Raw genomic sequence first — 108417 nt, 5'->3', positions numbered from 1 at the left:
AATTTGCATGAATGTATTCTTACCTAATGCAAGCAAACCTGGGAAATATCCCTCTGATGGGCCTACGAAAAGGCAAAAATGGAAGTTGAAAAACAGCCATTGGTCAACCAAACATTGGTTTTAATTACTTTTGTGACATACTTTTTTATCCTTTCAAGATGGTGCCGGTGTATGGCTTGCCATCTGGTAACTGTTTTTATGTTATTTTATTTTATTTTATTCTGTTTGTCTCATTTCTGCTCCTGGACACAACTGCTGTCTTGGTTTATGATCGTCTTACGCTGATTAACATAAAAAATTCTGTGGATAGACGGTTTGAGCAAGAATATGGAAGACTATCACTTCTTCCTCTAGTCCTGTCTGAAGTGCCGCCGGCCTTGTGTTGGCTTCCCTGGCCTTTTTTCCCAAAAAAGTATCGAAGAAGACGTGAAAAATGAGGTGTACTTTCTGTCAAGCTTAAGGCTAAACTGCTGAGTGAGGAGGATTGAACTCTTTTTGTAAGAATGTATGCATTTTTATTGAATGAACATCCAACACACAAACATTTGAAAACATGAACTTGTGGCACTTGGGAGCAGGGCCACACTCTCCTCCTCTCTTCAGACCATCAGGATTGATCCTTGAGGTAAGCCAGGTTTAACCAAAGGTGCCTCTGAAGGACGACCACAAACCCCATGGCCTTACCCACAGCCTGGGCCGCTCGCTTTGTCACCATCAGCGCAAAGTCCTCGACGGGGGTAGAGCACACATACCCGTGGGCCCCCGCCCCATCCATATGGGAAAACATGGCCTGTGTGGCAGAGTGGACGTGCGCTGATTGGGTGCAGACCATGTTTTAATAACCACGTCAGGAAAGAAGGGGGCTGACACCCTCGAGTCAGCTTTCCGGGTGGACCTGAAATACCAGGAGTCAAGCTTACTCCTAAAAGCCTCCATGGGAGGACTCCAAGTAAGCTCCAACTCCTGGAAAGACCTTGACAGAACCCTCATGGGCTCCTCCTGGAGGTCTAGGGGTCCCATGCTGTCCCAATCCTCCCTATCAGAGGACAAGATGGACATCATGTCATCCCTCTCCTCCTGGCTAAAGGACACACACTCTGCGATGTTGGAAGGAGGGCGAAAGCAGTCCTCGGGTTGGGAGACCGGGGAATGGGGCGACCGCTGGGGATGGCTGAGCAGCAAGAGGATCCGTCAATGGGAGGAGGAGGACCCACATGCGGCACGCTGGTAGGCCTTGAGCCACATTGCGGTGGATCCAGACAATGCCCACAGTTGGACTGCACCGCCTCGGGCAGGCCCAGGCAGGTGACACCGTAATCCTGTTGATATGGCGGCTCTATTGGTCCCGCGCAGATTTTACACAATGTTGCCACAGTGAATTCAGCTGGTGAAGTAGAAGATTCAGATGTAATTGTTGCGTGCACTGCATTTTATACTGCCTCTCAAGCTTGTCTGTATTTGCATGCGATTGCATACTTTGTGCCAATTGGCCAGACTGCCATGAGCCAGTAGGACTTCAGGAAAGGTTGGCAGAAAGGAGCTCCCTTTACAGAGAAATAATTCAGTTATCTCTCGTGAAATCTCAAGAGGGAACCTGAATTCTTGGTATTAACATGCATTCTTTAGGTAATTCATTACATTTACATAAATTATATATAACTTAATAAAAAATATTATTATGATGAATATATAAATTATAAATGCTGTAAATAATAATTTAAAAATATTTCAGTTGATCATATAACTGGATGACCACAAGAATTAGAAGGATTCTGTGACATTCAGTGGAGCATCATTATCAGACTCTGGCTGAATGTGCTCCTCTAGCAAGCTAAAACAATAAATGAAACCATTAATTACTAAAAACATAATAATAATGTCTAACAGGTTCATCTCACTGGTCACAGTTTTCTTTTATTAATCCACAAACTCAGCAGGCAGAATTGTTTTTTCGGTGCTAGTGGTGATGAGTTCACAAAATTAACAGGATTCATCCTCTAATGAGCATGTGCCCTCTACATTTCACAAATAATGTACCAAATTTATTTGCGTTAAAGTTTTGGATGAGGGATTGGCAGTCTAAATTCCACTGTGGGGGAAATACAGACCAAAAATCAATATTGATTCAATATCTGTCTTTTCAACACTGAAAAGCATTGGTCCAGTGTTATTTAGCATTGAATTTTCAACCTCACCCAAAATAATGCTTCTGATGGAATTTGAACATTGAATCAATCTCACCTTGCTATCTGGAAGTTACTTTAATTATTTATTGTTATTTATTACTTAAAATCATATTTAGTCAAAACTGTCAGTTGTTTGTGAACTAAATCTGCTGTGAAGAGTGATCTATTTGAACACACTGAAATGCTTGAATCACATCAATCGGTGTCTCTGTGTTTTAGGTAAATAAATGAAACATTAAAATAACACAGATTAAATAAAATAACTCATGCACATTCAAATTCCCCTCTGCCGTAAGGTTAACAGTTTTATTAAAATGCTATGCATTTAGCCCTATGTGACGTCTGTTTTTATATTGTTTACAAACAGTATACATTTTTATATTGTTTGGATTAACTAGCCGAGTAGACAGATATGTATGTTTATTTAAACAATACTGAAAATAAGTAAATATTGTTAGCTGATGCTAACTGTCTAGCTAACAAGCTTGCTGGTGCTAAGTTGAGGTCATTATTAGATATAACGTTCAAATATATTTATGCAACCATCTAGATAGATTACATCTGAGGGAAAAAGAAAGAATATGATGTTCAGAACATAGTAACTACTGTAATTATCAAAGTGGGAAGTGATGCCCTCTGGGGGCATTTGATCACGAGTGTTTACACCACAGACAAGGTTTGAGAAGAAAAAAATCATTATCAAAATATAATTACTGTATGTTTCACTTAAAATGTTCTTTCTCGTTTCAGGCCTTATTCTCATGTCATGTCATTGAATTGACAGAGGAACTGACTGTTTGTGTTTATATACAATAACGACTGTATATACAGTACAGCACACACCTATAATTGCTGAAATCTGTTTTAGGACTGAATCATTCCTTCAAAAACTCTACAACAAGTCTCCATTCATTTATTTAAAACAGTCTGATAATACATTAATTTTAATTAATATTTGTAGACAGACTTGTTAAAGGGTTACTCCACCTCAAAATTAAAATGTTGTCATTAATAACTTACTCCTGTGACGTTCCAAACCCTTAAAAGCTTTGTTCATCTTCGGAACACAATTTAAGATATTTTGGAAGAAAACAGGGAGGCTTGAGACTGTCCCATAGACTGCCAAGTAAATACCAGTGTCGAGGTCCAGGAAAGTATGAAAAGCATCATCAGAATAGTCTATCTGCCATTAGTGTTTCAACCGTAACGTCATGACGCATCGCGAATACTTTTTGTACACAAAGAAAACAAAATTAATGACTTTATTCAACAATGCCTATCCTCCAGCGTCTTGTTTGAAAGCAAACAGTGCATCAGTCCAACATGGCTGACACAGAAGAGCGTACGCTGCCTGCGGTGTGAATAATGACAACATTTTCATTTTTGGATGGAGTATCCCTTTAATAACTAAAACATTTGGTCAGAATTTCAAGTAAATTAGTCTATTAGTCTAATTTTGTTTTTTGCAATGTTTGCTGTTTCAGCTGTTGTGGTGTTCATTCGCATTGTTTCTAGATTATTGTGTAATTGCTAAAAGCTTGATTGGTCAAAAGAAAGAACCTTTTTACAAAAAATAAATACATTTCACTGTTAATCATAGCTGCAACACATGTAAAAGTGTGAATAAGTACTAGTCAGGTTAATCACCATCATACTAATTCGATTTTAAGAGCAGACTGATTGCTATAAAAGGAGGGAAGAAGTGTTTCTGGTCAATGTGTTCTTGTTAGCAATGATTAACTCCAAAGAAACACGTCCAGCCATCATTGCTTTGCATCAAAATGGTCTCACATGCAAGAAATTTCTACCAAGAAAATTGCACATAAAAGAGACAGGATTGACTGCAGTGATGAAATCTTCAGGACATCACAGATGCTCCAGCAAGTGCCAGGAGAGTCTCCTCCTGATGGGGTCAGCTACGGAACAGGACCGTCTCCTCCCTAGGGGTCAGCTACAGAACAGGACAGTCTCCTCCAGAGGGGTCTGCTACAGAACAGGACAGTCTCCTCCAGAGGGGTCAGCTACGGAACAGGACCGTCTCCTCCCGAGGGGTCTGCTACGGAACAGGACAGTCTCCTCCCGAGGGGTCTGCTACAGAACAGGACAGTCTCCTCCCGAGGGGTCTGCTACAGAACAGGACAGTCTCCTCCAGAGGGGTCAGCTACAGAACAGGACAGTCTCCTCCCGATGGGGTTAGCTACGGAACAGGACAGTCTCCTCCCGAGGGGTCTGCTACGGAACAGGAAAGTCTACTCCCAATGGCATCAGATACGGAACAGGACAGTCTTCTCCCGAGGGGTCCGCTACAGAACAGGACAGTCTCCGTCCGAGGGGTCTGCTATGGAACAGGACAGTCTCCTCCAGAGGGGTCAGCTACAGAACAGGACAGTCTCCTCCCGATGGGGTTAGCTACAGAACAGGACAGTCTGCTCCCAAGGGGTCTGCTACGGAACAGGACAGTCTCCTCCTGAGGGGTCTGCTACGGAACAGGAAAGTCTACTCCCAATGGCATCAGATACGGAACAGGACAGTCTTCTCCCGAGGGGTCCGCTACAGAACAGGACAGTCTCCGTCCGAGGGGTCTGCTATGGAACAGGACCGTCTCCTCTCGATGGGGTCAGCTACGGAACAGGACAGTCTCCTCCCAATGGGGTCAGCTACGGAACAGGACAATGTCCTCCCGATAGGGTCAGCTACGGAACAGGACAGTGTCCTCCCGAGGGGTCAGCTACGGAACAGGACAGTTTCCTTACGATGGGGTCAGCTATGGAACAGGACAGTCTCCTCCCGAGGGGTCAGCTACAGAACAGGAAAGTCTCCTCCCGAGGGGTCAGCTACAGAACAGGACCGTCTCCTCCCGAGGGGTCAGCTACGGAACAGGACCGTCTCCTCCCGAGGGGTCAGCTACGGAACAGGACATTCTCCTTCCGATGGGGTCTGCTACGGAACAGGACAGTCTCCTCCCGAGGGGTCAGCTACGGAACAGGACCGTCTCCTCCCGAGGGGTCAGCTACAGAACAGGACAGTCTCCTTCTGATGGGGTCAGCTACGGAACAGGACCGTCTCTTCCCGAGGGGTCAGCTACGGAACAGGACAGTCTCCTTCCGATGGGGTCTGCTACGGAACAGGACAGTCTCCTCCCGAGGGGTCAGCTACGGAACAGGACCATCTCCTCCCGAGGGGTCAGCTACGGAACAGGACCGTCTCTTCCCGAGGGGTCAGCTACAGAACAGGACAGTCTCCTCCCGATGGGGTCTGCTACGGAACAGGACAGTCTCCTCCCGAGGGGTCAGCTACGGAACAGGACCGTCTCCTCCCGAGGGGTCAGCTACGGAACAGGACCGTCTCCTCCCGAGGGGTCAGCTACAGAACAGGACAGTCTCCTCCCGATGGGGTCAGCTACGGAACAGGACAGTCTCCTCCCGAGGGGTCAGCTACAGAACAGGACAGTCTCCTTCTGATGGGGTCTGCTATGGAACAGGACAGTCTCCTCCCGAGGGGTCAGCTATGGAACAGGACCGTCTCCTCCCGAGGGGTCAGCTACGGAACAGGACAGTCTCCTTCCGATGGGGTCTGATACGAAACAGGACAGTCTCCTCCCCAGTGGTCAGCTATGGAACAGGACCGTCTCCTCCCGAGGGGTCAGCTACGGAACAGGACCATTTCCTCCCGAGGGGTCCGCTATGGAACAGGACAGTCTCCTCCCGATGGGGTCAGCTACAGAACAGGACTGTCTCCTCCCGAGGGGTCTGCTACGGAACAGGACAGTCTCCTCCAGATGGGGTCAGCTACAGAACAGGACAGTCTCCTCCCGATGGGGTCAGCTACAGAACAGGACTGTCTCCTCCTGAGGAGTCCGCTACGGAACTGGACGGTTTCCTCCAGAGGGGTCAGCTATGGAACAGGACAGTCTCCTCCCGAGGGGTCCACTACAGAGTCATGTCTCCAGCAGTACAGAGTTTGCTCAGGAATGGCAGCCAGTTGATGTGAGCACATCTGCACACACAGTAAGGCCAAGAATTTTGGATAATGGCCTGGTGTCAAGAAGGGCAGAAAAGAAGCCACTTCTCTCCAAGAAAAACTTCAAGAACAGACTTAAATTCTGCAGGAAGTACAATATTGGACCGAAGAAGACTGGTGCAAAGTTATTTTCTCTGAAGCTCCCTTTCGACTGTTTGGGACATATGGAAAATCGAGTGTTCAGAGAAGGAAAGGTGAACACTACCATGAGTCCTGTGTTGTGCCAACAGTGAAGCAGCCTGACACCATCCATGTGTGGTCTTGCTTTTCAACAGAGGAAGTGGGCTCTCTCATAATTCTGCCACAAAACACTGCCATGAATTAAGAATGCTATAAAAACGTCCTGCAAGAGCAACTTCTTCCAACGATCCATGAGCAATTTGGTGATGATCTGTGCATCTGTGCAAAAACCAAGAGTGATAAAGAAGTGGCTCGAAGATCATTACATTGAAATTTTGAATCCATGGCCAGGCAACTCCCCGGATCTCAATCCTATAGAGAACAGGTGGTCCGTCCTCAAAAGGTGAGTGGACAAGCAGAAGCCCACAAATTGTGATCAACTTAGTTAGAACTAATAAGGCAAGAATGGATGGCCATCAGTCAGGATTTGACCCAGAAGTTAATATCCAGCATGCCAGAGCGAACTACACAGGTTAAGAACAACAAGGGTCAACACTGTAAATACCGTCTCATTATATATATTTTTGCTAATAAAAGCCTATAAAACATATATGCTTATCATTGTTTTTCAGTATACCATAAAAACAAATGGAGAAAGTAATACCTTAAGGTTAACAATATTAAAATGCTACACATTTAGCCCTATGTGACGTCTCTGTTTTTATATTGTTCATCAACAGTATACATTTTTATATTATTTGGTTTAACTATCAGAGTAGACACATAAACACATAAATGTTTATGCATAACCATGCTGAAAATAAGTAAATATTGTTAGCTGATGCTTACTGTCTAGCTAACAAGCTTGCTGGTGCTAAGTTGAGGTGAGATATAAAGTCCAAATATTTTTATTCAACCATCTAGATAGATTACATCTGAGGGGAAAAGAAAGGATGTGATGTTCAGAACATAGTAACTACAGTAATTATCAAAGTGGGAAGTGATGTCCTCTGGGGCATTTGGTCACGAGTGTTTACACCACAGACAAGGTTTGAGAAGAAAAAAATCATTATCAAAATGTAATTATATTTCACTTAAAATGTTCTTCCTCAGTTCAGGCCTTATTCTCGTGTCATATATAACTGTGATGTTCTGTAAAACAACAAACTTTAAAATACTCTTTTTCTTGCTGGTGAAGATCTGATGGTCAGGTCTGTTTTCTCTCAGGTACATCACAGTGTAAGCTTCACAGTGAACATTACTCTCATCAGCGTAATCCATATCAACAACAGAAATATATCTCGACTCCATGTAGTGGTTATTTTGGGACAATCCCAGGTATTTTGATCATTAGGACTATAAAAAAATATGTGCTAATATAAAATTTTACTTCGTCCACCACTGGAGATTACAGACACCAGCAATAGCTGAGATGTGAGCCTCAAGAAGAGCATCAGAACACTGAACAGGTCACATACATACCTCATAGATATATTAAACACACATACATTTACATTCGACATGATCGATTGATTAGATTATAATTAAGTTGGCAAAGATACAAATAATCTTGATTGATACAACCAGTATAAGAGTGAAGGAGCTTAAAAGTTAAAAGCTTTGTGCTTAAAAGGGTCATTTCTTCTCTTGGAAATTAAAAACACAGACAGGATCTAGAGGAGCCCTAAAAGACTCAATACACTTGGCACCATCTTCTGCACTCTATAGCACTAACAAAATGAAAGAAAAAGAAAAACTCTGTCTAAAAGTGTTAAAAGTGCGTTAAGATCAGTCATGGGTCAGAAGCACTTCCTGCAGATGATCTGTGGGCAGAACTCCTGGGACTTGGCGGAGACATCCTGATGGCCCGGTCTGCTGACACAACAGTGTGTTCCCCCCTGCAGGACACACACACACACACGTCACACAGCGGAGAGAGCAGTGCAGAGCAGCCTCTCAAACTCACCAGCAGGACGTTCCCCACAAAACTGAGCCACTGGTCGATATCTAACTGCAGGAAGCATCTGAACATGCTCTCATGCATCCCATAATTATCTCGTCCAATCAGTTCTGGCCTGAAGAGGATTTCAGGTGCCCTATGTGTGACATTAAAAGTCTTGTGCCACACAGACACACAGGCCTTGATAAACTCAGTCAAGTTCATCTGCATTCTGCAGTTATGGGTAAAAATAAGTTCCAAATACACAAGCAGTGAACACCCTGACTCTATGGAGAGCTGCCTTTGGATAAATGAGTAAGAACTGCTGCATGCTTTTCCTCTCAGTAACTAAATAAGTGCAAAAAATGACCGGTTGGAAAGATTAAACCACTCAGTAGAAAATGAAACCCTCTGAACGGGGAATTTAAGCTCTTGAAATCTGGCAACCACAAATGCTTGCACGTTACCAAAGCAAAAGACTTAAACTACTTCAGTCTGTGTGCACTGAATTTTTTATTTAATAATTTTTTTTTTTTTCACAATTTGAGTTGAATTACTGAAATAAATGAACTTTTCCAAGACATTCTAATTTATTGAATTGAGAGAAACTCCTTGCTCACTGATAAGCACTAGAGTTATTCAGAGCAGCCCTGGTGAACATCAGCGTGAACATGGACTTCATGATAAAGCACATTTTAATTGACATTACAGTTACTGCTTCTCTCGATTTCATCATAGTTGTATGATACACGAGATATTTACCTGCTAGTTATATCTGTTAATCTGTGATTTGCATTTTGCATGTGTTTGTTCGTTTGTTTGACTTGAAGCATTGTGGCGCACTTTGTTTTTTTTTTGGATTTGTGCGCAGCGATGCTTCAAGTCAATCGAACAAACAAACACGTGCACATATTTGCATTGCTTTGATCGTTCCCTCTAGAGCTCAACTTCTCACACGCAGCCCGACGATTGGTCGATTATGTACAATACCTGCATGTTATTGGTCAAACTGCTCTGGATGTTTTAGGCATTATTAAAATCCTGGCTGAGACATGTACCATATGAACAGCGCATATGCTCACCCTTATGGTTGATCCTCTGATGTCAAGTCAAGTCACCTTTATTTATATAGCGCTTTAAACAAAATACATTGTGTCAAAGCAACTGAACAACATTCATTAGGAAAACATTGTGTCAATAATGCAAAATGATAGTGTGATGGCTCGTAAAAGAGGAGGAAGCAAATGCAGGCAATCAGAAGAAGTTTATTGATAACTGAGTCCAGAATGTAGGCAATGGTGAAAGAAGGTCTACGGTGGCATGAGAAGTGCTGGATGGTGAAGTGGGTGGTGAATGTGAAGACGGTCAAAGAAAGATGAAACCAGGAACAGACCGGAACACTCACACGAAGACGACAACACGAACACAATCCAGAACACGAACACGGGAGACGGTAATCCAACTTGGGAAGCTGTGACATGAATGAGGATCTGACAACAGACAGAGAGATGGGTGAGTATTTGTAGCTGAGTGGAGATGAGGATCAGCTGGAGTGAGACAATCAACACACAGGTGACAACAATCAACCAAACGAGCACATGGAGACTACGAGAGTACAAATACAAACGCAAAACATGACACGGAGAAAACAATGGATTTCCTACCGTGAGAGTACCCCCTCCCCTAGGACGTCACCTGACGTTCCCAGCCTGCTTTACCTGTAGATTGTAATCATCAATAAGGTGGTGATCCAGTATGTCTCGAGCAGGAACCCACCTTCTCTCCTCCGGACCGTAACCTTCCCAATCCACCAAGTACTGAAATCCGCGTCCCCTCCATCTAGAGTCCAGAATACCATTAACCAAATATGTGGTTTCCCCATTAACGATACGAGGCGGGGGGGGGAACCGGGGCAGGCGGGTTAAGACGGGAAAAAATCACCGGTTTAATTTTGGACACATGGAACACGGGATGAACCCTCCTGTACGCCGGAGGAAGGCTAAGACGCACTGTTACCGGATTAATGATTTTGGTAACAGAAAACGGGCCAATAAATTTGGGAGCAAACTTATTCGAAACGGAACGCATTGGAATATTCTGTGTTGAAAGCCACACTCTTTGACCGACGACGTAACGGGGAGGCTTCGACCGGTGGTGATCGGCCTTAGCCTTGGTGCGCGACCTAGCCTGGAGCAGAGCTCTGCGAGCTCTGGTCCAGGTGCGGTGGCACCTCTGGACTAGTGCGTGTGCGGAGGGGACCGAAACCTCGGATTCCGTACTGACAAAATTAGGTGGTTGGTACCCTAAACTACACTTAAATGGAGACATGCCCGTAGATGACACTGGCAAAGAATTGTGTGCGTACTCCACAATAGAGAGTTGCTGACACCAGGACGAAGGATTATTGGAAGCCAAACATCGCAAAACCCTTTCGACATCCTGATTGGCTCGCTCGGTTTGACCATTGCTCTGGGGATGGAACCCGGAAGAAAGACTAACAGTCGCTCCTAACAATTTACAGAATTCTCGCCAAAATTTGGACACAAATTGGGGACCCCTGTCAGAAACCACGTCTGTCAGAAGGCCATGTATACGGAAGACGTGGTCAATGACAGCTACCGCTGTTTCCTTGGTTGATGGTAATTTGGGCAAGGGAATAAAATGAGTCGCCTTCGAGAGCCGGTCCACTACGGTTAAAATCACTGTATTGCCCTTAGAGGGCGGTAATGAAATCTAGCGAAATGTGGGACCAGGGTCTCGAAGGGACAGACAGCGGTAAGAGTAACCCATCCGGAGGTCGATTGGAAGTCTTACCAATAGCGCAAATTGAACAAGCCAAGACGAAGTCGTGGACGTCACAAGCCATACCAGGCCACCAAAATCGTTGCTTGACTAGAAACCTAGTTCTACTAACCCCTGGGTGACAAGCAACACTGGAACAATGACCCCACTGGAGAACGTCTGACCGTAACCCCTCCGGCACAAACAATCGGTTCGGTGGGCAACGAGCCGGGGGCGTTACCCCTTCTAAGGCAGTCAACACCTTCGATTCGACCTCCCATCTGTGCGCGGAGATAATGATGGTCCCCAGTAAAATGGGCTCGGGAGTAGCAGTACGATCGGAACGCTCAAAAAGACGGCATCGGGATAAAGCATCGGGTTTGATGTTTTTGGAACCCGGCCGGTAAGAAAGTGTAAAATCGAAACGACCGAAAAAAAATGCCCACCGAGCCTGCCTGGAGTTAAGTCTTTTGGCGGTTCTAATGTATTCGAGATTCTTATGGTCCGTCTATACAATGAAAGGTACACCCGACCCTTCAAGCCAGTGACACCATTCTTCCAGTGCAAGTTTGACTGCCAACATCTCTCGATTGCCAATGTCATAATTAACTTCTGCAGGAGATAAACGGTGAGAATAATACGCGCAAGGATGCACCTTTCCGTCTGAGGATGCGCGCTGGGACAACACTGCTCCTACCCCCACCTCTGACGCGTCGACCTCCACTATGAATTGATGTGAGCGATCAGGGGTGACGAGAATGGGAGCTGAAACAAAGCAGCTTTTCAGTTTGGTAAACGCAGCCTCGGCTGCGTTTGACCACCTGAACGTCAAACTAGGGGAGGTCAAGGCGGTCAGAGGAGCGGCTAGTTGGCTGAAGTTGCGAATGAAACGCCGGTAAAAATTGGCGAACCCCAGAAATCTCTGCAGGGCCTTGCGAGACTCTGGGGATGGCCAATTTACCACAGCCTTAACCTTCTCAGGATCCATGCGAACACCCTCAGTCGAAATGATGTGTCCTAGAAAAGAAACAGACTGTGCATGAAAAACGCATTTCTCCGCCTTGACAAACAATCCATTCTCTAGCAACCGCAGAAGCACTCGTCGTATGTGTTGCACGTGTTCCTGGAGAGACGAAGAAAAAAATCAATATGTCATCCAGGTAAACATATACGAACAGATCGACCATGTCTCGCAACACGTCATTAACGAGTGCTTGGAAGACTGCCGGCGAGTTCATTAGCCCGAAAGGCATCACGCAGTACTCAAAATGGCCTCTAGGGGTGTTAAAGGCAGTCTTCCACTCATCCCCCTCCCTGATGCGGACCAAATGATAAGCATTACGTAAGTCCAATTTAGTGAAAACGAACGCTCCCTGCAACCTCTCAAAAGCTGAAGACATAAGCGGCAAAGGATAGGTATTCTTTACCGTTATGTTGTTCAGCCCTCGGTAGTCAATGCAAGGTTGCAAGGATCCGTCCTTCTTTCCCACAAAAAAGAACCCCGCCCCCGCTGGAGAAGAAGAAGGGCGGATGAACCCTGTTGCTAGAGAACTGGATATATATTTCTCCATGGCCGCCGTCTCTGGAATAGACAAAGAATATAACTTGCCCTTAGGCGGAGAAGTACCTGGCAATAACTCTATCACACAGTCATAGGGACGATGATGAGGAAGAAAATCAGCACGAGACTTACTGAACACCTCCTTCAGGTCGTGGTACTCCGCGGGCACGTTAGCCAAATCCACTGCTTCCCCCTGAAACACAGACTCAGAAACATTAACACCAGCAGACAAAAGACAAGACAAATGACACTCCTCGCTCCAGCTAACCACAGATCCGAGGCGCCAGTCGATCCTGGGGTTGTGTTTATGGAGCCAGGTGTGACCGAGAACAATGGGAGATTGAGGTGAGTCCGTGATGAAAAATGAAATCTCCTCCGTATGGTTGCCAGATGTGATGAGAGAAACAGGTAAAGTGGTCTGTGTGATGACTGGCAGTCTGTGTCCGTTGAGTGCAAAAGGTGCAATGGGGTGTTTGAGGGAGGTGATAGGAATGTTGAGCTTCCTAGCAAACTTAAAGTCCATGAAACTACCCTCGGCCCCAGAATCCAACAAAGCGTGATGATCGAGTGGGTGGGTGGACCACCGTAGACTCACCGGAAGGAGTGTCGATGTAGATGAGGTCTTCCTGGCAGAGATGGCGGTGTGGGTGGCGTGGGAGGCGCAGCGGGTGGCGGTTGTTGTTGTTGTCGAGCCTGGAGAGCGAGCTCGGACACCTTCGTCACCATTGCTTGGAAAGCTCGACCCATCTCATCTATCGCCTTGTCTTGGCGATCCATACGACCAACGGCTCTCTGCAGAAACTCCTCCAGATGAGATGGGGAGCGATCGCCTGCTGCTTCCATGATGGTCAGATCCTACTGTGATGGCTCGTAAAAGAGGAGGAAGGCGGCTACGGTGACCTCGGAATAAGAGAGAAACAGACTAATATTAGCGCAGATGCCATTCTTCTAATGATGTAGTAAGTACATAGGGTGTTATGTGAAGTGTTCCCGGTTCCGGTTTACCTTATTAATGTAGCCTAAAAATCCTTTAACGGATTTGAATATTAAAAGCACATTAGTATGTTATGTGTAAGCCAGGTTAAAGAGATGGGTCTTTAATCTAGATTTAAACTGCAAGAGTGTGTCTGCCTCCCGAACAATGTTAGGTAGGTTATTCCAGAGTCTAGGCGCCAAATAGGAAAAGGATCTGCCGCCCGCAGTTGATTTTGATATTCTAGGTATTATCAAATTGCCTGAGTTTTGAGAACGTAGCGGACGTAGAGGAGTATAATGTAAAAGGAGCTCATTCAAATACTGAGGTGCTAAACCGTTCAGGGCTTTATAAGTAATAAGCAATATTTTAAAATCTATACGATGTTTTATAGGGAGCCAGTGCAGTGTGGACAGGACCGGGCTAATATGGTCATACTTCCTGGTTCTAGTAAGAACTCTTGCTGCTGCATTTTGGACTAGCTGTAGTTTGTTTACTAAGCGTGCAGAACAACCACCCAATAAAGCATTACAATAATCTAACCTTGAGGTCATAAATGCATGGATTAACATGTTTCACCTGGCCACGAAGAAATATAGAGCTGCGTATCATCAGCATAACAGTGAAAGCTAACACCATGTTTCCTGATGATATCTCCCAAGGGTAACATATAAAGCGTGAAGAGTAGCGGCCCTAGTACTGAGCCTTGAGGTACTCCATACTGCACTTGTGATCGATATGATACATCTTCATTCACTGCTACGAACTGATGGCGGTCATATAAGTACGATTTAAACCATGCTAATGCACTTCCACTGATGCCAACAAAGTGTTCAAGTCTATGCAAAAGAATGCTGTGGTCAACTGTGTCAAACGCAGCACTAAGATCCAATAAAACTAATAGAGAGATACACCCACGATCAGATGATAAGAGCAGATCATTTGTAACTCTAAGGAGAGCAGTCTCAGTACCAAGTTGTGGTTTTTTGACGAGAGGCTTAATAACAGCCAGTTTGAAAGTTTTAGAGACATATCCTAATGACAATGAGGAATTAATAATAGCCAGAAGAGGACCTATGACTTCTGGAAGCACCTCTTTTAGGAGCTTAAATGGAATAGGGTCTAATATACAGTACAGACCAAAAGTTTGGAAACATTACTATTTTTAATGTTTTTGAAAGAAGTTTCTTCTGCTCATCAAGCCTGCATTTATTTGATCAAAAATACAGAAAAAAAAAATTTAATATTGTGAAATATTATTGCAACTTAAAATAATTGTTTTTAAATTTACTATACTTTAAATTATCATTTATTTCTGTGATGCAAAGCTGAATTTTTAGGATCATTATCACATGATCCTTTAGAAATCATTCTAATATGATGATTCATTATCAAAGTTGTAAACAGTTATGCTGCTTAATATTTTTTCAGAACATGTGATACTTTTTTTAGGATACTTTGCTGAATAAAAAGTAAAAAAAAAAAAAAAAAGCTATGTTTTTTTTTTATATAAATATTTTGTAATAAGAATAAACACTACTGGTCAGTAATTTTTTTCTTTCTTTTTTTTAATAAAACCAATACTTTTTTTTCAGCAAGGATGTGTTAAATTGATAAGAGTGATAGTAAAGAAAATATATTATTAGAATATATATTATTAGAATTTTTTATTATTATTTTGAATAAATGCAGTTCTTTTTAGCCTTTTATTGATCAAATATATTAGACAGCAGAACTGTTTCCAACACTCATAATAAATCAGAATATTAGAATGATTTCTAAATGATCATGAGATAGACTGATGTCACATGTGACACTGAAGGCTGGAGGAATGATGCTGGAAATTCAGCTTTGCATCACAGGAATAAATAATTTTATTAAAGTATATTCAAATAGAAAACTATTATTTTAAGTAGTAATAATATTTCACAATATTACTGTTTTTTCTTTATTTTTGATCGAATAAATGCAGGCTTGATGAGCAGAAGAAACTTCTTTCAAAAACATTAAAAATAGTAATGTTTCCAAACTTTTGGTCTGTACTGTACATGTTGTTGGTTTAGATGATTTAACAAGTTTATACAATTCTTCCTCTCCTATAGTAGAGAATGAGTGGAACTGTTCCTCAGGGGGTCTATAGTGCACTGTCTGATGTGATACTGTAGCTGACGGCTGAATGGTTGCAATTTTATCTCTAATAGTATCGATTTTAGAAGTAAAGTACTTCATACAGTCATTACTGCTGTGATGTTGGGAAATGTCAACACTTGTTGAGGCTTTATTTCTCTTTAATTTAGCCACTGTATTGAATAAATACCTGGGGTTATGTTTGTTTTCTTCTAAAAGAGAATAACCTGGTGGAATGACCTCCCAATCTCAATTCGTACAGCTGAGTCTTTACTCATTTTCAAGAAATATCTAAAGACTCATCTTTTTCGCCTGCACTTAACCTACTAACACCAGTACTTTTCCTTTTCTTGTCTTTTTCATTTAATAAAAAAAATAAAATAAAAAAAAAATAATTTATATACACCTGGCTATGCGTTCTATACTAGACTAACTGAGACTTGTCATGGCACTTGTGTACTATTGTTGTTCTCTTGTTGACCTGACTGCTTCTATTGTTCTCATTTGTAAGTTGCTTTGGATAAAAGCGTCTGCTAAATGATTAAATGTAAATGTAAATGTAAGAAAAGTAATCAGATCTAGCAGTTTTTAATGCTTGTGATCTATTTTAATGATGTCCGCACTACCTTTCTGGGCCTTGAACATTTCAGTTCCCTTTCCATCTATGCAGGGTCAGAAAGCTCTCGGATCTCATCCAAAATATCTTTATTTGAGTTCAGAAGATGAACAAAGGTCATACAGGTTTGGAATGACATGAGGGTGAGTAATTAATGACAGAATTAAAATTTTGGGTTGTTTTTTTTTCTGTTCATTTTATCATCAAATCCAAACATTAAATGTTAATGTGGCGTGACGGATCGCTGTATCTGTTTATATAGATCAAAATCTGTTCACTTGTTCTCTGTGCCACCACGTCTTTCAGTTTATTAAATTTTACAGCACCAAATAAACATAAACGAACGTGAGAAGGTACTGTATGTTAAAAGAAAGGTTTTTGTACCGTAGGCTATCCAGCTTTTTTTAAAGTGAATTTATTATTTGTATGTATGTGACATGAGAACAGATGAACCTGTAGTATCTCAGCTGCTGGTCTAAAGTCTCCTCCACCCGGTCACTGAGAGACACGTCCAATCTACCGCACAGAGAAGAGCACAAACCCTTAGAAGAATCATCTGGGGTATCCAGCAGAAGCAGGCCATGGACATCTGACTCAGTGTTACTGTTTAGTGTAGTGTGCAATTAAAAGGAAAAGTTCAGCCAAAAAACAATTAGCTGAAAACCTGCTCACTCTCAGATCGTCTGAGATCAGGATGAGTTTGTTTCTTCATCAGGTTTGGAGACATGTAGCACTGCATCAGTGTCTCATCAGTGGATGCTCTGCAGTGAATGGGTGCCGTCAGAATGAGAGTCTGATAAAAACATCCCAATAATCCACAGCACTCCAGTCCATCAGTGAACATCTGGAGAAGACAAAACCTGAAACACATCCAGCATTAAGATGATTTGAACTCAAACACATAGAGTCTATAATCCAGAATAACACTTCCTCCAGTTAAGAAGAGCATCAGCTGTTGTCTCTCACATGTGTGTTTAGATCTGTTTAAACGCTGCTTGATCTGTGCAGATTTCTCTCCTGATTCAGACCAGAACACTGTTTCACTGGAGGAAGTGTTATTATGATTATAGACTCTATGTGTTTGAGTTAAAATCATCTTAATGCTGGATGTGTTTCAGGTTTTGTCTTCTCCAGATGTTCACTGATGGACTGGAGTGCTGTGGATTATTGGGATGTTTTTATCAGACTCTCATTCTGACGGCACCCATTCACTGCAGAGCATCCATTGATGAGACACTGATGCAAACTATTAGTTTAGCAAAAACCATGACTAATTTGTGGTTACTACAGTGTCTAATCAATCTATTGAACTCCATTTCTTGCATTTTTTTATCAGTTTACTACTTTTACTTCAACAGAGACTGTTGCCTACATAGTTTTTTTATGTGACGGAGTATCAACATTTATTAATGCAAATGAAATGTAACAAAAAAAACATATTCAGCATATTTCCTGTCATTATTATTGTTGTCAGGTGGCATGACTGATATTTATCAGGTGGTGCAATCATGTCAATTCTTCATGTAACAAACAAATAACAGCCCTTTAAAAATACATTTATTTATTATTTTTCTGTCTTTAAAAGTAAAATCAAATCAAATCCTGAAGATACCGAACACCCAGCCAGTAAAAACCAACAATTCAAAACTAATTGGGTGGTAAAGCTGAATCCAAAGATGAATTTAAATGTTTTTTATGTTATTTAACAAATGAAACTTGCTTAAACACATTGTTCTAAACTCCAAAACATGCATTACATTCATTTGAAAAGACTTTCAAATAATACCTTTTAGAGGCTTTATTTGTCATTGACTCTAATACATAAATATGGTTATTGTAGACTCTAACGTGTGTATGTTCACTGGATTACAAATATGGCCCATTTATCAGGTCAATGTTATTAACTTGGCCATAATAAGATATATTGTTGCAGCCTCATCATTCAGACCAGTATGTATCGGTAGTAACTAAGTGTTGGTTGGTAATTACGGGTAATTGTGCCGTATAACGAGGATTATGAGACAAAATACATGACTTGACGTGTGTAAAGCCATGTGACATGAACCAGAGGACACGACCAGATCATGTTTATCAGTGAAAACAGACAGAAATGATTCCTGAGTCACGATCCAGCGAGGTGCAGCTCTGATGCTGATGCTGATGCTGATGTTGATGATGGTGCGGTCAGTCAGTCCCATCTGGAGCTCTTCCTCCTCATGTGTCTCTCTCCCTGGCTGTCCACGGCCTCGTACAGCTGCTGCTGGTTGTCTCTGACCGCGTGCAGATAGCCCAGGTATCCCACACACAGCGTGAGGCTCAGCAGACCCAGCGCCATCACCGGCTTATTCTGAGAGGAGCACAGCAGATACGAATCAAGATACGCATATCACGACGGCATGCCATATCTGAATTATTCTAATACAAGGCTACTTCAATACAATGTGAAACGTCACAGTTTTAGGTCAATGCATACAGTGTTGGGCTGTAATATTACTGTAACTAGTAGTGTAACTAATCACTAAAGATTTCAGTCATATTACAGTTCCCGTCCATAAAACAGCTCGTTACGTTTGATGCCTCGGCTCATACTGATCTGAAATCCAATACTTCCTAGATTTATTGTCATAGTTTCAGATGAAGTCAGCAGTGCAGAGCCTGGAGATGGAAACACTGGCATTGCACTGGTTCTGTCCGGAGTGAAGCTGATCTGAACACACACGTGGAAGTCGTGGCTTTACTCTGGTATTACACACACACCCCTCTGATCCCCGTATACACTACTACTACAATTACACTCTCTTTTGATTAAATACTTCAAAAGACACTATCAATCATCGAGTGTTTGTTAAAACTTCTGATTGCGATCCAATGCTGATTTTGATCAAATGAGGCAGAAATATTATATATATATATATATATATATATATATGGTACACTATCTATGAAGCCTGTATTTATAAAACATTATTTCTTAAGACATTATAGTAAATGCATAAAGCATTATGAAAAAAAAAGTATAATATGTTGTATCATTTATCCAATGAATATTCATAATATCAGTGTTAATATATTATAATATTTTCTTATTTGTGGTTATAGCTTTTAAGAGTATGATGATTTATAACACAATGAACACGTTCCATCCACTTTTACAATGGATTATATTTCTCATAGTTATAATGTATTATAAGTCTCATAACTTCACATTTTTCTGATGCTACTTTACTACTTTATAAGTATTAATAGTAATAATAATAATAATAATCTCTCAAACTGCCCTAAGATCAGATATCAGATCAGATGATCTATTTGAACTATTTTTATTGTAATAGTTTGATTATTTTGATGGTACCCTTCAGACAGCTGTTGATAATTAACTCTTTAACTACATGTCAACTAGCGGTCAGTAGAGTATTAGCATGTCTGCTGCTGTAAATATAAGCTAACACTTTAATATGATGATCAACCAACAGATAAACTGAATATAAGTGTCTTTACAAGTACGTCAGCTTATTCTACCGAACTAGATTCATCCAATCTTGAGCATATTAATACTCTAATGAGAGTTAGTTGGCATGTAGTTATAAAGCTGCTTATAGTCGACTGATTAAGGGAACCATATAAAACACGGTTTGTTTTTTCAGTTGGAGTATTAATCTCACATCAGTTAATTATCATTAGCTCCAGAGAAACACTCTTATATCACTCGACATCTAACCATCACAAGCTGTAGAAGATACTGTACAGATCTTAAACAATGTGAAGATATGATCCAGTCCATTATACTGTACATGAAGGAGAGTTAATATAGTGTTCATTGTGTTAGAAATAATCATACTCTTAAACTTAGAACCACAAATACGTTAGTATTATGATGTATTATAATTGTTGTTATGATTATTCATGAGTTGATATAACATAAAAGGTTTTGATAATGTATTATCCATTCATTATAATGCCTTAAGAAAACTCTTATAATGTATGATAAATACGGGCTTCATAGAAAGTGTTACCATACATATATATATATACACCGGCAGCCTAAAACAGTAAACCTGCTGCTGCTTTATTAATTTATTATTATTTAATTATTATTAACATTTTTATCAACAAAGATAAATGAAAATAACAAAGAGTAATGTTCACCCCTAGTTTCAGGTTTACCTGCTCTTGATGTAATGATTTAGGTTGATAACTGTTTATTACCAAGCTGAGCAAGAGTTTTTTGGTATTTAAACTTTGGCATTATTATTATTTATTTCATTTGTTTTACAATTTAAATTGATTCCACACACTAAAAGCAATATTGTATTATATTTTAAATATCGCATATCAAACATCTTCAGCTTTCAGGACAATATTTATGGCTATTTCTACAATTTTGATTTTGTTTTTATTAAAATGTTTAGATTAAGAACGTTATGTTTTAATGTCCTCTTTTATTATTTGCTACTGTATGTGTTATGTATTACATTTATAATATTTACTAATGCATTCAGGATCAAAAGTTATTGATGCACTCTGATCTAACATGAAAATGAAAAAAGTAAACACGGCCTCTTTAAAAACGCAACGCTCGTGACGCGACGCGATTACACATGCGTACAAAGACCAATATATCGAGATGAACGCTCGCGTGTAGCTGATCAGATCATTTGTGCTTATATGTGTGTAAAGCCATGAATATCAGATTGTGAGGAGAACTTGCAGGTTTGATGAAGAGCTCCGGGTTGACAGCGCGGAAGAGCGAGGTGCTTCTGACTCCCCGGAGCCCGGGACTCCTGTAACCCGAGTCCGGCTTCTGCGCGCCTCCTCTGCCGCTGTCCTGCGCGGAACACATGTATCCTGCTGCTGCTGCTGCTGCTGCGGTCACAGGAACACACACGAGCTGCTGCTCACACACACTATACTGCACTGAGTTCACGATCACAACACGCATGCGTTATACTGACCTCCGGGAGCACGGAAGAACAACAGACAGAAGTCACAGAGCCCTCTAGTGTCGAGAGAGAGGGAGAGAGAGAGGGAGGGAGGGAGAGAGAGAGAGAGAGAGAGAGAGAGAGAGAGAGAGAGAGAGAGAGAGAGAGAGAGAACCATCGCGTCCTCTGCTGTCTCAGAGGAAACAGAGGATGTATATAGACTAATACAGGTGCTGGTCATATAATTAGAATATCATCAAAAAGTTGATTTCACTAATTCTATTCAAAAATGAAACTTGTACATTATATTCATTCGTTACACACAAACTGATATATTTCAAATGTTTATTTATTTTATTTTTGATGATTATAACTGACAACTAAGGACAATTCCAAATTCAGTATCTCAGAAAACTTTAATATTACTTGACCAGTACAAAGAAAGGAATTTTAGAAATCTTTGCCAACTAAAAAGAATAAAAATTAAAAGTATGAGTATGTACAGCACTCAGTTGGCACTTAGTTGGGGCACTGTGTGCAGGTGCCAGGTTCTGTTGGAAAATGAAATCTGCATCTCCATAAAGTTGGTCAGCAGCAGGAAGCATGAAGTGCTCTAAAACTTCCTGGTATACAGCTGCGTTGACCTTTGACCTCAGAAAACACAGTGGACCAACACCAGCAGAAGACATGGCACCCCAAACCATCACTGACTGTGGAAACTTTACACTGGATCTCAAGCAACGTGGATTGTGTGCCTCTCCTCTCTTCCTCCAGGCTCTGGGACCCTGATTGACTTTCATCAGAGAACATAACTGTGGAGCACTCTGCAGCAGTCGAGTCCTTTCTGAAGCGAGACGCTTCTGACGCTGTCTGTTGTTCAAGAGTGTCTTGACACAAGGAATGTGAAGCTGAAACCCATGTCTTGCAGACGTCTGTGTGTAGTGGTTCTTGAAGCACTGACTCCAACTGCAGTCCACTCTTTGTGAATCTCCCCCACATTTATGAATGGGTTTTGTTTCACAATCCTCTCCAGGGTGCAGTTATCCCTATTGCTTGTACACTTTTTTTCTACCACTTCTTTTCCTTCCATTCGCTTCTCTATTAATGTGCTTAGACACAGAGTGTTCTGGTCTGAATCAGGAGAGAAATCTGCACAGATCAAGCAGCGTTTAAACAGATCTAAACTCACATGTGAGAGACAACAGAAGATACACTTTTTCACTGGAGGAAGTGTTATTATGGATTATAGACTCTATGTGTTTGAGTTAAAATCATCTTAATGCTGGATGTGTTTCAGGTTTTGTCTTCTCCAGATGTTCACTGATGGACTGGAGTGCTGTGGATTATTGGGATGTTTTTATCAGACTCTCATTCTGACGGCACCCATTCACTGCAGAGCATCCATTGATGAGACACTGATGCAGTGCTACATTTCTACAAACCTGATGAAGACACAAACTGATCTGAGGGTGAGAAAATTTTCATTTTGGGGTTTACTATACCTTTAACAGCATATAGCAGACTGTAGATGAGGGGATTTTCTCACTTATTACTGTATAATGTATGGTGCACTTAAGATGTCCATCTGTACTTGTAATAAGACACCTTCAGTGGTTAATTTTATATGTAAATGATGATTTTATTGATCCTTCTGTTTTTCACCAGTACTGTGTTCCTCACACATCAAATGATTGAGTTAAGCATCTTGCTCATCTCTAATTTAAAGGAAACAGACAAAATAGCATTGTCTATGTTTAAAGCCCCAGTAAACTGGTTTATTGTCCTGATAATATTAGATATATTTCATCACCTGGTGTGTTTATGCGCGTGCTGTTCAGTGAATCAGGCAAGGTTTATTCCTCATGTTTATACTTTGAGTATTGTTTATCACCAAAATCTGGCCATTTTGTGCTGCAGTTTTCATTAATATATATGGGCTGTTGTTCTTTTTCTTATCAATTGTTTGTCTGCTTGTGGATTGATGAGTTGATCATTGCATTTCTCAAGAGGTTTGTCATAAATCTGAACATAAATGAGCAATGTACATCAGTGTGTCTAAACAGGGACTGATGACATCTCTGAGGAGCGTGAAGAAAGATTATAAAAACAACCATGATTCTCTCTAGAACAATGCACACTGATGAATCAATCACAATAAAAACAGGAACATAAAATTAAGAGTAAACCAATTATTATTATTATTCTTTTTAACACCTGTGGTAATACTAAATGGAGGCGTTTAACAGCAGACTGTGTGGTTTTCTCAGCTGGTAACATTATCAGTGCCACTGATCTCATCAGTAATTCATGCACAAACAGCCTGCGTTTGTCATTAAAACTGCACACATAACCTGTTGTGTTACACACATCTACAGGTTTACTTGCATTTGTCTGCAATAACCCTCACTAATCTGCATCAGTGCTACAGTCAAAGACAAACCCACAGCACATGTACAGAAAGTTATATCAGAATCTGATTCTCCAGACATGAGGTTTTCCATGAAAGCTGAACATGCAGAGTGACAGCATTGTGTGAGGGTTTGTGTTTGCTGTTCATCCGAGCGCGGAGAGATCCATGACCATGGAGACTGATCGCGTCTGAAGGGCACGAGTGGGTGCGTCAGAGCCGTTTCCGCTGAACTCGACCCGCATGACTGTTTATACTGCTAACACTAACAGGTTATGAGGCTCACAACATCTCACGCATTCGTCCTCTCTCAGCCGGTTCAGAGCAGAGCGCTTCCATTGACATAAGAGTCCTCCATAGTAACCAAACAGGTGTGGCACTTACACCAGGTGTGTTTGACTATCAAATAACAGAGAAGCTGCTCTCGGTGCATTTCCAGTCTGTCAGCAGCAGCCGAAGACCAAGAGCAGAAGAGAATCAGACTGCATGAAAGGTACATACTTAACATCTATTTAAGAAGTATCTCACAAGAAAAGATCTTTATATGTCTGTGCACACTTGGCAAATAAAGCAAATATAGACTCGAGAATGCTCTGAAAAAGTGTCTTGATAGATTATTATGGATTAGAAGTCTGAAGAGTGCTCTCTCTTATTAAACATCCAGCGTGTCAATGTTATGCTCTTAAAAAGAAAGGCTCCAAAAGGGGATTTCACAGCGATGCCACAGAAGAACCATATTGGAGAAACTTTCAGTCTTAAAAAGAACCTTGTTTCTTACTGTGAACCACATTTTAATCATCGAAAGCCTGGAGCCTCAAAGCTGCCAATTCTGCATGTAATAACCACTGATCGAAATACACTTTTTCACTATAAAGAGCCTCTATAAAAGGAAAGTTTAATGTAAAAAGTTCTTTATTTTTCCGAGTGTACATGGTAGAAGGCATTTAACTCCTGGATTCCCTCTGACTCCGCAGCAGCCGATGAAACATGAACTGGGCGTTCCTGGAGAATGTGTTGAGCGGGGTGAACAAGTACTCGACTGTGGTGGGACGGGTCTGGCTCTCCATCCTCTTCGTCTTCCGCATCCTGGTGTACGTGGCCGCCGCCGAGCAGGTGTGGAAGGACGAGTTCAAAGACGTCGTCTGCAACACACAGCAGCCGGGCTGCGAGCAGGTGTGCTTCGACCGCTTCTTCCCCATCTCTCAAGTGCGGTTATGGGCCATTCAGCTGATCACGGTGTCCACCCCGTCGCTGCTGGTGGCTCTGCACGTGGCTTACAGGGAGCACAGAGAGAGCAAGTACAAGAGGAAGCTGTACCAGGACAAGGGCAGCCTCGACGGAGGACTGTTCTTCACCTACATCACCAGTCTCATCCTCAAGACGTCCTTCGAGGTGGCCACTCTGCTGGCTTTCTACTTCCTGTACAGCGGCTTCCACGTTCCCCGCTTGCTCCGGTGTGACGAGAGCCCCTGTCCCAACACCGTGGACTGCTACATCGCAAAAGCCACCGAGAAGAAAATCTTCCTTTACATCATGGGCTGTACGTCTATACTGTGCATTGTTCTGAATGTGTTGGAGATGATGTATATCATATGGAAGCAGTGCTGGAAGTGCTTCAGTAAGAGGTACGCTCCTGTGCACGAGAGACGGCCTCCGTCCACGCTCACTCTCGGCTCACCGCCGCCGCTAGACACGTCTAAAGAGGAAGGACTTCATTCTGCACCGGCTGGAAGGGAAAGCCCAAAGCTCGCTGCTGCGTGAACGCTTGGGATATTTCCATGTGTGCTACACCAGTTCTTCTCCACTGATGTCACAGACAGCAAGGCATCACAAGAACAAACTACAGTCACGTAGAGCTATGTTAACAGAGCACACAGCTGTAGGAACTTTCAAAGAGGAAGAGCAAAACACTTCTCATATCTTTTGTTATACTGTACTCAAATTAGATGTCAACGTGCCCTGATCCTCACAAACCATCAACAAAACTGCACTATATAGCAACATACGACCCAGATGACATTAAATACAGGTTCATTTGAAATGAGGGTAAGTTTGTCAAACACAGTATGTTTAAGAAACTGTTGACTTTTACTATTTTTATCAAACCTGTCTGTTTCATTATTATTAAGAGAGTCATGTTGATCATTTTGCATATATTTTTTTTCATGGTAATGTTAATATTTTTATTTAATAAATAATTGTGGTACTGTCCAATTACAAAACCAGATTAGGACCGTTCGGTTAAATCGTATAGACCCACTTCATTTTATTAACTTTCTATGTACTTCTAAATTAATCATTTGATACAATGCACTTATTGTGTACTTGCATTGACCGTTAATCCTAACCGTACCTAATCATGCCCCTAACTTAAACCGTATTACACCTCAATAAAGGGTTTTGCAATTCAACAGGAACATAAGTACACTTTACCAAACAATTCATTATTTTTTATCTAAGTACATAATAGTTGGTCAAAGACACCTAATATAAAGTGGAACCAACTGTATTTATGTGGACTGTTTCTTTTACATGTCTAAAATAAATAACCTTGTCAGATATCCAAGGTGGATCAGTGTGTTATTAAAAAGTAAGTGGCTTGAGAACAGAAAGAAAAACTAAATGACTACATCTTTAAAAGCATTTACCACTATGTCCTGACATATTCAGTCAATGTCAACAAATAATCAACCATTTTTGTTTCCATGTACAGTCATGCCCACAAATATTGGCACCCTTGGCAAATATGATCAAATAAGGCTGTGAAAATTAATCTGCATTGTTAATCCTTTTGATTTTTTATTTAAAAAATCACAAAAATGTATCCTTTCATTGGATAATAAGAATTTAAAATGGGGGGAAATATTATTATGAAATAAATGTTTTTCTCTAATACTCGTTGGCCACAATTAAGGACACCCTTTTATTGAATACTCTTTGAAACCTCCATTTGCCAGTTTCACAGCTCAAAACTGTCTCCTATAATGTCTGATGAGGTTAAAGAACACCTGACAAGAGATCAGAGACCATTTCTTCACCCAGAATCACTCCAGACCCTTCAGATTCCCAGCTTCTCCTCTTCAGTTCACTCCTCTCATGTTCTGTAGGGTTCAGGTCAGGACTGGAAGGCTGTAGCAGAAGCTTGGTTTTGATTTTTTATCTGTTGGTATTTGATATAATCAAAGATGCCTTGTGTCTAAACAAGATGTCCAGGACCTCCAGCAGAAATATAGGCCCACAACATCAGAAATACAGCTGTATATTTCATTGTACACATAGGGTACTATCTTTGTGTTCACCAAACCCCTAACCCTAACCCATCTGGAGTGTTTGCTGCTAACAAGCTCATTTTTAGTTTCATCTGATCATAGAAGCCAGTCCCATTTGAAGTTCCAGTCGTGTCTGATAACTGAATATGCTTTAGTTTGTTTTTGGATGAGCTAGGATAATTTCTCTTGAAACCCTCCCAAACAACATGTGGTGATGTTGGTTCTGTTTGACAATATTTTTAAAGGTTTTCTGAACCAGACACTCAACTATTTTCTGCAGTTCTCCAGCTGTGACCCTTGGAGAGTCTTTATCTACTCAAACTCTCCTCCTCACTGTGCATTAGGACGATATAGACACACGTCCTCTTCCAGGCAGATTCATAACATTTTCTGTTGATTGGAAACTCTTAATTATTGTCCTGATGGTGGAAATGGGAATTGTCACTGCTCTAGCTCTTTTCTTAAAGCCACTTCACTAATTTGTGAAGCTCAATCATCTTTTGCTGGACATCAGAAATATATTCTTTGGTTTTTCTAATTTTGATGGATGATTAAGGGCATTTGGGATTTGTTTTCCCTCCTCTTTATATTTCTGTGAAACAGGAATCAATGGCTGGATGATTTCATGTTTATAATATGCTGGAGTGCTCACAATTGTGAATATGAATGTTAATATACTACAGAGATATTTTACTCATAAGAATTTCTAGGGGTGCCAATAATTGTGTCCAATGAGTGCTTGAGAAAAACATTAATTTCATAATGATATTTCCCCTCCGTTTTAAATTCTTATTATCCAATGAAAGGATACATTCTTGTGAATTTTTTAAATAAAAAATCAAAAGAATTAACGATGCAGATGAATTTTCACAGCCATTTTTTTATCATATTTGCCAAGGGTGCCAATATTTGTGGGCATGACTGTACATATGGTATAGCTGTTTTTATACAGAGCTAATCCCTCATAGCAGTTTTAGAATTTCAATAAAACATTTACAATGCTGAACTTTCAAAATCACATGTCGTGGAGACATGTAAGGATCAGACCAACGCAGAGTATCAAAATGCAAGCTGTATTAAATTGGTTGCTATTGATTAACATACAGACTGCTGGTGGCAGTAGTTGATCAAAGAGCCACACACATTATCGACAAATTTCAGATTTACAAGGTAAACAGGACCAAAACAGTTACGAATTATACACAGCACTACATAACATCAGAATTTCAGCTGGATAGAAAAAAGTCCAATGGAATATTAAAACTTACGAGTCTATCCAACACTCAAAAATAAAATTAGCTCCAAAGGCAACAGAAATGTGCTGAACAGCTTCATAAGGACATACATGCTTTAGAGGTATTTCTCATCTACTGCAACTATAAAGTGAGCTTAACGTACACAGTTAAGTAATAAACATCGCACTAGGGACCTTTAAGATAGTGGGTGTGTAGTGTTTTCCAGACCAAACATCCCACAGCTCCTTGACAAGCCACGATCATTCAGCATTCACATCCAACTAGAGATCAACTACCAGGTACAACTAATGCTTGGGGACTGGTTTGCAGCAAGTTAGCCATCAACCTTATCCTGAGTTCAGACAACATGACACGAGGGTCTGTACATCAATCCTCTTTATGAAGGATCACCGTGGGTCGCATTTCATGAAGCTGCTTGAGAAGAATTTCATAGACACCCGAAAAAACCCTCTGCACCTCAAAGGTGATGTTGCTGAGTGAGGTCAACTTTTGGGGATTTTTAAATTCAACAAGTTGCAGAACTTCTCTCGAATGCAATAGTGCATCGGATCTTTTGCACACGACCGTCGCAGTCTTCAGGTGGAAAGTAGTGGCTTTTTTGCGTGCATTTCCGTTCAAGGGTACCGTAGCTTTTCTCTTCTGGGACGTCTTTGATTCTTGCAGAAACTGAAGAAAGGACACCTCAAATCCCATGGGCTTGAATGAACTCAGTGGTGTATTTTGACCAGAGGCATCTTCCTGTGCCATGGTGGTACTGGAGGACGTGGAGTCAGAGTTTAAGTCCACATAACTGACTGCAGAACTCCTTGCGGTTCTTAGTCTGGTCACCCTTTTAGGTCCTAAGGACTTGTTTGATTCCCTCTCTCCCTTGCGTGGACGTCCTCTCCGTCTCTTAACTACCACAGATATCTCCGAGCAAGTGTCTGTAGAAGGCTTTGAGTCGGACAGATCGGCATCCTCTGTGCTTTCTTTCTCAGAAGTAGGCTTGGAGAACTCGGACTCACTCTGGCCAGGCTCAGCGACTTCCTCGTTCTCAGTCGTCTCGATGGAGCTCTCCTCTGAATTATCTGTGTCGTCGCTTCTGGAAGCGATGCGCTTGTATCTGGATCGGGGTATCCTTTTACAGTATATGAAGTTGCTCCTCTGTTCTTCTAGATACTGTTTTGGGAGTCCATGCTGAAGATAATGTTTCATTATATTCCGCTCTGAACTGGTAACCGTTTCGCAACCCTTTATCATACAAGCATACTGCAGTTGCAAGCGTTTGGTGCACATGGCAGAGGCTTCTTCTTGCGTTTTCAAAATGGGTTTCCCATATTTGGTCCAGTTATTTTTATTGACTTTTTTCTTTTTAACAACTCCCTTCTTAACGGGTTTCTTGTTAGTTTCCCTGTTCTCTTTCTCAACCACATCAATTTCATACTTCCTGGGACGACCGAGTTTAACCCCACTCTTTCCTTCTCGAGGGTTCATGAGCAGCCGTTTGTACACATCTTGATGTTTCTTCATAGTGTGACGCAGTAGATTTGACCGTGTGCTGTATGCACATTCACATCCTTCCAACGGGCATCTGAACATCCCCTCTATGGGGTCAACTTTTGAGAGCTCAATTTGTTTATGCTCTTGATCCACATGGTTGATATATTTCCAGAAAGCAGTGAAGGTCTCTGAGCAGTTCGGCTGATCGCACTGAAACCTGCCCAGGTTGATACTGCACATCATGGCACCTGCTTTCTCAAGGGTTAATTTGTGGAGCTGAAGGTAGTGCTGGAGCAAGTCTGGAACTGACTGAAAAATGCAAGAGCAGTCTTTGACTTGACACCTGAACTCATCCACCTCCTTGATGTCCATGTCTAGCTTTTCATCGCTTTCTTCACTTCTATCCTTGTCCTCGGCCTCATCTTCATTCTGTTCTTCTTGACCGCTAACCTCAAATTTAGGCAAAGCAGATTGGTGCACAGCTTTATAATGTAGGATCAAATTGTGTTGAATTGTAAAAGCTGCCACACAGCCCTGGTGAACACAACGGTAAGGTCTGTACGGGCTAAAAATGTCATCGGACTCAGATTTTCTCTCTTTCGTTTTTTTGGGAGATTCTTTCGGCTTTGCCACTCGAGGCTTGCTGGGAGTTTTGGGCTTTTTGTCGAAGGACTGATTTTGTGTTTGTACTGGTGCTGAAGGCTTCTGGGTAAAAGAGGCAATGGGCAGAATCTCTTTTAATGGGGACACATGGGTCGGACCAGAATCTGGGGACTTTGTGGAAAACCATCCTTTTGCATTCTGATCCATCCTTGGAGTCACTGAAGAACAGCCAGACACAATCACTGATGGCTGTATTGGCATCTGATTTTGCGGAGTTACCGGAGGAGTTTCCATGGCAAGACTTTTGCTTTGAGAAACAAAAGACGATTTCTGGACAAGCGATGGAGTGATGCACCGTGATGTTTTGACATTCTCTTTTTTAATGGAGCCTGAAGCACTTTTAACACGTTTCTGCTGTTGACATGCATCCACAAGTTTAGTGTTTTTAACTGAACTGGGGTTATCTGGCACTGGACAAGGGCTTCCCCTAGCACTCTCTGGGAGCCTGTGATTGGACTGAGACTTCATTTTCATCTTCTTTATATCTTCCTGTGAAAAGTTGTGAACTGTCAAATAATGTGCTTTGAGGTTGGAGTTGCGTGTGAAGGACTTGGAACATTTCTGACAGCTGAAAGGGGCAACATTAAACTGGTCTTTCATTTGAGTAAGCATGTCATCTGTGTAATTGTGCAGCTTGACAAGGTGTTTAAAAAGAGCATCTTTTGTCATGGCACTGTAATTACAACCATTTGCGTCACATGCAAATGGTTTCGCATAACTTGGTAACTTAATTTGTAAATCTTTGGACTCTGGCTTATTAAGCGGTTCATCATTCACCACAGGACTATCCACAGTTCTGGTGACTTCACTGATTTCTCGGTCTAGGTCAAGCTTCTCAAGAGCTTTTTGGATTTCCAACACTTCATCGTCTCTGGTTATGGGTGTATGGTTGGGCTGATCATTGCCAACACTTCCCGAAAACACGGATGAAATCGTGTGAATTAGGCCATCATCTGGGCTAATGTCATCCAATTGTGAAACCGCATCGACAGGGCCTTCGGCTGTGTTTCCGGCAAGTAGCTGCTCACTTTGAGATTCATTCTGATTAAGGTTTGAGATACGCTGTGGATCCCCACTGACGGGACTTGCAACAGACATTTGTGAGCAGGAACTGTCAACACTCGATCCACGAGGCATGCTGCTTTTTTTGTGAAGGTCTCCAGCTAATATCTGTTCACGCAGTCTTTCTTTGACACTCTTTTCAGACCCAAGGTTTTGAGCAAGACTTGCCATGGCTGCCAGGAGTCCATCATTTGATAGGTCACTTGCATTGCTGTTGGGTGTTTTTTCCTTGATTTCTTTCATTTTGTTTGAAGTTTCAGTTTGATGAATTTGACTGACATGATCTGAAAAACCACTGTTCAGGCTGGACGTAGATTGGTCATCAGCCAACAACTGAGAGAGAAGAGGATCACTGACACTCTCATTAAACAGTGGTTCAGACATCTCAGAATAACCTGTAACTTTTAGCTGATGTTTGACACTAGCAGTGTGCTGTATGACACTAGTTTCTGAAATACGACTGCTCTGAGTATATGGATCACATGGGATTGAAACTGTCTGCTGTTCTTGTCCAGAGCTCACACACAGATTTGACGGGCTTTGCTTCAATACCCCTCCCGTTTGTTTGTCATTGCTAGCGTAGGTGCCATTGGCTTGGGGAAAAGTAACATTTGGGAATAATTTTGGATCAAGGGGTCCCTTAGGCTGTGTCAGGTTCACATATGAAGACGATGTTGGGTGAGGTGAGTTAAGAAGATCAAGAAATGAGCTGGGGAGGTCTGCTGTCAGGTCAGTTTCATCAAATGGCTTGCAATGAACCCGCTTAGATAAATGTCCTCCCAGAGATTTGGGACTCTGGAATTCTCTATAACACCTGCGGCAAATGAACTTGCCATCTTTAATGATGGCAGGCCATTTTGTTCTGCTGCTTCGCTTAACTCTTTTTTTGCCCCCATCATTTGACACATTTCCAGTGTTACTCTGAGAACTTGGAGAACTCACGTTTGATGGAGGAATTTCATTGTTAGGAAGCGGTAAACCTACAGCTGTCTCTCCAGATCTTTCCAACTTCACCACTGCAGAGAACAATCCGTTGTTTGTTTGCTGCAGATAGTCTGCTGGAGAATCCCTGGGAACTGAATTGTTCAAATTGTCAGTGTAAGAGGACAACACAGACATTTGAGCAGATCCCAGATTTGTCTCTGCTACAGAATTAATGGGCGCATTAGGGCTCATGACTTGCTGAGGAGGAATGAGATCGCAGAGTGAATGCAGACTGCCACCTGAGGTGCCATTGAGTGTTTGAGCACTGTCTGCTTGAGCAGGTGCTGGGTTAACATTAGGATTATTATTTGGTTGTAGAGTAGTATAGCTCATTACTCTCTGCTGCGCACCATCACTAGAAGCTGCATTCAGGTGAGGAAAATGACTGCTAGGAAGAGCGTTCATGTTTTGGGTCACTGACTGAGAATGACATGTCTGTTGCTGGAGTACTGAATTGTTCCTGGGGTCCCACAAATGGTCTGCTGCCATCTGAGGCTGATTTGTGCCGTTTCCAAGATGAGAGAGAACAATAGGATCTAATATATTGTCCATTTCATTGGTACGGATATGCCCTGGGGAAGCGGTGACATGAGAGGAAACAGAAGGATAGTTGGGGTTCGTACAGTTGCTTGTGTAGGGAGCAGGCTGGACGAGGGGATTCTGTGTCTGGACACCGGGCCCAGGGACTCTTTGGCCCAGCTGGATTTGTGGTTTGACAACTGTATTGCGGCTTCCATTTACAGAAACAGATCTGATTTTGGATTTGACCCCCACATTTTTCTTCCTTGCTAGCTTCCACTGCGTGTAAAAATCGGGATGAACAGCCCTCATGTGCTTAGTAACACTTCTGTAAGAGCTATAGTCTCGCGTACATGATTCATGTGGGCATTTGTGTCTCTCTTTGTCTTGGATAATGTCAGTGTCGACCGGTCTCACTGATTTGTTCTCCAATACTTGCCCATTATTAGGTACGGAAGCTATTAGTGGGGGAAGCGTCTGAGAAACAGGAGGAAGCATCTGACCCAACGAGACAAGTGGTGTTGCATTGTGGGAGGCCGGTGTTGGAGTTGTCATGTCACTGCTATACAGGCTCTGATATGATGCCTGAACTGGAGGCAAAGGGTTGGGATTATACTGCCGAAATAGTTCATTGCTATTGTTGTATAATGGAGCAGCACCTGAATCAACGGTCTGCAGCTGACCGTCAGCTGGTGGGACAGGCAGAAAGTCCTCTAATACACTCTTGTATGAAGATGTAGATGGCATGGGATCTGAATCACTCATCAAGGTCTTCAGAAGAGATTCCTCTGGTCTTGGCTGATTTAGGTGAGGCATGTGAGGGCCCACGGCTGACAGGTGGTCATTGATCTGGGGGATAGGCTGATGGATGTGTTGTTGTTCAGGTTTACTTGTCCCAGGATTGACACACTCTTGATCAGAAACCGTAAAAGCACTACTTAGCATATTTTCAACAGAATGCTTTATCACCATGCCAGATGGACCATCCACCTGAGAGTCTGTGCTATTGTCATTCAAGTGGGTGACAGAGAGCGAGCCAGGGTTAGCACAGCCCTGATCAATTAGATTGGAGTGGTCTGGATGAGGTTCTGCTGGTTGAATACTTTGACTATCAGTCCCCTGGCCTTCCACTTTTGTGACGTGGCCCTCTGCATGGAGGTCTAACTCAGACTGTGAATGAAACACTTTACCACAGTCTGGTGCTTTGCAGGTAAATGTTTTATAATGTTGTGCCTCATGGTCATACAGTTTGTAGGTTTCATGAAAAATCTTGCCACAACCCGGAAACATACACTTAGCCTTGAAGACCGGATGGTCTTTCTTATGTACAATAAGTTCGGTATTGGAGTCAAAGCTGGCTTTACAATTTAGCTGTATGCAAATGTATGGTTTGGTGCCACAGTGCATCTGGAGGTGATCGTTCAGGTGATCAACACTGACAAATTGACGACGGCAATACTGGCACACCACTTTTGTGCTCTGCATTTCAAGGAATCGCTTTGCTTCTTCGTTGTCACCATGATCCTTCACATGGGCAACCAGATTACGGAAATATTTAAAACCCCTCCTGCAGCTATGGACTGGACAAATATTCCCTTCACATGAGACATTGGCATCTCCATTGCTAAGTTTGTTGTACTGCCCACTACAGTTATTTTTTGTCTTGGTCTTACGGACCTGATTTTCACTGCTTTTAGCTTTCAGGGCAGCTATGACAGGAGCCGCTGTTTTAGGGTTGGCTAACTGCTTGCTAGTCTTCATCGCAGCGAGACGCTCTTTGCATGAAAGCTTCACATGAGATGCAACATGTGGTTCAAGAGTCTCTCTGGTTTCGAATGTCTCTGTACATATCGGGCAGGTGTAGCATCCATCTTTGAAGTGAGTCTGCGCATGACGCACTATCCGGTGACCAAGAAACTCCTTATCACATAAAACACAGTACTGCATGTAAGCTTGCCAATTTCTAAACCTAGCTGAGACAAAACCTTTTTCTCTTAACTTTTTCAACTCTTTGTTCTTCTGTCTCTGATCTTCTATTTCATTTAGTTCATTTGTTGCATCCACAAAACGCTGGGAGACTTCCTTGAACTCCTCACTAAATATGCTGGTATCTCCGCCTAATCCCTCCGGTTCACCGTCGTTCAGTTCATCAATGGAGGACACAATGGAGGCCTCCTCGCCCATAAGACCTAAACAGTGGCGTTTTAATGCCTTCCAGTTCCAGAACTCAGGATCAAAAGGCCACTGGGTTTTGAGGACTAAAAGGAGCTCACAGCGCAGAGAGTTCGGTACTGGTAGATCTTCCTCATCTAGCTTCTGGTCTGGCTCATTGTAAAGAGTTTCAACAGCATAGTAGGAGTCCACCGTTGGCTCCAGGAGAAACTCTGTCAGCTGGCAGGCTCTTTTGACCTCCAGGTCTGAGGGTAAGAGGCAGGAAATGGTTTTGCAGACAGTGGCCTTGGTGTTCCCTTCGCACGACTCCAACCGCAGAGCTCGTATACAGAGCTCAACACAAGTCGAAAGTCCAGCTTTGTCCATCTGGTGATATGGATAAGGAATAATTAGTACTTAGTATTTGTTAAAAACTAACTGCATGAAGTGAGAAAAAGAGCAGGCTCACCTCTGACTGAATGACTTTAATGAAAAAGAGCAGGTGGAACACAGTCTTAGACAGAAATGAGATCTGACGGCATCTGTCCAAAAAGCCTTGCTCTGAAGTCTCTAATCGTTTGAGCAGTTTCCCCCAGAACAGAGTCAACTCCCTGCCAGAGAACACATGACATCTGTCAAACTATTTAGAAATGAAAAATAACACGTTAAATTACCACTTGTTCAAAGATATTTATCTTAGCTGCAGCAAACTGTTAATCGTCATTTCTTAACTCTACACCAATTATTCTGGCATTGGTAACATTTGTGACTTGCCAAGCACAGTAGGAGTCCTCTTGAAGAATCTGACTGGTCAAAAAACCAGAACACAACGTAAACGCAGCTTTCTCATCACCGTCAGCCTCAAGGTTGCAGATCATCTCTAAAGCATCACGACAGTCCACTCTTGAGAGCTGAAAGGGTAGGGAAAGAGACCACTGATGTTGTCTGTCTACTGAAATATGAAAATGTAGGCCTATTTCCAAATGGCTTAAGACAACAACCAAGCTTGAATTCACACCATTTAAATATGTTGCAGTTAGAGTTAAGCTTTAGAATACAGTATTTAATATATACTCAATCTGAACAGAAGTGGTGAGATGCAGACATAGAAGCATATATTCTCAGTAAACCGTCCAGTGTCTTACCTCTTCCATTACAACGTCCTGTGGAGCAGCAGTGCACAAACACACCAGGTACATCTGTCTGAAGTGTCCCTTCTCCTCAAACTCCGAGAGCTCAGCACAGGCCTTGGCCAGCGACGCAGCCTGATCTACACAGCTCTCTTTGATCAAGTGCTTCAATCGCATCCGCAGCAGTGCTGGGCCTTCCACAGCCAGGAACTCACGCACTAGAGAGAAAACACTTTTCAATGCTATGCTAATGCATTTTCAATGCTAACTCTACTAAAATCTCAGTTCTGTTGTCAGGTCATATTTCATTTATAGGTTCTGGAGAACATCTGAGGATAACAAGCAGCACCTTTCTCTTGCGGTGGCATGTTGTTGGTGAGAATGCCCTGCAGTGTGGGATTGCTCCAGACGCCTTGCTCTCGTGCGATGCTGGAGAGAATCATCAGATTGTTGATTTCCTTCTCCTGGACCAGAGGATGGACAACCTACAGGGACATGACAGCACACAATATAAAACAACCTGCACTGCAAACGGCATGCCTCTTATTTGTTGTTTACTATCAAGTTATGGACTAGGGACATCTTTAGAACTAATGCTGTCCATTACTGTAGAATAGTGTTGTGAAAAGTGCCGATGTTGGTACCAGCCAGTAAAGTAATTAAAAAAAAAATTGACAATACCAGCATTTCCCGCGCTGTTGTGTGGATTCTCAAACAGCTCTTTTGATTACTTTTTAGGCACCGACTGAATATTTTGTAATAACTTCAGATTGTGATCTAATGAGGGTTTTGGTCATATACTGTTGCTGAAATATGTTATTTGTAGCCTTTAATATTAAGCTAATCACTACACCTGCTTAGCATTCTCATGTAAAAACTATTTTTATAACGTCTTGACAGATTAGTCTCCATTGGTATTACTGGCACTGCTCTGTCTTGGTTTAGTTCATATCTATCTGGACGCAGTCAGCGTATTCAATTAAAAGGTTTTAGTTCAAGAATATCTACAGTCACCACTGGTGTTCCCCAAGGTTCTGTTTTGGGCCCGCTTCTCTTCATTATATATATATATATATATATGCTCCCTCTTGATAATATTTTAAGGAAATATGGTATTAATTTTCACTGTTATGCGGATGACACCCAACTTTACTGTCTGCCAAACCTACCTGTTCTTTTCCTCCGCCATCTTTGTCAAGCTGTTTAGCTGAAATTAAAGACTGGCTTTCAGCGAACTTCTTGAAATTAAATGGCAATAAAACTGAGGCTCTGCTTGTTGGCACTAGTTCTGTTGTGTCTAAATCTAATTGTTTCTCTTTACACATTGATAATACTGCAATCTGTCCTTCCTCTCAGGTTAAAAGTTTGGGTGTCATCATGTATAGCACACTATCTTTTAAAGCTCAGATTAATAATAATCACACGGATTGCATACTTCCATTTGCCCAATATTAATCGTCTACGTCCATTCCTTTCAAATAATAATACTGCAGTTCTCATTCACGCACTAGTCACCTCACGTATAGACTACTGCAATGATCTTCTCACAGGTAACTGCTACATAAGCTTCAATTGGTTCAGAATTCTGCAGCTCGTGTTCTCTCTAGAACACCTTATACTGATCACATTTCTCCGGTTCTCCAGCAATTGCACTGGCTTCCAGTAAAATATAGAGTTGAATTCAAAATCTTGCTACTCACTTATAAGGCACTTCATAATCTTGCACCACAATACCTTACTCAATTTCTCCAGGTTTATACTCCTTCACGTGCACTTAGATCTTCATCTTCAATTTCTCTTGTGGTACCTCGGATTCGACTTACTACTATGGGTGCCAGATCTTTTGCTCATGTTGCCCCCCGCCTATGGAACTCCCCTTCCCCTCGATGTTCGCAATAGTGATTGCTTGTTGACTTTTACAAAGCGTCTTAAGACATATCTTTTTATACAGGCTTTTTTATAACATTTTTTATTGAGACTTAAATCCACTTTATATGTTTGTTTGTTGTTTGTTTTGTCTTATGTAGTGACCTGTATATTGCTTGTAAGGTGACCTTGGGTGTTCTGAAAGGCGCCATGAAATAAAATGCATTATTATTATTATTATTATTATTATTATTATTATTATTAGCCCTAAGACTCTAAGAACTTAAGCCTGGTAAACTTACCTGGACAGATGACCTGAACCTGTCCCACAATGCATCTGGGATATTCCGGGGCAGAGAAAGCAGCAACTCTGCACAACTCCTACAGAAAGAAAAGCACCAAATACTCAAATTAAACTCAAATAAAGTAAAACTGAACAGAAAAAGAGGATCAGCTTTGTGAATTACTAGCACACTTAAGTGCACACTTACAGTGAGAGCCTGTCGAGCAGGACTGGCACCTCTTCACACCGGGTGGAAAGGTACGGGGACGCCTGTGCAAAGCTCATCAGTGCAGTGACGTAGACGTCCAGAACTGATAACGGCTCGTCCTCAATCCTCCACAGACTCACAGACTCCACCAGCGTCTGCAACCAGCACAAACACCCATGACAACATTTACAAAAGTGACAGAGATGATCAATCATGAAAACGTGATCATTTGACATAAAATAAATAAATAAAAGATTTGGTTAAGTGCAAGACTTGCTGTACCAATCTGTAATAAACATGACATTATAATGAGAATACTAGTGTAAGACTGTTGTGAATTATCTTAGTTAGCACGGCCAATAATACATCTCTCATAAGTAATTTAAAGCAGACATTTGATAATTCATGTCTTTCACACAGAAGCGTACGGGAGTTTTTTTGCTGTTGTTTACATGTTTTAAATTAATCACATTTTAAATCTCAAAAACCACACTGATGTGCTGAGCCATCACAACCAAACTGAAAACCCTACTGTGCATGGGGTTTGTTGCAGCTGCAATTGTTGCAGGAACTGTTCTTTAAAATATTAGTTCACTACAGAAAAACTGAGCCATGGTTTCTTTTAGATGAGACTCTTATTGCTCGTGTAGAGCTCTTTGAAGCTACACTGAAACTGAAATTTGGACCTTCAGCTCATCACTGACCATTTCATATTGGAATTATCATCAAAACATATTTGATTTCTGCAACTTGAACAACTCTGGATAAATAAATACAGTCCAGCATAAAGCACAATTTTCAGTAACAGTGTCGCGTGCACACAGAACACAGAGTTTCCTTTTGTGTAATGAAATCAGTGTCAACACACTACATCTTTTCCACTGCAGGAAACACAGAAGCTGCATCTGAAGTGGCATTAGATGTATTTACACAGACTCTCTGATGAAGATGAGGGGACATTAATGCATTTACACATAAAATGCATCTCAATTGCATAAATAATTGTATAAGATTTACATATTTTTTAAACATACAAATAAAAGTTTTTTTTTTTTTTTTTTAATGAGCGAGTCGTTTAGTCGTTCATTCAACTGATTCATTCAAAAAGGAGCCATGTGACCGTGTTAATGAATGGGCCACTGAATCATTAACTCATTCATTCAGTAACGAAACACCACGGTGTTGCTCCGAGACACTGATGTGGCTTTGATTGGAAAGATTCATCAGGGAAATTGAGCCAAACCGTAAATTATATGTAAAATACAAGTCATTTAATTATAACAACTTGTTTATTGAAACACTATTGTATAAAATCAGTGTCACATTGCAATCATGATGATGTTGATAATCAGGGAAACATCTTGGTCTTGTAATGTTGCTTACCTAAACCATGTTATATAAATATCTTTTTTCTGCCACAGAATGCATCTTTAACTTTCTGTGGGTTACATTGCGTGTGCTGTTGTGAAGTCTCAAATCATGCAGCCCTAAACACGTGAAAGATGACGGTGCACACAGACAGATGCTGTTATGTGGATATAGATTTGGTTCTGTAGAACCAGTACGTTTGACACCAATGCCATACTACAAAATGAACATCCCCAAACACAGCAGTCAGACATAAACGCGTCTCATCAGAAGTATGAGGGTCATTATATCAGACCAGACAAGGTCAAAGGTCATCAGTGTGGAGATCTTATTAGGACAAGCATGCACTGCTGCATTTACTCCTTAATCACATCATCATTTAGCAAACACTTTCATCCAAAGTGACTTAGAAATGAGTGCAATAGAAGCAATCAAACCAACAAAAGAGCAATAATATGCTGTTACAAGTTCTTCTAGAGCGTCACATGTAGAGATGTGTGTTTTTTAGCCGTTTCTTGAAGATGGTGAAGGATTGAGTTGAGCAGGTCAGATTCAGATTATTTTATTTAATGCCATGTCAGCACTCAAAGCTATTTTCATGGCAAAAATACAATTACAAAAATACAAATATCATATAAATACAATAAAAAAGAAAAGATAACAAAAAACACAGCAAGTCATATTATATAAGATTTTTTTAATTAACACATGATAAAAAAAATCCAAAACCTTTTCAGGCATAATCTCATTAAATATGTCCTTAAGTGAAGCAACTTCATAAAAGAGGATTCTGCTTGTAATAAGTCCAGGACAACCCAATAAAATGTGTTAAGTTGAGCAGGTCACTCCATCAGCAGGAAACACTTCCTGTAAGAGTCCGTGGAAGTGATTGTGTCTCTTTAGAAGGGCATTATGATCCGCTGTTCACTTCTGGAGGACACAATTCTGAACAGTGCATTTAGGTGAAGGGGTGCAGAGCCAGGGGTGGTTGTGTAGGCAAACATTAATGCCCTGAATCTGATGTGAGTGGTGTTTGGACAGACCAAGAGCTTGAGCAAGGAGTGGTTCTGAAAGAAAGGGCCTGATCTTCCTAATGTTGTATAAAACAAATCTGCAGGACGGGGCAGTTGTAATCTGAGAAATTCAGCTGATCATCAATCACAACTCTGGCGTTTCTGGCTGTCTTTGAAGGAATTATGGTTGATGTGCAGAGCTGGATGATGAAACTGTGATGAAGTGATGGGTTTGTTAAAGCCAAAAGATCATAGTCCTTTCTCCAGGAAGAAATGTCAGTTAGCCAAGCTGAGATGCGAATAGCTACCGTCGGATCATCAGGATGGAATGAGAGGTAGAGTTGAGTGTCATCAGCATAGCAGTGGTATGAAAAGCCATGTTTCTGAATGACAGAACCTAATGATGCCATGTAGACAGAGAAGAGAAGTGGTCCAAGAACTGAGCCCTGAGGCACCCCAGTAGTTAGATGTTGAGACTTGGACACCTCACCTCTCCAAGATACTTTGAAGGACCTCTCTGATAGGTAATGCTCAATAATAATTTAATAATTTAAATATTTGTATTACATTTAGGCTAATGTTTTAAATATTAATGTTTTGAAAGCCTCCAAGGAAATCATCCAGGCCTATTTGACTGTGATTAGAAGTTAAATATGAATGAAAGACAGTCTGATTTTACATCAAGTGAAATGAGTGAATAATGAAGACAGTTATGCCATTAATCATAATTACAGTATGACTAATAATGTATAAAAAAAATGTGATCATTCTGACAGCCTCATTTATAATTTATTAGTGTTTAATTAGGGAGAAACCAATATTATACACTGATATTGGATGGGTACTGGCGATATGCTAAATTTATTTTGTATCACCATTGGATCTGTGGATGAAAAACTGTATTGGTTAGTTCACCCGAAAATGGAAATGTGATGTTTATCTGCTTACCCTCAGGGCATCCCAGATGTAGGTGACTTTGTTTCTTCAGGAGAACACAAATGTAAATGTAAAGACACGAAAGGATCCGCCTGTGCAAGAAACTGAACAGTATGTCTAGACACAAACGTGCTCAGCACAGTTTAGACATTGCGTGAATCGGAGGTAAAAACTATATAAATACTGTTCAGTTTCGTGCACAGACTGATCGTTTCATCTCTTTACACCTCAATGTATCGTCACGAGCTGCAGGGTTTAATTTGTTTTGTTTGTGTATGTTTTCTTTGAGACTCAAAGATGTGATTCCCATCCACTGCCATTATAAGACTGACAGAGAGCAACGGTTTGAGTTAAAAATCTCAGTTTGTGTTCTCCTGAAGAAACAAAGTCACCTACATCTGGGATGCCCTGAGGGTAAGCAGATAAACATCAGATTATTATTTAAGGTGAAGTATCCCTTTAAACTGTAAGATTGACTTGAAAGCATCAGTTAAATGGGACAGAATATGACAAAGCAAATCCTGAATGTTTTTAGTTTGCAAAGGAGTAAAACTGGGTAAACGATAGGGGTGCGCGATAAATATCGTACGACAATTAATGCGCATCTCATCAGTAAAGCCGGTTCTCTAATCACTCATTAATTATCATACGATATTTATCGCGCACCCCTAGTAAATGATAGTTATTGTTACTCAGTCACTATCTGTAGTGAGGACAGACTGTACACTGTCTAAACTCTTTATATTTCCAGACACATAAACCTGCTGAGTGACTGAGAGCGCGTCTGACTGCTCACGGTCTACAAATGTCCCTGCTGTTTCCATCAGCATCTGAACTGTTTGAAATCTCCCCCAAATCAGTAAAACCATGAACATCTGATTATTCTCCAACAACAACCTACCAGTGCTTCACTCTTATCCTGAACTGAGACAACAGATGAAGCATGACTGTCTCACAATACACTGCCATCTACATATCACAACATCACCACAGATGTATAGCATCGCCACAGTTCATGATGATACTGAGATGCAGAAATGTGCATCACTGAGTGTGAGATTAGATGAGGACTGTCACAATAACAACTTTTTGCTGTACGATATATTGCCCAAGAAATAATTGCAATAAGCGATATTATATTCATTTTAAAGACCATTTTATGCCATTGAATATTTAATTTTATTGTAACAGCATAATAATGCAAGATGGCTTACACACTCCCAAACGACAAGAAACTTTTACTTTTTAATAATATTTGGATCATGGAAATTACGTATCAAATTATTAGATACCTTAAAAACATTGAATAACTAGCAAATAAACATTTTCTAACAAAAGGTACACAATAATGAGTTGATAAATGCACAAAGAACTTGCATGGAGATTTTTCCTTCTACAGATTTTTCCCAGACCGTCTTTTCTCTGTAACTTAAGGGAGCACAGTATTGTTGAAAATCACTGCTCAGCAGACAGATGTACGTCACATCCCTAAACAAAGCCATGTCTGCAGATAACGGTTCATGAAGAAGCATGTTTTAAACTGGGACGAGCACCTCATGAATACATGTTATGTTCAAGAAGCTGCAAAACACACAGTGGAATGAAAAATAAATAAATAAATAAAACACGGTGAGATATTAAGGGAGATATATTGCGTCAACAAAAATTATAATGTACATACATTAATTAATTGATTAAGGTCATGTAGACATATTGCGCGATAAGTGAATATATTGATTATAGAACCAGGCCTAGCAGTGTCAGATTATCATGTTAGTGTTGATGATGATGATGATGATGATGAGCAGCACTTAAGGATAAGTTATTGATAATGTGGTGCAGAGAGTGACAGATGATGGCAGTGATCAGTCATCCGTGAGGATATATAGCGCAGTTATTGATAATGCGGTGCAGAGGTGATCAGTCATTAGCGTCTGCAGCTGCTTGTTTACAGTCCTGCTCGACGCACACACGAGCTAACTGAGCCTCACCATCGACTCCGAGTGACTGAATAACCCTCTATAGGTGCACTAGTATAGCAAGGCACTATCTAAAGCAGTCTTTCATCGCATTAGTGTTGGTGTAGCCAGTGTTTGTGCGTGCAGCTGAGCAGTGCTATGCCACAGGCAGCATCACGGGACAATCTGCGCTCACCTGACAGAACTCGTAGCAATACTGTGACGCTCGCTCGTCGGGAGAGACCTGGCTGTTTTTCAGAGCCGCTGCTATGTCCTCCAGTCGCGTCGTGAGCGCGTTTAATGCGCTGGAAGGGTCGCTCCGCTCGCCGCGCTCCTGCTCGGCCTCCTCGTCCGCCATCTTCACTTCCAATTCCGCCGCGTACGCACAGCGCGTCACGTGACTCCCGACACTGTGCGTCATGACGTACTTGCTGAGTCACGTGACACTGCGCTCGGGTCAATCGTTTCTGTTGTGCAGCATTTTGTAATACAATTTAATATTCTAAACGGTGGGTTCAAAACTATTTGTACTTTTAAGTGTTATAAACTAATATCCTGCATGAAATACTGTACATTTCACAAAGGCAATTAACAAAGGTAGACAGACAGACCAATAAGAATGTATATCTTTAGATAAATTGTACAGATTGAGTTCAACTTCCTGATCCAGAAAAAATTATAAAACCAGACTGACGTACCCACAGAGGATTCAGAAGATAACAATTTATGAACAAAATTATAAATGCAACACTTTTATGTAAGACTTTTTCTATGTAAACAAAAGGCCTATTTCTCTCAAATATTGTTCACAAATCTGTTTAGACACTATCCATGGAACTGAACTGACTCACATTTCAAAGCTGGTTATGTATTCTCTATATAATCGTGTATGTGACGTATAAAAATCTTGAAACTTAAACATGGTTTCTAAAAAAATCTGTCTAAATCTGTGTTAATGAGCACTTCTCCTTGGCCGAGATAATCCATCCACCACACAGGTGTGGCATATCAAGTTGCTGATTAGACAGTGTGATTATCACACAGGTTTTCCTTAGGCTAGCCACAATAAAAGGACACTCTTAAAATGTGCCGTTTTACTGAAATGGGGGGGGGGGGGCTTCAGTATCTGGTGTGACCATCATTTGCCTTACACAGTGCAACACATCTGCTTCTCATAGAGTTGAACAGGTTGTTGATTGTGGCCAGTGGGATGTTGGTCCACTCCTCTTCGATGGCTGTGTTGCTGGATATTGGCAGGAACTGGAACACACTGTCATGCAAAGTCTGCAAAAAGTCTTAAAGAGACAGTGCACCCAAACATGATCATGTGGTCATCATTTACTCACCCTCGATTAGTTACAAACCTTTATAAGCTTCTTTCTTCTGTTATACACAAAAGACAATATTTTGAAGAATGTTTGTCTCCAATTATTTGATGGTCCCTGCTGGCTTACTTTTTTCTCTCTCTCTCTCTCTCTCTGAATACCAGTGGTGTATAAAGTACCTGAAAGTCATACTCAAGTAAAAGTACAGATATCTTACCAGAAAAGGACTTTGGTAGAACTTGAAGTCACCATTTAGAATATTACTTGAGTAAAAGTATTTGATATTTATTGTACTTAAGTATGATGAAAGTAAAAGTAAATATAAAAAAGCAAATATATAAATATAGAACTAGGTTTGAACCCACTGTGAGGCACCAATGTGTCCCTGAGCAACACACTTAACCCCTCGTTGCTCCAGAGGCGTGCAACCTCTGACATATATAGCAATTATAAGTCGCTTTGGAAAAAGGTGTAAGGTAAATGTAAAACCGCCAGTATGTGACAGCAAGTGAATGTTAATGAGTGAGTCACTGAGATTCAACCGATTAATTCAAACGACTGATTCATTCAGAAACAAAGCATTTGACCTTGTTAATGAGTGAATCACTGAATCATTTATTCAACCGATTTGTTCAAAAAGCTGATTCATTCAATAAGTAAACACTGTCCATTGCTCAGTGACGCAAAACAGTGCTGTGATCTTTGTTTGGAACTACTTTCTTTGGCAAAATTGAGCAAAAACAAGCAATATTGTATCTAAAATGTAAGTCACTCATTGCTTTACTGAACTTGTATGAAATGATTACTAAATGTGTTCATGCATCTGAAGAAAAACTTTACTCTTTGTGTGATATAGATTATATCTACATATAAAAAGCATACAGAAAAATATATGCCGTTTACAATTTAGAATGCCTGGAATATGATTTGGAGATATAGACTTGATAATGTCAGATTGCACATCATTACAATAACACTTACCATGTCATTGCAGACAATGCTGTGCAACGCACACCCCTGACTCCCCTGATTTGAGTGGAAAAGTTCAATCATCTGTGTGCGGCGCACACTTGTTTTCACATGAGCAAAAGTGTTTTTAGGAGTCTAACTTGCAAACGCCAGACCACTGATTTGTCAAACCTGCTTTCCTGCAGTCTGTGTTCTTCTGAATATTTTGTAGTAAGTAACGAATATACTTACGGGAAATGTAGTGGAGTAAAAGTAAAAGTTCCCTGAAATACAAACCCGATTCCAAAAAAGTTGGGACACTGTACAAATTGTGAGTAAAAAAGGAATGGAATAATTTACAAAACTCATAATACTTATATTTTATTCACAATAGAATATAGATAACATATCAGATGTTGAGAGTAAGACATTTTGAAATGTCATGCCAAATATTGGCTCATTTTAGGATTTCATGAGAGCTACACATTCCAAAAAAGTTGGGACAGGTAGCAATAAGAGACTCGAAAAGTTAAATGAACATATAAGGAACAGCTGGAGGACCAATTTGCAACTTATTAGGTCAACTGGCAACATGATTGGGTATAAAAAGAGTCTCTCAGAGTGACAGTGTCAGAGAAAAACTGCAAAGAGTTTGAAGTCATCATCATCATCATCATCATCATCATCATCATCATCATCATCATCTACAGTGCATAATATCATCCAAAGATTCAGAGAATCTGGAACAATCTCTGTGTGTAAGGGTCAGGGCCTGAAAACCATACTGGATGCCCATGATCTTCAGCTCTTAGACGACACTGCATCACATACAGGAATGATATTGTAATGGAAATCACAACATGGGCTCAGGAATACTTCCAGAAAACATTGTCATGAACACAATCCACCGTGTCATTCGCCGTGGTTGGCTAAAACTCTATAGGTCAAATAAGAAGACATATCTGCATGTGCATGTGTCATGGGCAGCTTACACATCTGGAAAGATGAGCTCCATCAATGCTGAAAGGTATTTCCAAGTTCTAGAACAACATATGCTCAACATTTTACATCTGAGCAACATTTGAGTCCTCGTCCAATGTCCAATGCAAAGTTTCCGGCTTAAATCTTAATTAGAATGTTAGGGGATAATGTTCTAATAATTTTATTAATAAATATTTTTAGAATGTTTTTAGAAAATGTTATCATACCTTTTAGGAAAACATTCTGGGAACTAAATAAAACTTGCCACTGAAAACATTCCCAGAACATATAATATTCTCATAACATTCGTAGAACAATAACATTCCTATCTGGGATATTGAAGTTTTTATAATGTTTCTTAAAATTTTTATCACTGATAATAATCAGAAATGTTTCTTGAGCAGTAAATCATCATATTATTCTGATTTCTGAAGATCATGTGACACTGAAGACTGGAGGAATGATGCTGAAAATACAGCGGAGCATCACAGAAATACATTACAGTTTACTATTACATTAAATAGTAATTTAAAATAGTAATAATTATTAAAAATAATTTAAATGGTAATAATAATTTTCGTTTCTCTCTAAAAGCCAGTGGTGTGAAACATCCCCCAGTCTCTGTTAACTCTTTGTTTTTGTGGTTAAAGGGGTCATCGGATGCAAAATTAACTTTTGTTGTTGTTTGAACATAAATGTGTGCTGGAAGTGTGTGTAAACATCCAACGTAATGATTAAAAAAAAAAAAAACACATACACACACATATATATATATATTAGGGCTGGGCAAGTTAACGCGTTTTTATCGCGTTAACGCATTAATTAATTAACGCCGACAATTAGTTTATCGCGCGTTAACGTACTTTTTATTTTGAAAGTCCGTTGCTCACTGCGTTTCACTACACATAGCTAGACTGTAATAAAACAACCGAATACAGTAGGCTACTGGCTGCTTGGGATGAGCTACAGCGCAAAACAGAAAATCATGTCCAGAGCCGAATTCCATCTGGTTGGAATGACTTGTATAAGCGACTCCTTCTTTTGTCTAAGTTCAATTTGTTTTGTTCTAATTCTGCAGCACTCGCTGCACTGTGCTTAAATGGCCAACAACCTTTCTGCATTTGGCCAGGACGTTGTCAAACGCGCTGTTGTGCAGAGATACTATGACAGAACACTGGAGACTGTGCGCGTTGCAGAGGGCGTGTTCAAAAAGCAGATGTCTCGCAGCAGCTATCATATTTCTTGCGCTATCTGTGCTAAGTGTGCTGACTTTATTTGAAATGTCCCACTGATGTGCAACAGGAATAAAATGTTTAGCGCACGTTTCAGCAAAATGTCTCTCTTTATCATCTCAATACAAATTTACTTAATTTTTATTTTATTTTATTTTTTTATTCTTTTATTATGTGTTTTCTTTCGCTGTCATTCTGTTGTACTGCGGATCTTCTGTCACAAAAACAAATTCATCCTCATATGTGTAAACATACCTGGCAATAAAGCTCATTCTGATTCTGATTCTGATCTGAAAATGTGAATGACCTTGTGTGTCTAAGCAACTGGCTAGGTGCAGATGAGTAAGTAAATGTAAAGTTGGAAGAATGGATAGGCTAAATGAAGTTAATTTTGTCCACTCAACCTGCATCACTGAAAGATTTTTTTGTTGTTGTTGTTTTTTGGACTGAGATTCTCAGTCTCTTAAAGGAGATTGATGTTGTTGCTCGGAAGGGGGCAGTTAAAATGTTATGATTGAGGTTCTGGACATAATTTATATATATATATATATATATATATATATATATATATATATATATATATATATATATATATATATATATATATATATATATATTTTACAAACTAAACAAAACTTTAATGTTTTATTTAATAAAACATTAATGTTTTATTTATACGTTAATGTTATATTTAATTTGATTACATTAATGTTTAAGTTGAGATTTACAAGAAATGTTAACTGCTACTAACTTTTAACTGTTGTAAAAAAGCACTTTATTTGTTTAAAGTTTTGACAAACAAAATTGTATTGCACTTTTGTTCATACAGTAGAACTTTGGAAGAATAAAATTACACAATACACTACTTTTGATTTCATTATTGAATTTTGCGCATGCTGCGATTAATCGTGATTAATCGCAGAAAATCATGCGATTAATCGCGATTAAAATATTTAATCGTTGCCCAGCACTAATATATATATATATATATATATATATATATATATATATATATATATATATATATATATATATATATATGTATATATATTATATATATATATATATATGTATATTTAATCCCTATTTTAAAATCCCATTTCCCAAATCAAGCTGTTCTGAGATTCCTGTCAGAAAGATGTAGTTCTGCACAGGCCCCTCCCACTATTGTTGATTGACAAGAGCGTCTTACCTTAGACCCGCCCTGAGTGAGCTGTCAACAGTCCACCATTGTGTCGACTCTGGTGCAGATGTAGAAAAGAACGTCTCCGATTAAGCGATTGCAATGTTTTGTTGTTGGATGTAGTAATGAACACAGCAGTCTTCATTTACTCTTAAGGTTCTATATGCATCTTTGCAAATTGCCTTTCCTAATATGTGCTAGTTAGCAAGTTTCGTGGTTAAAGTTTACAGTTTGCTCATCACTCCATGGAAGAGAGGGGTGGAGTCAGCAGAGCTCATTAGCATTTAAAGCAACATGGACTTTAACATCATGCTGTAAACAGAGCTGATTTTTACAGTGTAAAAAGGGTGTTTTTATACTACCATTGAGAAATTGTAACCAAAGTATGTTACAGACTTTTCATTAAGACCCTAAAGAATCATATCAATTATATCAAATGGATATCCGATGACCCCTTAAACTCAGGGTCAGACACTGCAGGACTGCACAGGGCCACATGAGGGCGACACTGTCAGTAGATCACGATCACGCTGAGACCTGTGACATGCTTGCTGGTTTATCCCCTTATGAATTTATTGAGTTGAACTGGATGATGACATCACTGAATCATCAATGAAACTGAAAAATTGACTGTTTGTTATCGTCCTCTTGCATTATCGACAAACAGTTTTCCTGTTTGACATTGTGAAACTGCTTTGACACAACCAGTATTGTATAAAACATTATAGAAATAAAGGTGACTTGACTTGATTTTGTCCGTCCCAGCAGTTCGTTTGGTCAGCTGAGTGTCAGCATGCACTTGAAAGTATTAAAGTTTGTTATGCTGTGCCCCTCATCATCGCAGGCTTTAAGGGGGAATTGAAGCAGTCTGACAAGTTTACATTATTTAATAAAGTGACTTCCAATGTTCTGTGACAAAAGTAACACAGAAACATCAGTACACTGCAGGGAAAGGCTCAACGCACCAGTCAGGTAATGAAGAGACAGGTATGGTAACCCAAAAAAGCCTGGACTGAATGAATAAGACATCCAGTATGTCCAAAACAAATCTCTATATGAGCGCCTTTCTCCCAGTGAACGCTTCTCATTCCAAACAGCAGAACTCCTCCCATCCTGATTTACATTCAGTTACAATCCCACTGTGTTAATAATACAGAACTGTTTTATGCACTGATGTAGAAAAAGGGAAACAAATTGACATTTGCAGACAACCCCCCCCCCCCCCAAAAAAAATCATTTTTGTTCATTTTGTTTAATGTCCATCAAAAGCATCATTCATCACCAGAGTTTACAGATTATTCTTATGATAATATGTATAAGAAAAAAACAATAAAAATGGATATGATTGTATATGATACTAGTCAGGATAAGCTCTTTTATGTCAAAGCAATCAACATTATTCGGCTAAATATAAACCTCAGATTTGTTTACAGGTTAGGCAGACGTGCAGCAAACCCCCAGAAGTTCCCAGACACCGGTGAGGAGATATAATATTAGCACGAGACTGAGCTCAGTGGAGAGTCAAGTCATTACAGTAATAATAATAATAATAATAAATATTTATTGATAGTAAACCTTCAAAATGTACATTGAGTCTGTGAAATAGTACAGTTAATCATTTAATTCAATTCAAGTTTATTTGTATAGTGCTTTTTACAATACAATATTTAGTAGTAGTTTATAAGTGGTGACTGTCAGTTTGTGCACGTATGACAGGATTAGTTCATCATCTGTAATCATCATTGTCTGCTTTAAAAGCCTCATACAGGTATGCATGTTCAAATCCACTGCTTCTTCTTCCCCAGATGTCCCCTGCCCAAAGTGTAACTGTCTGTATGCAGTCAACCTAAAGAGACTAATGGAAAAGCAAAAGCAATTACTTTATTAGTAATTCATGTATTTATACGATTTGGATTACAATATATTTTGGAACACAGGTGATGTACATACTAACATATCAAATGCTATAATAAATTCTGAAGTTATATTGGTGTTGCTATTTTTTTGTTTGGGTCTTTTATTAATGCCTTTTCAATACACTTTATTAAAAGTGAATAAATGTTTTTTTTTTCCAGCTAAATCAAACTGTCTACATCACTATGTTGTGATTGTGGTTTCCCAAACATTGTTTTCATAATGTGATGTAAACAAACAACGCTTCATACAATATTGTTTACATGTCAGACCTTTCAGTCATATTTGCATTACTCTGACTCGTTCACCAGTAGTGGTATGTAACACATTTTACATTCACCTTACCTGCTGTTAACAGGACGCTCCAGTGTTTCCGCTCGGGCATCTTTAAGAGAAAGCATCACCACATCTAACACGTCCACCTTAAATGTATGCACCATGGTGAAGCAGGACCGGGCTCCATGGTCCAGACCGGGCTCCAGACAGCAGATGGACTCTGATACGGTGGGCATCGGCGTACCCCATCCACACTTACACAACAAATTTTTTCTGAACCGGTCTTCACCCCAAACTGCTCACTATAACTTCTTCCACCTGTAATGGTATTACTGCTTGGTCCCCTCGCTGAATCAGCTAAAATGCATAAGCCATTGAATTTTAGCTAACTATTCAACCACTGAAAAGGAAGCTCATGCATTGATGTTGGCACTACAATATTTGGAAGTTTACATAGGTTCTATTAATGTCAATCATTATCAGCTGCTGTCATCATCCATCATTTTTGTCACCAATCGGAAAACACCACTTGCCAGTCATGCTGTTTTTTTTTTCTTTGCTGCTATTTTGTCAAAGACATCTTGATGGACTGGCTGTGACTTTCCAACACAGCGGATGGTTTCTGTGAAGCGGCCAATAGAAACAGTCACTAATGAGGAATCTACATAACTATGACTTTAACAGTACCCAAGACCACCCCTTTTTAAGTGGAGTGCACACCCGAGGTCGGAAGACAGCCTTCATATTAGAGGATGTCGCGATATACCGGTATTGGCGATAATCATGATATTCAAATAATGAATGATCATTATCATGTTATTCAGGGGTGTAGCAATATACTGGTCCCTGGGATATTTAAAAAAATTAATAGTAAACATATAATTATGACATAATAATCTAGCACCAGTGCCATTATGAAGTGTTAAATTTTCACGTGTGATTTGTTTCATTCCTACTCGACACCAGAGGGCACCCTCACGCAGAAAGTCCACAAGCGAGACTCATAGGAGTAATGAACATGACTTTCCAGGAAATCCCTTATATGGTATCCACAAAAACAAAGGCATCCAGCTGTCACTGTAGCTGATTAAAGTGCAGAAAGAAATATTTTGTACGATGAAAAATTACACGATTACAACAGTGTATTGTTTTTCTGTGTTCTTCAAGCCATCTCAGGTAATTTCATATGGATAATGAATATTTATTTTGCAGTGCTAATCGATAGCCTTTATCACTGTATAGAATACTATAAAATAAGAATCAATTCACAGACGGAAGTTATTGACAACATTTGATGCTATAATGCAAGCTTGGAGTAAAAATATGTAGTTATTCTCATAAGGTTATCTTACTCTGACACTGTGCTAAACTACAAACAGTTAGCATTTTAGTCTCTGTTTAGTGTAATTGTTCCTTTTGTATGATTAATCTGACTGATAGCATGATTTTTTAAAGAGATTTGTATAGATATCACAATATACCGTTATTGTGAATTTTTGAGGCCGCTATAATCGTGTAGTGAAAAATTCTGATATCATGACAGCCCTAGTCCACACCTTCCAAACATACTGAACTCTGATGTCAATCGAACCCGGGTGTGCACCAAATGTGCTAGTGTGAAAGCCCCAAACATGCATGTACCATTTTGTTGCTCTCGCTTGTTTTATTTGTATGTTCCAGATCATCCTATATCTCTGTTCACCTCGAAGTAATGTGACATATTTCATCAGCATTTACACAATATATATTATGAGGCTTGGAAGAATGAACAGGAAGAATGATACGTGACATAAATGGCAACACGTAGGATCTGCTTCTGTCTAGTACATTCGGTTAAGGATGAGTGCCATTCCCTATACTCTTAGTTAGGAAGTGTCTAGTTAGGGCATCACAGACACTGAAGACTTTTCTTTTTATTATTTGTTAGTTAGGTTGTGAGAGTTTATGTGAAAGTTAGACTTCATTTGGTTTTTTTTTTTTTTTTTTTTTTTTTTTTTTAGCGCCACCCGCATCCCTTCTTCCACTTCCTGTTTTGTGTAATTTGTCTTATGTCATATGCTGTAATTATTGTAAATACATACTTTTGTGTTATATCAATTAATTAATCAATGCTCAATAAATTCACCTGTCTATCACTTGTAGACATCTGGGCCCGGTTTCCCGATAACGCTCACTCTTAGCGCGCTAAGAAGACCTCGAAAGATATATCTTACCAAAGTTGTTTATATTCCCAAGTGTGTTCCCCGAAGTGTCCCTTAGGAAGCTCTTAGCACGCTGCCCCTTACGTCCGACGTCACAAGAGCGATGTCCCGAGTGAAGGTGTTGAATTAGTTGGCATCGATTGCTCAGGAATCGATTTTCCACTTCACGCGAAGGTGCATTACAGCGTTAAGAAAGACAACACGTTCTATGCAAATGAAATATTCCTCAAATTATTATAGTAACATTTATTTTAACATTTTAAGTTATCAGTAGAATATAGACTATAAATTTAATTATCAAATGGTCAGTAATATGTTCACACGATATGTTGTGACGGTTAGACGAACCGGGTATCCCTCGATAATCATCCACCCTCCTTATCCCGTTGTGCCTCTTGTGCCGCTTTTGAAATGGGTTTAACGACTTATAAAATTATATAATACACTTTTATATTAATGGTAAGGTACTTTACAATCAGAATTGATTGGCAAGCAGCTGCAGTTACTTATGTTTAATGCAGTATTGATTGCAATTGGTTTATGTTTTTAATAAAAAGCTACCTATCTACAATGAACAGAGAGAGAGAGAGAGTTAGATAGAGAATATGCTGGGGAAGCAACGTAAAAAAGGGCACCAAGCCTCTCGTCAGAGGAAGTTGAAGTTTTGCTGGACCTTGCCATGAGGTCAGATATCACACCCCTATTGTCCACTATAACCTGCACGTTTATGGCCGCGTATCCCTTTCGCGTTAAGTAGCCTACGCCTGATCAATCACTGATGGTTTTGTGATAGGGATGAGTGTGCGATCGACCAGAATGTAATCCACGGCATGGCGCAGAAGAGGTTGGTGACAGTGTGGACGCACCTCCACACCGAGGTCTTGATTAGGCCGTAGCCCTCTCCCACGACCTCAATGAATCTCTCTGTAGCAAAAAAAAGAAAAAAGAAAAAAGAAAGAAAAAAAAAAGTAGCGCTGGGCTTCAGGGCTTAAACAAAATTCCGCCACGTTTGCCTGGCAAGCGCAGGTCTGAGAAGGTCCAGCAGCTCCATAATGAGCTGTCTTGGGAGGCAATTTTTTTTTAAATATAGCCACGTCAGGCAAAATGTCAAAAGGGCTTAAATTTTACCGAATAAAAAAATTGACATGGACTAAATGGCTCCGCGTCCGGCTCCGTCTTTGATTCAATACAATGTTGGATCGCTGCCATAGTTGGTCGCTTACTGGACACCACCATGCTTACCCATTTATAGATCTTAGCAATTTAGAGCCAAATTGTTTGCCAGATTTTAATTATCAAAAAAATTGATTGTCAATTCGCTTTAATTAGGCTACATTACGAAAAAGCCTAGGCTAATTACCACCATATTAGTTCTGATACCACATAAAGTCAACTTCACAAATAGGCCTGTATCCATTGCGAACATAATTTATTATTTGTCTTAAAAAATAACATAAAATCATTGTTGATCCACAACATTGTCAACATACCATAGTTTGACTTGTACTGCACTGCGCTGATTTCTAAAGACTGCTGTACAGTAGCGTCTTGAGCTCAAACAACGCTAAGAGAGAGCTTACGAATGGTCCAGACCAACCTTACGAAAGTGTGACTTACAGAAGATATACTTAGCGTACGAACGTGTCGGGAATCGTGCCATAAGGTTAAGAGAGAGGTTAAGGAATAGGTTAAGAACTACTTAGCGATAAGAACGTTTTGGGGAACCGGGCCCTGGCTTTTTGATCCTTTGCATACTTGTATATATAAATGTATCTTTTATTGTCCATTCTAAAAGTAAACTCCTGTATCGTTAGTTTTTATCAGGGTTGTAACAACTGATTTTAACCAATCAGACATTCCCTAGTGTGGAAATATCTCCACCACTGAAGCCTATTGGTTACATAAGCTCAAGACAAGCTCTCTGGATGTGTCCCACCTAAATCTCTTGTTTGAACAGGAAGTACACTGGTCCGCTTGTCAAGCCATTTTATGTCATTGCTCAATAATCAGATGATGATGTGCTTTAGAAAAACAGACAGTGTATTTTCATTTGATTTTATAAAATCAAATGAATTTACACTGAATTTAATGAATTTATTAAAAAAAAAAATGTGATCAGCTCTTCCAAGAGTACACTGTGTCTTTTGTTTTCCATACTGCTGTTAGAATTTGAGATGTACAAACCCAACTCAAATGGAGTTCCAGAATGTCCTGATCCCACTGAAGCAGGTTCCCATGTACAGAAGCATCTATGTGTGCTCTTTACGCCTGATCAGTCTCTTAAAAGCCTGCTTAAAGTCCTCATTGAAGCTGGTATACAATAGCGGGTTAATGAGCGAGTTGATGTAGCCCAACCAGGTGAGGGCATCTGACACATGACGTGAGGGCTTCAGCACATTCAGGCCCACCAGCAGCTCTTTCAGGAAGAATGGGAACCAGCAAAAGATAAAGGCTCCCAGGATGAGCCCCAAAATCCGAGCTGCCTTCCTCTCCCGAGATGTACAGATCTGGTTCCTCTCATCCAATTCTGGCGTCTCCATATCAAGTGCCGGGACACGGACGGTGGAGTGGTTGTGGTCAAACTCCACAGTGTTGTCAGAGTTGGACACGTCTGAGATGCAGAAGGCGTGTGTGACCCGGCAGTGGTTCTGCGAGTTGGTGCTGTCTGTGCTGCGGCTGCTGAGGTGGCGTGAAGAGCCGCGTTTCTGGTAGAGCGTCTTGGCGGCACTGTAAATCCGGGAGTAAAGGATTAGTATGAGAGTCATGGGAATGTAGAAAGCACCGAACGTGGAGTAGATGGTGTAGCCCACGTGGTCGTGCTCGATGGTGCACTGCTGTAGGCCTGTCCTGTCCTTGCGCTGCCTCCAAAACAGAGGTGGTATGGAGATGAAGATGGAAATCACCCAGACGGTGGCCACCATGACACAGGCACGCCGGGCCGTCCTCTTGCGGACATACTCGATGGCTTTAGTGATGGCCCAGTAGCGGTCCAGCGCGATCACACAAAGGTGCAGGATGGAGCATGTGCAGCAGGTCATGTCGACACTGAGCCATGCCTCACACACAAACTGCCCCAGTGACCACGTTTTGGTGGTGATGTAGAGAATGCTGATGGGCATGACCAGCATGGCCACCAGGAAGTCGGTGACGGCCAGGGAGCAGATGAGGTAGTTTGCAGGGAGGTGGAGCTTCCTGGTGGTACAGATGGCCGCGATGACAGCCCCATTCACCACAGCTGTGAGCAGAGTCACCAGTGCCAGCAGAATCACCACAGCCAACCGTTCCATCATCAGCTCAATGTGGAAGGCCGCTCCTGGGGTGGTGGTGGTGTTGGTGGCATTGGCTGGAGTGCCAGCGCTTTCTCCCATGTAACGCTCCATCTCTATCCTGTGGCAGTCTCTTCCTCAGTCAGGAGGATCTCTCTGTCCAGGACTAAAGTCCCAAAGACCAATGCACTGGATCAATGATGGCCTGTCAAACACACAATTAACAAGGCATTTATGTCAGATTAGTTACTTAAAATGATTAATAGTGACTTAAAACTTCCAGAACATGTAGACACAGTGGCATCTAATAAGCATTTAGCAGATGCTTTTATCCAAAGCGACTTACATTGCATTCAAGCTAAAAAATGTTTCCTAACGTGTCCCCTGGGATTCGAACCCCCAACTAATGCTAATGCTCTAGCACTTGAGCTACAGGAACACGATATAAAGGAGTAATTCACAGGTGGCAAATTGGGCTTGCCTGTCTATGTAGTAGAAACATGAACATTTTTGAAATCGGTGCAGCGTGACTAGAAAAAACAGAAAAAGGGCTTGACATTCACTTTCCAAAAATACAATTTAATGCACAATTTAATACAATTTAAAAGCTTTTTTTCTGGTTTATAAAAGAAAGACAACTGTTCCAGATTAAGATTTTGGATATCATACCCATCTGAGGGATTAAACACAACAATCTCTGTTTTGGATTCATGTAAATTAGGAAAGTTAAGTGACATCCAAAAAAAAAACTGTAAGGCATTTGAGTCATTCAGTTTCAATGGCAGATAAATTTGAGTGTCATCTGCAGAACAATAAATGAAACACCATGTTTCCAAAAATGTTGGAAGCATATATAGAGAAAATAATACAGGTACCAGGATAGATCCCTGTGGGACACCAAATGAGGGGAGCTACAACAGAAGAAAAGTCTCCAAGACTGACTTAGAAATTTATTGTAACGCCACGCCAGCAGAGGGAGCCCTCACCGGAGTATTGACTGTTCACCAATCCCTCTGATTCTACAGTCATTTCCTGTTTGGGACTATTTAACATGTGCTAACATGTTACTTCACTGCGAAGTATTGCCATTTAACCTGCCTTACCGAGCTGTTTCCATGTGAGTATTCTGACTGCCTGTTTGATCACGATTCTGCCTGTTATCTCATTCACGTCTCTTGGATTGCCCCTTTGGATTTATTGCTTGATTGGACTGATGTTTGTGTTTGACCTGTTCGCCTGTCTCTGCTTACTGGATAACCCCTGTGTGTATGTTGAAGGATCAGACTGCCCTTACGGTACTGACACATTGCCTGGTAACACGACTCTGATTGTACAATCTTCCTTTAATAAACTCCTGCAAATGGATTCACATTCTGCCTCAGCCTCTGCGTTACACTTATGTTTGACAGATAAGAGCTAAGGAAAAACAAGGAGATGAGGATATTATGGTGTTAAATGCTGCACTCAAGTCTAATAAAACAAAAATACTGCGCTCACCCGAGTCCACAGTTATCTTGTGCTTTAAATCACACTTGTCTGAACTTTGTTACATTAAATAATAAGATATAAACCAGAGGTGTAGTTTATCAACATGTTCAACTAACCTCAAACAAAAAAACCACTGCATCTATTGTTTTAGCAAAAATTTAAAAATTTAATTGTGAGGGGCCTAACCTAAGCCCAACCATGTTTGATTCAAGGCATTTCTTTCTGCATATGCTGGTCAATTATTAAGATGTTAATAAATATTCCGTTTTATTAATTCATCTGTGCTGCGTCTGGGTTTTACAAAGCAGCTGTTGTCATATAAAAATCACTGATATGATGTCATCTGAATTTATTTACAGAAAGCTCAATAACCGTATGTTCATAGTAATCATATTGACTAATATTGATACAGTTATTGATATTAAGAATAAAGTAAATATTACTTCACTATAGATGATAATATAGCACTTTACAAGTACAGTAATGCCGGGAAGTTACTAAATTATTTTAATTAACTATAAAAGCAAACTTTCTTTATTTTTACATAGTCATTATTATTTGCATATTTGTAATTGTCCAGGAAGAAGAATTAAGTGTTCAAGCTCTGATCTATGTGATGTATTTGGTGATTGTGACCAGTGATGAAGTGATTTTGTGAGAGGGATATTGATTATGGCATTTTTCCAGGTGTTTCTGGTCCATGTCCTCTAGTGTTCTGTATTGAAGACAAATTAATTCATGCCTCTGCTTGGATTAGCTCTTCTCCATTCACAGTGGCTCTGACCAGCAGGTACAAACATGAATGGAATGAAGTGAATTTAATTCAGGTTTTGTGTCTCAAGGGCAAAGTCAGTAGTGGAGAATGCATTTGTATTAATGCAGTTGTTTAGAGGAAAAGAAATTGCTTCACAGGCTGTAGGGAACAGAACCATTGCAAAGATACACAGAAACATGATTAGATCTGTATAATTTAATTCATATTTAAACCAAAATGTGGAGCCAATTAATCTTATCTCCTTCAGTTATGAGCACAGGACAAGCTAAATATAACCTTCCTAACATGTGAATTTAATGAAGAAGTAAGCCATTACTGATGACGGGTATTAGCACAGCTATTATTCACTGAATGAGCAATGATGACCACAAAAACTTCAGCATAGCAGAAACTATTTTAAATGTCAAACATAAATTAACATTTAACAGTAGCAGGCCTTTCCTTTAACTCAAGATCATGTAAAACAACATTTAATTTCAGCATTTAAAATCTTGATCCAGCCTTTTGCAAAGCAGGGAAATGAAAATCCACCACCCAGGTTTGGTTAATGCAACAGAGTTGATTAACAAAGTTCTTCTTGTAGTTCTTGTGAAGTGAAAAGTTGTGTGTTTCATAAGAATCAATTAAATCCATTAAATCTTAATGTCAAATCTTTACTTCAGCCTACTTATTTGTTCAGAGCTATTCTACAGCTGTTTTGGCTTGTAAATGGTGCTTGATCTGTGCAGATGTCTCTCCTGATTCAGACCAGACCACTTTTTCACTGGAAGAAGCGTTATAAGGAATTATGAACTTGTATTTTAGCCAAAAGCAACAGTCTAAAAGTGTCTTGATTAATCAAAGTAGTAAAAAATTACACCGCTTTAACTCTAAATAAACTGAACAATTATTAAAAAAAAATATGTGATGGATCAAGCGCAGTTTGCCAACCTTCATCAATTAGGTTTATGCATTTTTGAATTATAACCCTGGATAATCTGCATAACTATCATTATTCACAAATACAACTATCATTATTCACAAGCTACTTCTCTCTCTGCATGCTCACTCTCTTTCACACACAAGTGTTTTCAGAAGACTGAATGTCTTTCCAAAGGTTTTGTGTCTTCTCTAGAACACGGTGCAATTACACTAATGATAAAGACATGAATACATGAATGAGCAATCACACAACAGTAGCCTGTAATTGCACAGCTTTGATTGATAGCTTGGCCAGTCCCTAGAGGTCAGAGGAGGCTCTGAAATCATTCAGAAGAGGTTCAGGCTTCACAATAACACAATCCCCTCTGGTGCACTTCACGAGTATCTTTCATCGACCTTTTGCATGAACGCTGTTTGCGTTGGCCGACTCATTATGTGCAGTTGTTGGGATATTTCTAAAGTGGCTGTCGTCACACATGGGCCTGAGCACTCGTCTGTCCACACATCTCTAAGTGAAGGCCAGGGATGTAACTCATGAGGTGAGATGATTACAGATAAAGGAAATGTTGCAGCTGCAAGTTCTTGTAAAAGAATAAGCTTTATTACAGGTTTAATGATTTGAATGTGCACTCAGTAAGTTGCCTTTTGAAATGGTCTCTCCAATAGCATGAAACACTTGGGTAAACCCAGCTTTCCTCTGAATACTGAAGCCTGATTTGATAATTTTTTGCAGCTGCACAAACCAACAGCATTTCATCTTGCCAAAACAGGTGGCGCTGACTGCCTATATAAGCCACCACTGATTATCTCCTCGCTGGACTCCGAAGATGAAGAATGAAGAAGACTGCTACTCACTGTAGAAGAGCCCCAGCAGAGGAAATACACTCTCTCCATCCGGTGATGAACAAGGTCAGATTTCTTCTTCTAATTGGGCAAATTGTAGCAAGATTTGTTGCAAGATGTCATACCACAAGTGTGGCACATGCAGGGCAATGCACGCCTCAGACAAGCACAGTGAGTATGTCGCTTGCTTGGGCTGTGCTCTCGCTGAGGCAGCACTCATGGGGAGGGATTGCTCTCATTGCGAGAGCATGGGTCTCGTCTTGCTACATTTGCAGATCACTTTCTACATTGAAGAGCCTTGGAAGAAGAAACAGTGGAGTCAGAGGGCTGAGCAGACAGGCTTGAGCGAGCTCATGTTGGTGCAAGGCCTGCGTGCCACACAGCAAGATGATTCCCCAGTGCTTTTCTCTCGTGAAGATCATTGCCCCTCGTCTGGAACGAGCGGCATGACCCTTGGAGGACCCTGGATCGCTTTCTTCCCAGGGAATATAGTTGTGTATGGCCCAGTAAGAATAGCAAGCTCATCTGCATTTTCACAAAGGCCATTCAAAAGCTCTGCTTTGAGTGGTCGAACCCAGAAGAGACCACCCGAAGCCACCTGAATTAATGGTTCCTACCAGGGCACCATCAGCGAGCCCCCCATCTGAGACCCTGCACTGTTCTTTCCAGAGATATATGATGAGCTCACCAAGCCAAACCTGGTTATCCATCCAAGCCACTGACCTAGCCCTGGACATTACAAAGATGACTGTCCAGGTGTTCAGTAGGTCAGAGCCAGCCAAGCATCACCACTGGGTAAACCTCATGGAGATTAAGGATGCAAACACAGGTGCCTTCCCCGACTTCCCAGTCTCCTCCACTGGGGTGTTTGGCTCCGCTGTAGACAGATTTGTGGAATGCTTCACTGTAACACAGAAGTTGTCACAAGCCATGTGCCATTTCCTGCCCAAGCACTCCAGCATGGCAGTAGTTTTAAGATACCAGGACATGAGCTGCAACATTGCCCTACGTCTACCAAACACTGCCCTGTTCCCAAGCACCAGGGCCCCTGCCCCAAAGTGACATTAGACTCTGAGCTGCAGAAGCCGTCCTGATCTGTCATCAAAGAAGAGGAAAGGGCTAAGTCCCACCGAGGCCAGGCCTCCCTCAAAAAAGTATTGTGCTTGCCTTCCAGTTCTCCATTCAGCTCTGGCCGTTGGAGGCTTTGTTCACACTGTCACATGGGTGTAAGTAGTAGAAAGAATCAGCTCTTGAAATGGAAGCAAGCAAGCATGGCTTATGGTTCCAGACAGGGGCATCATGCACTCATAGTTTTTAGGGGGCACAAGTATTGGAGGGTGTTTATCATGTGACACACAGCCATAACAGCAATCATGTTTTATTTATTTATTTTATTCAAAACATTCCCAAACACATTTGCTATATCATAGAAATATCTTGATTCTCACCTTTATAGATTATGTTGATCTATTATGGTCAAAGTTCAAGCACTCTCAAAAACTTCCACTAAAATCACTGAAGCGGTTTAAACTATGCAATAAATATCTTACAGATTTGTAGAAAAATGTGCACTTTGTTATTTCTGAAGAGAGAATTCGTCAGAAAGAGGTATTCAGTCACCATTTCAGCGATGACTCATCTGAACACCTCTGATTGGTCTTTTATTCTGTAACAGAGTGATAGATTGGTTATAATGCGCAGTGCTGTATAAACGAGTCTGTCTCTGGCTCAGCACCTGCCAGCGAATGCAGATTTGAATTTAGTAGATTTGTCTTTTGGAAGCTGCATTCAGAATGACGCCTCTGGTTCCAAACACTGTCCTGATCAAGAAAGTTTTATGCTCAGTCTTAAAGCTGCAGTAGGTAACTTTTGTAAAAATATATTTTTTACATATTTATTAAACTTGTCATTATGTCCTGACAGTAGAATATGAGACAGATAATCTGTGTAAAAATCAAGCTCCTCTGGCTCCTCCCAGTGTCCTATTGCCATTTGCAGAAAGTCATCCGCTCCCGGTAAGAAACAACCAATCAGAGCTGCGGTCCGTAACTTTGTTTGTGTTCAAAATGTAGAAAAATGTATATAATAAGCGAGTACAACATGAATCCATTTTCCAAATCGTGTTTTTAGCTTGTCCTGAATCACTAGGGTGCACCTATAATAAGTGTTTATATTCTGACTATTTTAGATTGCTTCGGGGGTACCGCGGCGGAGTAACCCAGTACCTTTGTGATTCTTCATAGACATAAACAGAGAGAAGTAGTTCCGGCTACGATGTTCTTTCGCAAGACGCAAGCAGTTCTGTTTATTAACCGCTAGAGCGTCAAAAGTTACCTACCGCAGCTTTAAGCTTTGTCTCGTTACGTTTCTAATGTGGTTTATTTCACTTATATTGTAGAAGTACTTCACATTCTTTGTGTTTAGAGCAGAGCTACCACTAGTTCGCAGCCTGATTGGAGGTAGCTCGCCAAGACATTGACATATCAGAACATTTATTCTTTTTTTTAATTTTATTTTACTAATGCTTGCAACATAGGGTACTAACTTGCTTTATTGAATTGTCTGTTGTGCCTTAAACATAAACCTTAGTTAGTGGTTCCCTCCCTATAAAACAGATTAATAAGCAATGCTTTTGTGAGATCAAGATAAATGATTATACAGCATCTTTCAAAGTTGGGGCTTTTCTTTCTGTGATCTTGTTCACTTGAGTGCCCTGGTAATGGTCAGGACTATCTTGTCTGAGGACTCTGGCCTCATAGCCCAGACCACAGAATAAGCACCGTTTACAGTGCTTAAAACAGTCAAAAACATCTCTTAATAAATGTGTGTGGATTTTTGATGTGAGAGACAACAGGAGATGGATTTGTTTTCACTGAAGGAAGTGGTATTATGGATTATGAAAGCAACGGTTTTAAGATCTTAATGGATCTTGGCCTAGTTCCCCAAAACGTTCTTATCGCTAAGTAGTTCTTAACCTATTCCTTAACCTCTCTCTTAACCTTATGGCACGATTCCCGACACGTTCGTACGCTAAGTATATCTTCTGTAAGTCACACTTTCGTACGGTTGGTCTGGACCATTCATAAGCTCTCTCTTAGCATTGTTTGAGCTCAAGACGCTACTGTACAGCAGTCTTTAGAAATCAACGCAGCACAGTACAAGTCAAACTATTAATGTTGTGGCTCAACAATGATTTTATGTAATTTTTTAAGACTCATAATAAATTATGTTCGCAATGGACACAGGCCTATTTATGAAGTTGACTTTATGTGGTATCAGAACTAATATGGTGATAATTAGCCTAGGCTTTTTCGTAATGTAATTAAAGCGAATTGGCAATACATTTTATACATCCGATCGCTACCATTTTGTTTACTTAAATGGGGAGTCATCTCATTTATCATCAGTAAAATATGGAGTGCCACAAGGATCCGTCCTAGGTCCCCTTCTATTTTCAATATATATGTTGCCCCTTGGAAATATTATTAGACAATACGGAATTAGTTTCCACTGTTATGCTGATGATACTCAGCTATATATCTCAACGAGACCAGATGAAACTTCCCAATTATCTAAGCTAACAGAGTGTGTTAAAAATGTAAAAGATTGGATGACACACAATTTTCTCCAATTAAATTCGGATAAGACAGAGATACTAATTATTGGACCAAAAAACACTACACAGAATCTTGTAGATTACAATCTGCAACTAGACGGATGTACTGTTACTTCCTCTACAGTCAGAAATCTGGGTGTTATATTAGACAGCAATTTGTCTTTTGAAAATCATATTTCCAGTGTTACAAAAACTGCATTCTTCCATCTTAGAAACATTGCCAAGCTACGAAACATGTTATCTGTTTCTGATGCAGAAAAGCTAGTTCATGCATTCATGACCTCTAGACTGGACTATTGTAATGCACTTCTAGGTGGTTGTCCTGCTTCGTCATTAAACAAGCTACAGGTCGTCCAAAATGCAGCAGCTAGAGTCCTTACCAGGTCAAGAAAATATGATCATATTACCCCAATTTTACAGTCTCTGCACTGGCTACCTATTAAGTTCCGTATCAGTTACAAATTATCATTACTTACCTATAAGGCCCTAAATGGTTTAGCTCCAGCGTACCTAACTAGCCTTCTACCACGTTACAACCCATCACGCACCCTAAGGTCACAAAACGCTGGACTTTTGGTCGTTCCTAGGATAGCAAAGTCCACTAAAGGAGGTAGAGCTTTCTCACATTTGGCTCCCAAACTCTGGAATAGCCTTCCTGATAATGTTCGGGGTTCAGACACACACTCTCTGTTTAAATCTAGATTAAAAACACATCTCTTTCGCCAAGCATTCGAATAATATATCTTTTTAACTGTTAGTGTAGTTGCATCTGTTCAAAGGTGCATTTTTATTCATTAACTTGGGTTAAACTAATTTTACTTTGTTGGATCAGCAGCTATGCTAATGATGTCTGTATTTTGTTTCTATGTTTCGCCACGGGATTTACATCCCGTGGTAACTAGGATTTAAACAAGCTCCAGTCTGGATCCAGAACACCTGAGAAGAGATGATGCTGACCCTCAGAGGACCCCAGATGATGCTACCTTGAATCAACAAACAGAACTAACAATTATTGCTAAATGTGTCACTGAATCATATAATAACTTAATTAATAATATTGATAGTTCATCGTCTAGCTGACTACGTCTTATATTATTATTGTTATTATTTTTATTTTTTCTAAAATCCTGTCAAATGTGCACAAACTACTAGCTACTACTAAATATTGTAGAAACATAATTTTCTGTAAAGTTGCTTTGTAACGATTTATTTTGTAAAAAGCGCTATACAAATAAACTTGAATTGAATTGAATTTTTTGATAATTAAAATCTGGCAAACATTTTGGCTCTAAATTGCTAAGATCTATAAATGGGTAATCATGGTTGTGTCCAGTAAGCGACCATAGCAGTGATCCAACGTGTCCTTGTATTGAATCAAAGACGGAGCCGGACGCGGAGCCGTTTAGTCCAAGTCAATTGTTTTAATTCGACAAAACTTTAGCCCTTCTGACATTTTGCCTGACGTGGCTATATTAAAAAAAATTAGCCTCCCAAGACAACTCATTATGGAGCTGCTGGACCTTCTCAGACCTGCGCTTGCCTGGCAAATGTGGCAGAATTTTGCTTTAAGCCCTGAAGCCTAGCGCTACATTTTTTATTTTATTTTTTGCTACAGAGAGATTCATCGAGGTCGTGGGAGAGGGCTATGGCCTAATCAAGACCTCGGTGTGGAGGTGCGTCCACACTGTCACCAACGCCCTTCTGCGCCATGCCGGGGATTACATCCTGGTGGATCGCACACTCGTCCCTATTGCAAAACTTCAAGTTCCTCTGACGAGAGGCTTGGTGCCCTTTTTTACGTTGCTTCCCCATCATATTCTGTATCTAACTCTCTCTCTCTCTCTGTTCATTGTAGATAGATTGCTTTTTATTTAAAACATAAACCAATTGCAATCAATACCGCATTAAACATAAGTAACTGCAGCTGCTTGCCAATCAATTCTGATTGTAAAGTACCTTACCATTAATATAAATGTGTATTATATCATTTTTATAAGTCGTTAAACCCATGTCAAGAAGCGGCACAAGTGGCACAACGGGATAAGGAGGGTGGATGATTATCGAGGGATACCCGGTTCATCTATCCATCACAACATATCGTGTGAACATATTACTGACCATTTGATAATTAAATTTATAGTCTATATTCTACTGGTAACTTAAAATGTTAAAATAAATGTTACTATAATAATCTGATGAATGTTTCATTTGCATAGAACGTGTTGTCTTTCTTAACGCTGTATTGCTCCTTCGCGTGAAGTGGAAAATCGATTCCTGAGCAATCGATGCCAACTAATTCAGCACCTTCACTCGGGACAGCGCTCTTGTGACGTCGGACTTAAGAGGCAGCGTGCTAAGAAGCTTCCTAAGGGACACTTCGGGGAACACACTTAGGAATATAAACAACTTTGGTAAGATATATCTTTCGAGGTCTTCTTAGCGCTAAGAGTGAGCGTTATCGGGAAAACCGGGCCCTGTTTCTTACAAACACACAGATGTTAATTGATGGACTGGAGTGCTGTGAATTACTTGTGAATTATTGTGATGTTTTTATCAGGTATTTGGACTTTCATCCAGCAAGAGGTAAAATGCTACATTTCTCCAAATCTGATGAAGAAACAAACTTATCTACATCTTACATTGCCTGAGAGTGAGCACATTTTCAGCACTATTTCAGAACCCATCCTTTAATGACTTGGTTTCGACTAAGACTTGACAATATAAGACATACACATCCTGGAGTCATGACATGAACAACTGAGAATTCTATTGAAATTAAATTGTTCTTATTTTTCATCTCAATCTGTCGAGCTCTGCATGAGGAAGAATTACCTTTACAGTGCAGCAATGACGCATTCAGACACTGCAAGCTCTCTGATATTTGGCATCTCAATCTGAATCTTTACAAATTTGATTTGACAGACATTGATTGACTTGATATGGCTTGATACAGCTGTAATATATTTTCAGTTTTGATATAGTCTGTTTGGTTATTGAAGTGAAAAAAATAATAATTTGAATCATGATATTTAATTAAAAACAAAACCTTGAAAAAGCTATTTGAAATAATGACTGAGATCAGGAAAAGGTGCAAGGAAAATATTACTCTTTACTTGATGGCTATACATACTTGAAGTCATTGAATCAGCAGTGGAATTGAAAATGCTACACAAAAGTAATTCAGAAACACATGAAACCAGCATGAACAGCATGAATTTTAGAGTCCATTTCTAAAACCTTGGCTCGTGTTTTTGAAACTAGCCTTTTATATGCATTAGACCTTTCCTTTTCATCATCTCTGATGTCTTCATTTATCAAGGACTCGTCTATCAAACACTGCTGTGTTTGTTGTGTCTGGCTTCACAGTGGTGTGATGACAGCGGGAATGAGCTTTGGAAACTCTAATGTGCTGGTCAGAAACACTAGGACGTGACCTCTTAACGTCACACTGATGAATCGTCTCACATCTCTCAGACTGTCAGGATCCTTGCAGCTCCCGGCAAGATGAAGAAGAAGATCCATAACTGCCACGTGGTGGGGCCAGAGACAGAAATACAGCCACGTCTATACATTCATGAGCAATACTGATTTACGTCGGAAAGGAAGTGGGGGGCCTTTCCAACAGGAATGAACGGAATGAGTGTGATTAATTTAGTTTGCCTATACATTTTGTCATAATATAAATGTATGGCTTTGGTTCTTCAATAAAACACTAACAGATGATTTTAAAGACTATTGATACCATTCAGGGCTGGATTGGGGTTAAAATTCATCCCTGAACAAATCCAGTCCATGAGTTCCCCGTGAATATTTTGCTGTGTTACAGGGCCTAAAATTGGAATAAAAAAATAAAACTGGACAGAGACAAATAATTGTATATATTACTGGATTTACAGCAACTCCAACAAACTTTTTCATATGCACTTGACCGTAGAATGCAGAAAATGTACTCCTAATAAATTCTGTAATTATTTCCTTATCCTCATGTGCTTCCAAACATGTACGACTTTCTTCTGTGGAACACAAAAGTTATTTTGCAGCACGTTACCAAACCATTTTAGTTACCCTTGATTTCTATTGTATGGACAAAAATTAATTTCTCAAATTATCTTTTATGTTCGACAGAATGATGTGATGGTGCATAAATGCCAATTTTCATTTTTGGGTGATCTATACCTTTAAGAACTTTAGCATTTGTAAATAATTAACACCTAATTTATATAAGTGTTACATGTCTGCTGGTGTGTGAATGAAGGCACATGAGGAAGACGATATACAAAAAGGTACTTTTAATGATCGAGGTAGAATAAGGGCACATCCAACATTATACATTAACTTAACTCAGGATACAACATCAATCACGGAGGAGGAACTCAAAAGACAGGGTATTTAAACACGAGGGAGAAATCAGGTGAATGGAGACAGGTGGGGATTAATCAATTAACCAAACAAGAAAAGGAAGATGACCAAATAAGGGAACTTAAAGTCCATGTATGTAACAGTTCACCCCCTCCCGGAATGGTGCGTCCTCGCACCGCAAGAGGAATACCAGCAGAGGGAGGGTGGGGGTTAGCGGAGGGAGGAGGTGGGTATAGGGCAGGCAAGGGGCAGGCAAAGGAGAGGACCCAGGATGGAGTAGGAGGGAGGAGCCAAGGAGGAGCCCGGAGCAGGAAGAGCCAGATGGTGCTCCAGAGACCAGCCAGGATGATGACCCACGGGGGAATCGACAGCGGGAGGAGCCATGGTGGAGGAGGAGCCGACAAAACCAGGGGGCCGACAGACAGAGACTGCGCCGGTGGGTGAGGAGCCCATGATGGAGCAGAGCAGAGCAAGGCAGAGCAGAAGGCTCAGGCGACCATGGTGGAGGCGGGGCCCTGGAAGACCACTGCATAGCCAGAGTGAATGAGGATGGAGGCGGAACCAAAGGGAAGGAGCCTGACAGAGCCGGAGGGATGGAGTGAGGAGGTGAAGCCGACTGACCAAGGTGGAGCCAGAGGGACGAGGGAGCCCGGTGGAGCTCGTGGGATGCCGGGCCACGGTGGAGATGAGGGAGCTAAGAGCCGAGGCAGAGCCGCTGGGTCGAAGGACTGAGGAGGAGTCCAGGGCTCGGAGGCTGGAGGCGGAGACAGGGAATCCTTACGCCAAGGCGGAGCTGGAGACTGGAAGTCCCGAGGCTGACCGGAGCGCCCAGATGGCGCTGACTGAGGGTGAGCTGCAGGACTGACTGGCACCAGCGGAGATGAGGCCGAGGAACTGGCTGGTCTAGGAGGAGATGAGAGCGGGAGGATGGGAGGAAACACAGGAGGATTAGGGCTGGACAGAGCCAGTGGAGAAAACAGGAGATTCAGGGCTGGGCGGAACCAGCGGAGAAACAGGAGATTCAGGGTTTACCTCCACAAACCAGTCTATAAGGTCCTCCATATAATTCCCAGAAGCCGAATGCAGTTCACCCTCAGTCGCAGAAGAGTGGGCAGGGCTTTCCTCCACATCCTCAATTTCCACAAATACTCCCACGAGTGTTGCCGGCTCACACACCTGGTCAGTCGCGCTCTCTGTCCTTGTTCTCCGTCACTGACAGGCTCGGGCTCTGCGGCTGCGGCGGGCTCTGGCTCCGTGTGGCAGGTTGGCGGCTGACTGGTCTCTGGTTCGGAAGTGGAGCTGGAGATATCCTTTTTGGTGGTGCAGATGGTAAATGAAGATCCATTTTTCTCCAGCACCCACTCCACAAAGGCGATGAAATCCTCTCTGGGACCGTTCGCTGGCAGGCGTGCCTTACAGAGGCCGGTGTAATAGAAGTTAGAGAGCGAGCGGTCGGGGAAGTGGGTAAGGCACACCAGATCTAGAAAGTCCCTGGTATGGTCCTCCAGCAAACGGTCCAGTTGCTCCAGGCACAGGAGTCGGACTGCTAGGATAGAAAACAAAACCATAAGAGAGAAAAACGCCGCTAAATAAACTGTGGGGTCCGTGATTCTGTTACAGGTCTGCTGGTGTGTAAATGAAGGCACACGAGGAAGCTGATATACAAAAGGTACTTTTAATGATCGCGGGCACATACAACATCATACATTAACTTCACTTAACTCAGGATACAACATCAATCACGGACCAGGAGGAACTTAAAAGACAGGGTATTTAAACACAAGGGAGAAATCAGGTGAATGGAGACAGGTGGGGATTAATCAATTAACCAAACAGGCTAAGGAAGATGACCAAATAAGGGAACTGAAAGTCCATGTCTGTAACAATAAGATACTGATATTATTTTTTTTAATCATGCTCTTAACATTTTACTTCAATCAAAATTAATTAGAACTAAACATTTAAAGAGAAATAAGCTACTAAAGCTATTCTGTTCAATTATGCTTTGCCCCAATGAAATGTACAAGTTCTTGCATATAATCCAGAGTTTAACTAATTAGTTGGAGGTGATCACAACAAGTACAACCATGGTCTTCATTTCCATGGTTAGATATAAGTAGAATAATAAACTATGGAATTTTCATGCCCCTGTTTCATGGTCATGATCTGCTCCAAGATTACAATCAAACTCATCATGATGCTTGAGGTGAGCGTTTCTGGACCTGAACTCTGAAAAATATGCTCACATCCAGGGGTGGATTGGTAATCAAATTTTTTAATAAAAAATAAATTTGTCCCCCCGCTATTTTTTGGCCAGGTTAAGTAGAGTGTGTTCATAGAGGTTTCCATCGGCCAATGCGAATAAGCTAGATTTAAATTAAAAAAGACATATTTTCGGACCTGATGTTTTATTCTTATCCAAAAAAAGATACGAGTGTGATACATAGACTACATACACACACTACCAGTCAAAAAATTTTGAACAGTAATAAAGATCCAAAGATCAGCATTTTTCTGAAATGAAAGCTTTTGTTACAGTGAGAAGTCTAACACAAATGCTGCTTAAGAGGTCATGAACTTACAGGGGAACGAGGCAACATGTCAGCTGTCTGAGCTTTGGGACGCAGCCTCGGACATTTCAACATCTCATAAATCTGATCATTCTGACATGATGTGAATATAGGCAGCAACAGAGCTGAGCTCTAATAATAGACATCAACAGATACATGGATGTCATGATACTGCTTATTTCCTTCAGAGACTCCTTTCATTAACATGACTAAACGAGCACAAATACAGCTCAACCAGCTCACTATTGATACATCTGTTGTGGGTGCATTGATTATTCAAAGCTCTATTTAAGGGAGATTACTCTTCTGGAGGATCAAAGCGCTGCATATGATCAGCACACAGCGGGTGGATCTCCAGACATCATGAATTAGGGCCAGGTGCGCAGACCACTGGAGAAGCATGAATAATGCATCAGCCGCTATATTGGATTACACATGGCAGACGATATGCTGGCCGCAGCGTTTATTCTGCCAAGCTTCTCAGCAGAGCACGGTCCTCTTCACGAATGGCACCGCACTAAATCACCTTTGTGTCTCTGAAGAACTCGGCTTGATGAATTTAGTCTCTTGGAGGACCGGTTCAGGACCAGTGTCATGTGAAAGTGTTCAGATTGATGAGCATTCTCTTCCCGTACCACACAGATCCTGTGGGTCTGGGAGGTGCAGGAAAAAAATCCTCAGAAAAACCGAGTGTCAGGATGTTTCTTCAGTGACCATTTACTGCATAGTACACAGTGTGATAAGATTACATGATGGGTGTGAAAGCATCAAGAAACATCAGACCATATTATAATGTGCTATAACACAAATGTAACATTTCAATTTATTTTGGAAATTGTAAAACAAATATAGCTATATATTTAAAAATAAATGTTTATTAAACGTATTATTTTATATTATAGGTATACATAAAAAAATATACCATTGTTATAAATTTTTCTGTCATGATATAAGCACCATATTTGTTTTAAACAGAGGATTATCTTTCAACAATCACTGTGAGCATTTAAACAAATATATAGAAATTGAATATTCCAGTTTAGCGATGCATTTCTGTCTATATAATGGTTTATTATTATTTATTATTTGCATCCATTTGATTATATTAAATATCATTTTTCATTTTCTCATCTGTTTCATTTATGCATGGCTGACAAATATCCATCTGTTTATTAGTTAATGTTAAAAATGTTCCTGTGGCTCAGTAGTAGAGTATTGTGTTAGCGATGCAAAATGTCATGGGTTTGATTCCAAGGGAACATACATACTGGTAAAATGTATCTGAATGCACTGCAAGTTGCTTTGGAAAAAAAAGTGTCTGCTAAATGCATAAATGTAGATGTTAAAACTGTGTAGTTGATCGAAAATTTATATACAATTTAAATTCATGAATCTTAAATTTAGGCCATAATATTTTTCATAATATATATAGAACATTCTTCAGAAAATCACGGAAAAGATAAAAACGGCATACGGGACAATGAGCAAATGATAACAGAACTGTAATGATGAATGCCTTCTTTACCTTTGCCCACCGTGAGTAAATGACTTCTTCTCCAGCCCACTGACTGTTTAATGGCACTGTCATGAACAGCCCAATACAGATGAGTCTACATGGCTGTAAGTGCTTGAGCCTCTTTCATCTGATCTGTGTTTCATCATAATTTCATCTGAAGCACACATTAATGGCCCTCCACGGTGAAATGTACTGGGGTGATCGAGCAGTGGCATATGCCATGACTCCTCATATCACAAGAGTGACTGATGATCTGTCAGCAGCAGAGGCTCTATACTCTGTACTGAATTATTATACACACGCAGCTGCCTCGTTCACAGAGCCACGCCGCACCACTGCCGGAGGAAGTGTGCCGAGTGCTCAAACATGGATACATTTCAATTTGAAATCCCATCAGATAGCATGATTACAGTCTGTTTTGCTGTCCGTGGTTTCTGATTGGCCAGCCATGCCAATGGAATGTAAAGGTGCTCCAGCAGTCACTGGTTCTGCACTATAACTCCTCAAATTGCCACAAATATACTAAATACGAGTTTAGATACAAGTTTATGCATAAAGTTTGCCTTGGCTTGTTTTAGTTACCATGTAAACATTCTCTTTAATGAGGGGGGTAGGCACTGAAGATGCTGGATACTGTGTTTGTACAGATTCTTCTTCTTCTGCCCTAAAAGTACACGGGCGAGATCAGAGACCGTAAAAGCTCCCAAACTCAGCAGGATGGCCCAATCATGCACCGCTACTGAAGCACACAGACACACATCTTTAGTCAAATCCTACAAAATATATGTTTGGCATGAAAGATTACATTTTGTTTCAGTTTTCATCTATAATTTTTTTTTTCACCATTTTGAATTATCTAAAAAACCTAGTTCATCTGATCTTCACCAAATTTTGCATATCACAGCTAGTTACACTCATAGAAAAAATGGTACAGAGGTGGTACCTTCTCAAAAGGTACTTGTATGTACCTAATCAGGTGCATATTGATACCTTAGTTTAAAACTGCACCTTTTGTAAAGGTACCACCCCAGTGACCGCTTTTGCTTCTTTTTTTCTTGGAGTGTTAGAGGCGCCATTCCTGAATTCTGCCTGTTTGACCATTCTTAAATAAAGCACTGCATTTGGATCCGAACGACTCTGAGACTCCTCGTTACAGAAAGACTCTGATAACTTCAAAACAATATTATTGATGAATTTGAAAATTGGTACAAATCTTCTTTGGCGGACGTCCTAACATATCCTAAGAAATGACTTCGAAAAACATGGCCATCATCAGCCAATCAAATTTCATAGTATCTGTCAATCAAAATTACCTAACGTTATGAAAATGAACACTTCAAAATTAGTCTGTGTACAGCGTTGGGGAAAGTTACTATTAAGAGTGATGCATTACAATATTGTGTTACTGTCACGCTGTCTAGTCTCTGTTTCCCTGGGTGTCCACTAGTGGGCTCACGTCACCATAGGCACTTCACCGTGGGCACTAGAATTACACTAGTCTTGTCCTTTCATCACAGTAGTTGCACTCCTGCTAATTGCACCAGGTGCCTTCACTTAATAGTCATTAGCCTCCCTATATTTACCAGTCTTTCCTGTTGTCTGTATGGAGTCCTTACCTTTCATGTTCTCAGTCTTCTCGTCCTCCGAGATTCTTCAGTGTATTCTCGTCCTCCGAGACCCCTCGTTTTTCGAGTTCCCGTTCCATTGCTTTTCCTGTTCCTTCCTTCGTTTGTTTGTTTTGGACTGCTTTCTGGTTTTGACCTTGGCTTGTGTTTACGACAATTTGGATTACCCCTAATAAATATCATACCTGCTACTGGATCTATCTCTATCCTGTGTCTCACTGGAACACGATCATTACAGAAGGACTCCATCCATCAGATCCAGCGGTATGTCTTTTCATGTTTCCTCCCCAACCACCGAGCGGGATAGGAGTGGTTTTGAGGGAACCCGCCTGGTTGTTTTCATGGCGGACGGAGAGGGGAGAGGAAGCGCATGGCCGCCATTATGGCCGCAAGTCCAGCGCCACTGCCCAAGATGGCCGCCAGCCTAGCGCCACAGCACAAGGTGGTCACCAACCTAGCGCCACGATGCAAGATGGCCACCAGCCCAGTGCCACAGCACAAGATGGCCGCCAGCCCAGCGTCACGACGCAAGATGGCCACCAGCCCAGCAATACTGCCCAAGATGGCCGTCAGCTCATCGCCACTGCCCAAGATGGCTGCCGGTCCAACACCATTGCCTAAGGTGGCCGCCAGCTCATTGCCACTACCCAAGATGGCCGCCAGCCCATCGCCACTGCCCAAGATGGCTGCCGGTCCAACGCCACTACCCAAGATGGCCGCCGGTCCAGAGTCATGGCACAAGATGGTCGACTTGTCCAGCCCCTCTGTACAGGATGACAGTCATAATTGACCCTCCAGATTTGAGTCAGGTTCCCGTGGACCCTCCAGAGTCTAGTCAGGTTCCAGTTGACCTTCCAGAGTCGAGTCAGGTGCTCGTGGACCCTCCAGAGTCAGAGTTAGTCATCGTTGACCTTCCAGAGTCATGGCTAGTCACCGTTGACCTTCCAGTGTCAGGGCTAGTCACCGTGGACCTTCCAGAGTCAGGGCTAGTCACCGTGGACCTTCCAGAGTCAGGACCAGTCACCTCTGACCTTCCAGAGTCAGTGCCAGTCACCGTTGACCTTCCAGAGTCAGGGCTATTCACCGTTGACCTTCCAGAGTCAGGGTTAGTCACCGCTGACCTTCCAGAGTCAGGGCTAGTTACCGTTTACCCTCCAGAGTCAGGACTAGTCACCGTTGACCTTCCAGAGTCCAGTCAAGTCACTGGTGATCTTCAAGGACAGAGTCAAGTCACTGGTGATCTTCTGGAATCCAGTATAAACACCATGATTACCAGAGTCTCGTCATGTCTCTGCTGAACTATCAGAGCCTTTCCACGTCTCTGATGAACTACCAGAGCCGTTCCACGTTTCTGCTGAACTACTAGAGTCTCTCCTCGGCTCGGCTGATCTACCAGAGTCTCTCCTCACCTCTGCGGAACTTCCAGAGCCTCGTCACGTCTCAGTCGAACTCTCTGAGCACCCGACTGATCCTGTTGTGGCCACGGAGGCTACTCTTAACTTGTTCATGTTCTCTGTTTCAGACTTGCCCAACCAGACTTGCCCTCCTGTTTATTCGGCCGCACGGATGTGGTGGTCTTCTGCTCCGCCCTGGTGGGCATCATGTTATGTCCTTCCTGGACTTGTGTTTTTTGTGGTTGTTTTGTTTTTGTTCTTCTGTCTGTTTTCCACCTATGGACCTGGCCCTCCGTCCCTCCCCCTGATCCTCCGCCGGTCCACCTCCCTCCTGGACTCCTTGTTTTGTGTTGCACTTCTCTTGTCTCTGTTTCCCCATTTTACATGGCCGTCCATCCCTCCCCCTGGTCCTCCACCACTCCACCTCCCTCCTGGTCTCTTTGTGTCTTTGGTCTTTATTTGGGTTTGGGCGGAGCATCTGGCAGCTGCTCCATGGAGGAGGGTGTAATGTCACGCTGTCTAGTCTCTGTTTCCCTGGGTGTCCACTAGTGGGCTCAGTTCCCCTTAGGCACGTCACCGTAGGCACTAGAATTCCACTAGTCTTGTCCTTTCATCACAGTAATTGCACTCCTGCTAATTGCACCAGGTGACTTAACTTAATTGTCATTAGCCTCCCTATTTTTACCAGTCTTTCCTGTTGTCTGTATAGAGTCCTTACCTTTCATGTTCTCAGTCTTCCTGTCCTCCGAGATTCTTCAGTGTCTTCTCGTCCTCCAAGACCCCTCATTTTCCGAGTCCCCATTCCATTCCCTTTCCTGTTCCTTCGTTTGTTTGTTTTGGACTGCTTTCTGGTTTTGACCTTGGCTTGTGTTTACGATGATTTGGATTACCCCTAATAAATATCATACCTGCTACTGGATCTATCTCTCTCCTGTGTCTCACTGGAACACGATCGTTACAGTTACTCCCTAAAAAAGTAACTAATTACGTTACTTAGTTACTTTTTATGAAAGTAACATTACATTGCATTACATTACTTTTGCGTTACTTTCTCTTTACTTTTTAAATATGAGCAGTGCTTGATTGTTTTTAATATAAGAAGTTCTATTTATAGCAAATATAAAAGCCCTTTCACACCAAAAAGTGTAAAGAATAAACCTCACGATGAGGGAAAAGTAAATCCACATCTGTATAGTAGGACACAGGAGAAGAAGGTTTAACACTCTTAAGAAATAAAAACAAAACAAAACAAAACAATGGAGCACAATTGTTAATTTATCTAAAGTAAATGTTGCTTATTGGTTTGTTTGAACTGGATTATCAAAGGTCAGCAGCAAAGACATTATAAAATGGGATTAGATAAATTTTTGTTGTTTAACATTTAATTATTGCAGGTTTGTGTCATAATCTGAGTTTTAATTAATTCTTATGAATACTAAATCTGTTTGTATTTTTTTGCGAATGGTACTAGCGTTACTTTTTTGAAAAAGTTTCTTGTAGATTAAAAAGTAATGTGTTACTTTAATAGTAACTTGAAAAAAAATTATCTGATTAAGTAACTCGCGTTACTTCAGCACTGTCTGTGTACCTATTTTTGTAAAAATTATATTTATGAACATCAAAGGTCACGCTGAAGGAGCGCTGGACAGCTGGAAACATATTTTAAAACGTCAACGTATCAAAATAAGTGTACTTCTTTAAAGCACCACAAAAGATTATTAAAAACATGATTTAAATTTAAAACTTTAATTTTTACATTTTTAGAAAGTGTATAGGTGTACTCAAATTTGTTAGAAACAGCCATGAAAGCGTGTCTCTTTAAGTACACTCAAGGGACTTTTATTTCATCAAATGATCTGCAATAACAGTTTTTTAATATACTTTTAAGATCTAAAGTACACTAAACGTGCACATTCAGTACAATTAAGCACACTTAAGCAACAGTTGAGCTCCAGACGCTTATTTTGTCAATTGAGAAATTGATTTTCAATTATATATTTTGAATCTGTATAAACCCAGACCTACAAGCTGCTTGAATAATCTACTGAACAGTTTACTAATGTAAATTATTTATAATCAGAGTTAGTTTACAGTGGTTCATCTCTGTAGAGAAAGTAAATGAGAAGAATACTTCCAGAGGCAAGGCAAGATGCTGAAAAAGTGGTAAGACAGAGGAACATCCATCATGAACTCTCCATTAAAGAAAGCTTTTTTTGTGACTTCTAACTCTCGTACTGTCTAAACATCTTTCAAAGTAGCTTCTCAAAGAGCTTTACATAGTCAAAGCAACCATTAACTATGCACACATTGCAAACTAATGAAAATGCATATCCATGCAGTTATCATAATACATTTTGATCAAAACAGAGAACCAAGCCAAAGTCCTAGGCTCCACTTTAAAGTTGAACCTGTCCTTGAGTTCATCCTCTCTGTCTCTCTCTCTCTCTCTCTCTCTCTCTCTCTCTCTCACGCACACACACACACACACACATACACAAAGACACACCTTGTTCTAAGAAAGAGCATTAAGTCTGTGTCCATGACGCTGTGGTGCCTGAAGAGTGATCAGTAAAAACTGCCTCCCAAAAGCCCAGAAGTGCTGCTAGAAACATTTGTCAAATTGTCGGCTCCTTGACCTAATGTTCTGCCTCAGTCACTCAGATGACCTGATAAAACCTGCCGCATTAAAGTCCAAGACTTCAGAGAACTGCACAGCAAGTCCATGACAAATACAGTCATACTATCACATATAACAAAAAAATAAAATTTTCCCCATGTAGTAGCTAATTTTAAAAGCCATCCTTTTAATGAAAATTACACACTTAAATGTTTTTTCCCTATGAAAATGTATTTGTGTCTTAAAATGGCTTGAAAGTAACTCTACACCCTTACCTCATTTAGTATATGTGGATCCTAAATATGGAAAAATATTTCCAAACCAATCACAGCAGCTCGGACCTGTATCACTATCAATCATTTAATTGAAGCAGTAAACGCAACACAGCGGCAAGCAGTGGTACTGGATTCATGGCTTTTGGCCCGACAGTGGAAACGTGGCTATTGATGTCTTAACAGACATTAACACTAAGGGCCCTATTTTAACGATCTGAAACGCAAGTGTCAAAGCGCGAAGCGCAAGTAAGTTTGTGGGCGGGTCTCGGCGCTGTTGCTATTTTCCCGGCGGGATAAATGGCTCTTGCGCCCGGCGCAAATCTAAAATGGGTTGGTCTGAAGTAGCTTCATTATTCATAGGTGTGGTTTGGGCGTAACGTGAAATAAACCAATCAGAGCGTCATCCAACATTCCCTTTAAAAGCAGGTGCGCAAGTTCCATTATGGATTGCTATTATTATGGCGTATTTACCAGGCGCACGCCAGGAGCGGTTCACAGCCGAGGAGACTGATGTTCTTGTAAGAGCAGTGAAAGACAGAGAAGTTGTGTTGTATGGGGATGGGAGAAACCCACCCAAAATAGCGTCGGTTAAACAGGCGTGGGAGGAAATAGCCACAATTGTTTCATCTATTTTTTTTCCTGGTTCTTGACGGACAAACCAATTTGTCAGATGTCCTTATATACATATATGTCTTGCCACTATTGGGCAAACAGGTCTGATCCTTAATTACTACAAGTAGCCTGAATAATTTGTAAGGTTGATTTATGCCTATTTTCCATACAAGGAATTTGTTTTAGTGTCACAAGCTTCCAGTACACAGAGACAACAACAACACACATAATAAAAAAGGTGTGAATTAAAATACACATATGTATAAATAAATAACATATGTATTTCTAAATAAAGCACACACACAAAATAACGTTGTAGGAATGTACTTGGTGTAAAGTGAATAAATAGTATAAGATTATTGCACATATTTGTATTTGCGAACAAAACATCATAGTAGGCACACCGCAGCTCCAGAGATAGAGAAATATTTAATTGTGTTCTGACCAGAGGTGATGTTTCGAGCTTAAACGATCTACATCAGACATTCAAGCTCAAAAAGTCACCTATGGTGAGAACACAAATATTTCTCTCTCTCTGGATCTGTGGTATGCCTACTTTGATGTTTTGTTCTCATTTTTGCATGGTAGAGCACCCACATTGAGCTTTTTTGGCCTAATTGATGAAAATTTGTGAAATAGCCTAGTATATATAATATTATGTATTTTAGTTTATTATATAGTTTTCTATTTTAATATACTTTAAAATATAAATTATTCCTGTGAATCAAAGCTGTATTTTCAGCATCATTACTCCAGTCTTTGGTGTCACATGATCTTCAGAAATCAGAATAATATGATTATTTATAATCAATGTTGGAAATAGTTGTGTTGCGATTCTTTGATAAAAAAAACTGTTTTAAAAAAAATAATAATAATTGGCTGTGTGCAGAAGCACCCCTCTTTGAGATATACTGTATAACGTGCCGATTAACCTCTATATCCTTTGAGAAACTAACCAACTAGTCAAGACAGTGTGACAGTAAGGTCAGGACTTGTGACCATAGTTGGCTAACAATGCATTTGGGAAACTCAGTCCAGTTCTGTAGATGTGTGTAACCAACACCTCAGATGTAAGATTTGCTTTGTGCACTTTGCAGATTTCTTGCATTATCTTTGCAATATGTAGAAATATTAACGCCACACTGGATACATTTTAAGCAGGTCATCCATTAATGAGTGATTCAGAGGGTTCACTGTGCTCCCTGTGGCCCTATTCAGGGTGTAAAGATGATCTGTTATTGTGATGCTGTCTCTCTGTTTCTGTGTGTGTATGAGTACAGTAAGAGGTCAAAAGCTGCTGTGCAATCAGAAGGAACTATAGCTCAGAATCTGGACACAGACTGACCATAAGGCAAGAAAACAGCATGTGGGCAGACAAACGTCATGCATTTCACTGATAAACACACCTGAATCTCTGGACTACAGCTGAAACTAGATTTGCATTATTGTGGTGAGCTGAGGATTTAGTCTTTGATTGAGTGTGAATGAAATGCTGCTTCACACCACTGCGTCCTGAACAGACAGGAACAGATGAAGTGACAGGACATTTTGTCGATTGCTTCATTATTATTACTGCAGCGTTGTGCCTCACACATGGTGAATTCTCATTGGTCCAGAAGTTTCTTATAAACAAACCCTGAGCAGAATATTTGAGGAATCATAACTGTTTTTGGGCTCCTTGAACTTCTGTCAACATTTGGCATTTGATAAGGACATGGTGGAGTGATATGGACATCTGATACTGTCAAAAAGCTGGAAGTATTCCATAACAGCAGTTATTATTCAGAAATAAAACGGTGATTTTACTGCATTGATATGAGATGACAGCTTGTTTTGCTCATGTAACTTTACATATTTATCCTGTTTAATCAAGCAGCGTTTACAAGCCAAAACAGCTCTAAACTAATCTGTGGCTGGATTTTGATGTGAGAGACAACCGGAGATGCACTTTTTCACTGGAGGAGGTTTTATTATGGATTATGGACAAGTCTGAAATGCTGGATTTGTTTAATCTTTTGTCTTCTCCATATGTTAACTGATGGAGAGGAAACCATTTGAATTATTATCCAAAAAAATATACTAAATACATGTTATTTGGATTATATAATGAAACATTTTGAAGTAAAAACAGAATGATCTGATTTTACCTTTGTGAATGAATGCTACTAATAGAACAGCAGGTATTTAAAGGCTGCTGCCCCTTTAAGACTGAATGCACAGGTCCAATACAATATTGCACATGATTTCTTTCTTCACTGTATACGTTTACTTAAGACATTACCGACTGTGTTTACGAGAATACTTGCAGAGACATTTATTTAGAGATGTGTGTGTTTATGTATGTATGTGTATTGTGTGTATGTTTTCATTCAGAAGCAAGGATGCGTGAAAGATGAATCAGTTCTGTGTAATCCACTGTCTGAAACGCCGCTCGCAGCGCGTGCATTGAATGACTGCGCAAGCTCCGAATGGTTTAAAACGCTTGAATCGGCAAGACTTAGAAAAAAGTGCAAACGATCAACTACGATCCGTTTCACCCCTTCAAAATAAATAAAGACTTTACGTTAATCTGTAAAGCACATAAAGTTATCGTTTGACTTTATAAACTTTTATTTCATGCATGGTTCGTATGGATCTGTTGACTGAATGTAAAGTGTCGTGATGATGAGTGTGTATCGCTCACTAGTTGCTGAATGAACAGCTGCTGCACGCAGTTCTTGTTTCAGCAGAGAATCAGTCGCTGAGTTGGTTGAAATCCCCAGACTGTTTACTGAAGAATTAAATTGAGAAATGGTTCTCTTTGCTAATCTAAAATACTTTTCAGATGTAACTGGAATCTGATTACCCCTTATTTAAAATGTAATTATAACGAAATACAGTTGATCATATTTTGTATACTTTACATTTATTTCGTTACTCTCCAGCCCTGAATACAAACAACACTGTGTTGCTTCAGAGTCAGCCTCGTGCGGAGCGTCGACAACAGATTTTTTTATAAAATAAATAATCAGGTAAATAAATAAATAAGAGAAACTTACTTGGTCTTCAGCGCGTTTCCACTGCGTACAGCTTGAATTCATTCAGATGAAAGCGGAATCTCACCAGCCGCTTGCTCGTAGTAAATAACCCAAATGAGTCCTTTTCGAATCTCTCCCTTCGCGTAATTCCATCAAATGTCTGATAAAAGCACGCTTTCTGCCAAGAACCATTATTTAAAGCCAGACTGCAGCTCAATGTCTCATTAAGTGTTTGTTTGTTTTTTCGGCGCTTTCAAATATTCTAAAAAAAAAAAAAAAAAAAAAAACAAGAAGAACTTTGACTCACCTGCATCTCAAGCGCCCGTACTTCTGTAAGCTGAATCAAATATCCATCATCAGCGGGAAACAGTCGACGTCTGGTATCCGGCGGGTCAGGTTGGTGTGTTAGTGGACCTGCCGAGCTGTTTCAACGGGTGTGCATCTATGAATCTCCCACACACACCTGGGCAGATCGCTCTGACTGCTCCATCATCATCATCATCATCATCATGCTCTGCCCGAGCTCTGTGTGTGATGTGAAGCCCGAGAACAGCAGAGGGCTCCTCTCATCAGCTGCTGAGGCTGGAGCCATGGTGACGGGATCACGTCATAACTCCGATAACACGCGTATTATCTGCTTGTCAACGACATGCGCATTGTACGCTAAAGGCTGTCTATGCCCCCCGTTTATTGAGATATACTGTTTGTGTGTGTGTGCGTGTGTGTGTGTGTGTGTGTGTGTGTGTGTGTGTGTGTGTGTGAGTGTGTAATAACAACTCAATAAATATCAGGTGATCTAAAAATCTAAGACCACATTGTTTTATTTTTTAATTTAAACCTGACAATAAAAGTTTTAGGACTTTCTAAAATAAATCTAAAAAACTTTATATGTGATAATGATAAAATCCTATATATATCAGATGTAGGGTATATGTGTCTAATCAAATGAAAGTAAATGAGTGTCAATGATCATGTGACTCTTTGCACTGTTGGCCAAAAGTTCTGCTTTTTGGAATAAAAAGCTAATTATAATAATTTCCATCAACAAACAACTTAAACTACTGGATTACTGTAAGTTATCAGGATGGCAACCAGTCTTTTTATTGGCACTGACTTTACAAAAATAACTGTGTTTTTATGAAATGTAAAATACATATAAAGTAAAACAGCAGATTTCACAACATATGTTAACCTGTATTATCGGTTATTAATTAATAAAACAGCAAACATGGATAAAATAACAAACAAAAATAAATAAATAAATAAAAAATTAAATTAAATAAATAAATAAATATGTATGTAAATATCCAAAAGGCAGAGTAGTACCATTGGGCCTCCTTGGTACTTGGTTTGTTAACTTTTTATCTGGTCCATCGTTAGTTGAGCTTTTGTCTGAATCCATAGACATAATTTCTATGAATTTCTTAATTTCTAAATTGCGTTCTGTTTGGCTTGTAGGAATGGGAGAAAACTGAACAATAAAATGGGAATTATCGTGCTCTGTCATGTCATTGAAAGCTATCAATGTGTCTCTGACTTATTGAAAACTAAAGTTTATGCATAATTAATATTCATTGTTGCAAATATCACACCTCACACAAAAGCATACATTATTTATACTCAGCTGTCTTCTATGTTTTAATTAAGCCTGCTGTGTGCTTTTAAAGAGAAGCTTTGATTTAGATTCAATTCCAAATTATCTTGGCTGTTAAAAAGCCTCAGGAGCAGTTTAAAAAGGAAAAGGGACGATGTAATTACTAGGATGAGAGAAAAAAACATCCAAATCTGCAGCTTAAATGCCTCACAGTGACAAGTGTAATTATAAGTACATGTTTAGATTCACAGATGCTTCATTACTGTTCAACAAACCTGCTTCATCTGCATTTTTCAGACTCATCTAGTGCCAAATTTTTATTTCTCATCTTTGTCTGATCATCACATGCTGTTAATGCATTTCCTTTGATTTGCACTATACTGTATCTAATGTTGAGTGTGTTTATTAAAGAAGAATGTGTGTGAGGTCTGAATCTCTGTTGAGTAGATGTGTAAAGCAGGTGTTTTCTCTGATGTGTTGCAGTAGTGCATGGCAAGTCAGGCTTGTAACACAGATAAGGTTTTCTTGCCCTCTACAACTGTTTAGGAGAACACTTTACCCAAAAATGTGATTCTGTCAATCACTCACCCTCTTGTTATTCCAAACCCAGCTATCTATCTTTGGTGGCACACAAAGGACGCAAATTAGCAAATCGTTCATGCTGCTTTTTCCCACATAAAAAAGTGGGGCTGAAATAGCATCATAATATAAGTTGATATCACTTGTGCTCAATATTCCAAGTCTTCTGAAACTATAAGACCATTTCTCTGTCTTTTTGACAGCAGTAAGTATAAAATGGCACAAATCCAGCACTAGATATTCACTTAAAATAGACGGAAGTCTAAATGGCCAGAACACATATTGTTTGAAGTCCAGCATTTTGGCCCATATCAAAAATCAATTTAAAAGAAGGCTTGCCAAAATCTCTTTTGCTACAGTTTTCCTCTGCTGTTTGCTCTAGAGGTGCACAAATATAGAAATTACACAAATATAAATGCTGCAAGCAGTTCTAGCCTCAGTCATTTTGGGTTGTAGCATCACAAGCTAGTGTATCTTCATTTACAGACTATCTGTACATACAGAATATAAGATTAGAATGAAACAGTCACATATCATATTAATTTTGAAAATAGTGTGCCAAATGTGTCCAGCAGGCTCTGAAAGAGCCATTCCATGAATATGTTGAAAGTCCTCTGTGTCAATTGTTAATGACAATTTGTAATTGTGTCAAAGTTTATCAAGGAATAGGACAAGGAATATGCAGGTAACATAAAGATAATGGTTGAAGAGGGCCTCTGGTAAAGACATGGTTGAAGAGGGCCTCTGTTGTTTTAAGGTCTGTTAGACATTTGAGCGAGATGAGTTTGCAGGCCTTGGAGAATTGGTCTACTGCAAAGAGGATGGTGATAAATTCATTAGAGGCTGGTAATTCGGTGGCAAAGTCAACCCCTAGGTGGGACCAGGGTCAACACAGAATAGGCAGCGGTATCATTTTGCCTTCAGGCAGATGACAAGATGTTGAGATGATGGCACAGACTGAGCATCCTTTCACTAATCGGGTGACATCTTGGGCCACCAACACCTTCCCTCTAGTGAGAAGGTTCACTGCTAGATTACCGGAACCTGGATACGCATACACAGAGTCCAGAACGGAAATTCAGAAGGAGGTTGGTACATATGTTCTACCTTCTGGAACTCCTGGTGGAGCAGGTTCTTCTATGGTGGTGGCAGGGGTGTCGTCGTTGAGAGACCAGATGATACACATATTTCTTGGAGGGAGCACAGGTTCCGGTTTGTCAAATACAGGGTCGGGTGAGTGGATTCCGAATTGAGCACCGGCTTTCGTATTCTTATGGCCTGGATGGTGTGATGTTTCAATAAAGCAACTTAGTTTCCTCAAAGTCTGAGCTTTATTAACATCGAACTTTTGACTGTACATGAAAGCACAATGTGACTAGTCTTAGGAACTGGCAAACTCAAGTTCTTCTTAGTGTCTGCAACTCCACTCTTAGAAAACACTAGGTTACCACCTAATGGATTAAAGACACATTACCTATAACAACATTAAACTGTTTTGTATCACAGATGGTATGTGACTATGAAATTGAAGCCCATTGAGCCTGTCTGGTGTATCATGATTGGATTAATGCAGCTCATTGTATATCGGTGCTCCTCAGTCATGTGTTTCGTGTCTACAGTTGGTTTAGAATGCAGCAGCTCTGCTTTTTTATGGGAGCCGTTTAATGGGAGTCTATCACACCAGTTTTGTTTTATTGCAGTGGCTGCCAGTCAAATATAGAATTGATTTAAATGTTTTACTGTTTGTCTATAAATCTCTCCATAATCAGGCTCTACAGTACCTATCTGATTTGTTACAGCCATACACTCAGGCAAGAGCACTCAGATCCGCTGATTCTGGGTTATCGCAAGTTCCCAGTGAATGTCTCAAAAACAGAGGCGGTCATACTTTTTCTGTTGTTGGCCCTAAGTTGTGGAATAGTCTCCCAATTCATATCAGAATTTCCCTAACTCTATCTGTTTTAAAGTCTACTCTTTAAACTTATTTCTTCTCCTTGGCATTTAATAAATTTTGACTTGCTATGCAATGATCCTTTATTTTAGTGAACCTAATCCATTTTACAGTGTGAGTTTTATAGTTTTTACTTTTTATTTTAATTAACTTGTTTTCCATTCTCTGTGCAACACTTTGGTCGACTTTGGTTGTTTTAAATGTGCTATATAAATAAACATTGTATTGTATTGTATCGAGGCTGTCTGGTATTTAGGCACTTCGCTTCTCTGAGGTACTGTAAGTTCTTATAGTAAGTATCTTCAAATGGATGATTTGCTCCCTTCATTCAACTCTTTGAGGGCCAGCTTATTGGTAAGCAGTTCTTGTCATAATTCTGCTCCAAAAGGGCATAGTTTTTTAAAGAAGTGGGCACTTGGATGGAGTACTGGGTGCTCACCTCTCTGCTGGGATAAAACGGCTCCCACTCCAAGGGATGAAGCATCCACTTCCAAGATGAATGATGTAGTTGGGTTTGGGTCCTGGAGAGCTGGAGCAGTGCAGAAGGTGGCTTTTAGCTTCTGGAAGTGTTTGACTGCATCCGGCATCCAAAAGAGATGTTTAGGTTTCTTGCGTAGGAGAGAGGTCAGTGGAGCTGAGAGTTCACTGTAACCACAGATGAATTGATGGTAGAAGTTTACAAAATACTTAGCATTGAAGCATTGAAGATTCTTGATCTTAAGAGGTTGTGGCCAATTCTTTACCGCTGGTACAATCCGTCTGCATACCTTCCAGCATGATGACGTAGTGGAGGAACTGGATGGTAGGTTGGTGGAACTCACATTTCTTTTGTTTCAGGTAGAGATGATTTTGATGGAGCCGGCTGAGTACCTGTTGAACATGGTTGATATGGTCACAGAGATTGAAGAAGTAAATGAGGATGTTGTCTATGTATTCAATAACGAATTTGTGGAGCATGTCCCAGAAGATTTAATTCATAAAGTTCTGAAAGATTGAAGGTGAGTTGGAGAGCCCATACAGCATGACAGGTATTCATAATGCCGGGATTGATTGTGGTCTTCCACTCATCTCCTTGACATATGCGGATGAGGTTATAGGCACTGCATAGGTCTAGCTTAGAGAACATGTGAGCTCCACACAGTTCCTTTAGGGCCGCTGGTACCAAAGGAAGCAAACTTTACCATGTAGGAGTTTAGACTGCAATAGTCAATGCATGGTTGAAGGTCAGCATCCTTCTTGGCCATGAAGAAGAAACTAGAAACCGCTGGAGAGGTGGATGGTTGAATGAACCCCTGTATAATGCTTCCTTGATGTACTCATCCATGGCCTTGTGCTCCGGGACTGATAGGGAGCATATTTTATCTTTCGGTAGTTTGGCACCAGGCATGAGCTCTATCGCACAGTCCCATGGTTTTATGGCAACGGCTTTGCTAAAGATGTCCTGGAATTACTCCTCTGGGAGGTTGATTTTGACAGTAGTTTCCGGGCTCTCAATGGTTGTCGATCGAAGGATTGCAGTTCTTGGTAAAGGAACAGGAAGTGATTTGAGGCAGTGTTGAATGCAAAAATTACTCCACTGGTCAACACCTCCTGAGTTCCAATTAATATTAGGCTAGTGTTTAGCCATCCAAGGGCGTCCCAGGACAATGTCAATGGCAGATTCTTCCAGTACCAGCAATGAGAGAGTTTCTTTATGAAGACAGTCAATGTGAAGGGTTAATTGTGGAGTTCTCCACTGCACCAGTCCGTTGTCCAGCAGTTTTCCCTGAACAGTAGTACGCTGATAGCGTGTGGGATTTCTTTGACATGGAATCTTGAAGGTAGGTAGTATCTGTACTTCCTACGAAAGCTGAGGAGACCACATCTCCCACACCTCATCCTCACCACTTTCTACAGAGGTACTATTGAGAGCATCCTGAGCAGCTGTATCACTGTCTGGTTTGGTAACTGCACCACTGCAGATCGCAGGACCCTGCAGCAGATAGTGAGGACAGGTATTCATGCTCTCACAGTCAGATTGCATGATAGCTTCTTCCCCCAAGCCATCAGACTCCTCAACTCATTCACACACTGGACTGGTTTAAACCACTCTCACATCCCAATCTATTTTCCACCACAGTTTTGCACGTTTGTTGTCTGCACTGCTTTTTTAGTATGCACACGTGCACTTTGTGTAGTCCTGTGCAGTCTGTGTTAAAAGTTTACAGTTCTATTAAACAATATTGTGATGAGTGGGGCGGGGCCGAGAGCCGTGGGAACGGTGCGAGGCGGGTGGAGTGATTAGAAATGAGCAACACCTGCTCGACCCACCGGTCTCGAGTCCCACGGAGGAGATGGAAGGATATAAAACAGGAGCGACGACAGTGAAGGATGAGAGAGGACCAGGCCTGGATTTTAGTTTGTGTTTTGGTTTTGTTTGTGTGCGGCAGTCGTCCGTGAGGGGCTGCCACACTGTTTTGTCTTTATTTTATTATTAAAGTATTTTTTGATTGTCTGCCGGTTCCCACCTCCTTCTTCCTGTGAATATGAAGTTTTTAATGCATTACATTGGTGCCGAAGTTCCCACCTCCTTCTTCCTGTGAATATTAAGTTTTTAATGCTTTACATTGGTGCCGAAGCCCCGGAGCCTGCTGCCATCCATGAAGGAATCCGGAGGAGCAGGGAACGGGGAACGGGGACTCCTGCCGGCTGCCCAAAATCAGAGGAGCCGTCGCCGTCCACAAGTCTGCGGAGGAGTGTCATGCCGTCCACCGATGGCCATCCAGTGCCACCGCCAGGCACCACGGAGGGGATCACACAGCTGGTGGAGGGCAGAACAGCAGTGCATCTAGGACCCGGAACAAATTTTTTTTTTCCCTCTCTCGTCTCTGTCACTCCTCCTTCCATCTCCTTTTCTCTCACCTCGTCTGTCTTAGCCCCAGGTTCCCGCAGGTCAGCGGTTCCTTGGGCCCTAAAGTCTTTTGGCTTCACCTGAGATCTCCATCCCTTTGGCTCCATCTTGGTACTCTGTCACACCAGCTCCACCTTAGTCTTCCAATCTCCAAGAGTTTGAAACAGCTTGCTACTCTATACTCCACAGCTCTGCTGGTCCTCCTTACCACCCACAAATGTATGCAGTCACCTCCTCCATTTCTTGTTTTCTTCATATGGCACCTAGTATGTGTGTGTGTGGCGGGGGATAGATCCAACTTTCTGCATCTGCAATTGTCTCCTGATATTTTAAGGGCAGTGAGACATGAAACTTAATTGTCCCACATCTGCTAACCTCAGTCATTGCATGCTGTTTTAATTGCCTGTAATAATAATAATTGCATGTCATGAGATTTAGACTCTGTTATCTGTTCTGTTTTTATTATTACCGACACAATGTTGAGAGATTTTTTTTTCAAATAATAATAATAATGCTTTTTCTCTGTTGAATACATGATAGTGAGTGGTCAATCATAGAATTCAGCATTAAAAGATTTTAAGAATAATCCAGCATTATCCATAGTAAAACTGTACACGTACAAGCTCTTATGGGAAAGCTGTTTCTTGTACTTTATCTGTTAATTTAAAATTAATGATTAAAATGGTCATATAACTGAGCTACAGAAACAGTGACAATCATCCAAATATAGCAGATGCATTCCCTGTGCCAAATCAGGTATATATATATAAGCATAAACAAATGTTTAAAAATTACAAACCATTAGAAAGTATTTGTGTTTGTGATACATAGTCATATTTTTCCTATTGTAGTTTATGAAGGGATCAACATCCGAGCATTTCAGAACAGAACAAATGTCTGAATAAGTCATTAAGTTTTCATTCAATCAACCACATCCCAAGTATGCTGTCAATCAGACAGTCATAACATCTCAGAAGACAACACCTCAGGAGACTCTAGAACTGCTTTTTATATATTTGCTCTCATAAGTGAAGAAAGGCTTGACTAAAAATGAGAAGGGCTATAAATGATTAGCTTTTAATATTAAGTCATGTCACACTGTGTACAGCAAATTTCTTAAAGGAATAGTGATTTTCCAAAAATGGAAATTAGCTTAAATATTCCTCACTCTCAGGCCCTTCAGGATATAGATAACTTCCTCAGATCTGGAGAAATGTAGCACTGCATCAGTATCTCAGTAATGGATGCTCTGCAGTGAATGGGTGTCATCAGAATGAGAGCCCAAACAGTCACAAACACAATCACAATAATCCACAAGTAATCCACATCACTCCAGTCCAGTAAACTGCAAGAGTGTGTCTGCCTCCCGAACAATGTTAGGTAGGTTATTCCAGAGTTTAGGCACCAAATAGGAAAAGGATCTGCCGCCCGCAGTTGATTTTGATATTCTAGGTATTATCAAATTGCCTGAGATTTGAGAACGTAGCGTATGTAGAGGATTATAATGTAAAAGGAGCTCATTCAAATACTGAGGTGCAAAACCATTCAGAGCTTTATAAGTAATAAGCAATATTTTTAAATCTATACGATGTTTGATAGGGAGCCAGTGCAGTGTTGACAGGACCGGGCTAATATGGTCATACTTCCTGGTTCTAGTAAGAACTCTTGCTGCTGCATTTTGGACTAGCTGTAGTTTGTTTACTAAGCGTGCAGAACAACCACCCAATAAAGCATTACAATAATCTAACCTTGAGGTCATAAACGCATGGATTAACATTTCTGCATTTGACATTGAGAGCATATGCTGTAATTTAGATATATTTTTGAGATGGAAAAATACAGTTTTACAAATGCTAGAAACGTGGCTTTCTAAGGAAAGATTGCAATCAAATAGCACACCTAGGTTCCTAACTGATGACGAAGAATTGACAGAACAACCATCAAGTCTTAGACAGTGTTCTAGGTTATTACAAGCGTTTTAGAGTTTTTAGGTCCTATAATTAACACCTCTGTTTTTTTCAGAATTTAGCAGTAAGAAATTACTGGTCATCCTTTTTACTATATCGATGTGACAAGTGGGGCGGGGCCGAGAGCCGTGGGAACGGTGCGAGGTCCTGTGGAGTGATTGGAAACCAACGACACCTGCTTGACCCACCAGTCTCGAGTCCCACGGAGGAGATGGAAGGATATAAAACAGGAGCCACAACAGTGAAGGACGAGAGAGGACCAGGACTGGATTTTAGTTTGTGTTTTAGTTTTGTTTGTGTGTGGCAGTCGGCCGTTAGGGGCTGCCATGGTGTTTTGAGTTTATTTGATTATTAAAGTTGTGATTTTGATTTTCCGCTGGTTCCCGCCTCCTTCTTCCCGATGATTATGAAGTTCTAGTGCGTTACAATCGACTATGTATTCTGTTATGCATTCCGTTAGTTTTTCAAATTGGTATGTTCTGCCGGGCTGCGAAGAAATATAGAGCTGAGTATCATCAGCATAACAGTGAAAGCTAACACCATGTTTCCTTATGATATCTCCCAAGGGTAACATGTAAAGCGTGAAGAGTAACATCCCTAGTACTGAGCCTTGAGGTACTCCATACTGCACTTGTGATCGTTATGATACATCTTCGTTCTCTGCTACGAATTAGAAAGATTGTTGGCATGTTTAAATGAAGTTAGGGCATGGATGTCTACAAATTTCTTGAGCCTTAATGAATCGAAAACAGAATTGGTTCTTTTTGGTCCCTGTGCAAAGAACATTTCAATAATCTGAAGAACCTTTGAAACCCTGAATCTTTTTCCACTATAAAGAACCTTTTCTGCAAAGAAAAGTTTCCATGGATGTTAAATGTTTTTTCAAAGAACCATAGATGCCCATAAACAACCTTTATTTTGCATATTGTATGGAGAAGTGGAGTAACTTCCAAGTGTCACTGCCACAACTATTTGTACTGTCACAAAGTGAAAGAAGTCTTTTGTTTTTACAGGGCCAATAAAACTACAGCTTTTTTGCAGAATGGCACAATTGGGATGCTTATGTCTTAATCATTGATTTGATTATTAATAAATATTATATGGTATTTAGACATGTTTAAGACCATACTGAGATATTTTGGTCACACTTTAGTTTGGGAACCAATTCTCACTATTAACCATCGCATTCACCTAACAAACAAAAAATCATTGATTCCAAATAGTTTTGATGAAAAACATTTTATAGTGGACAAGAGAGGACCCGAATGACTCCACTTCTTTCCATTTAACACAGTGAATGAAGATTAATCAACAATTCTGCTGTACTTTTCCACTGAAGAAAGAATGTCAAATGGCTTTGGGAGAGAGAATAATGAAATGAATTATGACTTATGTGTTTGCCAGATGACAAAGATTTTTGTACAGTGCTGAGTTGTGTAAAATAAAACTTTTAGAATTGCAGTCCAATTAAATGTCTACTAATTACTGAGATAACAATCCTGTTCCTGTTCCCTGCTGTCAGCTCTCAGTGAAATGAACACTGATCTAAAGGGAGAATATGCCCAGAGGGACATCAGATCTGGGACACAAGTATGTGATGAGACTTCAGGGAGAGTGTCAGGCTTTAGGTCAAAGGTGAGTGCTGTTACAGTATATCCCCAGAGCAGGGTCAACTCCAGCAAACTTACATTATGAGTGGACAGAGAAACATGGTGTTGACACAGATGGTTTGTGCTGAAAGAGCACTGATTTGTTTCCGAAAGGACAAATGATCACATATCTTCAGGAAATCTTGAAGAAATCTTGAAGAATTTGATTGATACTGCTGGCCTGAATGATTTATCAGTGATAGAGGGGAATTTCTGAATGAGTAGATTAAATATTTTTTTCTTGTGCCATGTCTATAGTCTTAATCTATAGTTGTATATACCATTTTACTTTATAAAAAAAAAAAATCACTGTTATCAGTTTGGGTTTTTGGGGGCACCATGCATAAAATGGGATGCAGACACTGAAAATATACTGTAGTCACTTGAACTTAAACTTCTGAACTATTTTATTGGCTTAAATATTACACATTCAGAATTTCCAAAGCAAAAGAAAAATGTCCAAAATTAAACTTAATAAATAAATAAACAAGAACCATGGCAGAGGAAAGATTAAAATAAGAAAGACAGTGGCTATTTACACTAAGTTATAGATTCTATTTACACTGTTAAAATAGCAGTATTTTCTTCTATTTATACTACTTATTGCAAATAGTGGCAATTATCTGCACCTCAGTATTGTAGTACATTATAAAACAGTATGCAATAATAACTTATTAAATGTAAATTATAATTTTAATTCAAATTATTAAATGGATGCCATCTTGCATGGGACAATTAAGCCCTCCCTCACAACTTTTGGATTATTTCCTTCATTTTTATTGAAAATAAATGCTTTTCTGATGTGATTTTTGAAAATGAAGAAAAAACTTCATCAAAAGAGAGATTTGAACACAGGTCGATTGCATTAAATAGTGAACAACACGTTTTAACATCTGCACCCCTAGAGTTGACTACTGCTCTTTATCTGTTGGAATCTTGACTAGCTCAATAAGAAATATACTGTATAATGTGCAATTATAGATTAATATTACCATATACACAGTGAAGTAAAGTGCAACAGAATGTAAATATATTGTAAATACGACACAGATGTTACAGAATAAACTCTGTAATTCTGTATAATTTTACCTTTTTAACATGGTTAAAATAATGGATACGTGTTTGTTGTATTATATTTTACTGTTGTTTTTCTCTTCTTTTTTCCATCTTAATGTTCCTTAATACTTCAATGAAATGTTGACATTTTCTGTTAAGTATTCGCATGCATTTTAATCACATGGAATGACACGCACAAGTCCAACGTGAAAACAACTAATCAATAACTCATCACGCATGGGCTCTCACCATTTTAATGCGCAAGCGTGTTATAGACATGCCTTATGCCACTGTGCACATGCGCGGTTAGCACATACCTGACGTAGGTATGTGACGTAACCATGCTACAGGAACAAGCTCACACCAAGCGCAAAACAGCAGTATTTGGAGAAGGTCAAGTCAAGTCAAGTCACCTTTATTTATATAGCGCTTAAAACAAAATACATTGCGTCAAAGCAACTGAACAACATTCATTAGGAAAACAGTGTGTCAATAATGCAAAATGATAGTTAAAGGCAGTTCATCATTGAATTCAGTGATGTCATCTCTGTTCAGTTAAATAGTGTCTGTGCATTTATTTGCAATCAAGTCAATGATATCGCTGTAGATGAAGTGACCCCAACTAAGCAAGCCAGAGGCGACAGCGGCAAGGAACCGAAACTCCATCGGTGACAGAATGGAGAAAAAAGCCTTGGGAGAAACCAGGCTCAGTTGGGGGTCAGTTCTCCTCTGACCAGACGAAACCAGTAGTTCAGTTCCAGACTGCAGCAAAGTCAGATTGTGCAGAAGAATCATCTGTTTCTTGTGGTCTTGTCCTGGTGGTTGTCTGAGACAAGGTCTTTACAGGGGATCTGTATCTGGGCTCTAGTTGTCCTGGTCTCCGCTGTCTTTCAGGGCAGTAGAGGTCCTTTCTAGGTGCTGATCCACCATCTGATCTGGATACAGACTGGATCTGGTGGCTACAGTGACCTCGGAATAAGAGAGAAATAGACTAATATTAGCATAGATGCCATTCTTCTAATGATGTAGCAAGTACATTGGTTGTTATGGGAAGTGTTCCCGGTTCCGGTTTACCTAATTAATGCAGCCTAAAAATCCTTTAACGGATGGGTCTTTAATCTAGATTTAAACCGCAAGAGTGTGTCTGACTCCCGAACAATGTTAGGTAGATTATTAAAGAGTTTAGGTGCCAAATAGGAAAAGGATCTGCCGCCCGCAGTTGATTTTGATATTCTAGGTATTATCAAATTGCCTGAGTTTTGAGAACGTGGTGGATGTAGAGAATTATAATGTAAAAGAAGCTCATTCAAATACTGAGGTGCTAAACCATTTAGGGCATTATATGTAATGAGCAATATTTTAAAATCTATACGATGTTTGATAGGGAGCCAGTGCAGTGTGGACAGGACCGGGCTAATATGGTCATACTTCCTGGTTCTAGTAAGAACTCTTGCTGCTGCATTTTAGACTAGCTGTTGTTTGTTTACTAAGCAAGCAAAACAACCACCCAATAAAACATTACAATAATCTAACCTTTAGGTCATAAATGCATGGATTAACATTTATGCATTTGATATTGAGAGCATAGGCCATAATTTAGATATATTTTTGACAGTTTGCAGTTTTACAAATGCTAGAAACGTGGCTTTCTAAGGAAAGATTGCGATCAAATAGCAGACCTAGGTTCCTAACTTATGACGAAGAATTGAAATAGCAGCCATCAAGTCTTAGACAGTGTTCTAGGTTATTACATGCAGAGTTTTTAGGTCCTATAATTAACACCTATGTTTTTTCAGAATTTAGCAATAAGAAGTTATTCGTCATCCAATATTTTATATTGACTATGCATTCCATTCGATTTTCAAATTGGTGTGTTTCACCGAGCCGCGAAGAGATGTAGAGCTGAGTATCATCAGCATGACAGTGAAAGCTAACACCATGTTTCCTGATGATATCTCCCAAGGGTAACATATAAAGCGTGAAGAGTAGCGGACCTAGTACTGAGCCTTGAGGTACTCCATACTGCACTTGTGATCAATATGATACATCTACATTCACTGCTACGGACTGATGCCGGTCATTTAAGTACATTTTACACCATGTTGATGCACTTCCATTAATGCCAACAAAGTGTTCAAGTCTATACAAGAATGTTGTGGTCAATTGTGTCAAACGCGGCACTAAGATCCAATAAAACTAATAGAGAGATACAACCACGATAAGATGATAAGAGCAGTTAATTTATAACTCTAAGGAGAGCAGTCTCAGTACTATGATACGGTCTAAATCCTGACTGGAATTCCTCACATATACCATTTTTCTCTAAGAAGGAATATAATTGTGAGGATACCACCTTTTCTAGTATCTTGGACAGAAAAGGGAGATTCTAGATTGGTCAATAATTAACTAGTTCTTTGGGGTCAAGTTTTTTTTTTTATGAGAGGCTTAATAACAGCCAGTTTGAAGGTTTTGGGGACATATCCTAATGACAATAAGGAAGTAATAATAGTCAGAAGAGGAACTATGAGTGTCCTACCTGTTTCGTTAACCTTCCTTAAGTGTAAACGAGCAACTGTATTTAAAATCCTAGAAAAGAGAGAGTCCATAGTTTGTTATATCATCAACTTTTTCCTAGGTTTTGGATATGCTAAGGAATTCGGAATCATCAGGAAGATGACTTAAAAAGCAGTCTTTTGTGGTAGAAGTGATGGTTCTTCCATACTTGTAACAAGAAGCAGAATTTACAATTTTGGCTATGTGAAGTTTGCACAAAACTAAATAATGATCTGAGATATCATCATTTGGCTGCATAATTTCAATACTATCAACATCTTTTCCATGTGACAGTATTACATCTAGAGTATGATTTTGACAATGAGTAGGTCCTGAAACGTGTTGTCTAACCCCAATAGAGTTCAGAATGTCACCTTTTCATTCACAATAGAATGAAAATCACCAACTATTAAAACTTTATCTGCAGCCAGAACTAACTCGGATGTAAAATCACCAAACTCTTTAATAAAGTCTGTATGGTGCCCTGGTGGCCTGTATACAGTAGCCAGTACAAACATAACAAGGGATTACTTCAAACGAGTTATACTTGAATCCTGCCCTCTGAGAAATCCTGAAAACGTTGTTATAAATTGAAGCAACTCCTCCACCTTTGCCTTTTAGACGTGGCTCGTGTTTATAACAGTAATCTTGGGGGGTGGACTCATTTAAAATAATGTAATCATCAGGTTTTAGCCAGGTTTCTATCAAACAGAGCACATCTAGATTATGATCAGTTATCATATTATTTACAAAAAGTGCTTTCGTAGAAAGGGATCTGATATTCAATAAGCCAAGCTTTATCATTTGTTTATCGGTATTGCATCTGTTTTTTATTTGTTGAACCTCAATTAAATTGTTAATCTTAACTTGGTTTTGACGTTTTTTTGTATTTTGTAGTTCGGGGAACAGATACAGTCTCTATAGTGTGATATCTAGGTGAAAGAGTTTATATGTGCTGAGAATTAACTGACCTTTGTGACGTGAGGCAGCTAGAAGACGATCGGTTTAGCCAGTCTGTCTGCTTCCTGATCTGGGCCCCAGTTAGTCAAGTATAAACTCTAAGACTATTTGCCATGTTATTAGAGAGAAGAGCGGCGCCACTCCAGGAGGGATGAAGACCATCTCTTTTCAACAGGTCAGGTCTGCCCCTAAAGCTCGTCCAATTGTCTATGAAACCTATGTTATTCTGTGGGCACCACTTAGACATCCAGCCATTGAGTGATGGATCTGCTATGCATCTCGTCACCACGGTAAGCAGGGAAGGGACCAGAGCATATTACAGTGTCTGACATCATGCTTGCAAATTCACACACCTCTTTAATGTTATTGTTAGTGATCTCCGACTGGTGAAGTTGAACATCATTAGCGCCGGCATGAATAACAATCTAACTGTATTTATGTTTAGCATTAGCCAGCACTTTTAAATTCGTCAAGAAGAAGGTCTCAGACATCCAAAATATCAAGCCATATGAGCTCCCTGCAGCGGAATGGCACAGAGACCTGAACCATTTACGTCCCTGTACACATTGTGGACATTGCAAATTATCTTGTTTACGGTGTAAGTCATCTTGCATTCACACTGTGTGAATGCAAGGTGAAAATATTCAGATATGTATTTTCCCCTGTGCGAGGAAAATACAAAAAACAAAAGTACGTGGGTCCACCCTGGCTGGGGAGAGAACACATCAGTGAACTGACTGACCAGGTGTTGCAGCTCCGACTTTTGGGCGGCCGAGAGGTGGGGGTCCATGTCAACAGCCACGGGAGGTAGATGAGCGAAGGCCGCAGGTCCCGACCCAGCACTTCAGGAGATTTACATGGTATATTTGGTCTTCCCTCCGTCTTCCAGGCTGCCGGACTCGGTAGGTGACAGGGCCGATCCTTACCGTGATGGTGTAGGGACCTTGCCAGCTGGCCAGGAATCTACAGGCGACGGTGGGGACTAGGACCATGATGTGGTCTCCTGGCTGAAACTCCCGTGGCTGGGCCACCCTGTTGTAATGTCATTGCTGGGCCTGTCGGGCCTTGGCAAGGTGCTCCCGGATGATGGGCATGACCCTGTCGATCTTCTCCCGCATCTCCTGGACATGCTCTATCATAGAGCGGTGGACGGCCGGTTGTTGTTCCCAGGTTTCTCTGGCGACATCAAGCAGGCCGCGGGGCTGCTGGCCGAAGAGGAGCTCGAAGGGGGTAAAGCCGGTGGAAGCCTGGGGTACCTCCCAGATGGTGAACAGGGCAGCATCTTGTCCCAGTCGCGCTTGTCCTCAGCAGCCACTCGACGCAGCATCTGCTTGAGCATTTGGTTGAATAAATTGGTGCGGAGCTGTTTGATTTGGAGGACTTGCAGAGGTCAGCAATCACCCGGGACATAAAGGGGGTGCCTTGGTCAGTCAGTATCTGGGATGGGAGGCTGACCCGACTACTCAGTAGAAAGAGCTCCTGGGCGATGGCTTTCGCGGTGGCTTTGAGGAGGGGGATGCCCTCGGGGTAGCAGGTGGCATAGTCCAGGATTACCAGGTTGTGTTCGTGTCCCCAGGCGGACTTCGGCAGCGGCCCCACTAGGTCCATTCCGATCTGGTCGAAGAGCACCTCAATGATGGGCAGCGGAATCAGCAGGCTGGGGGGAGGGGTGCGTGGAGACGTCTGTTGACAGGTGGGACAGGACTGACAGAAGCGTTTGACTTTGACCTCCAGGCCCGGCCAGTGAAAGCGGTCGCGCATATGCTGGATGGTGTTCTGGGCTCCCAGGTGGCCGGCCATGGGATGGGCATGCACCAGCTCCATCACCACTCCTGTCTTGGTCCATGGGACTTCCAGCAAGGTTTTTACCTCCCCCCTTCGCTGCGCGACAAAGTACAGCAGGGCGTTTTTACCACGAAGTGAGGTGTTGGAAGAGGGACCGGTTGGAGCTCCTTCCCATCGGCGACCCTCACTTGGGCCCAGCAGTGTTTGAGGCGGTCATCCTCGTGCTGCTCCCTGGCGATGGCCCCAGCCCCAGTCACCTGCTGGACGAGATAATAGTAGAGGTTAGGGTTATGATTGGAAGACTCACCCTCTCTGGGGCTGTCCGAGGCGAGCAGCACGGGGCACCGTCGGGGCTTTGTGGTCGTCCAACGCTGTGGGCGGTTCCCGGTGGGGCTGACAGGCTGGCTAGCGGAGGCAAACAGGCGGTCAAATCCCGGCCAATCCTTGCTGAGGAGGACCGGAACTGGCAAATCCTTGACGATCCCGATTTCTACTGGCTAGGTGCCAGGGGGCGCGGTCATAGTGACGCGCCGCTCCAGTACTTCCCTGGTATCGCAATGGATGCATGTGATGGGCAGTCTGGGTTTGGGTTCAGGCCATGGAGGAAGGACAGTCAGCCGGTTGAGGGGTGACCACGCTGCCAGAATCGAGGAGGGCGAGGACCTGTTGGCCATTTATCTTCACTTCCACCCGTGGGGCCTGCTTTGGAGTTTCCACATGTACGGCACAGCCTGCTTCGGTAGGCATAGGCTCGTCCTGTGGCTCAGGAACCGCTGGCCCGCCGACTGGTCGCTGGCAGCACTCGGTGTATGTTGTTCCTGGACAACCCTTTGGGGAAAGGGCGGCGCTCGCTCCCCAGCCTCCCTGTGTTGTGTGGCCTCTGCCAGCACGATGGCCTCTGCCAGCTCATCGATGTTGGTGGGGTTTCGCATACGGGCCGCCTGCCGGAGAGGGCGGGGAGCTCTCGTTCCATTTCCCCTTGTTGGGAGGCCATGTGCTCCATGATCTGTAGCTGGCAGATGCTCAACTCTGTGAGGTGCTTGAGCAGATCTTCCATCGTTGGGGGAGGAGCACCACCTGGGGAAACCGGAAGGGGACGTGAGCCAAACAACCCAAAAACAAAAATGTCCGTTAACAAGCCAAGTGAGGTGACAATGGATGTGGTGGGATCATGATCGGTAACTTCTTCACTGCAATGCCAGCATTCACCACCAGTGTGACGGGGTGAAGAAGTACACAACACGAGGATCAGGGCGAGTTCCCCAAAGGGTGGATTTTATTGACCAACGTGAAGGGAAAAATAGCCAACTTGAGGGGTTTCCGGTTCTTGGCCTTCTCTCTCTTTCTCGGTATGCGGTGCTGTGTGGGCCTGTGTAGTCCGTGTCTGTCGAGGGCTGGCAGTCACACGCTGCTGTCGGGAGGGGAACAACAGAGAAACATTAGCAGAGTCTTTGGACACATCTCTCACCTCTCTGTTCATTGGTTCAGCTTATAAAGCCCGGCCTTGATGGGCTGCAGGTGTGACCGCTCAGTCCGTAACAAGCAGGTGAGGGTGTGCTTACTCCGTTTCCAGGGTGAAGCTGATGAGAGCTCGGGACACGCGTCACAACTGTTAATGGCTTTAATCTAACCAGAACATTTACATCTTGCAATCACACATTTAACTACCCCAGCTAACCCAGTACTGGTTTCTCCACTTTGCAGCCCCCAACACCCAACACAAAAATCTGGTATAGTATGTGTCATTAGGCTAAAATCAAAGTACAACTAAATAACTAAACATACACAGCTTTAGCCTACATCAAAACACGTTGGAAACGTTTGTGTACATTGAATATCTCGTTACAATCCAGTGTTAACGAAAGTTACTTTCACCACCTGGAGGCTTGTAGATGTCCAAGTCTTGCATGCAGCCACAGCAGAAAGCCTCGTAACTTTCCAAAGACTTGTGGCTTTTAAACTCCTGCATTGTGTAGTAACTTAGACCAAAATCAAGATAATTCACAATGTCCATATCTGCATCGAGGTAAATGGTCCAGGACTCTGTGCCATTCCGTTGCAGGGAGCTCGTATACATACAGTTGGCATCTAGTCATAGTTTGAGGCGTGGTGAGGGCGGAGTCGGTGTGGGGGAAAACACAGCAAACATTGTGTGTATTTCATTGACAAAAATGTAGTATTGTGAGTCATTGACGCCTGCCGACCAGCAAAGTACATTACAAAATTAACTGCAATAGCTAACGATTCTCCCCATTTAATTAAAAACTGGGTCAATGACCCAAGCAAATGGCCGGAGGTATCGTTTCCAGACATATTTTGTTATCTGGTTGAATCTCTAGGTAAGACATCGCAGTAGCTGTAGCGGCAACATTAGCCTATAACTCAATCAACTTTCATATATGTTGCATACTATAGCTCCATAAAACCTTGTCACTTACCAATTGTAGGTATGCTTCACTCCAAACTATTAATCCTTTTGTAAAACGTTGATCAGTAGTACAAAGTTGCAGAGGGACTGTGCCGACAGTTATCCTAACTCACTGACTGCAGTCCTTAATAACTCGATAGGTTCACGGCTCGTGTCATTACGTAGCGATTGGCCTATCAAGCGAGCCTTCAGATGATAAAGCTAATGTGAATGAAACATCCTTAAAGAAAAACAACTATAAGAATTTTGCAGTATTTTAGGACAAAATATTATAGTAATCCTATAGGAATTATATAGTATTTTGGGACATATTATAGAAATACTATAGAGGTATTACAGAACATCACAAAAGTATTATACTATAAACTACTATAGAAATTTTATAGGATTAATATAGTTCTTTTTCATAAGGGATGTAGACTAATCTGGCCCACTACTATATCACACAGGGACCTACTCACACAGTAATCTAAAAAATTACAAGTTCTACACCACCAAATGCCAGGACTCATGTTTCATCTCATGTTTCATGAGATGCGATGTAAAGCCATCATGGAGGGTAACAGACAGGCCACATAAGACCTGGATTGCAGTACAGCAGTATACGTGACTTTTATTTTTTATTAATACTGTAATTTGTACTACAACAAAGCCATTTCTCTACTTTTTCTGTTTTCAGTCTTGATGAATCATGTTCTCATGTAGCTTCTGTGCTTTTCAAATTTTGTTCGCTTTGGTATAAATAAATTAGCATGCACGAGTAAAGCCTGTGAATGGAATCAGGTGTGTGTTAAAAAGATTGAGCCTGCACTTGTTGCAAACACCACTTTTTATATCCAGTGACCAACAACCACGAAAAGGAGAAAAATAAAACATGCCATCCCCAAAGCCTCTGCTTCACAGCAACAGCAGTCTATGCTGTCTATGTTGGCTGAAAGGTGTGATGCAGTGGCATTGAATATCTTCCGTGGTTTTTCTACACCATCAAAAAAGCCATGGTGTTTTATCCAGCATAAGGTAACCGAGGCAGAGGTGGAACAGGTGGAGAGGGCCACACTCAGCCAGGCATCATGTGTGCAATGGCACCAAGTGCGTGTGGGACGCATCACACGGTCCATTGCACACCATTTCCTGGGGCCCATTTCACTAAAGCCCCTTTCACACTGCACGTCGGACCCGGCATACTGCCGGAACATTGCCGGGTCGCCTTCTGTGTGAAAGCAACCACGTCCCGGGATTGTTTCCCGCATTGAACCCGGGTCAGGGACCTAGTAACATTGCGGGGTTCAACACGGGATGAGCGCTGTGTGAACAAAAGTTGACTAAATTGACTGACTCTGAGTTAAGCGCGTGCACCACAACTATAAAAAGTCATTATCAATGGAGCACTGATATTACAATTCACCATGGCAACAGCACCCGCCAAAAAGCTGTCTGCATACTTCAGACTCAATACAAATGTAATTCTTCTCAGTGTTATAATATCAAAGGTGAAAACTGGCAGAACGTTAGGTTAATTAACTAATAGCTAATCATTTTATGGTATTTCATGGGCAAAAAAATAATAATAATAATAATATTAATAATTTACAAATGATCTGCCAATAGAGTAAGAAAAATACGGCAGTGGCTATTTACACTGTGGAATTAACATACTTTCTTAGCGATAGATCCTATTTACAGTAGGCTAAGTGCAACTAGCTCTACATGCTATTTACAGAAAAAATTGACAGTGAAAATAATGTTATATTCTGTTTACCATGTAAAAGTAGCTTTGCAACAGGCTAAATGTAAATAATAATTAGATGCTAGTTATACTTTATAGTGGCAGATATATTTGCACCTCAGTATTGTTATACATTAACAGGATGCAATAATAACAGATGGTAAATTATTATATTTATTACAATTATAAATAGTTGTATCATTATTAAACACTCGTTAGGCACTTTACTTCCAATTTTATAACATTTTGTTCATTTTTATTGAAAATAAATTCTAATGTGACGTGATGTGAAAAGAGAGAAGAAAAAGCTTGGCAAAAGTCGGACTCAAACCCAATCAATCGCGTTACAAGCTAGTTTTCCGTGCCCAAAACATTACTGCCTACACCACTGAAGCCATTATTCACATGTGTCGTATTTAACCTTATGTGTCGATGGAGGGCGGAGCTACAGTAGATTTGCACTTAGTAATGGACACTCTGAATAATCTTGTTTTTCCATTTGCATTAAGATTATTTTTATTGCCACACTGACATATAATTTTACTGGAGTAAAATGCACTTAATTTAACCGGCCCCTGAAGGCTACTGTGCCGAGCTGCTCTTTTATCAACAGCATATGCCAGCAAAGGCACAGGCTAATTATGAAGCCATGGATCCAGTGGGGGAGGCACCATAAGGAAGATGGCCTGGCGACATACAAACATGCTCTTGGGATGGAAGCCACTATATACATCTGTGCTCCTGTTGGCCAACCTCACCTTAACCTCAACTTAACCAAGGCAGGTTTCAGAATTTGCCAGGCCATGTCATTCATGGGAGTGTCCTGTGATGGCTATGTGTCCTGTGACTGTTGTGGTGAGGGTGTGGTCGAAGTGAAGTGCCCTTAAAAGTGGGGACAACAAACTTCTAATGGATGGCCAGAGTGGCTAGAAGATCCCAAAGGACACCTGGAAAGATTGTCAGCTTTGAAGAGGGACCATGCATATTTTACACAGGTAAGTCATATTTTTCATTACTATTGTAAATGGTACCCCCCTTGGGTGCGTTTCCCAAAGCCATAACCAATAACCATACCTAAGTTAGCAACCTTGTTGGTTGCAAAACAATTTCCCATTGCCAACCAACTAAGTTGCTAACAGGTTATCATCAACTATAGTTTTGGGAAATGCACCCCTGGTCAGTTCCAAAAACAGAGTTGTCATTGCATGTACAATGTTCGTAGGTCCAGATGCAGATGTTCGTCACTCAGCGAGCAAATGCGGACTTCATTATATGGACTCCTCAGACTTGCCTGATATTCAGTGTTACAAGAGATTCAATGAGTTCATCAATAATGCTGTCAGCGTCATCAAACAATTTTGGTTAGAGCACATCTTTCCTATATTACAGGAACTGAAAGATGCATAGGTAAATGGTTTCATTTGCAATCTGATTGTAAACAAATAAGGTCATTACAATTGGAAGTACCTTAGTTATGAATTTATTTCATTTATATTCATATTTTGAAAACTGACATAACACACTGTGACTTTATATGAAATTGTTAACCTGGCTACAATATCAAATCAATATCAAAACAATGTAACAAAATTAACAGTGCAGTTATAGAATGTGTTAATGGTAAGATACTGCATGTAAATTTTTCTGTCAAGGAAGCTGAACACAGACAATTAGATAGAGGCCCGTCAGGGTTCCATTAGACACTTCTGGATGAGACAATTAACAGAGGGTACAATTAGAATGGAAGAGTAATAGTGTAGACTAGCCAATAAAATATGGTTCATTTGTTGCATCCTTACTTTATGATATAATAGTGGCTTAACATAACACTGCCAGACATGTTCACTAATGCTGCACAGACATGCACAATTCTGTCAATCATGGCCTCTTCTCTGTTTTGTCACTCATCCATCAGGCTCTTCATCAGGTGCATAGGAAGTGGCCCATCCAGGATCCGGTACCGGTTCTTCAGGGCACCAATCACTCTCTCTGTGGGGAACATATCAGTTTTCTAATCACCTGTTACATTGGATTTGTAATAAAAAAAAAACTCAAAAATAGTTCATGACTGACTCCTTATGTATTCATGTAATAAACAGCTAACTTATGACTCAATAACTCAAATGTGAATTCTGATGGTTGATGCCACGCAAGAATATAATACATCTTCTGCAGACAACTGTTTTTTACCACGGGTGAAAGATGGTGTAATCTGCTCTGCACCCAAAATGGCGAAGTCATCCTTTAATGTGAAACCTCTGTCTGCAAGACAAATTTAGCTGCAGCCAAGTGACTTTGTGCGACCCCTTGTTCCATTCTGTGACCCACAGTTTGAAAACCCCTGGGATAGATCACCCTAAAATTTCATTTCTGTCATTTACTCACTGTCAAGTTGTCCCAAACCTTTATTAATTTCTTTCTCATGCTGAACACAAAATAAGATATTTTGAAGAATGTGGGTTACCAAACAGTTGCTGGTCCACATTGAATTTGTTAGTAGCAAAAAATACTCTGGAAGTCACTGATGACCTGCAACTGTTTGGTTTTCCACGTTCCTCAAAATAGCATTTATGTTCAGAAGAAGAAAGAAATTCATAAAGGTTTAAAACCACTTTTGAGTGAGTAAATGGTGAAATAAAAACAAAACACTATGACAGAATTGACCAACAGCTGACAGAATTTTTATTTTTGGGCGAAATATAACTTTATTAAAACAACAAAACACAGAAAAATCACACACTGCTCTTGACTGAAGAAATGTAATACAGTTACTTTAGGAATCAGTTTATATAGTGTTTTATTTTTATATTTGTTCATTCAATTTATTGAATGCTCAGCTAAATAGACCTATTGTACCTGATAATAAAGCACTGTTTTTTTATTTGTATATTATGTGTAGTTGTAATGTGTATATTTGTCATTCTTTAAGTCTTTGTTATTATAAATTAAGAATTTTATGTTCACCCTCTTTGGCCTTTTTTTAACCTTGAAAGGCTTTGTCTTTATAATAGGGAAGTTAGTTTGGCTGTACTGCTCAGACAACTTGCAAAATAGTAAAACCAACATGACAAAGAATTGTGATAAAAATCGTGAATCATGATATTTATAAAAGAAATCGTGATATGATATTTTTTTATGTCTTCTTTAGTCTGATGGCTCTTTAGGTTTTTTACTGAAACATGTCGCTTACACATTTTGCACTTACTGTGGAGTGTTGAAACTGTTTACATATTTGTGCCCATATGTACATTTTATGTACTGGTTTTATTTTTTAACGAATATTTTCTAAAATTCTATTGTGTTTTTGTTGAGTTATTATTACACAATACTTTTTCTGACCATTTTGAATCTTACCCCTGACGAATAACCCAAATTACAAAAAAGACTAAAACTAACACTAAAACTAATAAAAACTAAACTAAAACTAAGCATTTTCAAAAAATAAAAAATAAACTAAACTAGCAAACCCACTTTAAAAACAAATTAAAACTAAACTGAATTTGAAAACAAAAAGTCAAAACGAAATAAAAATAAAAACTAATTGGAAATGCAAAACAATAATAACCTTGGTACTAGTATTAGTTGGTTAAGTACTGGCAAAAAAGATGAGACTTTAGATGTTTTTTTAAAAATGAGTAAAGGCTCAGCTGTACGAATTGAGATTGGGAGGTCATTCCACCAGCTGGGCACAGTCCAGGAAAAGGTCTGTGAGAGTGATTTTGAACTTCTTTGGGATAGCACCACAAGGCATTGTTCACTTACAGAGTGCAAACTTCTGGAAAGCACATAATATTGAACTAGTGAGCTTATGTATGTTGGTAACGTGTCAGTGGTCGTCTTGTAGGCAAGCATTAGTACCTTGAATCTGATGCGAGCAGCTACTGGTAGCCAGTGTAACCTGAGGAGAAGAGTAACGTGAGCTGTTTTTGACTCATTGAAGACAACCCTCGCTGCTTTATTCTGGATCAGATGCAGAGGCTTACTAGTACATGTAGGAAGGCCTGCCAGGAGAGCATTACAATAGTCAAAATGGTCTGTGAAGCTTAACTGGTGATCCATCACAACTCCTAGTTTTCTGGCTGTCTTGGAAGGAGTTATGGTTGACGAACCAAGCTGTATAGAGAAGTTGTGATGAAATGATGGGTTACCTGGAAACATCAGCAGTTATGTCTTGGTAAGGTTGAGCTGAAGGTGATGGTCATTCATCCAGCTAGAAATGTCACTCAGATAAGCTGAAATGCGATCAGCTACAGTCAGGTCATCTGGTTGGAATGAGAAGAAGAGTTGAGTGTCATCAACGTAGCAGTGATGAGAAAAGCCATGCTTCTGAATGACAGATCATAATGACGTCATGTAGATGGAGAAGAGAAGTGGTTCGAGTACTGAGCCTTGAGGAAACCCAGTAATAAGTTGTTGTGATTTAAAGACTTTACCCCTCCAAGACACACTGAAGGATCTATCAGAAAAGTAGGACATAAACCACAGGAGTGCAGTTCCAGAAATGCCCATCTTTCAGAGGATGGATAGGAGA

At 40.6% G+C, this 108417-nt stretch overlaps 4 protein-coding genes across 5 annotated transcripts; 1 reads left to right on the top strand and 3 right to left on the bottom strand.

Annotated features, from left to right (window-relative positions):
- Positions 1-17867: 17867 nt before the first annotated feature.
- smim8 (small integral membrane protein 8) lies at positions 17868-21277 on the bottom strand. The gene is made up of 2 exons (XM_052536031.1): positions 21032-21277; positions 17868-18670 (listed from the first exon to the last, which is right to left on the bottom strand). Exons 1-2 carry the CDS (start codon positions 21260-21262, stop codon positions 18512-18514), a joined length of 390 nt encoding a protein of 129 aa, XP_052391991.1. The 5' UTR covers positions 21263-21277; the 3' UTR covers positions 17868-18511.
- A 2747-nt stretch (positions 21278-24024) lies between these two features.
- LOC127938255 (gap junction beta-7 protein-like) lies at positions 24025-26359 on the top strand. Of its 2 annotated transcripts, none has more exons than XM_052534709.1 (2): positions 24025-24142; positions 24627-26359. In XM_052534709.1, exon 2 carries the CDS (start codon positions 24637-24639, stop codon positions 25408-25410), a length of 774 nt encoding a protein of 257 aa, XP_052390669.1. In that variant the 5' UTR covers positions 24025-24142; positions 24627-24636; the 3' UTR covers positions 25411-26359. The 2 variants fall into 2 exon arrangements, with proteins under 2 accessions (XP_052390669.1, XP_052390668.1); XM_052534708.1 differs by having other exon boundaries at positions 24041-24142; positions 24624-26359.
- A 1611-nt stretch (positions 26360-27970) lies between these two features.
- LOC127938254 (zinc finger protein 292) lies at positions 27971-44243 on the bottom strand. The gene is made up of 8 exons (XM_052534707.1): positions 43991-44243; positions 38520-38674; positions 38331-38409; positions 36512-36647; positions 36178-36380; positions 35803-35943; positions 35502-35639; positions 27971-35419 (listed from the first exon to the last, which is right to left on the bottom strand). The coding sequence occupies exons 1-8, from the start codon at positions 44213-44215 to the stop codon at positions 28541-28543; spliced, it is 7956 nt and encodes a 2651-aa protein (XP_052390667.1). The 5' UTR covers positions 44216-44243; the 3' UTR covers positions 27971-28540.
- An 11397-nt stretch (positions 44244-55640) lies between these two features.
- LOC127938132 (5-hydroxytryptamine receptor 1E-like) lies at positions 55641-83259 on the bottom strand. The gene is made up of 2 exons (XM_052534561.1): positions 83056-83259; positions 55641-57325 (listed from the first exon to the last, which is right to left on the bottom strand). Exon 2 carries the CDS (start codon positions 57232-57234, stop codon positions 56104-56106), a length of 1131 nt encoding a protein of 376 aa, XP_052390521.1. The 5' UTR covers positions 57235-57325; positions 83056-83259; the 3' UTR covers positions 55641-56103.
- Between the last annotated feature and the right edge of the window lie 25158 nt (positions 83260-108417).

The sequence above is a fragment of the Carassius gibelio genome, chromosome A20, assembly GCF_023724105.1.
Source record: "Carassius gibelio isolate Cgi1373 ecotype wild population from Czech Republic chromosome A20, carGib1.2-hapl.c, whole genome shotgun sequence".
NCBI lineage: Eukaryota > Metazoa > Chordata > Actinopteri > Cypriniformes > Cyprinidae > Carassius > Carassius gibelio.
This window is presented reverse-complemented; position numbering and strand designations above follow the sequence as displayed.

What these genes read in the sequence shown, in the direction of transcription:
- LOC127938132 (XM_052534561.1), bottom strand. Translation starts at nt 57,234, where the DNA reads ATGGAGCGTTACATGGGAGAAAGCGCTGGCACTCCAGCCAATGCCACC.
- smim8 (XM_052536031.1), bottom strand. Translation starts at nt 21,262, where the DNA reads ATGCGTGTTGTGATCGTGAACTCAGTGCAGTATAGTGTGTGTGAGCAG. An exon ending in CGGAGCTCTTCATCAAACCT is followed by an intron (nt 18,671 to 21,031) that starts GCAAGTTCTCCT and finishes TGCTCCTCTCAG; the next exon opens with AATAAGCCGGTGATGGCGCT.
- LOC127938254 (XM_052534707.1), bottom strand. Translation starts at nt 44,215, where the DNA reads ATGACGCACAGTGTCGGGAGTCACGTGACGCGCTGTGCGTACGCGGCG. An exon ending in ATTGCTACGAGTTCTGTCAG is followed by an intron (nt 38,675 to 43,990) that starts GTGAGCGCAGAT and finishes TGCTGGTTGCAG; the next exon opens with ACGCTGGTGGAGTCTGTGAG. An exon ending in TTAAAGTCATTCAGTCAGAG is followed by an intron (nt 35,420 to 35,501) that starts GTGAGCCTGCTC and finishes CCATATCACCAG; the next exon opens with ATGGACAAAGCTGGACTTTC.
- LOC127938255 (XM_052534709.1), top strand. Translation starts at nt 24,637, where the DNA reads ATGAACTGGGCGTTCCTGGAGAATGTGTTGAGCGGGGTGAACAAGTAC.